This window comes from Argopecten irradians, chromosome 7 (genome assembly GCF_041381155.1).
Source record: "Argopecten irradians isolate NY chromosome 7, Ai_NY, whole genome shotgun sequence".
Classification (NCBI taxonomy): domain Eukaryota; kingdom Metazoa; phylum Mollusca; class Bivalvia; order Pectinida; family Pectinidae; genus Argopecten; species Argopecten irradians.
In genome coordinates this window covers 20,771,555-20,911,323 of record NC_091140.1, presented here as the reverse complement: position 1 = coordinate 20,911,323, position 139,769 = coordinate 20,771,555, and the positions used below count along the sequence as shown (strand labels likewise).

The window sequence follows — 139,769 nt, the reverse complement described above, 5'->3', positions numbered from 1 at the left end:
AGGAGGACTAACACTAACACAAACCCTAAACTAGGACTAACACTAGGATAAACGCTAACACTAGGACTAACTCAAACACTAACACTTATACTAGGACTAACGCTAGGACTAACGCTAATATTAACGCTAACACAAACACTAACACTTATACTAGGACTAACACTAGGACTAACGCTAACACTAACGCTGGTGACATTAACACTTTTAGGACATGTCGTTACACTTTTACAAAAAATTCTCTACTTTCATACTGTGCGCTCTGTGCCAGCCAAATCGAACAGGTACAAGTAGTTTGTTTTTTGAATCATACAAAGGTGGCAGACCCGATTTCCCCGTCTTGGAAATATCGTTTTTGTTGAAAATACTACGTAATATGTTCATGTTCGTTGAAATTTCATTTATATTTAATATCCATAATGCTCTTAAGTTTATCTTTCTTATATGGGTGCTTTTATATTGGGAAAATCCAAACGCAATCCATTAGGAGGTGCCGTATCAAAACTGCCACGGATCCGCAAATGGAAGCCACGCTAATTCTACCCCATCGGACAGAGGTATCCTCACTTGCGGTGAGTGTGAGATTTCTCTGTCTAACCCAGGGCAAGACAGCCTGCACGCGTAGAACATATCGCGTGATACACCGGAAGTTGTACAATATCATATGCAAATAAACATTCATCAGTGCATCCTCGATATTCCAGGGGTTCCGATCACATACGATCTCTACACCCCAGAACTATCTCAGTGAAATTGAAGGCAGCTCAGCGGAAAACATTTGACCAATCACAGGCTACCAAAGATTTTTTTGAAGACTACAGAGAGAGCGACGCCTAACATCAAAGCCACACAGTCAACCACAGTGTACCGTTATACGGCTCTTTTGATGTACATCAAATGACTAAATTACCTGTTCTATTATGTTGCCTCGTTTTACTATGAGATAGTCCGGGGGTGTAGAGATCGTATGTGATCGGAACCCCTGGAATATCGAGGATGTATTCAGTGCAGCCAAATTGGACAATCCATATCATCTTTGACCTCGAACACGTGCTTCACGCGCGTGCTGAACTTTGACGTAGCTAATGATCATCGCGAAGTCATCCTGCCTTCACATATATTTTGTTGATGTTTACCTGGTCAAAGACTGGTTTTAATGTTTTATACAATATTTCAAAATGATTTAGATTCGTGTTTATGACAGTGCAAAGAGCTTAACATAGTTTTTGAAAAAAAGTAAAATAAAAATCTTCAATTGATACAGCTAGTAAATAAATATTCGTCTTCGCTCTTTTGAAATCGCAAACATATATTTGTAGTTTTAAACATTTTTAGAACATATTTGGGTAGAAAAAACATCATTCCCTACCTAGGGAGTAGGACAGGGAAATTTCTACCTACGGAGAAGATCCACGACAGTCTGGGAAAGTCTCGGGTAAGACAGTCGTGAATCTCCTCCTCGGGTAGAGATCTCCCCGTCCTATCCTCAAGGTAGGGGAAGATCCTTTTAATGTACATTCGTTTTAATATATTTTGATATAATATGTGATTTTCTTCTTCATAAAGACGCCAACTCGAAAGAGCTCTTTTGAATGTTTATTCTGTCAAAATAATTTTTAACCTTATGATTAACCAGTTACAATTATTCGAATGGTTACACAAGCAGCTTAGAATATAGACTGACAGTTAATACATTATTAGCATACCATTTAAGATGCTACACCGCCGATGAAATGCAATTTTTGTCTGTCAAAACCGGAGCAGAAGAATTAGTATTTTTCTTCACTAACAAAAATTACTTACTTTACTATATTTATCATCATTAAAAAGTTTGCGAATCTTATTTTACTTAAATATATAAAATGTTTGAAATAATTCATCGCATCCCGCTAAAAATTCATGACACTATATAGCTATGCCTTATATAGAATTAATCAGTCAACAGTTAAAACTCTTTCCCTAAGTGTTGAGAAGAACCCGATGAACTGTTTCCCGAGGCCGGAAACAACTGTCTAATGTCTTACTTAAAACAATACGAGACGAGTTAAAATCTCATATGAAATGAGCACAAACTTCAGATATTTTTATCACATACCTACAAATACCTACATAACAAAGAATTTCACGTCAAAATGGATTCCGAACATCCAGCAGAGGCCGCATTTTTGTCCCACTGTTATCGTAATTCTGACGTCACGTCATTTTTCCTGACGTCATTTCATTGCTTCTGTCTGACGTCACAATGAATCTCGAGCCGATGAAAATCGCTCCATGTCATATTACACTAGTGACATATGCAAAAATATTACACGGGCAAAATCACTGGACATCAGACGGATTATGTTATAAATATATATTTGGAACCTCCGAATTCATCAACTTGCTCAAAACTAAGTTAACGATTAAAATTAATTCCGAAATAGGTACGTTTACGTATTTAAAACTACATACCAGGTGTCGGATAAATCTGACAACCGCGGGTCGCAATGGAAGTGGATTTATTGCCAAAGAATTCGGTTGCAAAATGCAAAATAAATTATTCAACTCAACAATTTTCAAACGTTTCAGATGTTTACATTACCAACTCGATTGTGTCGTTATTAATCTGCTATGATTTAAGGATACTCAGTTTGTTTAAAACACTTAGAACTAATACTAAGTACAGAAATAACATCACACAATGGAGTATATCACATTGATATAATACTGAGTAGTCGGTTATTCTGCATTTGCATGCTACATAGTTATCTGCCCTTGCGGGTAGATATTGATTGTGACATCATATGTTTGCGAGCATAACGTCATACTTTTCGTAGAAAACGACGTGAATTGCGCTCACAAATTAATGACGTAACAATCGATACCTACCCACAAGGAAGCGAACTCTATAATATGCAAAGACGGAATTGTCGCATGGAGAATATTTTAGCGATTTCATTTAGAATTTGTTGGATTATATATTCCCTTGATGCCAAATCGCGACACCTTGACTCACTGAAATTAAATTTTCCTAGATTTTGGACCAAATCGCGAACAATTTACCCGCAAAAATAGCCAGTTTTACAGCAGTTAAACAGAGGAAAACATTTTCCCTACTTAATGTGAGATGACCTTTTATAGAGGATATTGGATTGTTAGTGAAATGTCATTAGTTCATATCTTACTGGTAGGCGAAAACAGTCAGAAAAAGAAAACAGCTAAAATAGCATTCGCGACTTGGAAATATGATTCATTGTCCAATAATTGCCGAAATGTTCAGCAGTCTGTTATTTCAGTCCTCTGATGCACTTATCCGACTGGTTATGTACTTATCCAATGATCCATAAATCCAAATATCATTTTGGGTGATACAGAGAATAATTGACTCCAGACCGGGGATGTCTAGTGGTACTGACTGTTTAGTTTTCCACATAGTTGATCGCTAAATTAATTTCGTATTGTTTAAATGCCATGAACAACATTTAATCTGGCCCCTAATGTTGCGGGGGCGAGCATTATGATTCATTTTAAGTAAACTGAGTTTTTCCAAATTTATATACCCTGTATTATTAACTGTGATAATCTCTGTTGCTTATCGACAGTAAATTGCATCCGTATCACGGCGATAATTTGATTTACAACAAATTCCTGTTTTAGCCATTCGAGTCCGGTACGACGGAAAACACAAAAATTTAGTGAATATTGATTTTTCCTTATCAAAATGAAGTATATCAATATCAATCAAACTTTAAATCCGACACATTCAAGTTACAGAGGATTTCACATGAGCGTGGTGAATAACATAGGGTACACAAAACTTTCTTCAATAAAGTGTTGGTCCGTTTCAATTGATCTATTTCAGTGTCTGATTTCGAGCGTATAGTCCTGCATTGCACTGGGGTACGTGCACTTATAGAATTAAAGAAACCCAAACCATTACTGCCTGAAAAGAAAAAAACACATTCATTAACATCATGCTTTGAAAAGAGCGAAACTAAGAACCCACCTAAGATTAGTAAAAAAATCAAACAAACAAAAACAAAACAAACAAACAATTACAAAACAAACAAACGAAAATCAACTCCAAATTCATGTTAAATTTGTAGTATTTCTGACACTATAGTCCACTCCAGGCACCCCCATTCCAGACATCTCCAATCCATGCACCCCACTCCAGGCACACCCACTACTCCAGGCACCCCCACTCCAGGCAACCCCCACTCCAGGCAACCCCACTCAAGGCACCCCCACTCCAGGCACCCCCACTCAAGGCACCCCAACTCCAGGCACCCCCACGCAAGGCACCCTCCAATCTAAGCACCCTTGGAGTATCGAGTTAAAAGCAAACTATCTTGATAATTTGACTAAAACATAAATATTATATGAACAACACCAGAAAGATAATAGTTAAACAATATTTTATTCATTACGGCACAACACAAACAAAATGAAATAGTGGTTTCGGAAAACAGTACAATAAACTTAAATTAATCCGTCTCCTTTTATATAATGCATGAACATATGGACAGTACTGAATCTGGTCACTATAAATCATAACTGTTAAGGTAATAGATGGAGTAGGAAAAAGGAAGGGACGCAGGGATAGATGGTATTTACTTTCACCCATACAAAACTAGTGATTTATTGAGAAGACTAATATAACCAATCCACGGTGATTTCGGAGGGAGTTAATTAATTTTTAGAGGATTTACTTAAAATGTGTTGTAGATGATCGGACCAAGTTCCGTTAGCTGATAGGGTGGTACTACCAAGATGTTTGTGACAACAATAGAGATATTGACATTGCGTATTAATGATGATCCCTTGAATAATCAATTGAATCGTGCTTTAAAACGTATTCTTTTGTATCAATGTCTATAAATATAATTTGTAAAACAAAATTTTTAATTTCATTGGAATATGAAAAAATAGTGTTTTTCAAAATTTTGTAAGAGTCCGCAACCTGTATGGAATTAAAACACAATAGAGACATCAAAGCTTAAATGGATTTGCTGTTGATGTCTGTCATAATTATCTGTACGATCATATCATCTTAACTGTTGTCGTGATTTCATGGGTGTAACGTCATCTTTTTCAAATAATACGTCGTAATTTTACTATAAAATAATGACGTCACAATTTACACCTACCCATAATGAAGGCAAGTCAGTTATAGACCTAAAACTCAAACTATCAATATATACATATGCCCGAATGTATATATATTGCGATTTGTGACATGAGTTTCCAGCGACTAAGGTCATTCTTATATGATGCTTTGAAAGCAGTTAGAAAAAATAAAGGCTATTTGACGATTAAGAATAATGCTGCTGATTTTAATTCAATTCCGACACCGGAAAATATATAAGCTGATGTAAATCGATACATGGACAAAATGTAATTGATAAAAGTTTTCAGAAAAGAAATTAATAAAATAAATACTCACCATTGACTGAAGTACACTGCATTAGTAAAGATGCGGCTATCCCAATCAAGAGTATTGTCCGTTGAGGCATTATTCTACAATCCTGTTAAATAATCTTAGATACCGACAGTCGAGTTCCAACTTCCACAATGTTTGTGATGGCTTCATTGCTATCAAGTATTTATAAACAATTCCATGGTGTAGGCATTTTATCCAAAAAAATGAGAGTAGGCTTTATTGAAAGCTGTCACAGGAAATGGTATGAATGTAAATAATTCCATACCATAGATTAGTTGGATAGTAATCACGTGTCCACCACCTACAAATACACTCGTGGGATACTGGTCATATCCAGGAGGGCCATAGTATCATATAGATTATACTTTTACATAATTTATTTCGTCATTGTATGACAGCAGAGCAGCATCCTGGTTTTTTTTTAAATCTAGTGACCTGTTTCACTGAAACGTAATCTCGCGTAACGTTTCCCTATCATAGTAATATTATTCCTTGCCAATGATTGGTTGAAACAAACTTGTCAATAATTCATTTGGTTATACCATATCGGCATGTTTTAGGATTCATTCATGTAATGAATACAACAATTGAATGGGACATGGCAAAACTAAACGTATATTTTCTAGTCAAACTCAGAACTGAGAATATGACTACAACAAGAGGTCAGACCACCTATCAACTTAGACCTGATACAGAATGAAACAATGACGTGGAATCACTGTATTGACCCCTTGCATCTATCAGACTCTTGATGTCAGTCTGGATTATAGGAAGAATTTGATTGTATATATATAGTGCCAAAATGGTCGCAATTTGGAAACTTTTACAAAAAGACAGTGATTTGAATTTCAACGTTTGAAGTATAAAGACTATTTGGTTCCATTATATCTGTGAGTTCAGAAGATATTCTGAAATTTTAGTGAATTTCAACCTTTTGGCCCAATCCGTCAGATCAATGCTCAACTAGGTCAAAATCAGGGTGAAAATGCTATCTTAGATAAACAAGTCTGACCAGGTTTGGCTCATTACTTATGGAAATTGAACAATAATGTTAATTTGATTCACAATTTTTATAGAGGATAAAGCTATAAAATAAAGTATTTAAATCAATCCATTCTGCGAATTAACTTAAAAATTTAGTCATTTTGACTCTTTCTGGCCACACCCTCAGGCCCTTTGATTAACTCAGGAATTATTTGGCTATGGTTATGCTAACAGTTCTAACCAAGTTTGACTCGCGTCCTATGGAAAGGGAACTAATAATGCTAAAATATGAGAGATCTAGATATTACAAGGCCACGAAATCAACAGTTTTTGTAAAGCACCTTTCTCCTATTTGTAAGGAGTACCTGTAGAAGAAGATTTTTGAAATGTTTGCCAAGCCCCCTGGGGTGGGCGACATATACATGTAATTAATAAATTCAAATAACCTTATGTCTTAGAATGTGGGTACAAAATATCATTGAATCTGTTTAAGAGTTTTTGAGGGAAGAAGTAAAAGATATAAGGAAGATAACTCTGTAAATGTAAAGACGAAATATGAGTGAAGCATGTCATCATGATAACAGATCGTCATTAAAAAAGTGCATCTGTTCAAGCACGAGTGACTCGCAGATACCTGTGATACAACCCGTAACGGTTTTGCTTGGTAAGCAACACGAATCGGACAACTTATCATCTCTGCACATTATGAGAAGTTTGCTCCAATGTTGTCGTTACTAATTATATACAAAGTTTCACAGTTTGGGGTGGTGGTATACAAAAACCTAGAAGAATTTTGATATTTTACTATTTCACCATCCAGCTGAGTTATTGTGTGTATTCAATTTTCTTATTTAACAATGTCACTTTAGATTTAAAGATTTTTACAATTCCATTGAATTTTCTAATGGGAAAGAGTATGCAATGTGATGAATAAACCTCAGTTGATAGTTTATTTGAACTGAACGGATTTCGGTTAATTCTTATTTTTGAAGCTTCTACAACCGGTAGGGATTTCGCAAAAAGTGGTCATATTATTACTGATTAGAGTCTTTGCAGTTAAAGGCCCACTACCTTTCCGAAACGACTTTTAATTATAAAAATGGGGATGTAAAACGCGATCAATTGTAGAGTCTTAAAAGTTATTAACTCACCGTTACTAACACACGTATAACAATCTTCTGAACAGTTTAATTAGAATATTTACATTTACTTGTCACTTTTACTATATAAACCAACCAAGGCAAAGTGAAGTACATGACGATATAACTGACACCCACAACGTGATAAGTATGACGTCACTAATGTTGATGTGGTTGACCGTAAAAATGGCTGTTCCCTCTCATGGATTAAATCGTCGTTGATAAACGGTTATCCTGGTCTATCTTAAACAATGTTAATGCAGAAACTCACAAAAGAGTTGTTTATATAAATATAAGCGTTAAACTATCTTCCTATGACATCTATGGTCTATATAGATGCCAGAGCTTTGAAGACAATCATCTCATTATGCGCTAGCGCGCATTATGAAGATTGTCTGCAAAGCTCTGGCATCTATATAGACCATAGATGCCATAGGAAGATAAGATAATTTAATGCTTAAATAAATAAAATGTTAATTTTCATAACGCTGGTCGTTTTATGTTTCCGCCGTCGTTCTAAATATCGCGCGGTAGTTGACTATCACTGCACCAGACGGAAAAAAACAGCTAAATGAATATCCACTGTTATAGTATATTACGCAGAAAATCTTGCATATGTTTTGCAACCTCATCTTAGGACATCGATAAATATTTTTTTTGTAATTAATGTTTTTAATAAACCTTCAAATTTTGCTCCGGAAAGGTAGTGGGCCTTTAATTTCGATAATAAATTACTGCATCATTGAATTAAGAAAAAGCTTGTGATGCTTTTGAAATGCTTTGCCAATATGTGAACAAATTTCAATAACCATTGTACACAACAATTAGGGATTGTACAAGTATTAATTGACTTAAGAAAATAATAATAATAAATAAATGCACAAATTAAAAACAAATTTTAATGACCATAACGCTATCTCGCTATTCGTCACGGATTCGCCAAAGCTAGAAGTATGTTGGAGGGTGGAAACCACTACTAATGCGACTGTTTGTACATTTTGATAAACTGAGTTTAGATGTTATGTTTCCATCGTAACACATATTAGTACATTTAAATTCATAGTAACTTTATAATGGCGGTATATAACCACTAAATACCCATCATGGTTACCGCAATAGTAAATACTGTTATTCCCATACCAATTACGGAATAGGAAGAAATTATTTATATTATTTATGTGTTTCCTCGATTTCCTTACTTACCAGCACTTCACTTGATATATCGTTGACATTGAATAACACGCTTTGACAGTATTATGTGGTAAATTATTCATACGCCATTCTCCCCCTTTGCTTCCTGACACACATCCTCAGGATCCAATAACCAATCAGATCCCGTGTTACATAATGCATGATAAACAAATCAGATATGGAAAGCGACAGCTATTGACGAATTTGATGATTGATTACGTCTCAAATTCATTAAAATATAGTCGTGATATTCTATGCTTATTACCAATATAATCAGATTGAACATTAAAATAGACAGTGTAAAATGACGAAATTAGAAGAGGAAGGAGACTGGGTACAGCATACCAAACCTACACGAATTCAAACACAACCACGCACAGACCCCGCTCGACCGTTCTCGTTTTACTCCAAATATGGTCAGAATAGGCGATTCCCCACTATTCCAACCAAATAAACCAAGTCACATTTGTACATATAGTGTATAGGTAATGACACAGCTAAAACTATAAAGGAGTAATTCATATCACAAGGCGACTCGTTTTAAACAAATTGTAGTTCTGGGGCCACGTTTAATTCCTTTAAAAGGCGTTTATACAGTATTATTTATTAACCGGGCTTTAACGTCGTATAAATGTCACTATTTTACTTTATTTTAGAACATTTTGATGAGATCATAAATATTATAGGGATTCAACAGTAGGCTTTACCTATTCTGTACTTGTATACAACATAAATATATGCCCTTGCGAGTAGGTGTTTATTGTGACGTCATGTGTTTGCAAGTGTAACGTCAAACTTTTCAAATAAAACGACCTAAGTTTCAATTTCACTTAAAAATAAAGTTCTATAACAGCCACTTGAGTAACTATGTACTTCCTGTTGTCTCTTTAAAAAATATATTGTAAGTTTTCTGTTTGTCACAAGTTCAATATCTTTGGAACACGCTTCGACCAATATATCAAATACTTTGAGATGCTAACAGGAACACGTAATCTATCTAGAACTTAGAGGGCTGTTGTGGCAATCACACACCATGTACGGGTCAAAATCAAATCAAGAAAAGTATGTTTGTTTTATGACGTTCATTTGGCAACTCTCCTTTTAAACTTCACTTTCTAACCTTTCCAACTTTGATTTTATAATGAAAGAGGTCTTTTTGACACACATGATAGAACACAAATGATAAAATTGCACTAGTACATTAGATTTAAACTTCAAGAACATTCGAACAGCAGAATCGAAGTTCAAAATCTTACCGAACTCTCCAATCTTTTGGGCAATTCAAATGTCTTTTTATCCCTTAATGCACTTTGCATACTGTCAAATAATATCCTTGAAAGTATAAACTGGTAGCTGGTAATTAAATTACTATTGAAATGTTCTGCAATACGAAAAAAAAATAACATGTGAATGTCATTGCGAAATTCTTTTGAAATGGTAAAAGCCATCCTCGACACCCAAGGGTTACCATCACTGACGTTAAATCTACAAAGATGTAAATATCTAACGTCAGCGATAGGAACCCACTAAGATACTCGGCCAGATTTAAATTCAAATAACTTATTAGATATAATAGTTTGCTGTTTGGAAACATTTTTGCTGCGTCAAGCCATATATGAAAAATTTGCTGAAAACTTACTGTTTGTGAGCTTAAAATCCGATTGTGATCATTTTGATACCTCCTTTCGGTTGAAAAATGTCAATGTTATGATTTTTTTTAAAAACCTAGGGGGGGTGTGTGCATGTAGATGTTGATGAGTAAAACAATCTGGTAGCGCCATTAATGACATTTATGACATTGCCTTCAGTCATATTATATGTTGATGTCACTATTTTTTTAATTTCATCGGGTAATGAAATAAATTGTGTTTGCAAACTTTTGTTGGAATCCGCTACAGGGATGCACACAGATTGCAAACAAATTACTTTCATACCCGATGGATATAAAAATGAGTGACCTTAATGCTTAAACGAAGAAAAAGTCGGAGAATTGCGCGAATACCCGACGTCACAATAGAGACATAGACGTTGCTTATTTATTTGAAAAAACCCCTTGAAAATCAATGGAATCGTGGGGAAATGTAATAATTTGTTTGCAAATGGCCAATTTTGGAACATCACCTTAAGCACCGCACTATACTCGGTTCATAAGGTGCTCATTTAATGTCCACACTGCGTTTGCTCTGGTTCCAATCAATATTAATAAATTTGCCTACCTGATTAATTGTTGATTTGGCTTAACGTCTTTGTCCCGGTTATAACCGAGTCTTAGAAAATAGCCTACCGATGAGTTAGTGTGTAAGTTACCAGAATTCTGAATGTCTGACCACTAATTCCCATTCTTGACCCTGCTCGGAGAGGGAATCTAGCATGACAAGTATGGCAAGAATGATGTAGCAGACGACTGTTTTGAAACATGTATATTAAATAAACAAACCTATATGAAATAAAGATAACAACTAACTTAGTACAGTACAACTTCGATTCTTTAACTCGAACTACAAGGGACCTGGTTACAAGTTTGGGCAATACGGGGTTTTCCAGTCCTCAGGGTTGGTCATCGATAGTCACACATTATGACAACAAATTATCACAAACCGTATATGTCAGTAACATTTGAATCTTGGTGTTTTATTATCTATACAAGTTGTTGTCAATCATTATATATTTACACTTGCTAGGCTTGGTCACTATACTCTAATACTAGCCGATTTTGTTTACCATAACTGCATGGTAACATTGAACTTTGAACTTGCGTATGAAAATGTTCTGTGCAACGTAAAAGGACTACTTTAAAAAAAACCACATGGCTTTGTTTACATTTTGACGCAACATTACGTGTATATTGTTGTTTTTCATAGAATTTTGGAAAAATCTAAACAATATATACATGTTTTATATTTATATATGATTCAAACAATTTTTAAATTAACAATTGTATAAAGAAACGGAAAAATATCCCGACCGGGCCGACGTGCTTTCATTTTTGTTAAAAATGATGGGTGTCAAATGTAAACATTACCTATGTGCCTATGTTCGTCCTACGATCGAGTCTTTGGGGTGGACGGGCGTGAGACCCTCTGATAGAGCTGAGGTCAGTTATAAACATATCCTCTTGTCTTTGTTCTTTGAGAATTTAATCATGTGTATTATAAAACATGCACCGCTAGTAATCCACGTGTTGACAGTTACGCGTCACCACAAATACATACAAGTTGAAGTTGTTCCATAGATGGCGATGGATCTAAGCGTAGATTATATAATCACATGGCTCCGGCAGTCAGACGCGTATCTCACAATCTCAACAATGGAATAAGAATAATCTGGTTTACTTTGCGATTGGCCTGGGTCAAAACGATTTAACGACTGTTATGATAAGTTATTTACTTTTTTATTAGGTGAGATTTTCATGACTGATTGCTACAGGTGTACTATGGGGACACTTATTGCAAACAAATTATCATTATATAAACCACAGAGAAGTGTCCGACATGATTTTTTATGTCGGACATAATATCACAGAAAATTACTTACCCCCCAAGGCGTAGCTACCACGTACTGAATAGAGAACTTTTCAGAAGCGCGTGGAAGCTAGATGATTAAGCACCTAGATTAGTAAATGAACTGATCCGTTAACACAAAGGTTTAAGCAGTTACTTAGGGGATATATGTGGAAACTGTATGACGCTTTAGCTACTTGAACCTGATCCTTGGCCATCATAATCAATTTTACTATTATGTCAATAATTGTTTTAAAGATTACTATTATTTTATGTTATTCGGACTGGTGTTTTGTGAGAATGGCTAAGGAAGAGTTAACAACTTCGATGAATTTGCGCTAGCGCCGAATACGCGAGAGAATTTGGTATTTTGAGGGGTCCTGGGGTCTCCGGGGGAAAACGATTCATTTTGAATGAATGTTGGAGTCCAGATAGTGGTGTTGTTTGAGGGGGACGTTTTCCCCCCGGAAAAAATATTACATAAGTGTACGATGTTAGATATTGAAAAGCGTCTTCTTAACAAGAATACTTTTTTTATCTAAATTACCTGTTTATTAGCGTATTATTATGAAACAGCAAACTCGAATCCATTTTTTAAAATATTACGATAGAATACCTTGTTTGAATGATATTCAACCTCTACCCCATGTGTCACCTTCCACCCCCCCCCCCCCCTGAAAACCAACATTCTTGTATCGTATCATTTTCACAAAGTTTTCATATTAGAACCCCCCCCCCCCCGTGAGGTTATTTTCAACCGTTACATAACTATTATACTGTGAATACAGGTGTTGCCATGTATTATTATATAAGCAAACATATACAAGAGGTCTACAAAGTAAGTATCCATTAATTATGCTTTGAACACATAAAAGTACACATAAAATTACAGATATCCCAGTACGTTATTGAAGCAACACATATACCAAAGTTTTTTACAATGTAAATCAAGATGGAAAAAAAGTTAATATAGACTATGACATATAGGGTTGAAATGTCCCATTAGACGTATAGAGACTCTAACTAAGGATATATATTATAGCTAGGGCTATATAAAGGAATGTCCATTAGACGGATAAAGATTATAACTATAGATATATAGGGAATGCCCATTAGACGGAGTGACATTATAACTAAGGATATACAATGTAATACGGAAATGTCAAATATTGATATAATGTTAAAAGAAATACACGTACATACTTATCCCGCTAAACAAATGCCTATATCATTAGTTTTTCCCCCCATTTTTTCCTTATTATAAAGTCTATACATTAGGCAATTTTTTTAAAAGCCTAATAATATTGGCAGGTTTAGCGGAATAGTACATAATATCATGACAAATGAAAATAAAATAATGGTATGAAGAGCAGGTATAAAACCCTATAATATAATGAAAACCCTTATTATATGGCTACAAAAAACCTGTACAGTATAGGATTATTTACACTTAGAAACTCTTCACAAAACTTTTGCATACGTTTCAACGTTTATTAGATGAAGATGACAGTAATCAGGAACCAGTTAGTCAGTCCATAAATTTGCAAAATTACCTGTTTTTCTACGATCGGATGTTTGGAATGTACACTGATTAAATATAATGATATGAAATAGTGACTTTGATTTTTTATACACACTTTTAAATATTGTTATTAACACAAAGTAAATATTAAGTCTCGCTCCTACTTTTGAAGCGTCATCATTCGCTGTTCAATTGAGTAAGCTCCTCCCACTTTTGAACGACTTTTATTGAATAATTACGTCACTTTCAAATGACAATTTTATTGCATAAAATATTAATAAAAAGTCGTGTGAGTGTAAATATATGGATTGGATTTCGTTTTTATGTTAACCATGCTTGTATTTAGCAATTCCTCTAAGAATATATTCAATATGGGGCGCTAACGCGCCCCATAGAATATATTCTTAGAGGAATTGCTCCATACAAGCATGGTTAACATAAAAACGAAATCCAATCCCTATATGAATAATGTTGAATACCAATGAATACATTACACATTAAAATGATTTAGATAACACAATCTAATGGACCAATACCTGTTGGACGAAAAGATGGTTTAAATATTGTTTTTTTGAAGCAAAGGTAATGTTTTTCTATTCGAGGAATATTCGAGGGTAATCGACGAATAGCCGTTCGAGCTATCCGGACTTTTTAATACATAGATTATGTAAGGGAACGGTCGGGACCACGCGACGAATGGGGGTTATTCGAGAATTGCTAGTTCGAGTTAGAGGGGGTTATGCTGAAATTTAGTAAAGTAATTACGTAACTAAGGGTATGTTGAAGTCAGTATATTTGTTATAATTTAAATTGTATATACCATGTGTACCCAATTATATCTTGAGTTTGTTTGAGGCCCGGAATATGATTACTTCGGCCTCAGTAAGTGTCTGAACCAATCAAATAGCGAGGATTTGAGTGATTAAATATTCATTATTCTACGACCCCCATGGGTAGAGTAAACGATAGGATAGTGTGACGTATATCTGGGACTGAAGAGGACATTTATAATTTGTCAATTAACTTTGATATCAGTTCGAAAAGCTAGCGATCTTAACAGTGCTCGCCAACCCATCATCTAGTACCACTGCTTTATTTCTATAGAAGGCATTTTTATTTTATTGTTTTCATTTTGCGAAATGATGCGAGTGAATCAGGAACCTTCTTCTAATAATAATATTAAATTATCGTTTCACAAAGAATGAGTATTTTTCTCAGTTGTCTCACAAGAATCAGTATTTTTCTGAGTTCGATGAATGGTTATCCATTAAAAGAGTCTAGAAAAGTTTTAGAGTTGATATTGAACATGCCATTCGGGTTTAAAACTAACATGTGCTACAACATTTGTCTGGTACAAGTAAGAAGTCGCTAGCAAAGAAGAACATCAAGGATTATTTAGAAATTAACATGTCTTGGCCTAGCTAATGTAACAAGTTGTTAGCAAGGATGAACAGCTAGGATTACATCGGAAATTGACATGTCTTGGCCTAGCTAATGTAACAAGTTGTTAGCAAGGATGAACAGCTAGGATACATCGGAAATTAACATGTCTTGGCCTAGCTAATGTAACAAGTTGTTAGCAAGGATGAACAGCTAGGATTACATCGGAAATTGACATGTCTTGGCCTAGCTAATGTAACAAGTTGTTAGCAAGGATGAACAGCTAGGATTACATCGGAAATTGACATGTCTTGGCCTAGCTAATGTAACAAGTTGTTAGCAAGGATGAACAGCTAGGATTACATCGGAAATTGACATGTCTTGGCCTAGCTAATGTAACAAGTTGTTAGCAAGGATGAACAGCTAGGATTACATCGGAAATTAACATGTCTTGGCCTAGCTAATGTAACAAGTTGTTAGCAAGGATGAACAGCTAGGATTACATCGGAAATTGACATGTCTTGGCCTAGCTAATGTAACAAGTTGTTAGCAAGGATGAACAGCTAGGATTACATCGGAAATTGACATGTCTTGGCCTAGCTAATGTAACAAGTTGTTAGCAAGGATGAACAGCTAGGATTACATCGGAAATTGACATGTCTTGGCCTAGCTAATGTAACAAGTTGTTAGCAAGGATGAACAGCTAGGATTACATCGGAAATTGACATGTCTTGGCCTAGCTAATGTAACAAGTTGTTAGCAAGGATGAACAGCTAGGATTACGTTGGAAATTGACATCTCTCGACCTAGTTAATGTAACAAGTTGTTAGCAAGGATGAACATCGAGGATTACTTTGGAAATTGATATGTCTTGGCCTAGCTAATGTAACAAGTTGTTAGCAAGGATGAACAGCTAGGATTACGTTGGAAATTGACATCTCTCGACCTAGTTAATGTAACAAGTTGTTAGCAAGGATGAACATCGAGGATTACTTTGGAAATTGATATGTCTTGGCCTAGTTAATGTGACAAGTCACAAGCTATTAATGAGGAACATCGAGGATTACTTTGGAAATTGAGATGTCTTGACCCAGTAACGTAACAAGTCACTAGTAATGATGCACATCTCGGATTAATTTTGAAACTGACATGTTTTGGCCTAGTAACGTATACAAGTCACTAGTAATGATGAACATCTAGGATTAATTTTGAAACTGCTGGAGGTGAAATATTAACTTAGAAAGTAGTTAAAGTTCACAACTGACATGTAGTTTCATTGTACAATATTTTATTGCATGCTAAGCCAATAACATACCCATAGAGCATAGTCTAGATTATGAAACTTGTATATAATTGATATAACTGGCATATGACAAAATACACGGTAAATCTATAATTGAAATATATTTGGTTTTCAAATAATCGAAATACGTTTTCAAAAAGAAAGTTATTATACCATTTGAAATCTTGTATTGCAACTGTCATATCAAAAAAATTTTCTTGCAAACTTTTTTCATGCGAGCTGGTTCCCGAAATATCAAAGGTGAGGATCACAGTTAGCGCATCTTCGATAATGCTGTGGTTACTATCACTATCCCTGGAGAAACGAGATGTGATATTACGTCAGTGACCGCAACCCCTGGAGTATCGAGGTCGAAGTTAGCGTAGATTACGATACGGCATCAAATTAGGAACGAACAGTTCTTTTTATTAGAAATAATTACGAGAGATTCGAGATAGCAACACTTTCCCATATTACCAGTAACGAATTTCAGCCTCACTCACTTTTGTCAGTCATACTGTTAAGGCCGTGGAATTCCAATTTTGAACATCCATTGACGTAGGCATTCAGAATGGTAATGAAATAACGTTTTTTCCATTTACCTGTCCGTATGTAGACAACTATTTGTCACGGCCATGATGACTATGTACTACCGGCAGATGGATCTACACTCATCGGTGCCCATATTCCATGTGAGCATGCACAGAAAACATGTAGCTCTAAGTAAACGCTTGTTTTGAAGTCTTAATTGACCTATTTGATGATGAATCTGCTCTCGTTTTGCTTCACATAGTCTTGTATCGTCTTGAGCCTCTTCATCGTTTTCTGTAATGAATGAATCAAATAAATAGAGCAGAATAGCTTATATATGTACGGCATCAAATAAATTAAGCAGAATAGCTTATACATGTACGGCATTAAATAAATAGAGCAGAATAGCTTATAAATGTACGGTATCACATAAATACTGCAGAGTAGCTTAACATACACGCCATCAAATAAATAAAGCAGAATAGCTTATACATGTACGGCATTAAATAAATAGAGCAGAATAGCTTATAAATGTACGGTATCACATAAATACTGCAGAGTAGCTTAACATACACGCCATCAAAGAAATAAAGCAGAATAGCTTATACATGTACGGCATTAAATAAATAGAGCAGAATAGCTTATAAATGTACGGTATCACATAAATACTGCAGAGTAGCTTAACATACACGCCATCAAAGAAATAAAGCAGAATAGCTTATACATGTACGCCATCAAATAAATTAAGCAGACTAGCTTATACATGTACGGCATCAAATAAACATAATTTACATCGAATTCAGAAACGAAAGTTTGTTTATTCGACAGATAAAATATCGCGCTAGAGTGGGTTTCAGAGACACTATACTGTTTAACGTGCATTTTTGTGATTACTTTCTGTCGTCTAGTTTAATCTATAAAGCTATATCGTTTCAATTTCATATGTCCATATATTATGTGAAGATAAGTTATGCCTCTTGTCATGTGAGTAGGACCAGCAAGAATTGATTTCTTGAAACAAATTTAGTATTTTTTCACATAAGTTACACTAAATTGTTAAACAATTACTATTGTACACCTTAATTCCTTATTTTCTTGACCCAGTTTATGAACTAGCTAACATTACCGATGTCCAGTTTTATCAACATTACTTAACTTAAATTCTCCATAGGAAAGCATTACAAAAAGAAGAGAAAGTCTTCACTTCACTTTATGATTTACATATGTATTATAGATAATTTCAAGTTAATAATGAATTCCTTTAAGTTAAGGACCATTTATAAAACTAGATTCAATAAAAACATATGATTTATTATTAACAATATTTGTTTTTTTTGGAATACAGTCACTGGTAACCATGTTTATACACAAACCGTTTTCATTGGTAGATTAACTATTCATACTTTTATGAGTAGCGAAGTAATGTTAAAAATATGCTCCACCGCTGACAAATAGTATTTTTTCTCTATCAAAAACAGGAGCAGACGATTAAGTATTTTCCTTCCGTTACAAAAGTTACTTACTTTCCAACATTGCCACCATTAAAAGTTTGAGCTTCTTATTTTACTATAAGATAAAAATATCAAAAATAATTTATTGCATCCCGAAAAAAATCCGTGTACTATGTCCTATATGGAATGAAGTTCTGATTGCGCATGCACCAAAGCAAAATAAATTATTTTGTGTTATGTTTTGTGTTAATTAAACATATATATACATGATTAAACACCAATCATTGTTAAAATGATTAGTACATGTATCGTTAATGCTCTGTCGGCGTTGGAGCATCTTTAATATAGTATTATTAGCTAAATATGTTTGATCAAAAAAAATGTATAAAATTAAAAACAAACCATAATTAAAACTAAAACACAATGTACTTACGTGTGTTTACCAGTACTATAAACATCAGGAATACAATAACGATCATACGGTATGTATTACTGCTCATGTCCATTGTCCGCTAATTACCGGTTAATTAATGGGACTTCAAAGCGCAGGCTTTCGAAGCAGATTTAAATGTCTTAGTCAAACTTGACCACAGTTTTATATTGTTCAGAGAAAAATGTTGTGTGGGCAAATTATCAATTAATTAAATGTGGGAGAAAATGGTTGAGCATATCATCAATGTTATGACGATTATGGCCAGTGCGTAGTAATTACATCATATTACCTTTACTCCTATCAAGGCATGTATTACATTACTGGACGGAAATAACCGTTTTACAGGTAGACTGGTGACCTAGGATCGATACAATAGCCAATAGCAGATTGTTGGTTTTACAAATATCATGTATTCCACATCAAAATTAATGTTAAAACATTTAATTAACTCGTTGAACCATTGTGTTATAATTAGGCCAGTTTTATATACAAACGTCTTCAGCGATGGTTTTGATTAGATGATGAGTATGCTGTGCTATTTTAGTTTTAGTTTAACATTTTATATCTTTAGTAATATTTCTAGCTATTGCTGTTATAGTGATATTGTATGTATCGCAGTTTGCGCTGACATGTGTCAAAAACAAATATTGGAAGACACTGATGACACCAAGCAACACACCCCACCCGGTCACATTATACTGACAATGAGCAAACCAGTCGTCCCACTCCCTGTATGCTGAGCGCTAAGCAGGAGCAGAAACTACCACTTTTATAGACCTTGGTGTGTCTCGGCCAGGGGACAGAACACAGAGCCTACTTCACAGGGGCGAGCACTCAACAGAAGGTCAAACATGAGGCGGTGCCATGGAAGACATAGGAAAAATTGAGTCAAATAGGAAGAGAAAAAGATAAGACCCTAAATTTAGTCTCAAACTACGATCAGGCACTATTGACAGCAGTTACAATCTAAGTGACCTTTGATACAGTCTTACCTTTAACTCTTGGTTCTATCCGATGGTCGATACACGCAATGGCATGTAAAAGTGCTTAGCGATCATAATGTTTGATATAAATTTGTTGGTGAATATGCTTGTATATTCGGATACTATGGTATATTCGTGTTAAGTCCTTTTGTGATTGTGGAAATTATGACCAATTATATTGTAACCTTACTTAATTTTACTGCAGAAGAAACAGACGCACGTCTTCCAGGTGATAATATTCCCGTTATCGATGTGCTGAATGCTAAATCAGGGTAGTATTTAATTACTACTTTATAGAATCGCTGGTGTCTTGTCCAGGTCACAGACTTTCAGTAATAACAGATACAATTTCAACGCCCTACCAGTAGGGTGAGAATGGTGGTGGGCAATATCATGTTACTTAGGAGTGGCTATGTGGAGTCTATACCCCTGTCTGGGATAGTTCAAACGATACCACACAGATTAATATCTATAACGTAATTGATTCATTCATAAATTGTGAGAATTGATACAACAATTTGATAACGGACTTTGGATGAACGATTAAACACATTGGATAAATAAGGATCTATGTTACAAGTCACCGTGGCAGTAAGCCATGTGTACTGTTACAACACAATACAGATAACCGATATGCGAGCTAAACTTTCCATTATTTATCTATAGGGTCGTAAATTAATTATGGATTTGTTATATCTGTAGTGTATAATGTCCATTCATAAAACACCACGTCAGCCAATTTGTAGTATGTGAAGCGATCACTTTGCAGAGCGATCACATACGCCAATCAGATCACTTGTCAAAACATATTTTTTTACATGAAGGATCCGACAACAATGTCCTGTTGGGAGGCCATGTACTGATGAAGGTTTAGATCGACAGATCAAAGAAAATGAAATAAAATAAACAAAACACTTCTTTTTAGTTTTATTTACGTCTGCCGTAATACGGAGGGCGTTTTAGATACCCACCCTCGATACTCTAAGGGTTACAATCACTGACGTTATATATATGCCAAAGCAACACAGTCAACCACCGTGTACATTATACAATTCCGTGGATGCACGCTCATAGATCAAATTACCTTTGTCTTCTGGTACCTTTAGTTTTAGTATGAGAAATATAGTCTAGGGTGGGTATAAAGTCAGTGATAGTAACCCCTGGATGAGACGACTTGGTTCAATATGACGTTGGTTATTAAAAACAATGAATATTTTATTAAAATGTCACCAAATATTTAAATATGGTGGCCATGTTCATTCAACTCCTTAGTTTTTTTTGTAACAGGACTGAAGATACATAAAAGGCGGCAAAATCTTAATTTATGCATCTGGTAGCCTGCACAATATTTGCTACTGTAAAAAAAATCATTTCAGAATATTTTATTGTCGGATGTTACAGACAATCGGAATTGGGCAACAGGCAACATGCCTATACATGCCCTCTCCTTACATATTAACAGTACATAGAAATCAATATATATATATATACATAAGTAATCTGAATTGCCATATTTATTTAATGATGATGATATCCTTAAAACATAAAGCTAAATATTGATAAACATCTTATATAAGATGTTTTCTAGTTCATATCATTACAAAAAGAAAAAAAATGATTTTACAAGATATTCAACGAATTCAACGAAATCTATTCAACAAAATTCAGCGAAATTTTTTGGTATCCCTGACAAAGCACTGAACTTTATCAAATATAGCTTTATCAATGTTAACATCGTGTCTTTCAGAGCCATGTGAAAATGTTTGTGTTGTCAGTGGTACATGTATATCACTGACAAGTTTCAAGATAGAATTAAAATGGAGCCGTCTAGGGTTGACGTATAAAGGACAGTATAGAAAATAGTGTTCACAATCTTCGTTTTGTAATCCACACAGGCAGGCTGGACTGTCACTGAGACAAGAATTTAAGAGATACGTATAAAGGTTACTAGCAAAATTTCTCAACTGACATAATAAAATATTTGACATTCGATCACCATTATATTTGAAAATGTCGGAACATTGAGCTCTGTTATCAAAGATAAATGTATTTTTCCAAAATTTTGCTATAGATAGGAGTCACAGAAATAGGTCTATAATTATAAGGATCACTTCGTAAACCTTTACCTTTATATATGGGTGTAACATTTGCATTTTTTCAACACATCAGGAAGCATACCAGATGTTAAAACATGGCTTTGATGTCATCTATTGTTATAGCTTGAGGTATAGTTGGAGCAAAGTCTACTATTTTCACCTACTACTGTGAATAGTTACCGTTTGCTGTGGAATAGTTTGTGAACTATTCCACGGGAAAAGGCAACTATTCCACAGTTGAAGGTGAATGTAGTGACTCAGGTGAACATATGTAAATTAGCATGTAATCAGAAATACATCCTCATTCATAAAATCCTGGGAGAGATGGATTAAAGATTAACCCAGGTACTTGTCAACGTTGTTGTGATGTATTTGTAAACTTATTTTCATAATACCAATATGAATATATATATACAAAATTTTCATCACTTCATTCCAAAATAAATTTCATCAGTTCTTTCACAGCCACTGTATCCATAACCCAGAAAAGAATTCACACTAACAAATCCAGAAGAGAGAAGATTAAATCCCATGAGACAAATGCTGAATTTTCTGCCAAAATGAAATTACAGATGCTCGACATGCTTTTTCCATATTTTGTATATCCAAATCACTTCATATTCCATAAAAATGGCATCCATCAATCAAATTTACATTCCAACACCTTTCCGGAAGATAATTATTTCCTTCGAATACTTTCAAAAAGCACACTCTTCTTCAACATGATTTCACTATTTTGCGTAGATCTCCACATTAAGGATTATTTTGTTGTTTGTTTCCTTCTAAACTTCGCTCTAAGGCCTGTGCTGCATGGGAACAGATTTTTACCCAAATCACTTCAAATTTATATCCAAATATCATCACTACTGCATACAGAACTACATATTTATGGTCCTCCATGTTGAACAGTGAAAACTAAACGGAGTAATTGTTTCAGTGTGAGTACCATGTAGTACCTGTGCATGAATCTTTCAAAAAAGCATGCAAATCATGATTCTTGTTCTCCGAGTGAGGTAAATAAATGAATTATGAATAGGTCTCAAGGTTTAAATAGGTAGTACGGGTTTACCTGGAGCTGTGGAACAATACCCAGTGTAATAGTGGAGAGCACCAATGACATTCAGTGCCATGTTTTAAGTATGAGAAACACCTCAAACTGTGGAATAGTCAAGATAATGAATAGTTCTCGCCCCTTACGGTCAGTTTTCGGTGTTTCTCCTATACATATAGAATTATTAAATATTACATGAAGAGGTTTTATAACTGACTGAGAGACACCCGTTATGAATTGAGGAGGAATAGTATCAGGGCCTGAAGGTTTATTGGTGTTGAGAAGATGAAGTTGATCTTGTTCTGTAACGTCGAAAGTGTATAACATGTTTAAATTTCAACGTTTTTGTGCCGATGATAAGTTTATAAGAGTTATTTCCCTTTATTTAACTTCAGTTATGTCATTTGGCAGCATTCTTCCATTGCGCGCCTGAAAAAGTAAATTGATAAAAAAGAATGTAAAAGAACAAACATGGTTAATTGAGTTTCGCGACAAATTTTACCCCATTTAAGTTATCATGCCACAGAAAAGATGGTTGCCGCTGCTTTTCTAGTTGAAGCTCAGGGAAGACCTGAACCTTTTCACAGATGAATGTCACACAGCATATATCTGTTATCATTGATAAGTCACTGCCAAGTTATTGTCAGGAATCCTTTGCTTTCTTTGAAATGCCCTACATTCATTGCAAAAGGCGATGCTAGAGTCTATATTTATATACTAAACAATCTTACATTTTTCTTACATCTGTCAAGACACATATTTTCTTTTTGACCTCCATATTAGCGTTTGACCCCATGAGGAAAGGAAGACTGGGTTTTGTTTCCTAATCGAGACACATCATATTTTTCAAAAGTGGCAGCTTTTGCTCCCATTTAGTGCTGAGAATAAAGGGAGTGGGACGACTGGTTTGCCCGTTGTCAGTATTATGAGACCGGGTCGGATGTGTTGCTCTGTGTCTTTGGTGGCAGGCTTCTGTGAAATGGCACTATAAAATGATTCCACTTTTACAAGAAGACACAACACAAAGTATATCGTAGCCTTCAAAATCATACAACATTCACTCACAATTACATACCGGGGAGGCAGCCCTAAAAGACTTCATCTGTTAAAATGATGTAGTTTTTTTGTGTAATATTTTTGATTTTTTCTTTCTCTCAAAATAAAAGACTTGATCTAATGTCCAAATTAGTTCTTAAAAATATAGTAGTTAATCAGGTTTGTAATAAAGAAGGGGAAATACCAAGAGAATCTTTTACTGACGCCACATCCACATATGGCTAAACTTCACCTGAGGATCGCTCTGTGTCACCAGATATGTTTTTCAACTGATAGATGTCCATTGGTAACGCTAATGCATGTCATATCATTTTAATCAGCTTTTTGAAAAAAAACTTACTTAAAATCTTGAGATTCTTTTGCAAATTATAAACTTAGATTCATCGTATGGACATAATAAACGGATTACCTATGAAAAGTCAATTACTATCTGTGGTTAGCAAAAATACAAATTACACAGGCAAGAGCGTCCCATGATCATTGCTTTTGTATTTGTTGCGTACATATGGCGTCAGATTAGAGGTCATAGTAATCCATTTTTATTTTCAAAGTTGAGTCTAACTGTGTTATGACGATGAACATTGTAAAACATCTGATCAATCGGGATATGTTCTGAAATTGAGACTGTAATACTGTAATACTCTATTACGACAATGTACAGCTGCGATGACATCAATACGGTGATATAGATAGGACGCGTTATATATATAATCACTCTATACGTCACCTCCCTTGGTGATATACACGTAAAATGGGACATAACTCGAGTTTGGTCTTAACTGACTATTTTAATTTTAGTCACAGAGACACAAAAATACGAATAATTTGTCACGTGACTTTCCATACAGAAATTTTATCTACACCTGCTAGATGTACATGCATAACTGTCTACCGCAATATTACTGATCCTGTCAAGAAATGCTGACGATGTGTTATATTGCATGGGGTCATTAAAGGTCATGATATGGTGCAGACGACCTACCCTGTCACCAATGCCGACTGCAGATAGAGAAGGTTTTCTCGTCCAGTGTCCTTGAAAGGTCACAATATGATAGCGTTATTTTAGCATTATCGTGTCAGTATCTTTTGACGTCGTGCATAGACAAGTCGTTAGAAACCTTAATAAACAGATTGATATACAAACTTAAATTCATTTCAGCTGAAATCAACAATCATGAAGGTCTTTGCTTTATTTTTCACTTTTCTTGCCGTTCTTAGCATTGGAACGGCCAGTGTTTTGAAATTTGAACAGAAAAAGTCCGATGATGAAACTGATCTTGCAATGGACTTATTTTACAAACCACTCACTCCAGAGCGGTTTCTACCAGCAAGCTTCTTCGATAAATGGGTAAGTATTGAAGTTGAGTTCACATGCAGTTGAGCTCGAAAATACTGATAATGTACAGGATACAACTAGAGATCATTAAACAAACGCCTAATTTGGAAGCATAATAGAAATAAATTTATAAGAAATGTAAAAACCAGAGATCCAAATTAAAAATAGTTAATATAATTGTTAACTTATTTTGGCAGGGGAGTGACAAATCTAAGGTGACAGCTTTTCAGTGGATGAACTGCGGAGGAACAGGAGCTGGTTTTAAAACTCTAACTGTTTCCCCTGACCCGTTAAAGTTCCCCGGAACTATGACAATCGGAGCATCAGCAACCATAAACTCTACCTTGGATTCACCTCTCCAAGTAAGCTGTGACATCCGTTTCGCCAGGTTTCATTGCTATGTTATTAACAACGAATAAAAACAAATATCTTAAACTGAAAATTGACAGTGTAACAAACTAGAGATAGAAGGGAAGCTATTCAACATATGGTATTTTCCTTTTGATGTTTTAATGGAAAATATCAAAGGTGCTACATCGCCGTCGAATTGAAATTTCTATCTATTAAAACTGATTCAGAAAAGAGAAAAGAAAATATTGTTTATGATATGTTGACGGTGGAGCGCCTTTAAATGAAGAGCTTTCCTTAAGTTTAGGAAGGTGATGAAACTGGACCATACTTAATATGTAATCTGTCGGAGGTACTGCATTAGCCCAGAGGTAGAAAACTGTAATTGGCGTATAAAAGTGTCATTATTTTAGGTCTTTTTACTTTTAGACGTATCTGGTATACTGTTCATTATATGCGGTCCACACCGATCGGAAATAAATATCTAGCTGCTGCATTTTGTAGCAAATCAAATCAACTGATTTCTCCCGAAACACGTACCCGTGTGAAACAGGAGACCAATCAGACAAATACATTTAAGATGACAGACAGAAAATAGATGCATATATAAATAATCTGTATATATTAGTGATAAGTGATATTACAGACAAACTCACAAGAAATGTTTGTCTGATTTGTATAACATGCATTTTATATAATTTTTTAAAATGTTTAAAAAATATAATTTCTATATGAAAGGGATACATCATGTATAAACGGGTGATTTAGTACTGATCTCTGACATCTATAGCCGGTTGTTGGTTGGATAATTATATGAACGTCCTGAGTCATAAAGGACGGCCTCCTGTGTATATAGACTTACATTAAATATCAGTATATTACATTCAATTTATATCAGATCGTTATCGTACACAATGTGAGCTTTTGATAGCCCAATTTTACCTCGGCTACCCGATATATATATATTACAACACTCGTGATGTTTTTATTGTAAATAAAATCACGTGAGAGATAGGCGTCTAAGGACACACGGGACTTCATCAAGGGCAACAGTTAAAACTGGTGTAAAAAGGACATAAAATGTTCACACCAAAAAGGCTAGAAAAGTATCGTAGTATTGTAGGCATCTAGACGTTTGAAACAATGACATATATACCACTATGAACTAACCAAATGTGATTGAATATCGTTTATTTCACAGGGAAATAAAAAATTAACAGCGGTAACTATATTCAATATGTTTAGATGGTAATTTACAATGAAATAATAATGGCACTACGATGTAAGAAATGTTATAAGTGTATAGAAAAAGGTAGTGGCGTGCAGGTATGTTTTAGACAAATATTTTCGTAAGAGGTTTACTTCCTTCACAAACCCATAACGTGACGCTACCGAAATTGGTACACTTTTACTATAAATTTCAGTTTACAATCTAAACTGATAATACTGTCCTGAATAGAAATTAAGGTACTTAATAGTAACTTTGACATTTTTCACATGTCACATCTCTTTCATGATGCTTATTATCTTTTATCTAAATATGAAAACAAATGTAAACAACGTCGTGCGACAATCCTAAAAACTTGAAAATAAGGGATCAATTTTTAAAACGGATATTTTTGGCAGATATGTGACTTAAATAAACTAAAAAAAATGTTTTAACTTTCCTTAAATCAATTCAAACATTTTTATCATGTCTTGATATTTATTAATCAAATCAAATTTAGGAGGTGTACCATTTTGGGAATTCAAACCTGTTGAAAAACAGGGCTGGACCGGACATGCTTCAAACCTTTCTATTATAAGTATATGCACTTCTGATAAGAAAACAAATGAACATGAAATCATGAATTTGTTAGAAAATTTTAATAATTAACATTAAAAAAGTGTACCAATCTTTAACGTGATTTTAAGCTATTAACACTTAGTTATACATGCGGTTATGTATGCCAAATTTAGACGAAATATATTTTTAACAGACTAACTTGACGATTGAGAAAAAAGTGGGATCCAAGTACATCAAAATCCCTTGCATCGGCAACTTCGGCTCATGTGTTTACGATGACTTGTGTGATATTCTGGAAGGGGCGACTTGTCCTGATGTTCTGACAAAGAATGGAATCAACTGCTACTGTCCGTTTAAAGCGGTAAGTATATCGTTAGCTGGTGTGTTTCTATTCATGTCTGTGGCCAGTAACTGAGACTGTATGGAATGTACTGATTGGTAGCTATATAAGTAACACTTTACAATTCTATGACTGTCCCACAAGTTTATCCATTTATATATTTATCAATATAATTTGTTGTTATTTTCAAAATATTAAAAAATTCAAAATATAGTGATAGTGTTTCTGGCCCGAAAGATTTAGAAATTTTGTTATATATTAAATTTCGGAATTCCCACCTTTGATATTCATCAAATCCCCTTCCCACTTCGGTTCGATTATAACCGGAACAAGGACGTTAGCCCCATTGGTCAATCAACCAACTTCAAGAGGGAGACACTTCACAAATATGCCAGTCTCCAAAAACACACAAATTGCACATACTTATGCTAGAGGCCGTGATGGCCGAGTGGTTAAGATGTCCCGACATATTACCACAAGCCCTCCACCTCTGGGTTGTGACTTCGAATCCCATGTGGGACAGGTACCAGGTACTGACCGCTGGTCAGTGGTTTTCCTCCACCAGGTAAACCTGGCATATCCTTAAATGACCTTGGTTGTCAAACGAAACCAAATCGTACTTAATCGGTTTTATAACCTAAACAGCCAACCAATTGGTTGAGACTTTGCTGATTGTATTGTACTTGTACCTTAGTCATCACTGGGTCTGATTGTATTGTACATGTACCTTAGTCATCACTGGGTCTGATTGTATTGTACATGTACCTTAGTCATCACTGGGTCTGATTGTATTGTACATGTACCTTAGTCATCACTGGGTCTGATTGTATTGTACATGTACCTTAGTCATCACTGGGTCTGATTGTATTGTACATGTACCTTAGTCATCACTGGGTCTGATTGTATTGTACATGTACCTTAGTCATCACTGGGTCTGATTGTATTGTACATGTACCTTAGTCATCACTGGGTCTGATTGTATTGTACATTTACCTTAGTCATCACTGGGTCTGATTGTATTGTACATGTACCTTAGTCATGGGTCTGATTTATGTCTGTATCACTGGGTCTGATTGTATTGTACATGTACCTTAGTCATTACTGGGTCTGATTGTATTGTACATGTACCTTAGTCATCACTGGGTCTGATTGTATTGTACATGTACCTTAGTCATCACTGGGTCTGTTGTATTACTGTACTTAGTCATCACTGGGTCTGATTGTATTGTACATGTACCTTAGTCATCACTGGGTCTGATTGTATCGTACATGTACCTTAGTCATCACTGGGTCTGATTGTATTGTACATGTACCTTAGTCATCACTGGGTCTGATTGTATCGTACATGTACCTTAGTCATCACTGGGTCTGATTGTATTATACATGTACCTTAGTCATCACTGGGTCTGATTGTATTGTACATGTACCTTAGTCATCACTGGGTCTGATTGTATCGTACATGTACTTAGTCATCACTGGGTCTGATTGTATCGTACATGTACCTTAGTCATCACTGGGTCTGATTGTATGTACATTACTGGGTCTGTTATTTACATGTACCTTAGTCATCACTGGGTCTGATTGTATTGTACATGTACCTTAGTCATCACTGGGTCTGATTGTATTGTACATGTACCTTAGTCATCACTGGGTCTGATTGTATTGTACATGTACCTTAGTCATTACTTCTATGTCTCCTGGTCTCACTGGTCTGATGTATTGTACATGTACCTTAGTCATCACTGGGTCTGATTGTATTGTACATGTACCTTAGTCATCACTGGGTCTGATTGTATTGTACATGTACCTTAGTCATCACTGGGTCTGATTGTATTGTACATGTACCTTAGTCATCACTGGGTCTGATTGTATTGTACATGTACCTTAGTCATCACTGGGTCTGATTGTATTGTACATGTACCTTAGTCATCACTGGGTTGTCTGATTGTATTGTACTTGTACCTTAGTCATCACTGGGTCTGATTGTATTGTACATGTACATGTACCTTAGTCATCACTGGGTCTGATTGTATTGTACATGTACCTTAGTCATCACTGGGTCTGATTGTATTGTACATGTACCTTAGGTACCACTGGGTCTGATTGTATTGTACATGTACCTTAGTCATCACTGGGTCTGATTGTATTGTACATGTACATGTACCTTAGTCATCACTGGGTCTGATTGTATTGTACATGTACTTTAGTCATCACTGGGTCTGATTGTATTGTACATGTAACCTTAGTCATCACTGGGTCTGATTGTATTGTACATGTACCTTAGTCATCACTGGGTCTGATTGTATTGTACATGTACCTTAGTCATCACTGGGTCTGATTGTATTGTACATGTACCTTAGTCATCACTGTGATCTACTGGGTACTGATTGTATTGTACATGTACCTTAGTCATCACTGGGTCTGATTGTATTGTACATGTACCTTAGTCATCACTGGGTCTGATTGTATTGTACATGTACCTTAGTCATCACTGGGTCTGATTGTATTGTACATGTACCTTAGTCATTACTGGTCTGATTGTATTGTACATGTACCTTAGTCATGTACCTTAGTCATCACTGGGTCTGATTGTATTGTACATGTAACTTAGTCATCACTGGGTTGATTGTATTGTACTGTACTAGTCTCACTTCTGATTGTATTGTACATGTACCTTAGTCATCACTGGGTCTGATTGTATTGTACATGTACCTTAGTCATCACTGGGTCTGATTGTATTGTACATTAGTACTTGTTAGTACATCATCACTGGGTCTGATCTGGTATTGTATCATCACATATGGGTCTGATTGTATTGTACATTACCTTAGTATCACTGTCTGATGTAGACATGTACCTTGTCTATTGTATGTACATGTCCTTAGTATACGGGTCTGATTGTAGTACATGTACATTACACACTGGGTCTGATTGTATTGTACATGTACTTAGTCATCACTGGGTCTGATTGTATTGTACATGTACCTTAGTCATCACTGGGTCTGATTGTATTGTACATGTACCTTAGTCATCACTGGGTCTGATTGTATTGTACATGTACCTTAGTCATCACTGGGTCTGATTGTATTGTACATGTACCTTAGTATCACTGGGTCTGATTGTATTGTACTGTACCTTAGTCATCACTGGGTCTGATTGTTTGTACATGTACCTTATCATCACTGGTCTGATTGTATTGTACTGTACCTTAGTCATCACTGGGTCTGATTGTATTGTACATGTACTTAGTCATCACTGGGTCTGATTGTATTGTACATGTACCTTAGTCATCACTGGTCTGATTGTATTGTACATGTACTTAGTCATCACTGGGTCTGATTGTATTGTACATGTACCTTAGTCATCACTGGGTCTGATTGTATTGTACATGTACTTTAGTCATCACTGGGTCTGATTGTATTGTACTTGAACCTTAGTCATCACTGGGTCTGATTGTATTGTACATGTACCTTAGTCATCACTGGGTCTGATTGTATTGTACATGTACCTTAGTCATCACTGGGTCTGATTGTATTGTACATGTACCTTAGTCATCACTGGGTCTGATTGTATTGTACATGTACCTTAGTCATCACTGGGTCTGATTGTATTGTACATGTACCTTAGTCATCACTGGGTCTGATTGTATTTTACATGTACCTTAGTCATCACTGGTCTGATTGTATTGTACATGTAACTTAGTCTCACTGGGTCTGATTGTATTGTACATGTACCTTAGTCTCACTGGGTCTGATTGTATTGTACATGTACTTAGTCATCACTGGGTCTGATTGTATTGTACATGTACCTTAGTCGTCACTGGGTCTGATTGTATTGTACATGTAATTACCTTAGTACCACTGGGTCTGATTGTATTGTACATTTACCTTAGTCATCACTGGGTCTGATTGTATTGTACATGTACCTTAGTCATCACTGGGTCTGATTGTATTGTACATGTACATGTACCTTAGTCAATAATGTTAATTAATTTTTAGATCAAGGGCCAAAAAGCTTTTAGTACACAATTTCATTTACATGCATTCAATATACAACACCACTGTTTTTATTGTATATTTTGTGTTATCGTTGGGCATTAAAGAGAACAGAAAGCAATCAGAAAATATGAGGTTATAGATGTTGGTCATTGGCCCTGCAGGTAGGGCGTTAGAATTGTACTTGCTGCCCTTATTGCATGATCGTAAAAGGCGACTAAATTTAGGATCTTATCTTTTGCTATTGACTCCCTTGGCACCGCCTCACTTTTGGCCTTGAGTTGAACATTCGCCCCTATGAGGAAGGCTCAGGGTTCTGTCCCCTGGTCGAGACACACAAGAGTCTAAAATAGTGGTAGTTTCTGCTCCTGCTTAGCGCTCAGCAAACAGGGAGTGGGACGACTGGTCCGCCCGTTGTCAGTATAATGTGACCTGGTGGGTTGGGTTGCTTGGTGTCTTCGTCGGTATGCTTCAGTGATATAGCACTATAAAAAGGGCAACAGTTCCACTATACAAGAATACGCAACACGAACATACCGCAGTCTCCCAAAACACGCACCTCGCACTTCAAACACGCTACACACTACATACATGGGAGGCCGTCCTTACATGATCCTGACTGTTAATAGGACGTTAAAATGATCAACAAACAAACAAACAAACAAATAAACGTTCGGCCTCGTAACTCCAGTGATGGAGTCTTACCACTTTTTGAAGTTTCATCTGTTTCGATTTATTACCTTTCATTATCTCGCCTTCTTTTCTAAACGAAAACAAAGTGAGTTATGTCTATTTAATACAAATTTGTCAGGGGAAATATAAGGTTGTATGGTGGAAATATATGTGGTATTTATCACTCTGCTTAAAATATTAAGTTATTAGAACACTAGAAAAATATCGTTGTGGTATTGTTCCTATTAATTTTTCATTTTCAAATTGGAGCATAAATGTGTTCCATTAGATGATCTCGGACGCTATATTTCCTCGAAATTTCTGCCCTACATTTACGCGTGGAACCAAATTAATAAGCGGGGAGAATTGCGTCTGAATGAAATTCATGTACTGGTGTAAGTTTTTACCTAGAATAGAGACGTACAAAATGTAATGGATAGATAATATCCCCTGTTTCTTGATGCATAACAGTTATATTTCATCACGTGGGGTTGACACTTATATTTCCACTCCAATGGATAACATATAACTGTTATTCATAAAAGAAACACCGTATGTATATTGTAGAGTTATTATCATTTATTACGTCTTTGTCATGTCTGCAAACATTGCATTGACCTGTCTAAAAATAGGATAATACGTTCGAAAACACATGATTTAACAATCATCTCCTACTCACAGGAACAGCTAACACAAATACGAAATATCAATATTTGTTTCTTTATTTCTCAGAAATCCTACATGTTACCACCATCACAGTTTGATGCCGAGTCTTTCTACTTCCCGTCTGGCGACTACCACCTCAGAGGGGAGATAAGTATGAATGGCAAGGCAATGGGTTGCCTCGACGTCCATCTGTCTGTGGCCAAGAGCTAAGCTTCATACACCGACCTTTTGTATTAATGTACTTATGTACACTCATTTGACAGCCACAAAAGAATTACACTGGACATCATTTTGTGGTTAATTACATTATTGAACAGTTTAATGTAATCAAATTATGTTATGGTAAATAAATATTACCAGGATGGATATTTTTCATTTGTTTTAACGTAGATTAAGAAGACAATCCAGAAGCTGCCCAGTATTATTGGGGAGAAGTTCTATTTCAAACGAACTCGAAACCTGTATTCATTACGATCAATTATTATCATTTAGTGCTAATTTTAATTCATCGAGTGCTAATTTTACCGAGTTAATTGAATATTAAAATATTTTTAATCAGTGCATGGTGTTTTCTTGATTTATATATATATATAAAGCACATTTCAACGAGTCCACACTGACAACGCTTATGAAATTAGTGAGAAAAAAATGAATAAGAGAGCAGACACTCGTGTGTTGTGACAAAGAAATCTATTTTGCTGTTACTCACTAGACAAAGGTATGAAGTTAAAATGATATACACCTGTCTCTAAGCTTTCATAGTTTAGCCTTGTCACTAATAAAAGAACACAGTTAAAAGCATCCATTTATACAGAATAAAATAAAATCAGAAAGGAAGAAACATCTCAAGTTTGCCGAACATAATGTCCAAGATGACATTATTGATAAATAAGTATGCATTATCCTGTAAATGGAGCAGAGGATCTTAACCTGACTCATACATACAATGTACACTCATACTGCACACCGCAACCTACCAAATACACCTAAACAAGTCAATAGTGTGTTGTTTATTTAGCCTTAACGTTCATATTTACAAATGGGTCATTTGGTGATGCTCTATTTAGCATTCAATGTGTTGAGTATGTGAACGTCGGTATGTTTTGGGAAGTTGTGGTATATTTGTGTTTTATCTCCTTGTAATAGTGTTAGTATTGTCCCCTTTTATAGTGCTATATCCCTGAAAGGGATGAAAATATAATATTTCGCCACGCTTAGACCGATATTTATGAATCACATTACGCGAGCGATTGACTTACTCTACCCGACCTTGGCATTCCTTGTTTATCAGAAGAGAATCCCATTACTACTCTATTTTATCGCACCTCGGACAGAAGTGTCCCCAAATGATTGGCGGAGAGCCGTCACGTGGTGATCCCCTAACACTTTATAGGGCGTCAGTAAATTTTGTTATAGTGCAATATGCATATGGCGGCTGTCGCCCTCGCTTCAAAATTAAAATACAATCTCTTCAAGTTAAGTGAAATACATATTTAAATTCGAGTTGCTCCCACTACGTCAGTTTGAAAGTTGATGGCGCGGTGGAAATCAAACGTTACAATTCAAGCGTTTTCTCGACTGTGACTATAAGCAAATGGAGGAATACGTATCATAGATCAATCCTCACTCAGCAATTAATATATCGGCATGATATTAAATGATTATATCAACGAGAATGCAGAGATGATCAAGGAGATAGCACTTTAAATGTTGGATGGATGTTTATGTCACTATTGTTTGTGAGACTTTCAATATACAGCCACTCTGATGTCTACTGTGCAGCCAGTAGGCTACTGTAATATCGAAATTATTGTTGATTTACCGATATGAATTAGGCCTATTCAGTTCTTATTCTGCAAGTTCCTTATACAGTATGTTTGCAAATTCAGGAAAGATATGTATACGGAAATAAAATTTAGGCATAAACCACTTCTGATGTAAACATATTTTATTTGCCTTTTTTTGGTAAATGACAAAAAGGATTGGGCACAAGTTCTTTCAACTTCTGCATAAGTACTCTCCAAACATACATACAAAATATACATATTAAAGGCTAGTTGGTGCTTAGTACTGAAATATACATAATGATAGTTTGTTTAAATGAATTGAAATAACAAACTGTGATTGTTGATGGCGGTTTCTCGATGTACTCTTATTCGTTACTTCAAGAGATTTACCTGGTTTTCATTCACAATCTTTATATCTAACAAAGAAACAGTGAAATTTAGATGAGGACACTATGAAAAATGCAATATAATGAATTAAAACGGTTTGTATCTTTAACGTTATTACATACGTAATTAAATATGTGGATATTCTGATCAAGGGATAAGATTGGGGTTCCCCAGAGTAAGACATTTAAATCAAACAGGTTGGTATCTACAAGGTTTAAACTTCTAAGATTTTGCATTAAAATATTTCTTTGTAAAAGGTAAAAATGACATAAAAAGAAGTGATTGGCATTTTCAATTTCACCACACAGACAAAAAGGATTATCAGTGATATTTACTTTAAAAAGATCTTATTGTAGAGTGCTACACTAATGTCTTCGTCTGGTATGTAATATTGTTAATTTTCTATCTCCAGAAGTTAAGTAATTTGGAATACATATGATGTCGTGTTTTAGGTAATTTTTGAAGGGAGATACTAGAGATTCGGTTGACTTAGTAGAATGGCTGAGTAAATTCCATTGTCATAAAGAAGAGGGTATAAAATATTTCCTTAATGATTTTGTTCTACATCGTTGTAAAGTGAAGTCATCCATATTTCGCGTAGCATATGCTAAAGTTTCTGAGCGTAAGTTTGGTAAAATATCTGATAAAAAATTAGGAGCCATGCTATTTTTTAACTAGTGCGAGCGTACTCGCACTATTATTTTCCTTGTCGGTTGTAGAGTCCGTGTACATCCGCTATGCGCAGATTCCAACTGCGCACGCAATACCGAAGGTCAGTGTCCTATACTGTTTAATAGATTTTGCCGTGATTCAGTGACACCAACCTCTCAAAAGCATATATTAAAGATGTAGTTGTCAGCGATAATCTACTATAAATGAAGAACAGTGACATTACACAATGCTAAACGCATTTGTTTTGTATAAACTTCAAGCGGCGTATCATACTAACTCTTGCATCGGTCACGATATTCTAAGCATCTTATCGACTTCGGAAACTTCCGGAATAATACAATGCAAATCAGGTTAATAAAAAAAATAATAGTCAATAAAAGAAAGTGACGAAACGGATATCTTTTAGTACCGGCCACATATTTATTTTATTACACATCATCCTAGGTCATAGGTGTACGTTGCACTATCGCTTACTAAACCCTGTGACAACATACAGCATTTGCTGCAGTTCTAAAAATATTTCTAGAATTGCACAGCCATGTGTAAGAGAAACAGAATAAAAAATAAAATTAAAAAAACCACATTATAAAATATCCGTCTGAGTGTCAGAGCTCTAGATCTAATGTACCCCAGAAAGACGTTCAAGCATGGCACAGGTAAGTCACCACGTGCACAGAGACTGGACAGTGTTCTATCGTACGACTATTTTGAACAGCGAAACAAGTCTATAGTATCAATATCAATATGATAACAAACACACTTCTATGTAACAAAGAACACACTTAACGAAGTTCAAAGTAATTTCACATTTAAAGTTCTGATGAAGTAAAGGAAAGTATTTATTAAAATACACCAAAAGTGTAAACCATCTCTTTACAATAGTCCCAAGGATAATGAGTGAAAGTGCAACGTACACCTGTTGCCGAGGATGGTTTCATACCTGAAATTAAGGTTAGGAAGTAGTAAGCGAGCACTTAATGCCTTATAGACATAATTCTAGTATAAAATGTAATAATTAAAATGAGCTTTCTGTAAATAATTCATGTATGAAATGCATTTGTTTATGGTGTACTCATGTCTCAAATACAGGTGTATGTTTCATTTAAGTTATCTGCTTGTTCTAAATAGTGTTGCTAATGATTCTAACCCTGTCTCAAATTAGATATGTTTTGATATGAATACAGGCAAGCCAGTAACTATGCGAGCGGCCTGTAATTGTACTTTCTCAAGTTTTTTTCAGAATCTTTTTGAGAACAACCATCCCAAACATCAAATGCATATTCCAACAATGGACGTATATATGTTTTATAAAGAACAGATAATGAGTGTCGTGACACTGTATACTTCAATTTCTTACATGTAAGTAGTATTAGTTTTTTTATAAGCAGATTTAGCAATCCAATCAATATGATATGACAAACTACCATCGTTTTTAGAAATTTAGACATAAGTGTTTATGGTGTTGGACAAGTGGTAAAGAGACATTTTGGAAAGTTATATGAGGCGCAGAAATATTTCTTCGTTTTGAAGAAAGGATAGTGTTTGTTTTTTCTGCGTTGAATTTCATCAAAAATTTTCTTGACCAGTTTTCCAAAATTTCTAAGTCGTGGTTGATAGATAGATAGATATCAGGCCACTTCTGTATGATATTAAAAGCGGGGACTGTTTGTATCCGTCGCCGGCAACATGATTTCAGATTTTTGACAAAATAAGTAGTAAACAAATTCCTAATGAAACCATTCATTGGTCCTCGATGCTATAAATTCGTTATATAGTCAGTTACTGACCCCCTATAAAGGCATATATGGTCAGTTAGGATTATAGGAGGCTCGGGCTACGCTCTCACCCCCTATAAATCTAACTGACCCTCTAGGTCAATAACAAATGGAACACTTCTTAGTCGAATCAAATAACAACTTAATATTAGAAAAAATATATCACAAATAACAACCTGTTTGCATTCATATGATTTAGATGACATTGCAAGTACATAAACATGCTTTCAAGCAACTGTGACCTACTTGGCAATGCATAGTCTATAACACAACAGTCACATCACGTGCAGAATCTTTAATAACAATGATAAGTTTATTTATTTGAAAAAAATGTTGTAAAATGTGAGCATACATGTGTTAAACATACAGACTCCTATACATGTATAATATTTCAGACAGATCCTTTTAGTCATGGGTTAAGTGAAATCTTTCAACTAGTGATTTGTCATCGCTATAACATGATATTTACAAGGCTTGACGAATAAGTGTTTTTCGGGGCCAGTTCACATTACAGTAATCTATGATTCAGCATATTTTCTTAATTTGATGTGTTCATAGTGATGAGGTTGAAAACAAGGCCTAGCACTTATATCATTAACTTCTCTAGACCATAAAGTTGTCATACACAATAATAAATCAACATGCATGTGAATCCCCGATTCATTATTGCTGGTTTTCAATGTAATGACAATGGTTCAGGTAAATTCTCTGTGCATTTTGATATTGGTGTGTGTGTGTTTTTGAGCATCTATAGGAGATATTCAATATTGAATCGGAAGGCTAAATATTATAAGACTCTTTCATATGTGGATATGAAGGATAGGGATATTCTACCCGAGGGTCACAAAATGTTGTAAAACCCGAGGCTTGCTAAGGGTACTTCAACATTTTGTGATCCTGCACATATTGAAAATGTGAATGGAAATAATTTCTCCATACATGATAATAGCGTGATATTTTCAACGCAAATTCTATTGTTTGTATCTTTTAAAGTAAATACAGCATAGTTTCTTAAAAAAAAATGTTAAAATTGTACCAAGAAAGTAGTAATTTTAATGACGTTGTGACGTCACGATGTTTTTTTGCATGGGTAGCCATGTAATACAGCCTCAGGCGACATGAGTATACTGCCCTAGACCAGCCAGTATTATATAAGTGGGTATGAGATAAAAACAACTAAATGATGCTGAAATGATTTATCCTTAAATATACGAGTGAGTACGTGAAAACCGTCTCTTTATAATTTATGGTCTATACAAAATTTTGATAATCTCTCTCGTGATAAAATAAATAGTCCGTGAAAGTAGATTCAGTAAAGACTTGTCAAGGTGAAATATACTTTTTATCTCCTAAACACAAATGAAAGTCCAGAAGGGAAATTTATCATATCAACCATTTACAACGTCTGTTATAAACATGTCAAAATATATATCGGCTAAGTTTTATAATATGACAAAATCAGAAAACTGCATTCATAAATTATAAATCATTAACATGACTGAATTGTTATTTTATCATGATTTTTATGAGGATGATGATGTGATTGCTATCTTAGTGGGGATGTCAAACCTTTTTATAGCAGTGGTTACAATCACTGTCAGTATATTCACTCCTGGAATATATTGAAGTAAAATAGAAGATATTTAAAGAGAAAAATGTATTTTGAAGTATATCAAATTATCAAAGTACCCGTATCATCTGTTGCCGCAGTCAAAGCCTTCAATTTTACCATGACATTGTCCAGAATAGATATAACGACAGTGATAGTTACCCCTGGAATTCCAAATAGATGCTAGCCTTCCGGTTTGTTATGACATCGTCCACGGGTAAATACGACGAAAGTGATAGTAACTCATATTATTCATAAAAGGTGCACGGGGTTAAATGACTGAAATACAAAGCATAAAAACAATAATCTATCAAACAAAACAACACATTAAGACAGCACTGACTACTGTAAACCTAACCTCTTAGTGGTAATATCATCTTAGCGCTATTTTGCGCCAGAATAAGTGTGCTGAAATCTGATTTCGCTAATTGTATTTTTATAATATCATGTTTGCGCTATCATTTAATTACGCTAAGATAAATTCGCTTACGGTATCACAAATGTGAATATCTTTCCAATTAAGAAAAGTTGGAACTTCAATAACTCTTATCAATCAGCTAAATGTAAAAATTGAAATATTAATTGTGCTATCGGGAGTCTGTGATAACTTCATAAAAATCATATGTCTAGTTTTGTTGCTGTTTTTGATTTGCCGATACGTTTTTCAGATGTATTCATCAAATGCATTATCAGTCCCAGAATCGGTGGCCGGGGTACTGGACCGAGTCCGCGGATACCTCTCGCGAGTTCAGTAAGACCAAAATATGGACCGATGAAATCCCATATAGGTACGACCTAATGGCGTTGAACCGTATACAAATGTAGCGTAATTCCGAGACATCAGTATAATCTATTAGTCCTTTCTTATACTTAGTAACATACGTCGGTAGGTTTACTGCGATCAACGATGATCAACGACAAACTTCAATAGAACGAAAGATATATAATCATATATAATATCTATCTATCAGCTACTAAATTGGATGAACTACATTTAATATCAAATTAAATAATGCGTCTTAAAATATAACAAATAGTAAATGGAAGGCATATATGGTATCTTTTTGATAAAGTATTTAACCTTCTTGTTCGTCAACTTCTATACTTCTGGTATGTACTGTTATCATGGGGCCTATACTCCATAACCTAGTCTATTTGGTGACAGGACTTGCAAGTAGCCATATTGTCAGAGTAAAACCAGATACAGTGTACTGTGACAGTGATGTTAGAGGCACTAATAACATGTTTAACAAACACAAAACAGCTAAGAAAAAAACCACCGCAGCATCGCTCGTTCTATTCACATTCTTCGTGTGAAACATTTGTTGTCACTGAATATCATGTTTCCTTTTAAATTGCTGAGTTTTTTGCAAAAGTTATAACTAGACTTGTACTACACGTGAATTTAGGTCGATGACCCGATAACTAGCTACCCTATATAACAAATATGTTTCGTTGAAGCTGTGTCCTTGAGCTACCGTTGCATAAAATATACACGCACGGTTTCGTAACACAGGTCATTAGCATTTACATGTAAATGCGTCATTCATAATAATCAACGCATATTTTATGTGACATGAAGTATTTTTGCATTAATATATATATAGTTGATACAAAGTAAAATTGAGATATTAATTTTGTGAAAAATTAGAAGGATTCATTTTTTCTCGTTGATGAGCAATCAGTATTTGTCATAAAATAAAGGTATATTTCAATTATTAACAACATGAATGAATCTATCAAAATGCAAGAAATTCGTAATATTCAGTAACATATGTTGAATCCGTTGAATCTCCATTTAGTTCACTTTGATGTAAAGATGAATTGTAACATTAATACATACAGTATCGCAGATTTCTTAAATTCTTGAGTTATTTGAAAAAAGTATCGACCGTGACGTAATTATTGCGTATGTGAACGTCTGATCCCCTGAAAATATGACGTTATATTCACAAAAACAGTACGTAATGATATTAATGACCCAACAAAGCACATGACTATAAAGTTCCTGTCAAAATACAACTAAATTACTCTCAAGCATTGTTAGTTCGCTAAACTATTGTACTATTGCAGAAATTCAAAAATAAATCAAGCACACACGTGTCTAACCTGTGCTCCCAGCAAGAAAATGGGTCACACGATATTCAGATGAAATGGAACACACAAAAAACAGATAGGTTTCGTAACTTTGGACAAAAGTCAGCAAATACACCGGCCATTGTTTATCATGTGTAGTCCCCAGCTAAGAATGACATGACTCCACGAGTTAAAGGTAGTGGTAAAATGCAATTTTTTTTCGTCTTGCATATTTTTTTTCTTTTATTTTTTGTTTGTTTTGTATAATAATAAACATGCAATTTCACACGGATATGTTTAGATTAATAACAGATATACAAATGTACACTTAGGAAGCTAAAAGAGTAATTTTATCAGCTTCATTGAACACACCCGAGTCGACCTTGAAATCTAAGTGAACCGAGCATCTGAATTTAGAGTCAAGCCAGTACAATAAAGCAGTGGGAATACTAACGCATATCAGGTGCTCTCAACTTAAGTATAAAAACACCATGTCTCAAACGACTTTTCTGAAACTGAAACCGGAAGTTGTGGAATGGAATCTTATGCGATTTTATTTCACTATAATTTGTTGTGTAGATTGTTTGTTGTCAATCAGACGCTTGATACAATGCATTGCGCCAAGCGTAGTTAACAAGAGTTTGACTGTGTTGAACAAATGTATACTGTCTGATGCTTATTAAATCGGTATTGTATCTTATTTTGAATGAAATTAATGCTTATATACTGATACATGATTGACAAATAATTTAGACTCTGGACAGATCCTTCCTGAGTGAGAAGGAAGTTGTTCATAGAGAGAAATTTGAGATGTTCTTGTTTTTAATAATTGTTATATATTTACCTCATAGATTGTTGATCAGTTTAAAATCTACCTAGCATTGTGGTCTAATTTTCGTGGAGTGAGACCGACAATTACATATAGTAGATTCACATTTCAAAGAGTTTAAGAACCTTCCTTGAAGGCAAAAGGTGTCATATATAAGGCTTAAGTAGATATATTACATATCAAAACTGTCGATATACTTGTCAAGTCGATTTATTGTGATAATATCCTTTATCTATTGATCTTGATTACATCCGGGTTTACCTACTCGGACAATGGTCAATATATTATAAAAACCCATGCCTGATTATGAACATAAGTTTTGGATCCCAACACTTCAAGGCGGTCACTACGGATATTTCTTGGATGTACCAGATAGAGAACTGTGTGTGTTGAACATTAATTCAAATACGGAACTTTTATAATGTGGTATCGCCATCTACGGACAACTAATTCGATGTCCCTAAATATTGGATACAATACGAGTGAATGACTTTCACATACATGCTATTGAAACAATAAAAAATAACCAATTTATTGTTTATGTATCCTTTTTGTTGGTTTTATATTTTTTTTATAACGATCTAGATATAAGCTGTCATTATCGCAGTTCAGTCGGCCTATTTTCCGTGAATTAAAGCATTTTTTCGATTGAACATGCTTCTGGAACTTAATTATTTTTATCTTGTTAATTATATTTCCAGTTTACATTATCTGTAATACACTTTTACCTAGATTATTCTGATGTATAACTTGCTAAACCAGCGAGTAAAAAATTCTATTTCACATGTGGATTATGACGTAATACTGCATCATATTATGTCTTACTTAAAGGAGACAACCATATCAAGATATCTCAAAATAAAAACACATCAGGTCGATAAAATACTAGTTTAGTGTTTGTGCAAAAGTCCCCTAAGGTGAAATATAAAAAAAATGTTAATATTTATTTTGTGACTCAGAATGCAACATCTTTTGACGGATGTTACCATTATAATGCAGCTTTCATTATAGAATGAGATTGGGGTATCTCTTCGGTTATATATTTGAAAAGATCATTTCTTATGTTTCCATAATGGAGTGTATTTTGCGGTGATTCTCCTTGTTTTTATCTCTTACGAAATTATCTTTTCACATCCTTCTCGCCGTACGAGGTATTTGAGGATAAAAAGCCGTGCGACCTATTAAACAGCTGGATCATTTACAACGTTGTAATTCGAGTTATATCCTATCATGTACACGACGCGTGATTTCAGGTCAATGATCCCATAAGTCGTAGACCTATATAACAGCTGTCTTCTGTTACGGGAAAGTGTGTCCTTTATATAGCTGGCGTATTATTTCCATATCCATGGTTTCGTTACATGGGGTACACATGGTTATTGGCTTTTAAATGTAGTTTGTGCTATTCATGATAATTAGTGCATACGTTACGTGCACTAGTTCTGCAATTAGTATTTCGATAAATATAGTAAAATATGAAACGTTTTTGCATACATAAATGGTTGATACAAAAGAAAACAAAAAATGTGAAAAAGAGACGGTTTCTGATGGCCATGCATTCAAGATTGTCACATAATCTCCTCAAGTTTTAAGGTTTAAATAATACCAATGGCGAGTATGATTTTTGAAATTCATTGTTTTCATATATTTTTCTTTCTTTTTCATTCTATAATTTGTATTTCAATTGATACGGGGATGGTTTATATTCATTCTTCATCATTTAGTCAATTAATTCATAAAAAAGCTTTCCACTCGTGTGTCATTTTCTCCAGTTTTGCGTTGATGTTTATGTTAATCTCGCCATATCTATAAATAGATTGTGTCTTTGCCAGCCACACCCTTCGTGCATCTTCTTTTATCTAACAAGTCTCATTTCTGTTGAAAATTAGAATGTGATGGGTCTGTTGTTTTCTTCTTCTTAATTTCAGCGTGTTTATTAACTAACTACATGTATTTGCCCTCTTTTTTGTGTCCCTCAATTACTCACCATTTTTAAATAAAAATTAAATGAATCCTCGGTGCTCACAGCTTCTATGATGCGCGTGTAGTAACTTATACGGTTGAAGTAAACGCTTTGCATGTAAATGAAACTATTCTTTTTAAAGTTTAAAATCTAAACTTGAAACTTCAAGGTTGTCATATTCAGTTGCACTCTTGCAATGTTCATGTTTTTGTTAAATATTATCTTTATCATTCTTCATCTTCGCTCCATTTATCTCAGTGACTATTTACTCAGTATAAACTTGTTCTCCTGTAATATATACATTTTCCTGCGCTCTGTTCATCTTATTAAGGCCTTTTTATGTTTTTGTCACTGAAAGATGTCAGCAACAAAGCATATGACCAAACCCTTTTAAGGTCTTTATCCTTCTATCATGTTCAGTGTATAAGGTATATACCGTTTAAAGAACGTATAATTGTGTAGGCAGGGGTAACACCTTTGTTTTTGTAAATTTTGTGAAACGTCTTAAAACTAATGGTTGCACAAAGTTTATACAGCTTATACAAAAAGAGAAGTTGTTTTACGAGTTAACATAGTAGTAATTCATTTCAAGTAATGTCATATGAAAATATAAAAATAAAATAGCTTTCACGACTTCATATCAAGATTAAAAAAACAACAAAATATAAAGCATATACATCGTTACCGCTTCTATATAATGGAATCATGACGAATTAAAAAGGATAGCCTATATGCAAATTTGTGCTATTACAAAATTTCTAAAGTGCGAGTTATGCTTAAAAATATATCGCCTATTTACAAATTGTACTATTATAGACTTCTAAAAGTATATAAAGTACACGTGTGAAATCTGTGCTCCAAGCAGGAAATTGGGTCACTCGATATTCAGATGAATTAGAGCGCTCAAAACAGATAGGTTACATAACCTTGTACAAAAGTTAACAAATGTAGTTATGTGCTTTGGTTTGTTTAGTTTTACGTCCTATTAACAGCCAGGGTCATGTAAGGACGTGCCAGGTTTGTTGGTGGAGGAAAGCCGGAGTACCCGGAGAAAAACTACCGGCCAGCGGTCTGTACCTGGCAACTGCCCCACATGGGATTCGAAAATCCCAGAGGTGGAGGGCTTGTGGTAATATGTCGGGACATCTTAACCACTCGGCCACCGCGGCCCCAGTTATGTGCTGTCCATTGTTTGTCAACTAAGTCTGATAAAGTGGTAAAAACTTAAAATAGAAATGTTTTTCTCTCTTGATTTAAAAAACAACTAACAACATATATGAACTAAGAAGTATGTTCATTTTACGTCTTCGTTGACGGGGATATGAAGATTTACGTAACTTTACATGTTTTAATACACCTTCGGGTAAATAAAACTTCATATCACCTTGCAACCGGGACCATTAATGTATAATATCTGTCAATTAATACCGAACCCCATCAAAATAAATAAATAAATAAATACATATAAATAACTAAATATAAAAAATACCAGATAGCCCATTTATATTTAATTTGATAAATAATTTTACGTCCTCGTTTCCTGGGGGATATGAAGATTGATTTACCTTTACATGCAATATTACACATTCGGGTAAATAAACTTACACATCACCTCGCAACCGGGATCATAATTGTATAATATTGTTGTCTATTAAATTAATTCATATTCAAGTCGTTAATTAAGTCAACAAAAAATCGTCATATGTGACTCTATCTACTTTGCTGCATAATGAGTGTTCATTTCAAACTCAATATGAATGACGTCTAGTAGATACAGTGATATATAAAATAGTATTTAAGACGTTGGCTGACGTCTGTAAGGATCTCTTTACCTTCCCCATATATTTCCTTTTGTCATCTTAACAGCTACGAGGACTTGTTAATAAAACTAATGGAGTTCATGAAGAAACAGATCAATGTCATCATTGCCCACAAATTGTACGTTATCATAAATTTATTGCTGAACAAAATAATTCGATGCATCGCCGAAATGCATTCTTTCGTTCAATACTACGAGGGGTATTCCAAAAGTAATGACACTTGCCTTATTTCTCAAAAATTTTGAGTGTTTCGATCATTTTAATTTTCCATGTCTTTCAAAATACTCACCATCCGCATGAATGCATTTTTTTTAAACAGCCAATCCAATTTTGAAAGCATTGTTCATAGTCTTCAATGGGTACACCCATAGGAAACTGATAAATAGCAGACACATGGGCATTTCTTGACTCATGTCTCTTTCCTGACATTTGAGATTTTGGTTTGGGAAACAGGAAGTAATCGCTGGGGGCCAAGTCGGGTGAAGGAGGAGGACGGTAACTTTTTCCGATTCTAAAAACTCAGTCACAAGGCGTGCTTTATGAGCAGGGGGCATTATCATGCAAAAGCTGGGGATATTTGCGTCCTGTTTTGGGACGGCGACTCTTGAAGCAAGCCTTCAATTTTTTATTTTTAAATAACATTTTTATAGAATGTTTATGTGACCGTTCTGCCCATTGGTACAGGTATTGGCTATTTTTTGAACCCTTATTATCGAAGAAAAATACCTAACACGTTCTTGATCGTACGTTGTCGATTGGCAATTCTTGGGCGTCTTGCATTTTTGGTTGCCCATATTTTGTTGGATCATTTCCGTTTTTGGTTTGAAATAGGAAACCCATATCTCATTACCAGAAACTAAATTATCAAAAGCGTTCTTGTTCTATTTTGGATACATTTTGCAGAAATGTTTTGCATTTGCGACACGGGATCTCTTTTGTTCATCTGTTAACAATGGGGTATCCATTTACCATTTATCTTTCTAAGTTTTAGATGTTTCTTTAAAATACCATGAACTCGCGCTAAAGACAAGTTCGTCAATCGTGCTAAATAACTCACAGTGTATCACACATCTTTTTTCATCATATTACTGATTTTTTAATGTTGCTCATTGTTGTACTTGTGGCAGGACAACCTGGACGAGCAGCATCTCTAAGCTACTGCTTCCCAGTCTTAAATTTAAGTACTCACCTATAATTAGACCTATGTCACATAATACCTTTCCCATAAATGTCGCACACTTTACCGTGGATATCTATCGGTTTTACGCCGATTAGCGACCTACCTTATATAGGCGCTAATTTAAATCGCATATTAGAGAACAACCAACTAAATAATTTTACTTCGACCACAGTGTTAAACTTTGTTAAAGTTTTGTACTGTATTAATAAAGCAAGGGAATATTAGTTAGCTATTGTGTTCTATAATTAAAGTCTTGGTTCTCATATAACACTAGATAGAAAAAAAGTTTGGGTCCTTCTGTTCAAACTCCAACCAGGGTAGCTATATTGAAATCAGGCGCATTTTGTGCTGAAAAATCCTGTAATTCTAATATTTTTACCTATTCATTATCAAAATTGATATTTTGGACTTAAATCTCAATATGAATTTCCAAATTAATATCATGGTTATTTAGGAATAATTACCTGTCAGAAAACATTTTTACTTTTAAAATTCATAATTAGCCAGTTAATCAGCGGCCGGGTAAAAATTCTATCCTGGCCTCAATCTTGTATGCACAGGGGCCATTTCGAAGGTCATTTTTATTTCGTTAGTTGTTCCCTATTAAAGCTCTGCTCTCAGTCATATTGCGTATAGTGCAATGAATGCATTATAAAGCAATTTGCACTACAGGCCAGTTAGGTTACGAAGAAGATTTTTACCTTTGTTATGCTCCCTTGATCACTATTTCAGCCAGAGACAGTTTTCAGTATATAGGGCATGATGTTCACAAAATAGAGGCCAGATGACATTATTTTTGGAACACCCCTCGTATTGTATGTAATAGATAGCTGTTTGTGTTTTTTGTTGTCTTGCTTGTTGACTGTGACGATTTGCATAGAATTTGTGTATGAGATAAATATTGTACCGTCCATTCTTAAATAATTCACACAGAAATGCACGCCCAATCAGATACGCATCATAGTCTCTAAAGGAGGGGTATCACTTTGGTCGTTTTACGACCACTCAGTGATAAGCAAAATATTTTGCATGAAGATACTTTAGGGTCAGCTGTATATTGCTATTCAGAATATCCGATTTTTCCTGCGCTCATGGTAATTTTAGGGGCCGAAGGTCAAAGTGTGAAAATTCATATTTTCATTGTTTAAGTCCTTATTAACTAATTATTAGAATAGAGATAATATTTTTATATCATATATCTAACATCATGCTTGCAATGTAGATATTGCTTGAGATTCATAAAAATAATAATCAGCTTAAACACTTGCTTAAATATGGAAAACCATAATATACATAGTTGACAGACGATACCTTTCGTTGAATTGACCTAATTAATCCTCATCACCCACTTCATGTGACCCTATTTAATCAGATCATGACAAAATCCTATTAAAGCTCTAAACGTCAATTTTAAGCTATGCAATGGTTGAAAAATTAAATTATTTACATCTAAGTAACCACAAAATTAAGATTCCAAACTTAGTCGCCTTTTACGATCATGCAGTGGGGCAGCAGACAAACTTATAATATCCTACCTTTAGTGAAGGTGTTACGTAAAATAAACTCATAAAACAAGCTGAAATAATTTTAAAAACCTGCTTTTAAACATGGGAAATCAGAGGATGCTTAGTGGACAGATGCTATCATTCATTGAATATGACCTAATTTAAACACGTGACCTAGCCAATATGAGCCTAGGTTTAATCATCTTAAGCAGGCCATATCAAGATCCACATGCAGTATAATACATTAAATTCAAGCTATTACATTGTTGAAAAAACTTAGTTTTCAGCAAATATATGAGAGTTTTTAACGCTGAAATGTAATAAATACTTAACTAGGTCACTGTGACTTACTTTTCTTTAGATTTCTGAACTGAACTTGACAAACCCAATATTTACATGCAATAATAATAATAATAATAATAAAAAATTCTCTATTCTAATATTTAGTTAATTAGGACTTAAAAACGAAAATGTAAATGTTCATACTTAACCTTTGACCCCTAAAATTACCAGGAGCGCAGAAAAATTCGGATACTGTGAATAGCATACAATATGTAGCTGCAATATGTAGCTGAACCTAAGGTATCTGCATGCAAAATATTTTGCTTATCACTAAGTCGCCGTAAAACGACCCAAAGTGATACCCCTCTTTTGTATATTCATTTAGATTGTTCCGTCAAGCTATATGTATAATTCTATTTTCGTTGGCTTGAAAATCTTTGTTATCGTTTTAAAAGCTCAAAACAACGTCGCAGTTCAACATCACATCTGATTTGCCGGAAGGATATAAGAGTGAAAGAAAATCGTCCGGAGAAAACCCACGTGATTTGGCAGATAATCCCTGGTATTTTCACGCCTGGCTTGTGCCGGGGTTCATGGCCGGCAAGGTGAAAGGCGGATGCTTTAAACATACTTAACAAATCTACCTTTATAACCTAATTTAGTCTTGTAGCCTGTCAAATATACCCTTATCATTTGATTTCCTCGTTTAAACACCAGAACCTACCTGTTGGCGGCGCGTGGTAATTGATTGTCAGTTGAACGTGACTTCACCTTGCAATTGTCTACTTTCCAGTCACAATAATTATCACATGTCTGTTCATCACACGAAACATATCAAATTTAAAAAAAAAGTATCTAAAGGTAATACCGTACAGTTCGCGCTGTATGGCCGTTTCAATGACAACACTTGATCATGTGACGGTCATCGTCACATTTGCAACTAAATACTCCACAGCGACGAATCGTGCATAACTAGAAGGACTCGCAAACCATCAAGATGTTGATTAAACTTTTCTGGTGTTACCTTCTTACTGGAAAGGTCATTGGCGGGTTTCAAAATGTTGTCATACCAAGCTGTCCCCCAACAATGGCCGAGTGTCAATTTGATTGGGCAATAGGTATAAAACAAACCATGGTGCACTATGGACCAGACATGTCCGGCCATCCTATTGTTATCAACAATGGTAGTTTGCACCTCCGAGAAACATGCCGATCAACGAAACCGGTAACACAACAAGGTAAGATAGGGTTTTCAATGTATCTTTCGTATTTCTGCAGTTTTCCTTTTTCTGTAGCATTCACAAAAACAAATGCGATTTTCGATAAGAAAATGGTATATGATATATAATAATTCAATGTAATGCAGTGATATATTATTACGGTTTTCCAGTGATACAATTCTCTGACTATATCGAAAACAGTATTGTATTTATTATAAAGTTAAAAAAAATGAATTTAATTTATATTAATTTAATTTGATTTTAAAAATAAAAAGTAATTTCAGAAAGGTAGTGGACCTTTCAATAGAATAAAGAAATAAGACAAGACTTATATCTACTTCATTTCTGCATGCATTCTCTGTTATCACAAATTCATAGTTTTAATAAAAAATTCAATTCCATATCTTAATATTGTACGAAATCATTAATCCTATTATATGTTCATAGTACATTTCCTTTTTAATTATTATATACAATATTTCGTGTCTTCGTTATTTCGACGTAATCGCAAATTCATAAGTTCGAGATCAATGACTCTTACTGACAGTAGTGCACTATAATTTGCATTCAAACTCGAATTACGCGAATATTTGTATCTCTCGATGATAAAAGTGGTTTCTTGTATCATCAGACCTGTCAAAAATACTGATATTTAATTATTGTTTTATTTATATATATTTTAGTTAAATTAGATTTAGTTGTTAACGCCTACGCCCGATTAACAACTAAGGCTATTTAAAGATGGCCTTTCTTGTATGTGTTGTATTGTAACGATCTTCGTGTTTTAATATTCATTCATAGTTTATAAATATATTCACACAGGCAATGTTTCACTTGAATTTCACGTGAACGATATTGTCTGTGTTTAAGTATCCTACAATTGAGCCATCCTTCATGTGTGTTTACACAACAAACATTGTGCTGTTCAAGAAAAAGGAAAAAATTACTTATGTGCTTATACGAAATTTACAGGTAAGGGAAAATGGGTCAAATATTTCTTAGTCAGTTTTCACATGTGACGCAAATAATGTCATGCGTGGATACAAAAGATAAGTTTAGAGATAAACTATATCATACAACCATGCCATTCTTTGTAATATCTGCTGAGGAATACACATGTAAATAAGAAAATAAATATATAAAGGACCCATTATTTAAGACTTTGTAAATAAGAAAATAAATATATAAAGGACCCATTATTTAAGACTTTGAAAAAATGTCGTTTGATAGAATCTATACAAATATCACATTCCGAACAGTCGGCAATAAAATGTAGGAAACCTCAAATTCAATTATATTGAAAAACAAAGTTATGAAGACATGTACATGTATGTTTCAAGAACTAAATTTATTTCAAAAATAAAAATATTACTTACTTGTATAAATAAGATGATAGGGATATAACTTTCATGATAAATGACATGATATTACCTTGCATTTATTACAATGTAATACATATTACAATGTAATACATATTACAATGTGATATCATTTTACGTGTCCTTCTTAAATTGTCTTTGAATTTCCATGATTGGAACCTGCCACAAAATACTGTGCGCCATACAACTGCTTGTCCTTCGTGGATACGTCTGTGACGAGGGCTGAATGAGAGGGTATAATGTTAAAGTAAACAAATACCTCTCAAAACAAACAGATATCGCATTATCGTCCATATTATATGCATTTACCAGTGAAAATGTCAATAGCAATTAGCTTAGCATTTTTTAGAGAATATAACGCCTATTTATAATAATACGGGAATACAGAAAAACTGACAGAACTTTCTTTACAAAAAGATAATACGTGATAAACCTAACACCTGACTCATTCGAAATTTTTTTTCAGACGTCAAGCATGTGACCAGTTATATTTTCATTCACATGAGGACCATTCTATACCCATTATCTGTAGGTATACATCAATCACTTGTATGATATGTAAATGTCCCACCCAAAAGTGCAAGTTTTTGTGTGGCCCTTTAGCGGATCATCTAAGTGGAACGAACAATGAACATGTTATTGATGTTTGTAGGTTCGGCAATGTGAACCTAACTGATATTAGTCTGTAGTTGACACCTTAAACGCATGGCATGCATGACTTTATGATGAACAAATAATGCACCAATGTAGATTTACGCAAAGAAAAATGTTTACCTCATTTTTCGCACAATTGAATTGTAAAAAGAAAAACATAAAATAAATATGTTTTAACGGAGTTTGATATTTTCAAAAAATATAACACAATGCAAGTAATAATGCGTTTTATAGATCTTTCATTTTGAAATCTACAATATTTGTGTAAGGGCATATTTTATAGTATGTCTCTTTAAAAGCTATACTCATTTAAGGACGTGTCCAATGGAGGAAAGTCGGAGTACTCGGAGAAAACGTAGTACATTTTTATTACCGTTTTATTGTAATCATTTGCTATTGGAAAGCCTTCAGCATCAATAGTAAATCAAGAACAATTTCCACTTTTCCAAGAATCACAGAGTTTCAGTTTGGTTTCGTCAAACGGCACGTTACGTGACCGGATGATCCTTCTATCGTGTCCGTCTTTTTCTACCTAACATAACGACACAACAAATAAACCCAGACAATCTTCAGACATATCTCCTTAAAAATATTATATGTAATATGTAAAGCAGCAGGTAACAAATCATTTACAGAGATTCAGCATGTGACCAGACTGAAGTTTGTTTTCTTTAGTCAAATGACAACATTTGTTACCTCATATGCAAGTAATTCTATACAAATATTTTTATTATTCGTATGTCAATGTATCACCGAAAGTGTATACTTTGTGGACCTTTAGCTGTTCATACAGGAAATATGTCGGCAGTGCCAATGATGTTTACATGTTATGTTTACTTAATTTTTTAACTTACTGCTTATGATAAGACCTTGTTATATCTCCATAACATACAAAAATATATTAAGATTAATCCTAATCATAAGATCTGCTATAGATCATCAGAATTCAAACTTCAGTGAGTGACTCTTTCTTTTATGAAATGATTACGCCGTTGTATCAGTCACGGTAACGTCATTTGTTATATATTTATTTGCTGATAAAGTAACTTTTTAAGCCAATGGAATTGTTCGTTACAAGAACTATAGGTTACGTAGTGCCAGTCTTACTGGTCCTTATGCCATGTAAAACATAACATTATATGAATGACTTTCAAATAATGACGTATGTATATGTATACCAAAAAGATTGAGCACAAAGCTAGTCCGTCGTTTAAGTTCTTCACTGATACTCCAAACCATACTTATTTGTTTTAGAATTAGAAGACGTATCGATGACAGATGGTCATTACAAAATGATATACACCATCAATGGACAGTACCCTGGGCCATCCATCGTCGTGTATCAAGGTCAAAAGGTCAGCCAGTTTTATTTTAATTGTAAAAGCTAATAAATTTGTTTCAGAGGTTTCTGTACTTACCAGCATCGATGAAATGAAATGTCGTCTGATCGTGAGGGTAATGCATCATTTTTTATGAGAATTAGTTATTAAGAAAAATAGTCTACTGCTAAATCTCTGATTATTTAATTACTAAATTATCTATATTTATGTGTTAGAACTACAGCATAGTCAGTCACAAAATGAAAAGAAGTGCTGATGTGTACGTAAATGCTTTTTGTTTTTAACTCTAAATGGGTTGTATGAAGTTGGGTCGATATACGACATTCGACATTCAATATTCAAATATTGTTGGCCACCGAGCGGAATTTTTTAATGTTGCGCAGCTTGACCTACTACATTCAACATTGAAAACTAATAAGTGGCCAACGACAACAGAATCTAAATGTTGCGCAGCTCGACATACGGCATTCAACATTCATAATCTGAATATTGTGCAGCTCAACATAAGACATTCAACATTCAGAACTAATATATAACTGACTAACGAACGGACTTTTGAATGTTGTGCAGCTCGACATTCGACATTCAACATTCAGAACTTATGTATAGCTGATAAACGAATGGACTTTTGAATGTTGTGCAGCTCAATATAAGATATTCCACATTCAGAACTTATATATAACTGACTAACGAACGGACTTTTGAATGTTGTGCAGCTCGACATACGACATTCAACATTCAGAATTTATGTGACTGACGAACAAACAGAATCTGAATATTGCGCAGCTCAACATACGATATTCAACATTCAGAACTTATATATAACTGACTAAAAGCGGACTTTTGAATGTTGTGCAGTTCGACTCTCGACATTCAACATTCAGAACTTATGTATAACTGATAAACGAACGGACTTTTGAATGTTGTGCAGCTCGACATACGACATTCAACATTCAGAACTTATACATAACTAACTAATGAACGGACTTTTGAATGTTGTGCAGCTCGACGTTCGACATTCAACATTCAGATTTTATGTGACTGACGAACGAACGGACTTTTGAATGTAACGCAGTTTGACATTCACCATTCAACATTCAGAACTTAATATTACTGACAATCGAACGGACTTTTGAATGCTGCGCAGCTCGACATACGACATTCAACATTCAAAACCAATAACTGACCAACGACAACAGAATTTTGAATGTTGCGCAGCTCGACATACGACATTCAACATTCAGAACTTATATATAACTGACTAAAGAGCGGAATTTTGAATGTTGTGCAGTTCGACTCTCGACATTCAACATTCAGAACTTATGTATAACTGACAAACGAACGGACTTTTGAATGTTGCGCAGCTCGACATACGACATTCAACATTCAAAACCAATAACTGACCAACGACAACAGAATCTGAATGTTGCTCAGCTCGACATACGACATTAAACATTCAAAATCTGAATGTTGTGCAGCTCGACATACGACATTCAACGTTCAGAACTTATATATAACTGACCAACGAACGGACTTTTGAATGTTGCGCAGCTCGACATACGACATTCAACATTCAGAACTTATGTATAATTGACAAACGAACGGACTTTTGAATGTTGTGCAGCTCGACATTCGACATTCAACATTCAGAACTTATGTATAACTGACAAACGAACGGACTTTTGAATGTTGCACAACATTCAGATTCTGTTGTCGTAGGCCAGTTATGTTATTGGTTTTGAATGTTGAATGTCATATGTCGAGCTGCGCAACATTCAAAATTTTGCTCTGTGGCTGGTTCGCCCGTTGTCAGTATAATGTGACCGGGTGGGGTGTGTTGCTTGGTGTCTTCGGCGGCATGCTTCAGTGATATAGCACTATAAAAAGGGCAACACTTCCACTATACAAAAGACACAACATGAATATTTCGTGTCGTGTTTCAATGATGCGCATCAAACTACGATATTTAGGTCAAGGTCGTGGTGAAGAACAAGCTGTTATCGGAGGGAGTTACTATACACTGGCATGGCATAACACAAAGAGGAACGCCCTGGATGGACGGGGTCGGGAGTTTGTCTCATTGTCCTATCAATCCTGAGGAAACGTTCGTATACAGGTGAGAAAGCGTATATATATTTATTGATATAATGGTATAGTAGGCTTCGTTTTCGTTGATTTAAATCACCTTAACGTTGGTGTTATAGCAAGCTTGAATGAAATACTGAATGTTCGCATTTTCATTTTATCTTATGGCATCTCGTTTGTTATATAGAATTTTATAAGGAAAAAACCCAGACAAATTGTTTATGCAATTGCGGCCATTTTTCCCGGTATGTGTTTCTGTGAAACATGTTATCAAAATAACTGGAAGGAAAGGATTTTTTGATAATGAAAAATGAAAACCTTGAAATATTTGTTTATTCTAGTTTTATTGCCGAACCAGTCGGTACACACTGGTACCATTCTCACCATGGAGCCCAAAGGACGGAAGGACTCGCTGGGGCCCTGATAGTGCTGGAGAAGGTAAATTTTATTTCATTATCAAATAATATTAGACATTTGCTTTGAAAATTATATTGGTACAATATGTTTATTTAAGATAAATAATAGCCCTTTCTATTATATTTTCATCTAAGGTTAATATTCTGTCTTTACTTATAACTGAATTATTGTCTTATGGATATGTAAATACTGGATTTGAACGTCATTAGTTTATTTGCATAACTTAGCTTACGTAGTAATAAAAGTATAATTGATTTTTTTAGTAGTAAAGCCAGCGTGCCTACATTGCATCCATTTTGTATTTGACGTTACTTTTGTTATCATAAAGGAAGAAGACCGTAAAGAAAGGACAGATTATATAATGTTTTTACAAGACTGGTTCCACCAATCGTCATCTGAAATAAACAAACTCCTCGACTGGGGAATGTTACAGTAAGTTAGGACATTATTGATTAACATATAAACAAACTCCTCGACTGGGGAATGTTACAGTAAGTTAGGACATTATTGATAAACAAATAAACAAACTCCTCGACTGGGGAATGTTACAGTAAGTTAGGACATTATTGATTAACATATAAACAAACTCCTCGACTGGGGAATGTTACAGTAAGTTAGGACATTATTGATAAACAAATAAACAAACTCATCGACTGGGGAATGTTACAGTAAGTTAGGACATTATTGATAACAAATAAACAAACTCCTCGACTGGGGAATGTTACAGTAAGTTAGGACATTATTGATAAACAAATAAACAAACTCCTCGACTGGGGAATGTTACCGTAAGTTAGGACATTATTGATAAACAAATAAACAAACTCCTCGACTGGGGAATGTTACAGTAAGTTAGGACATTATTATTGATAAACAAATAAGCCAACTTCTCGACTGGGGAATTTACAGTAAGTTAGGACATTATTGATAATCAAATAAACAAAATCCTCGACTGGGGAATGTTACAGTAAGTGTTGACACCATTGATTTACAAATAAACAAAATCCTCGACTGGGAATTGTTACAGTAAGTTATGACTTTATTGATAAACAAATAAACAAACTCCTTGACTGGGGAATGTTACAGTAAGAAAGAACATTATTGATAAACAAATACACACTCCTCGACTGGGGAATGTTACAGTAAGTTAGGACTTTATTGATAAACAAATAAACAAACTCCTTGACTGGGGAATGTTACAGTAAGATAGGACATATCATGTGTTGCGAGAGATTAGTACGTTTGTGTTTTGGAAGACTGCGGTATGTCCGTATTGTATCTCGTTGTAAAAGTGTAACAGGTGACTTTTAGTGTTATATTTCACTAAAACATAATGTAAATGACACTACTATAGCAAACATGGATGAATTTAAAGCTTTTGTCACTACCCTGAAGAAGAATTTACGAGATATAGTTTTATTTTAGATATCTGCAAAGTCTGGACGAGGATCAGTGTTTTGTGCCGTACTTTGGAGCCAACCAGGAAAATGTTGGCTTTATTCCATTTGAATCTTTGCTCATCAATGGGAAAGGTACGTTATATTTCTCTCGCTTATTTACTTGGTATTTATAACATTTTTGCTACTATTTCTCTTATTATAGACACAGCGGTAAATCCCATCCATCTTTGTTATTGCTATCGCTATTACTACTTTTTTACTACTGACTGTAAAAATAAAGTATTGGGATAAATTTCGGAATATATTCCCATTCTGTTATATTGAAACTTAGTTATAAAATCTACATTTAAAACAAAAATCCACGAAGCAAAATATGACAAAAAAAAGTATTGTTGTATATTCTTTATGAAACATGTAATAAGAAATATTTACAAAATCCACGACATTGTTAAATATTTTGATTGATACCGTTGAAATTCCGAATCGTTGATCAATACGATTAAGCAGGTATAACATGTATGCTGTACCCATATACAAGCCAGAGTCACGTATGTTAAACGATTACAATACATAACCACTTAGATCTGGTTTGTTTCCGATATATGTGCAAATTTTAATGTACTCTTAGACTGAATTGTCCCTTTAAAATTTGTATCTGAAGAGGTTAATGACTTTAAAATGTAATCTCAACAAAAATAATTTTTATGCATTACAGGTATATCTTCCAATAAATGCACGATAGACAAATTTATGTTTTCACGTTTTTTTTGTATGGCGTTTAAGTAACGTTTTCAAGTGCTTTTCGTAAACATAAGTGCTTTTTGTAAACATTTAAGAAAATTATTCTTATTATTTTGCGTTTGGGAAAAGTGTTAAGGTGTTTTCCGAATTGTGCTTAAGAGTGTGTTCACATGTGTTTGAATGGCGTTGGGGGATATATATTCAAGTGTTTTTGTATGATGCTTGTTCTGTTGATTTGGTTAGTATAGTGGTTTGTTCTCATTAGCTGGCATTAGAAGGAATGTATAACTCATCAAAGTGATATTGAACAAGAGGCATTCTATATCATATTCTAGTACTTTTAACGGGGAATTAATTGTGTCTTGAATAATAAACCATGGATAATGTTTATGGTATGTCTATGATGAGGAAACCAAAGAAATAGATACTACATGTTTTGTACATTGTACTTTGATACAGTAAAGATATTTCTAACATGTATGCTGTATTTTGATACAGGGAACAGGTTTCTGACAGGAATTTCTAAGGACACTGTACCCTGGACAGTGGAGACTTTTAATGTAACATCTAACGACACCTTTAAATTTCGTGTGATCAGCGCTGTCTTGGCTTACACCCTACAGGTGTCGATAGACCAGGTAGGTTGACCTCTTAGCGTTCTTACTCAGCTTATATATATTCTTTGTAAACTAACGTGTTGTGTATAAAGTGTTAATAAACGGAATCCATCCGTAAAATGCAAATATGAATATTAGTCAATAATTCATCTGTTTTCGTTTGATAACTCTCGCAACTTTTACAGGATTTTCTCGAAAGTTAGTAACATGGTTAAATGTCTCAGTGCCTTGGCTAAGTTCAATCGTGACTTTGATTGAACCCTATTTGGATGAGTTATGGACCTTTCATTACAGAAAAACGCCATTTCCGTCTGTTTCCCTTCAATAACTTTCGCAAATATTACCGAATTTTCTGAACAACTAGGTAACATGATGTTTAAATGTCTCAGTCTCAGGGCTCTGGCCAAGTTCAATCGGCACTTTCATTGGACCCTCTTTGACAAAGTTATGGGCCTTTAATTAACGACAGAGGGGGATATAAATTCCACAAATTTGCGTGGTCGGTATAGTCCTTTGTAGAGAAAAACCGCCACAACAGACAATAACACTCAAGCAGATATGAACAGTTTTGAGAATAACTGAGCTTTTAATGAACGGTAGCGGATGGCCTATAAGATTGTGTATAAGGGGTGTAAATATTTAATTGAGTGTCAGTTTCCTCTACCTTAGGCAAGAATGTATACCAAAATATCTGCTGTGCATTATTTGTAAAAGCTTTTAAAATACCCTGCTTACTTGTTAATTTTATGTTATATATTTCCTTGTTTACTAGTTTATTTTATGTTATATATCTTGTTTACTAGTTTATTTATGTTATATATCTTTGTTTACTAGTTTATTTTATGTTATATATCTCCTTGTTTACTAGTTTATTTTATGTTATATATCTCCTTGTTTACTAGTTTATTTTATTTTATATATCTCTTGTTTACTAGTTTATTTTATGTTATATATCTCCTTGTTTACTAGTTTATTTTATGTTATATATCTCCTTGTTTACTAGTTTATTTTATGTTATATACTCCTGTGTTTATATGTTATTATGTTTATTTTATGTTATATAACTATCTTGTTTACTAGTTTATTTTATGTTATATAACTATCTTGTTTACTAGTTTATTTTATGTTATATACTCTTGTTTACTAGTTTATTTTATGTTATATACTCTGTTTACTAGTTATTTTATATATATCTTGTTTACTAGTTTATTTTATGTTTATACTCTGTTTACTAGTTTATTTTTTATATATCTCCTTGTTTACTAGTTTATTTTATGTTATATATCTCCTTGTTTACTAGTTTATTTTATGTTATATAACTATCTTGTTTACTAGTTTATTTTATGTTATATAACTATCTTGTTTACTAGTTTATTTTATGTTATATAACTATCTTGTTTACTAGTTTATTTTATGTTATATATCTCCTTGTTTACTAGTTTATTTTATGTTATATATCTCCTTGTTTACTAGTTTATTTTATGTTATATAACTATCTTGTTTACTAGTTTATTTTATGTTATATATCTCCTTGTTTACTAGTTTATTTTATGTTATATATCTCCTTGTTTACTAGTTTATTTTATGTTATATAACTATCTTGTTTACTAGTTTATTTTATGTTATATATCTCCTTATTTTATGTTATATATCTCCTTGTTTACTAGTTTATTTTATGTTATATAACTATCTTGTTTACTAGTTTATTTTATGTTATATATCTCCTTGTTTACTAGTTTATTTTATGTTATATAACTATCTTGTTTACTAGTTTATTTTATGTTATATATCTCTTGTTTACTAGTTTATTTTATTTGTTATATACTTTGTTTACTTTTTTTATGTATATATCTCCTTGTTTACTAGTTTATTTTATGTTATATACTATCTTGTTTACTAGTTTATTTTATGTTATATAACTATCTTGTTTACTAGTTTATTTTATGTTATATATCTCTTGTTTACTAGTTTATTTTATGTTATATATACTATCTTGTTTACTAGTTTATTTTATGTTATATAACTATCTTGTTTACTAGTTTATTTTATGTTATATATCTCCTTGTTTACTAGTTTATTTTATGTTATATAACTATCTTGTTTACTAGTTTATTTTATGTTATATAACTATCTTGTTTACTAGTTTATTTTATGTTATATAACTATCTTGTTTACTAGTTTATTTTATGTTATATAACTATCTTGTTTACTAGTTTATTTTATGTTATATATCTCCTTGTTTACTAGTTAATTTTATGTTATATAACTATCTTGTTTACTAGTTTTTTTATGTTATATATCTCCTTGTTTACTTGTTATTTTGCATTTAAATATATCAATAGACTCTGTATATGGAAACAGTTGGGGATTTTTTGTTAATTTTATTACAGAAGCCCATTTATATGAATGTATGTATACATATACTCAAATACACAATTTAGATTATTTCTAAGGAGTTACCTCCCTTTTCTTTGCAAATCGAATATTTGATTACTCGATGTTCGAGTAAAATGATATAAAGATTAAGTTGTAAGTTGGATCTTCACTTAGCATGTCAAACAGATAGCTAGTTTAATGAACATTAAGTTTTTGTTTTAAATACATAAAATTGTGAAAACGATAGATCCGAGAAGGATGTAACAGTTTGCTTTTTAGTGTACCGTGTAGCTGTATCATTTCTCAGCGATGATGTTCGGGACACTGGTGTGATCGCGAAAAATAGTAAAATGATCAGAAGTTATAAAATACATTAAACTCTTGAAACCAGTTTGAGAATTATGATTTTGATAAAGTGGTATAAATGTATTTTATCTTAAACACCATTGCGAAATATTGACCCGCGAAAAGAAACGGCTATATCGGTATGGTTTACTGATATATAAATGGAATGTTTATAGTCCAGGATAATGATATACACTTCCAACACCTTATGTCAGGCGTAGTTGATTGTCGATGACATTTCTAGAGCATCTCTTCCACTCTTGGATAATGACCGTTATGGTCTCGATTTCTTCATAACTACCCCTGAAGCAAACTTTATGTTAGCTCTTTAGCTCAAACATAATCCTGTTAGTGATTCTAACTAATGTTTTATGTTTTTCATAGCCATTAATGGCTCTAATGAAATGTTGGTATTTTAAAAGATATTTTCTGCAATGCATTCAAAGTATTAGGTAAATGTAGATGCAATTAGTATTCTTAAATATATCTGACTTTCCGTACTAGCATCCAATATAAGGGGTACCCGTGCATGGCAATACGAACTAATTTTCATTTTTTCTCAATTTTATTTAATGTTGACATTTTAACAGGATTTTTTTTTGAAATGCGAAAATTAGGTAATTGTTGATGTAATTGAAATGGTTATATATTTATGATTTTCTTCCTAGCATTTAACATAAGTGGTATACGTGCATGACAATACAAAATGATTTCCGTTTAATTTAACTTTTTTTCCAATGCGGGTAGTAGGTAATTGTAGATGTAATTCATGTAGGGATTGACGCGCTCCTCGGAAGATATGTAGATACCTTCTGCTATTCATAGCCGCTATGAAAATTAGAAAAATAGAATAATTTATGAAAATAAAAATTATTCAAAGGTTTTTATATTATATTTAAAATTATGACACCCTTATACGACGAGAAACGAGATTAACGGAACAGCTTGATGACGAAGTCGTTCCACAACGTCGCGTTTTAAAGCTTCCGCCTTCCGGTCGACCCTTTTTTTTAACAAATGACAAACGATAATCAAGAAATATATTTAAAATAAGATTTGACTGACTTGATACAGTAAACCTTAGTTAATTCTATATCAAGAAACAACACATAAGATATTATACATTAGAATATTGTGGGGGACTATTTTTTATTGATATGAAACTGGCTCATTGTTTGAAATCAGCTGATCGTTGCACGAGAATCGTTGTATTCATAGTGTATTGATAGTGTTTTCATAGACAATTGTTCGTTTTCGTCAGTTGGTTGATTCATATCGTGACGAAGCACTCAGAATGTAAACATATGCATATATATCTCTAATTTTCCTTCCTAGCACGAAACAGAGGAGGTAGCCGTGGATGGCAATATGTGATCATTTGTATAGACGTAGTATTTAACTTATTTTCATCTTCATTAATAACCTGAATATGATGTTGACATTTTAAAGTGGTTTTATTTAATGAGAATGTTAGTTAGCTCTATTATCTATTATTCTTCCTAGCATCAAATAGAAGTGGTATCCGTTGACGGTAACGCTGTTGTTGGCGTGAGAGGTGACGCTGTCATTATCAATGGAGGAGAGAGATTTGATATGTTAGTACGGGCCGACCAGGACGTTAGTAGTTACTGGATCAGGGTGTCAACACTAGCCAATGGTGGAGAAGATAAGGTAATGGAATGCCTTACTTCTAAACGTATATGACATGTGGTGTATTTACCTATTCAAGCAACTCTGGTATTTCGTTACAATCCACATTTGTTGTAATGATTTACGCCAGGGGATTTTTTCGCTAATGAAGCGAAAGAAAATAAATTTCTATAACGCGTTGAATTTTGTTACTATACTACCAAAATCCCGAGGTATTAAATGTCTCGACAATAACACTGACGAACTATTTACTCTTGTATAACGCGAAATTAAGCACTCGCGAAAATATTTACGTTTACAGTAAATGGTAACACGTAAATATTTTTCTGAAATGAACAAAAAATACATAGGTAAATATTGAAACTGTTGATGATTAATATAATCTTTCCCTTCGTAGAGGGTGTGACAACAAAATCACAACCCGAGGGGTAATTCATGAACGTCCAACCCGAGGCTTGCCGAGGGTTGGACATTCAGGAATTCCCCCGAAGGTTGTGATTTTGTTGTCACACTCTCATAGGTAAAGAATGATTATTTTCTCCCACATACAAAAGAAAAAGAAGAGATAATAGCCTAAACAGAAGCACTTTCACCGCAATATGAACATGGTTCCATCGTCTGCACGTCAATATTGTTGACGTTATCGATAATGCACGCCACGGTCACACTGCATGAAGTCATGACGTCACGTAATTGTCTTCAGGTTCAAAAGGTTAGCGCGCAACCTGTCATACCCTAGGGGTTGACAGAGAAATCTCCCACGGATAAAACCGACGACAAATGAGTGAATAGTGGGAATTTTTTTTTTTTTTTTTTATCATTTCAGTTGTATGTTATCGTATTAAAATCTTATAAAATTTACTTAAAATATATCTTAAATGACAAGTTGTTTGCATTATAAAAAAGTACTTTACATTACAGGGGTTAATACTTTAAAATGCCAGGATCCTTATTATTTCAAGACATAGTGTGTATTAACAAAAATGCATGCAAAACCAGCTTGTTTATGACGTTTCCGTCTATGGAGACAATAATGCGACATCGCAAATCAATTAAGAGGTCATAATAGTATTTGACGGCACAATAGTGTCATGACCATTTGACATTACTGAATGGACCAATTAAGTATTATCAATGCCTTCATTTCATTTCAATTGATCTTATTTGACTGATATACCAAAATTATTCATATTATAACAGCGAAGGAGAGACCTCTATTTAAACTTGCGAACACCATTATTTTAGCATTGTTCCCTGTAGGCTAAGTTCTCTTCACCCACCTATGTGTCTAGCTATGTATATTCCTGTCTGTTGTGTATGAATAATGTTCATCCTAACATGATCCCAAACATCACATGTTCTAGGCATTCAGATTGTTACATGTGATCAAGAGTCAGAAAGGATGACATATGATATGTCATGTGTTAAAAAGAAAGCAGCAATTATGTGTATGTCATTGTCCATTGTATATCGGGTATATACCTGTAATTGTCCTAGAGTTTTCATTGTCAAATAGACTCTCACATGTCATTGATATCGGACATTGTGGTTATAACGAAAATTGAAATTGAAGAAATAAAGAACTCAGACGTAAAATATACCTTAGGTAAATTAAAGCACAACAAAACATAAGTTTCGATATTCCGAAATTTTGGTGATTGTAACAACGTTGCATTTTTACATGATTTTTATGACTTCATTATCACAGAAAGATGGGACTTATCGATGGTAACTTTACGTCATTATTGGGATATCGAAACCTCCGTATTAGTCCTATTGTTTTTTTGCTTTATCCGCAGACAATGGGTATACTACGATACGAAGGGGCGGATGATGATATTCCTGAAACACAAGGAGTTACATGTACCGATACTAGACGTTGTGTTGTCGTCAACTGCTTGTTTGGGTAATGTGATGATAGTAGTCTACTGTTACAGTGTAACGTAATGAACTACAAAACACGCCCTCCAACCAAAAGCCCCGACCCCTAAATGCATTTTAAAATAACTGGTACTGTAAACGATTATTATTGGTTGAACATTTTAAATAAAACATTAGTCATTACGTAAGTTTTGCAAAAACAAAAATCACTTTGATAAAATTTTTCCTTGAATAGCACAAAATTTGTGAGACATGTCGAAGTAGTTTATTGGGAAACTTCATAACAACGATTTGCTCAAGGGACATAACCTAACAGTAAAATTCAAACCAATTTATTCTTTTTATTTTCTTTTGAAAAAAAAAAAATCACTTTGATAATTTTTTTCCTTGAATAGCACAAAATTTGTTAGACATGTCGAAGTAGTTTATTGGGAAACTTCATAACAACGATTTGCTCAAGGGACATAACCTAACAGTAAAATTCAAACCAATTTATTCTTTTTATTTTCTTTTGAAATTCATAGAGCTCAAACATTTAACCTGGTAGGTTAAAATGTAGGTTATATTTTAAGACATATACATGTACTCTCGATTTTGCGACACACTAAAGGTTTATGCACATGTAGTGACCCTGTTAAAAGGGGGAAAAGATGCGAAGGCATAAAGTTATAAACCACACACGTTGCTCCGGTCGATTTATCCCGACGCTAAGTCATAAATACTTGTGCAATATGCATATGCTTCCTAAAAAATTAATCTACGTGATCAGTCATAATCACAAACATATTTGACCGCCAAGGTAATTTGTTCTACATTATTCGTCATTTTACCAATTGAATTTTAGATTACGTTTATACTGGAGTGGCAAATAATTTGTTTTCATATGTTTTACATGTCGACAATTGTAGGCGGTATCCTGACGACCACTACACCGACTGTGTGTCACTTTCTAATATGAAATCTACACAAGAGGAGATCACACAACACCCAGTGCCTGTAGAGGAATCCCCAGAGTCATTCCAGGAAATCTTCCTCAACTTCCACTATACTCGTTAGTATGGACCTTAACACAAAAATATACAAATTTCACTGATTCTAAGTTTAGTGCATTTCGCATCACGCCGTAACTCTAATATCTGTACATTGTACAGTGCTTTTTTCCCTAACATGTCATTCTGTATACATTTATATACTGTAATACGATGTGGTGGTTGAATTGAAGATTACGCTAATAAGTTAATACCCGACATATTACCACAAGCCCTCCACCTCTGGGATGCGGGTTACGAATCCCATGTGGGGCAGTTGCCAGGTACTGATCGCTGGTCGGTGGTTTTTCTTCGGATACCCCGACTCTCCTCCACCAACAAACCTGGCACGTCCTTACATAACCCTGTCTGTTACTAGGACGTTGAAAAAAACCCAAACCAAATTAATACCCCCTCAGAGCGCTTAAATTTGATTTCGTTAATCCAAGCACTCGCACATTAAACTCATTAGAGGAGATCGACGTTTCGCAATCTTACCGATCTAAACAGTTTTCACTTTATTCAAATTGGTCTGTACTTGATAGTTGCTTATATTCGTGTGGGTTTCAATTACACGAAATTCGAACCCTAACCTCGCGAAATTTTTCAAAATTCATTCTTTTTACATATGACATAATTTTCCCTGAATAACACTTTCAAAGACTTTAAAAGGGATTCGTGTAACATAAACTACCGCGCCAAAGTTACAAACAGTAAACCAACAAAACTTACACCACTATACATTTAATGGTGTATGATACTTACTGTGAAATACGACGTTATTCCCACAGCAGTTATTGCTCTTTGCTCATATTAAACGAACGCTGAAATAACTTACTGTCTATTTTATCGAACATGTACAGTGCATGGTTAAATGTCTTTCCGCACTGTTAATTTCTCCTATATATTGTAGTGTTACAATTTATCATCGAATTTACCTAATTTTATTTGTTGGTGAATTCTAACCTTTGATATCAAGATAGAAAAGTACTAACCCTTCCGTCAGAAAATATTCGCATATTTCTCCTTCCGTCAGAAAATATTCGCATATTTCTCCTTACAAATAACCAATGACACTGTTTCTTTCATTGCTTTTACCATTATTTTGATAAAAAGTGTGTTTGCTATTAGTCACGGTTTTCTAAAAACAAAATTTATAACGGAAAAAAATCGCCACTTATGAAGTGAACGTGTAAACACTGTTCTATCTTTATGGTATATCTAGTTATGATCAACCGACAAACGAAATGATGTAAATAAATGAAAGCTTCTCAAAACACATAAAATACACTGTACATAGAATACAAACTACAGTGCGGAGAGATCTGTAACCCAGCAATAAGGAGGTATGAGTGTATTTGATGCATGCTAGTTACCGATCGATCTAGATTACAGCCTTTAATTATTATGTGTTTTATTTTATTAATATTCAGAGGACATAGTTTTAAGAATGTTTATATAAGCACATAATATGAAGTTGAAAAGAATGAAATGAAGCCACACACCAAAAACTGTACTTTTAGGTGGCTCCTTACTCCCTTTCCCTACCTCAGTCAACGGAAAAAGGTTTATACGACCACCTGTGCCTCTACAGGTAAGTTGTATGGAGTATAAAATTCTTAATATCGAAATTTAAACAATAAACAAAATACATAATTGAATAAATAAATTGAGGTCAATAGGATTTTATCCATGTACATCATTAGTTAAAATAGTGTTGCATGTATATCAATTACGTGTCAGGAAATTACAAAATGAAATAAATAAATAATCAAAATAAATAGGAATTACTAATTATACACATAACTAGTAAAATAGTTTCTATGAATCCGTTACTTGTCTATTATATATTCCAGTGTTATTTCTACTAAATGTTTCTGTTTATAAACGTTTCCATGGTCATGTCTGTAGATATGATTTGATTTTCCATATTGAAATATTATTAAATGTCTGCAGAATAGATAAATTCAGAACTCGTATCTTTTCTTCTACGATAAACATTTACTGTTTTAGGTTAGATACAGATTTAATTACAATTCTTCCTAATTCAACACTTAAATGTTACCAATTTTCGATTTTGAGAATTATTCATATTATCTGTGAGTAATAATATCGTACCTGAGGTTAAATGCTCCTAATTAGATATTTTATATATCACGCTTTAAGAATAAAAAATACCGTTATGTTATTCATTTTGTTTATTATTGAGGAACTGATTTGGTAAGTAAAAGTAAACATATCATTACCGTACCTAAAATGAAGATGCATGGAGTTGATATCTTTATCATGTATATAGTAAGCATAGTTAGATAAAAGAAAAGACGTAAATTCCGTTCTTTTGCCATTGTATGTCACCATTTAAATTTAAAATAAAACATACCTGTAGTTAATATGATACTTCATATTTTGTTACTATTTTAAATTAAAGATACATTGAGTTTATATTTTCATGTGATACATGGTTATATTATGATTTAATGTACCATTCTATTTTCATTGTAGTTCACGGTTATTATCATAAACATAGATATATAGTTACCGAAATATTTTCAAGTATGTTTAAAGTTTTTAATTCATCAAAATATATAACAAAGTTAGAATACGAATGGTAAAATAAATCATTTTGTTTATTTTTTTCTACACAGTTAGTATCTGAGGGTAACGACACACACGTTGATTGTGATGACATTGAATGCCGTGATCTCTGTGACTGTACAAATGTCGTCAAACTCGGAATCAATAATACAGTTCAGCTGATTCTACTAAATATGGGTAAGATTAACTTTGATATCGATTTTAACAAATATCTTGAAATATTTGAGTCACAACATTATTAATAATGAAAATATAAACAACATTGGTTTCGGCTATTTATCAATACAAATTACAAATTAACATGTTTGTATTTTAAATTCTTTAACATTTTGTACAAATATATATATGAAAAATATGACTCAATTCTATAAAATTCTGTACACATTTAAATATATTTAAATTAAGGTCTTCGGCAAGGTGTGTATTTCCTAGAAAAAAAGAGATGAATTTAATGATATAAGGACCTTTAACCATAAATTATATTGTATTTTGATTAGATGTTACTCTCATCCATGTTAGGCTCATGTTGGAATATTTAACTGTAAGAATGTAGTGAAACAAGGAAAGCACTGACAAAACATCAATATGTATTAATTGTATAATACTTTCACATGGTGATTGTGATTGCGTTGATGCATTTTTTTTATCTGATACTTACTGATGCATAAATATAATTTGTCTTCTATACATTCTTCATTCTATTTTCATAAACAAAAAACTTTTCTTTACTATATCAGATAACAGTAGAACAGGTCTGAGTCATGGGATACACATCCACGGACATAATGTTCACGTGATTAAAGTTGGATACCCGACGTACAACAATACCACCGGTAGAATTGTAGACCAAAATAGCGACATTATCTGCGATAATGCTAACTGTAACAATGGCAGCTGGCGGAACACGTCCTGGACTGGCGGTCGTCTGCCTGAGGCCAATCTTCACGACCCTGTGTTAAAAGATACGGTGTTGGTTCCTCGTCAAGGTTACGTTGTTGTGAGATTCAAGGCTGACAACCCAGGTAATCCATACCACTAATTCTCCTCCTGATATCTGGGGCCATTCTCAAAGTTTATTTTCGGTGTGGAATTTTCGGTCTGTGGTCAATTCAGTGATGCTAATTTTTGTTGCTTAACCACGATATTAAATAACAAAGCAGCAAAATATGACATAAACGTATTGTTCTTCATTCCTTATAGAAAAATATTGACAATTATGATGATATTGTTAACTATTCAATTGAAACCGCTGAAATTCTAAATCGTATAGCCATACGAATACGCAGTACAATATGCATAGTATACTTATACTCGTACTGGTGTCATAAAAGTAAAAAAAAACAATAGATAATCACCAAAAAAATTGTAAAATAAGTTGTCGGACACATACTTATAAGGTAAAAACGCTACTGTGAGATCAATTTGAGCAGTTTTGGAATAAGTTGCTTAACTCCATTGGCGTGGGCTAGGGTTTGGCATACAAGACGTGGGACCTCAATGTGTAATGGCTGACTGAACATTTCACGCATTGTAACTACTTCAACTTCATCTATATGAAAGTTTTCGATATAGCCTAAATATATATATGTTTATAAATTGCATGCATTCTTAAACTGAATTACCCCTTTAAGTAACAACGAATGGATTCTCTAATTCATATAGTGATACTATTCACGTGCTAGAAATTTTACTTTATATGTTCGCTGAGATTGGGTAAAAGTGAAACACGCGAAACTTACCACGTACATTTGTACACGGTAAACAGTTTATATGTGAATGTATGTTAATAATATCTTGGTATTCTGAAAACGTCTTATAGAAAATGGACAACATATGTACTTGGTAATATAAATGGGCATAGTAGTGTCCAGTATTCTTCTACCAGCGTTCCGCCTGTGGGACTTTCAACTCGGCGGTGTTGTCTGAGGTACAGACAGTAGATCGATCGTTTTCCTGTTGATACTCAAACTAGTAAGCAAACGTAAAAGAATTTCCAGGTTTCTAGATGTAAATTGACTACATCAATGTCAAGCGAAATGTATTAAATGGAGCCAAAGAAACCAAGTGAGAAATATGAAACATTTGGTATTTCTCTACATTTTCTACACGTTGGAAAGTATGGTTTATGAAATGATATTGCTTTACAACCAGTGAAAATAGAATATTGTTGTTAACTCAGCATTTACAAAAGTCGACATCGAGCATTTCGATGGCATATATCCTTTCACCTTTGTGTAATTGTGTTGTCTGTCCATTTGTCGAATCGTCACACATAACATTGTTACGAGTTGTATAACAGTGAAACGTTTTAAAACATTTATTAGGTGATATATAAACACCAAAATGCAGTGATTTTTGCTTGCATGAAATATATATCTATATCTACACTTAAGTGTAACGTTGATTTCTTGTAGGCTTTTGGTTCGTACACTGTCATATGGAGCCGCATCAGATATCGGGCATGGCACTAATCCTCCAGGAGGGCGACGTTGGACAGATGCCAACACCTCCCTCGTCACTACCGAGGTGTGGTAACTTCATCCCGAGCACTGATTCGCCAGCTCCTCTAAAGGTGACCAGCCTATCGGCTAGTGCCACGTCCTCGGAAAGTAAAGGTAACATATATATTTCATCACGTTAACCATCATGTGGTCTGTATCACGGGTAAGTGTGCAGTATATCTAGTTCAGAACATAAAAAAAATAAAATTTAGACCAGAGAAAGACTCAAAATTAATATGAGACATATATTCATAATGGATACAATTAATTGGATTTCTGAAATCATACGACAGAGAATAAAGAGCAATGGTGAATGAAATCTGACTATCAAATGTTCAAGATACGTAAAACAATAAGTGTGGGAAATGACATTTACTTTGACTATAACGAAATTGAAATAAAGCATCTTGCTTCATGCTTTCATTTTCTCTTTCTTATGAATACAATGAAAACTTGGTATATGCAATTTAATTTCTTTTTCACTTCTTTTACGTGTATAACATTATAACATACTTTTCACTCTTTTCAAAAGCTCAAATTTTGAATTAGGTTAAAAAGGCATGTAAAAGGTAACACAATGTAACTTGTCCAAACCGGATGCCATCTGGACCAGCATATTCAGTCGGTTTACGCTGGTTTCGTATTATGCAGGTTATAATTGTAATAATAAGGAAAGAAAATGCCATGAAACTAAGTCAGAATAGACAGTGATTCTGATTAGAAAAGGGTCGGTTGTGGCAGGCTACACTGTACTACAATGTTGCAAATTATGTTTTAATAATAATAGATCAAAATTTAACAGTAAATAATCCTCAACGTATCGAGAACTTCAATAAACTATTTCATTTTTCAGTAGCCGATTCTGAACCTTGTATATCTCAAGCTCGGGCATACTGGAAGTATTTCAAATCAACGAAAGGTCGATATATCGCGGCTATCTGTGTGCTGTGTGTGCTCAACACCGTGACCGGAGCCATACTGTATGTGACAATTAAGTATAGTGTACCAGTGGGTAATAACAAGAGAGCTAGTAAATCCTACACACGGATCGAGATCAACGAAAGGACTGAACCAGAGGCATTCTTTACACCAAGGACAAATAACGACAACAAGTCGTATGCTGCTATATAATATTCGACTCTATTGCTATACTGACAGATATTATTATCGGATAACATTTTCCCCAAATTTTGGACAAAACTTTACACCCCATGACTTACCTCATATTCATATGATCTATACATATAAAAAGTAGGGAAGTAGAACGTTTTTGACAATAGCCGATTGAGTCTTGGGTCTATATACGTGCGTGTCGCTTGTGATGTCTCTGCATCATCGTTTTGTTTTGTTCAACAACACATTATAAAGTATACTTGTAATCATTGAAGTATTACGAATTATGATTTAAATGCAAATTATGCATATTTAGTACAATCTTTTTGATAAAGCACCTTATTTTTTCAAATCAACACAACGACTTTCAATAATTCAAATATTTTTTTTCTATCAGAATCGAGAATTATTTTTAATTGATTTATATCTCATCTACCATACAATAAGTAGTAATTCTACAAAAATAAAAACTATACTTCATTAAACTGATTTGAAAAGACACAGGGGACACTTTGTAAACAGCAATACATCTGCATATTACTAAAGCAATGATATATATATATATTAATATTTTTTCGATTTTATCTTTAAAGGACTGATTGCTACTTTTACAAATACCCCTTTATCTATTGGTAGTACACAATTATCCCGATTTGGTGGTTGACTGGTTAAGTTTAACACCTATTTACCATTACCAAGTTGGGATGTGTAGCCTGTGAGGAGTGCACGCGTGTTTTGGGAGGCTGTGGTATATCCATATTAAGATGCCTTGTAATAGCTGAACTCTTATTCACTTGAAAGTGTTATCGCATTATAGCATACTGTTAAAAATGGTCACATTATACTGACAACGGAGAGCCAGTCATCCAACTCCCGTTATGCTGTCTGGACCAGGGGATGACACATTCCAAACCCTTCCTCAACGCTTAGGTCAAGGCCAATAAATTGAAAGGAAACAGAAAGTAATTAAGGGAGACCAAAAAAAAAATAAGATGCCAGAATTGACCTATTGAAATCATACAATGGTTAATCATGGTAGACAGTCACACATTTAATGCCCCGCTTCATTGCTTTCCACCGATAACAAGTTACAAATATATTACCTTCCATAGTTACCTCATTAAAGCCCATAAACAATAAACTGCGAATTTCCAGATACATTCATTGATAATGTTGCTAATGTACTTTACACCACACTGTCATTATTGTTATCATGTTTGCCAAATGTGTACCATCGATTTGAAACTATTTTGCAAATACACTGCCAATCACGCAATAATTATATACATATGACAGCAGTTACCTCGATGAATTTATTATATTTGTCAATGTTTTATATTGATAGTTGTTTTCTTATATTTTATATTAATCGTTCTTAAGAACCTTGAACGATCTCATAGAAAACTAAAGGCAGTTCTGAAGGCACAGGTAATGTGGTCCTTTGATGTACATAAAAAACGAATAAAGGTACACTGTGTTTGTGTGGCTTTGAAGTTGGGTGTCGCTCTCTCTGTTATCTTCAAAGGAAGTCTCTGCAGGCCTGTGATTGGTCATTTTTTCCCTCCAGAGCTGCCTTCAGTTTTACTATGAAATCGTCCAGGGGTGGATATTAACATCCGTGTTAGTAATATTGTCGAGGATGACTTCTTCATACTTAGTCCTGTTTGATATTTACTAATGTTAGTTATGATTTAGAATTATTATTATGTAAATATGTTTATGCAAGATGGTTTTAGAATGGTCATGTACAAATGCCCGCTGGCAATCAGCAGGGAATAACAGTACAGAAATAGTTTAGTAATCATAATGTATGCATAATGATATTAATTAAGACGAATGGTTTTATTTGTGTGAATACTATCATGTTCCGGCAGAAAGAGTTGATAAAGATTTTGATGAAAAGTGTTCGAAAGTAATTATTAAGTTAGTATCTAAATAATATGAACAGATTAAAAACAATCGCCGATGTCTTACTCAGAAAAAGCAGAAACATATATGAACATTGAGATTGGATACTCCTTCTTCGCTGATGTTGACAGGCAGAGTGAAATCCAGTTTATTTCCCCTTGGCTAACTACTTTTAAGTATTCTTTTAAGCATGATCTTTCAATACAAAATTAAAACATTATATCGAGGTTTGGTATGACCAATTGTTCCGATCAATATGATTTGATATGATTTTTGAAAGTATGAAAATGACCTATTTTACCTGGTCTTTCGAAAACCGGAAGTTCATTTTGTTTTATTAGTAAATGTATATAAGTTAAATTATTATCTTTTTTTTCCAAATTCGGACTCAAACCACCTGGAAATTACTGAACTTTTGTGACATATCAAATTTATTCTCCGGTATTGAGTATATCTAAAAACCCTTCTGCACATACAGAGGTACATTTGCAGATCGTCAAAATCGGAGTTGCTAATCTCTTTAATACATGTTTCTGGAAAAAGTAACCATTTCACTGGAGAGAAACATACATTACTTATTGCATTGTGTATAGCATGGTGTTTCGTGAACATTTCCTTTCGATCTTTCTAATGTTTATATTCATGTATTTGTAATCACCTTTTTCTTCTGATGATGTAGAATGCTACAACACTGTGAACTATTTAAAACCAAAGAGAAACGTACGTGAGCGTAAGGAAGAGATACGGTAGTACATTTTCAGGTGTTTTGATAAAATTCTCCTTGTATTACTTGCATGTTTTATGTATTAAAGAATCAATTATCATTAATGTCATTTTGCAAACTTCATTTTTGTATATTACTGAGTTATATGACTTTGCGGGTAGTTATTAATTTTGATGTCATGTGTTTGTGAGCGCAACGTTATATTTTCAAATGAAGTAAAACAAATAATTACGTCACAAAGAATACCGTAGGGAGAGATCACTTTGCGTATATAAAGACAGAGTAATGAAGAGATTTGTCTATTTGTCCATGTTAGTATGATACGGCTTATCATTTGATATACATGTACCTAGAATCAATATTTAGGCTATAGCAAAGACAGAATTTTGTATAACAACTAATAACACCAGCTTAACTATTTGTTCATCAACCTGTTTGTTACCTAAGTTAATACCATAACTATAACACGGATAATGAGGTATTCACGATACATTTTTGCGCGCTATCTAGCCTACTACCTGTTTACTTTTCGAGGACAAAACTGTTCCGCTTTACACATCGTTAGGCAATTTTTGACTACCCAGCGCACAGGACCCGATTAGCCACAGTGTAGCGACAGGGGATAGAGGTATAGAGGAATAACTAGTACCCTGAATGAAAGCATGCCTTTCTGTCTACAAAACACTATAGTCCTGTTGGTTGCCATTGCGACTTGCGCGTTAGGACAGTTGGCTTTCGACCATAATGTTATTCCAAGTTGTAGTCCAGACGAAGAGGTGTGCGAGTTCGACTGGACCATTAGACACTCCCAGACGATGATAGTGTTTGACAAGGATGATATTGTTCAGCCACATCCTCTAATCTACACCAATGGCTCGCTCTTCATACGCCTAGGTTGTGATGAGTATGAGGAGGCAACGCAAGAAGGTAGGCCATACGCAAAACTCACGAAGAGGAGACAAATAAAGATAATGTGATTTAACAATATTACAGTAGTTCAACCTCTTGAGAGGGAAATATCAACCCATTTGGTTAAATTCGCATATTGTGAAACACGAGGCTTGCCGAGTGGCTGATAGCTTAAGAAGCTTACCCCAAGGGTAGAGAGTTTCTTCATGTATGTCTCGCTCTCAAGGGAGTAAATGATCAATATTTCTCTTTGCCTGTTCGCTTGATCGGAAATTATTGTTTCTGAATTATGTTTATCATACTGTATTATCTGCAATATAAAGATAAATTGACGGGGCGTGATATATATTCACCGTTATCTTTACGTCATGATGTTGTTATTGCAGCGTCGTTTTATTATCAACTGTTGGGATTGTGCTGAAATCACTCGTTACTTGGGTTTATTCTCGTAGTATTGTGCCTTTGCTGCAATTTTTCCCATTTTTTTCTCCACGCAAAAAAAAAAAAAAAAAAAAAAAAATGGGAGTTAAATATTGTAACCAATTATTTAACGAATCACTGCATTACTTGATAATGTGACCTATACACATATTTCACATTAGTATGTTAGAAAGGTTAATATTATACCACGATTGGTTGTTAGTTATGGATTTTATTCCACACGAGTCAGTTATGTTTTAAAAGTTTCAAAAGACATGAGCGTTTGCGAGTGCCGTTTGTAACTAAATAAGCTCACGAGTGCAAATGTTTTACCACCGTTACAATGCAAATCAGCTGTGTACGCCTTAAGAAATAAAATCAGAATAAAGTGCTTGCAACACATACAAATATAATCTTGTGATATTTAATAAGTGAAATGCGCTAAATCAATATCTAACAGACACCATGTCATAATAGAGAAGTAATATCACTTTTCGTTTATCATGAATGATATCTAATCATATATTGCTATATAAGTGCTTCCCAAATATCTATGAAACCATTTTCGCCAAGTTCATGTCTGGTCCAGAAATCAAAATCACCAATAAGAAGTTCATAGCATGACAAACTATAACAATGGTTCAGAGTATTAAAAATAAATACTACGCAAAATGTGATGGATATAAGAACATCAAAACGGAGAGAATTATCATTAAACTTAGAAATGTTACTTTCGATATATAGAGAATACTTAATTCTTCCTTAAAATATGACCTTTGAATGTTAACCTTTGTGTATTTTTGTATAACGATTATATTGCAAAGTTATTAAGGTTTTGTTATAATGGCCTTCTAAAAACCTTCATAGTTCAAAGACGGCTCACCAAAGTACGATAAGACTCATATGTAGATATGAAGGATTAATAGAATCTTACATGGGTCTGTCAAGTGGACAGGGATATCGCAACCCGAGTGAAAGATGTCGGCTTGTCAACCCGAGGCTTGCCGAGGGTTGACGGCCAATATCTTTCACGAGGGTTGAGATAACCATGTCCACTTGCCATACCAATGTTGGATTCTTTTTCTCCCATACTTATTTGAAAATCTTGTTTTTTTCATCGCTTTTTATCGCGTCATTATCACAGGAACGTCGTCATGCGTCAAAATTGATGCCGTCATCGACAATGCATGCCGAGGCTACACCGCATGTATAGATGATGTCATGTTATTGTCTAGCGCGTGTGAGCCCCTGTGTAAGATAGATATATCTTTCCCCTAGCAACCACGGGGTATTCCTGTGAAGTATGGGAGATAGGATATATCGATTATTCTACCCGAGAGTTACAAATTGTTATGAAACATAGCTTGTCTAGGGTCTTACAACATTTTGTGATGCCGATGGTAGAATATTCATATCCTTCATATCTACATATGAGAGTCTTATCGTATTGTATACTGCCATTTAAAAAATAAGTTTAAAAAAACATAACTGCAAGTCAATTCATCATAAATAAAAATGTATGATATTTTCAGCACAAATTTCGTTGAGTGCATGTTTTTGACCTTTTGACCCCTTTGTCTGTATTTAGGGATCATTAAAACCATCAGCTTCTCGGGTGTACATTTGGGTTTGCCCAGTGTAAGGAAACGGATAGTCAAACACAATACGGATATGACGTTGCTATGCCAGTGCGGTCATATAAATGTTGCAACATTAAAACTAGTCAATCTTTTATGCATCTAACTTTTATATTGTTCACACACTTGACAATCTGTATGATAACCAGCTCTGCTTGAAATGATAAAAATTAAAAAAGAATAATGTTTACCCTATAGATAAACGTTTCAAATGTTCGCCGGCAAAGGTAGAAATTGATATTTATTATTCTTTGCATGTGATTTTATATCTAGTTAGAATTGAATACATTAGAACCATAAGTCGAACGAAATGAGAATTTAAATTAGACAACACAAAAGCAATACATTAAAAAATCTTTAGCGGTGACATCTATTGGCTAATGGATGTAAAGTGATAAAGGATAATGCCTTTATCAAGGTACAAGTACATACTAAGTTTTTATCTAAACATATAGTTAGTTTTTATCTAAGCGCAATATGACATAGCACAATCATGAACATCTACCACAAGTACACATTTTACGGTATTTATAGTTGTTCATATGACGTAAAATATACGTGAACCGAATTAAGTCAGCTGATTTCTATTATTGCTAAATTGAATACCAAACATAAACTTTTTTCGCATAATTCGAGGACGATTTGAGCTCGCGTAAATCAATTACCGCCAAAATGCGTAAAACATCGTTAGATATCAGAACAACTTGAGTTTAAATCGAGAAATTAAATCTCTTCATTGTGATATAAAAAATGAAAATAAGTTGATATAAGTTACTTTGGGATTGTCATCGCCTTAGTTTGTTTGATTCAAAGTTCTATTAACAAGAGTCACATAAGTACGAGTACGTGCCAGGTCACAACTATAATGATGTGGCGGTTGTTGTCATAGCAACCGAAACGCTTTTCCTGCCGGACCATCTTGTAATGTTTTTTTCTAATTTTGTTTTGAATAATACATGGTGTTTCAGAAAAACATGTCACGACTTTATTGTTTTTAAACCCAAACCCAAAAAGGTCAAGTTTTAAATTCAGACATGAAGGCTATTTCAGAAGTTTTTGGAATCGACGTTAGGTTTATGAGGAACGTCATCTGGACGTACATTAGTCAACCATTTCCAGGAATGTCTATTAAAGCTTTAATAGTGATATATAGCGAAAAAAGAAGAAGAATCGAAAGTCCCTACTGAAAGTCATCTCTGACGCAGTTTTCACAGTTTCCATATGATCGAATGTACCTTGGTAAAAAGACTAGTATATTGGTTTTTTTTATTAATGTCATTAATGACGTCATGATGTTTTATTATGAAACCCTAGCTGTAAATTTTTGTATTCCAACAAATAGTGATATCGTATCCTTTTCATGATGTCTTATTTCGTGTAATTATGATTTTTCACAAAGTAGGTATAACAGTTTTAAGCTGGGACATGTTTTCTAAAACACCCTGTACAATAATAGGAAATTTTTGAAAGATATGTTTTGAAGAGAAGTATCTTCATAATGTGAAGATTGTTTTCGTTTTGAGGAAATTTTACCTATGAATGAAATTTGAAAATGACTTTTTCATTTCATATCCAAATTTGTATACAAAGGATCTCCAAAATACTCCTATGTACGTGACACCATCTTGCAAAGCATGTGTTGAAGGTGTGACAGCAACATTTTATTTTGGTCACTTCCGGTTTCAAACTTATGTTAGTTTCTCGTTGACGATTAAACGAATTTCTTTAATTTTTGGATATGTTATGTAGAGGTAAACGTAGAACAAAAAAAGTAACACTTTTTAATTTTTCTTTGAAACGTCAACTCGGAATTAAGGATGAAAAAAGCATTTTTTCAATAAATCATTGCATATTTCGTCACATGTTGTGGAAGGCCTAGAGACCTCTTAATGGGCATGTATCATGGTGATTTAAAGGGCTGTCAAGTTGATTAATATGGATGATCTTGACCTACATTCAAGGTCACAGAAGCAAAAAAAATCTAAGATCTTGAAATGAATTCTTGTGAAGTTATGATAGGCGTAGAGTCCTAATACTGCATTTATAGTATGCTGTGGTAAAGAGGTATCAAGTTCGTTAATTTGAATACTGTAATAACCTTGATCTGCACTCAAGTTCACAGGGGCAAAAAGCCTAGAGTTTACACAAAATTTCTTGTTAAGATCTGGAAAGTCTAGAGGCCTAATATTGGGTCTGTCGAATGCTTAAATAAAGGGCTACCAAGTTAATAGGTATGATCTTGTCCTTCATTCAAGAGATCACATAGTCCAAAAAACTTTAGATATTTAAACTACTTCTTGTCAAGTTCTGAAAGGCATAGAGATCTAATGTTTGACGGGTAAAATACTATTTGTTTGTTTTTATTTTTAACTAGAACCTTTTAACAAATAAAACGCACTGTATATCACGTAAGGTAAAACATATTAAAATACATAATTTGTAATTGCTTTGTAGAGATCCAAAGAACGATAACTGCCGAAGGTCGACATAAAATGATCTACGTCATCAATGGGCAGTTTCCAGGTCCTCCTGTAGTTGTGTACGAGGGACAACAGGTAACAGGTTTATAAGGTGAAAGCTGACTGCTAACATAATACAGGAGGAAACACACATATGTTAGTACGATGGCCGAGAGTGGCCTGCCATTATTTCTTATAAAAAAAATGTCACGACACTTTTCGAATAAAAAGTGTCGGGCAAATATTTGTTTAATAAAAAAAAATCTGTCATGACACTTTTCAGTCAAAAAGTGACATGACACTTTTAACTCAATGAAGGTATATGGAATTTGTAGGAGTATATGAGTATCCTATTTAAGCTTTCTCACGGTCATCAGTTTTTGTGGTATACCTTAGAGCTGATAGAACCATTGTAATTGATTTGCCAAGGTACGCATATCAGCACATTGTTTTATAGCAAAATTCAGTGTTTTGAAGACGATTCAGCTAAACAGAGATAAACGTCTCTTATGTATAAAGTGTATATAACAATTATAGTTATAACTACAATGATGTTTCTATACCTATTATGTTCATTTAAATTTATATGTTAACCATTTTTATTTGTAAGATATCGTGGATGCAGACTACACGTCAGTGCTATTTTTGCATCCCTACATATATGTAAAAGTAAATGAGATATATAAAAAGGACCTTCTACCAAATCAAATAGATATTTTCTTTACAAATAACTCTTTTAAGATATATATTATCGGGTACATACAATTCTACTGTATAAAATGAAAGTTGGTTTTAAATGCAAAAATACTTGTATGACCATAGATGCTAAACTCAGGATTAAATCCGGAATCACTATACATATTGTAAGAAAAGGAAAGAGATTCGAGGGAAAGTTAACTGATGCTTTCATTTGCATACATGTTGATTTCATAACAATATAATTTTATATGTAATATTTCATTAATTTAAATAATTAACTCTAAATTATTTTCATTTCATTAATATTATTCTATAAATGACCTTTTATTACCGTTTAGGTTGTTGTCCGCGTTAAAAACGAGCTGTTGAATGAAGGAGTGACCATTCACTGGCACGGACAGTATCAGAGAGGGACGCCGTGGATGGACGGGGTGGACATGGTAGGTCAGTGTCCGATAAGCCCTGGACAATCATTTGTATACAGGTAAGGCTATATGACATGTAACCTTTCCCTTACGAAGATGTTATTTATCATTGAAAGTCACTCACATTTTGAGCATTACAAGATAGCTTATAGTGTCTAATTTCTGTGTACTTATCATTACTAATGCTTATAAAGCCCCATACATGTTTTTTTCATAGCTGTGATTGATTGTACAACTTTATTCATCAAAATTAGTAGGTTTCAATTGATAATTGAAGAACTAACATCAGGTCAGTATAACATGTAACAATAAGTCATTATAGGCCTAGTAAGTACCCTGACAGTTGATCCTAACAATAAGTCATTATAGGTCTAGTGAGTACTCTGACAGTTGATCCTAACAGTCATTATAGGTCTAGTAAGTACCCTGACAGTTGATCCTAACATTAAGTCATTATAGGCCTAGTAAGTACCCTGACAGTTGATCCTAACAATAAGTCATTATAGGTCTAGTGAGTACCCTGACAGTTGATCCTAACAATAAGTCATTATAAGCCTAGTAAGTACCCTGACAGTTGATCCTAACAATAAGTCATTATAGGTCTAGTGAGTACTCTAACAGTTGATCCTAACATTAAGTCATTATAGGTCTAGTGAGTACTCTGACAGTTGATCCTAACATTAAGTCATTATAGGTCTAGTGAGTACCCTGACAGATGATCCTAACATAAGTCATTATAGGCCTAGTAAGTACCCTGACAGATGATCCTAAGTCATTATAGGTCTAGTAAGTACCCTGACAGATGATCCTAACAATAAGTCATTATAGGCCTAGTAAGTACCCTGACAGATGATCCTAAGTCATTATAGGTCTAGTAAGTACCCTGACAGTTGATCCTAACATTAAGTCATTATAGGTCTAGTAAGTACCCTGACAGATGATCCTAACATTAAGTCATTATAGGCCTAGTAAGTACCCTGACAGTTGATCCTAACAATAAGTCATTATAGGTCTAGTAAGTACCCTGACAGTTGATCCTAAGTCATTATAGGTCTAGTAAGTACCCTGACAGTTGATCCTAAGTCATTATATGCCTAGTAAGTACCCTGACAGTTGATCCTAACATTAAGTCATTATAGGCCTAGTAAGTACCCTGACAGTTGATCCTAAGTCATTATAGGTCTAGTAAGTACCCTGACAGTTGATCCTAACATAAGTCATTATAGGCCTATAGTACCCTGACAGTTGATCCTAACATTAAGTCATTATAGCCTAGTAAGTACCCTGACAGTTGATCCTAACATTAAGTCATTATAGGCCTAGTAAGTACCCTGACAGTTGATCCTAACATTAAGTCATTATAGGCCTAGTAAGTACCCTGACAGTTGATCCTAACATTAAGTCATTATAGGTCTAGTGAGTACCTGACAGTTGATCCTAACATTAAGTCATTATAGGTCTAGTAAGTACCCTGACAGTTGATCCTAACATTAAGTTCATTATAGGTCTAGTAAGTACCCTGACAGATGATCCTAAGTCATTATAGGTCTAGTAAGTACCCTGACAGTTGATCCTAAGTCATTATAGGCCTAGTAAGTACCCTGACAGATGATCCTAACATTAAGTCATTATAGGCCTAGTAAGTACCCTGACAGTTGATCCTAAGTCATTATAGGTCTAGTAAGTACCCTGACAGTTGATCCTAACATAAGTCATTATAGGCCTAGTAAGTACCCTGACAGTTGATCCTAACAATAAGTCATTATAGGCCTAGTAAGTACCCTGACAGATGATCCTTAAGTCATTATAGGTCTAGTAAGTACCCTGACAGTTGATCCTAAGTCATTATAGGTCTAGTAAGTACCCTGACAGTTGATCCTAACATTAAGTCATTATAGGCCTAGTAAGTACCCTGACAGTTGATCCTAAGTCATTATAGGCCTATAAAGTACCCTGACAGTTGATCCTAACATTAAGTCATTATAGGTCCTAGTAAGTACCCTGACAGTTGATCCTAACATTAAGTCATTATAGGCCTAGTAAGTACCCTGACAGTTTATCCTAACATTAAGTCAATATAAGCCTAGTTGATACCCTGACAGTTGATCCTAAGTCATTATAGGTCTAGTTAGTACCCTGACAGTTGATCCTAAGTCATTATAGGTGTTGTCAGTACCCTGACAGTTGATCCTAACAATAAGTCATTATAGGCCTAGTAAGTATCTGACAGTTGATCCTAACAATAAGTCATTATAGGCCTAGTAAGTATCGGACAGTTGATCTTAAATCATTATAGGCCTCTTTAGTATAGTACCCCTCTGTTGTTCTTATTCCCATACAGGTTTATCGCTGAACCAGCCGGCACACACTGGTACCATTCCCATCTAGGAGTCCAAAGGACAGAGGGTATCGCCGGACCACTTATTGTACTACCTCGGCCGACCAACAAAACGGTAAGACTTACACTTGTTTTCAGTTTTCAATCAACAGTGGAATAAGGAAGACTGTTTTGTCCTTCACTCGATGAAGATAAAGTGCAATAAATGTCGGATGGCAATGCAGATGTTTGTTAAGAAAGAAGTCATAATATTCTCATTCGAGATTGTGATATTACAAAATATTTCACGTAGCTTGTTAAGGCTAGTGTCGTTGTATACTGAATTTTTAACAAGACCTACATTTGTTTGGAGTATGGCTCGTTAACCTATATTTGTATTAAATGTCACTTTCACTGATATCTGTATAGAGAATGTCCCTGCGACCAATATTTGTATGGATGATGTCGCTGCGACCTATATTTGTATGGAAGATGTCGCTGCGACCAATACTTGTATGGATGATGTCGCTGCGACCTATATTTGTATGGATGATGTTGCTGCGACCTATATTTGTATGGAAGATGTCGCTGCGACCTATATTTATATGGAGGATGTCGCTTAGACCTAGATTTGTATGACTGGTGTCAGTGTATATAGGGCATCGTTGTGATTCTTACTTTTCTGAAGTACCTGGTTCTGTTTTGCTACTATTTTTTAGCCTCCGCACAAGTACATGTAATAGGTTTATACTTTTGTTTATAACTGAACGCATGAAAGAGCATCACATATTACAATATCATTTATAATACAGGTATATTTCTGTTAAATAGGACAACCACGAACCAATTGAGAATGAGTTTATGGTGCTAACTCAGGACTGGTATTCATTTTCCTCTGTCGAACTACTTTATCTCTTTAACTGGGATCTACGCAGGTATATATCACAAGTACACAAGTTGAAAAATTTGAAATGCTGCGACTTAAAATTACCCAACAAGGAATTTCGGGTATCAATAAAATAATTATTACTTTATTAATAAATTTCAACAAAGCAACAAGATAACTGCTTACCTACCAACATTTAACTGGCTGTGTATTACCAACCAGAAGTGATGTAACAACCAATACCTTACACATGTTGATTCCAGATACTCCTTTGGTCTCGATGACGAACGATGTTTTATTTCGTCTGAAAAGCAGAAAACAGATCTAGGCTTCTCAGGGTTTATGTTATTTGAAAGTGGCCTCATCAACAGTAGAGGTAAGAAAACATTACATTGATGAATTTAACTTTGAATGATCTGCTTGGTATTGCAGTTTAATTTACCAAAACCGCTTCTTCTATAATTCGGATCCCTGCATATATCGTCGTACTAGCATGACATTTTTCTTGTAATGTATATGTTAATTAAAACATGTATTATTCGGAAACCTGATAAAATCGACCAAATGTATTTAGATCCCGGTAACATCCAGTTTTGACAAGTTCAACAGTGAAAATATTGTAAACCAGTGCGACTGTCGCCCTTATCTCATGCTCGCATCTAAAGTACATGTACGTGAACATTAATCGCCAAAGACATAAGCTGACTTACGGTAACGTTAATTTAGACAGAACCCCGAGCCACTTTAAAGACGTTGGAATTGTTTCATCATCAATAATTAACGGTTTACTACGATAAACACCATAACTCATCATGCCCTCTCCTGTTTAGCTTAAAAATATTTTGATGATAGGTCACAACCTTATGGTAAACGATTCGATGACAAAACATATGTCGGCTTAGCTTTTAATCACGTTTTATTCCTAAACAATGTGTCTGAACTATTGTTATGGTGACAATGTACGACTATTTGACGTATGTGTTCTAGGTCACCATTACCCAGTGTTTGGGGATGTGCCGAAGCTGCCCCTACTACCGTACGAGACGTTTGTTGTAGAGAGCAATAAAACCTACCGTTTCCGTGTCATCAACACTGCGAACGCTTTCACGTTGTTTATATCCGTGGATCAGGTATCAACGCACAACACACGCACTTGATATATTTATATTACTCATATTGTCTAAACAAACAATAATAGAAAGTAAAGATTCATGATAATTACATAAGCAAACATCAATAAATTATTTTATCTGAGTGAGAAATAATGCTTTATAATAATCAAATGCAATCAAGTACGTTTTTTATATACTTATATTTGTTGAGTATCCAAGAATGTCATTTACATTTATTCATGTATTGAAATTTCGCATTTGGACTGTACATACTGCAGTTTATGTGTATAAATCTAGTGACCACAAGCCACAGTTTATGTGTATGAATCTAGTGACCACAAGCCACAGTTTATGTGTATAAATCTAGTGACCACAAGCCACAGTTTATGTGTATAAATCTAGTGACCACAAGCCACAGTTTATGTGTATAAATCTAGTGACCACAAGCCACAGTTTATGTGTATAAATCTAGTGACCACAAGCCACAGTTTATGTGTATAAATCTAGTGACCACAAGCCACAGTTTATGTGTATAAATCTAGTGACCACAAGCCACAGTTTATGTGTATAAATCTAGTGACCACAAGTCACAAGTACAGTTTATGTGTATAAATCTAGTGACCACAAGCCACAGTTTATGTGTATAAATCTAGTGACTACAAGTGACCACAGTTTATGTGTATAAATCTAGTGACCACAAGCCACAGTTTATGTGTATAAATCTAGTGACCACAAGTCACAGTTTATGTGTATAAATCTAGTGACCACAAGTCACAGTTTATGTGTATAAATCTAGTGACCACAAGCCACAGTTTATGTGTATAAATCTAGTGACCACAAGTCACAGTTTATGTGTATAAATCTAGTGACCACAAGCCACAGTTTATGTGTATAAATCTAGTGATCACAAGTCACAGTTTATGTGTATAAATCTAGTGACCACACAGCAACACAGTTTATGTGTATAAATAAACAAGTCACAGTTTATGTGTATAAATCTAGTGACCACAAGCCACAGTTATGTATAACTAGTGACACAAGCCGTTTATGTGTATAAATCTAGTGACCACAAGCCACAGTTAATGTTTATAAATCTAGTGACCACAAGCCACAGTTTGTGTGTATACATCTAGTGACTACAAGCCACACATTATGTGTATAATGTGTATATATCTAGTGATCACAAGCCACAGTTTATGTGTATAAATCTAGTGACTACAAGTCACAGTTTATGTGTATAAATCTAGTGACCATAAGCCACAGTTTATGTGTATAAATCTAGTGACCACAAGCCACAGTTTATGTGTATAAATCTAGTGATCACAAGCCACAGTTTATGTGTATAAATCTAGTGACCACAAGCCACAGTTTATGTGTATAAATCTAGTGACCACAAGCCACAGTTTATGTGTATAAATCTAGTGACCACAAGCCACAGTTTATGTGTATAAATCTAGTGACCACAAGCCACAGTTTATGTGTATAAATCTAGTGACCACAAGCCACAGTTTATGTGTATAAATCTAGTGACCACAAGCCACAGTTTATGTGTATAAATCTAGTGACCACAAGCCACAGTTTATTGTATTGTATAAATCTAGTGACTAGTGACCACAAGCCACAGTTTATGTGTATAAATCTAGTGACCACAAGCCACAGTTTATGTGTATAAATCTAGTGACCACAAGCCACAGTTTATGTGTATAAATTAGTGACAAACACAAAGCCACAGTTTATTGTTATAAATCTAGTGACCACAAGCAAGTCACAGTTTATGTGTATAAATCTAGTGACCACAAGCCACAGTTTATGTGTATAAATCTAGTGACCACAAGTCCAGTTTATGTGTATAAATCTAGTGACCACAAGTCACAGTTTATGTGTATAAATCTAGTGATCACAAGTCACAGTTTATGTGTTTTATAAATCTAGTGACCACATGTCACAGTTTATGTGTATATAAATCTAGTGACCACAAGTCACAGTTTATGTGTATAAATCTAGTGACCACAGCCACTAGTTGTGTATAAATCTAGTGACCACAAGCCACAGTTTATGTGTATAAATCTAGTGACCACAAGCACAGTTTATGTGTATAAATCTAGTGACCACAAGTCCACAGTTTATGTGTATAAATCTAGTGACCACAAGTCACAGTTTATGTGTATAAATCTAGTGACCACAAGTCACAGTTTATGTGTATAAATCTAGTGATCACAAGTCACAGTTTATGTGTTTCTACCACAAGTCACAGTTTATGTATATAAATCTAGTGACCACAAGCCACAGTTTATGTGTATAAATCTAGTGACCACAAGCCTCAGTTTATGTGTATAAATCTAGTGACCACAAGTCACAGTTTATGTGTATAAATCTAGTGACCACAAGTCACAGTTTATGTGTATAAATCTAGTGACCACAAGCCACAGTTTATGTGTATAAATCTAGTGACCACAAGCCACAGTTTATGTGTATAAATCTAGTGACCACAAGCCACAGTTTATGTGTATAAATCTAGTGACCACAAGTCACAGTTTATGTGTATAAATCTAGTGACCACAAGTCACAGTTTATGTGTATAAATCTAGTGACCACAAGTCACAGTTTATGTGTATAAATCTAGTGACCACAAGACACAGTTTATGTGTATAAATCTAGTGACCACAAGCCACAGTTTATGTGTATAAATCTAGTGACCACAAGTCACAGTTTATGTGTATGAATCTAGTGATCACAAGTCACAGTTTATGTGTATAAATCTAGTGACCACAAGCCACAGTTTATGTGTATAAATCTAGTAACCACAAGTCCATTTTATCCAATATCAAGCTACCTAATTAACTATTCATTGCAGCACCAGCTTGAGGTCATATCTACAGACGGTCATGATGTTGAGGGAGTGAAGACGGACTTTATCGGGACAACACCGGGAGAACGGGTCGACTTCCTGTTGCGCACCAACCAGAAGCCGGGGAACTATTGGTTCCGGGTCGAGGTAAGAAACATCAACTTAGATATCAAAATATGTTTTATTTAAAGATGCACCGCCGCCGACAGAGAATAAATGATATTCATCATTTGAACAGTAATTGGTGTTTAATCATGTATATATATGCCGAATTAAACACAAAAATAATATGCAATATTTAATTTCGCATTTGGTGCATGCTCAATCAGTACTTCATTCCATATAGGATATAGTGCCACGGATTTTTTTTCGGGATGCATTAATTATTTTTCATATTTTTAACTTGAAGTAAAATTAGAAGCTCAAATTTGTCAATGGTGGTAATGGTTTAAAGTAAGTAAATTTTGTAACTGAAGAAAAATACCAAATCGTCTGCTCCTGTTTTTGATAGTGAAAAAAAACCATTTGTCGGCGGTGGAGCATCTTTAATCGTTTATGATTTAATCACGTTACTAAATGCATGTACTCTATAATTGTTTACGTGGGTGCGTGTGCTGAGTATCTTTATATTCAAGGTCAAGTACGACAAATGCATAGCTAATTACTGTTAGATATTGACTTTTCTCATATCAAAGTTGATATCTATTCTATACAATGCGTTTTTGTATTGACGGTTTTAAATCTGTAAATGTTTCAATTGATAAGAGAAGCTTTGTTATATTGGGTTGGGTCGCGGTAACCGAGTGGTTAAGATGTCTCGACAAAATATGTGCCGTAGATCCCGTTTTTACGCTACAAAGGGCTGACGGCACGTGCGTGTCACCACGATCTACATGTGACAATTATGCGGTACTGTTGAGTGTGTAATTCGTCGCACCTGTTGCACTACAGTTTTGGGGAAGTAGGTTTCCGGAAGAACAGGTCGAGCGCGTATTTAGTATAATCCATGCCCCAAATTATCCGGTCGAAGTAGTGAAAGTGCATTTATACGCAACAAATTATTAAGATGTGGAATTTCGAATACGGATTTATGTCCTGTCTGTAAACTAACAACGGAAACAGTATGGCACTTGTTTTTAGATTTTCCAAAATGAAATGAATATGTGTTCCTTAATTATTTTCTTCAAAAGTTGTTTTCTGGTACAAGTGTTGAAAATAAAAAAAAATGATATAGACTAGCATCGTTTGATCTTGCTAGGATTTTATGAGTAATCATCATGTAGTTAATTTCACCTACGTGTTGCTCGATTTTTCATTCTTAAAAGAAGGAATATTATCATGTGCAATGAAGGAAATGTGGATATTATTAATATTTTCAAATACATATTCAAACATTTTGTTCGATATATTTTTAATTATTTAGAAGTACGCACAAAAGAGCTTTTTTCATTTACGACGTTGTGAGTCCTAATATTATGTATTTCCTGTATTAGTGCAGATACTTCTCTAATTATTTTTGTATATTTGTTTTGTTGAGGAACCTCGGGGAACCCGACCCCAGGGGCCCTATTGACGAGAAAAATAAAATTATTTGTATTCTTGGAAAAAAAAAAGATGTCTCGACATATGACCACAAGCCCTCCACCTCTGGGTCGCGAGTTCGAATCCCATACGAGGCAGTTGCCAGGTACTGACCGATGGGCGGTGTTTTTTCCCGGGTACTCCGGCTTTCTTCTATCATCAAACCTGTAACGTCCTTAAATGACCCTGGCTGTCGATAGGACGTAAAACCACAACAAACAAATGTTATATTGAGGATCTGGATACTTTTTTACTTCATAGAAATCTCAACAACTGAAATTAGTATTATCGTAGATGCAACTGATGGTAGATAAACATTATGGTCGACTACACAGTTTCTAATACATACAAACGCGAACGGCGTTCGACATATTGGTTAACACTCAGTATTCGGTATTTGTATATTACAGAGTTATGGCTTTGTATTGATAGTCACGTCAAGTGTTCGCGTAACGTCATACTTTTAAGAGAAGACGATGCTAGTTTCGCTCACAAAATGATAGTATCACAATGAATGCCTACACAAAAGGGAGGTTACTCTGTAATATGCAAAGCCGGAATAAATATATCAATAAAGCGACACTTGTAATCTTCAAACATATATCAACTACATTTAATAATCCGCTTCGTTAAACAGGCAAACGGTGCTGGGAAAGTAAAAGGTATCCTTCGGTATGATTCTGTTGACGCTGGCATTCCTGACTCCGAAAGGAAGATCTGTTCTGTGGAAAGAGACGACTGTGTCGTCGTTAACTGTATGAATAAGTAAGTCCTTTTTGAATTCACAAATCCCATTAAATGTTAATTATACTCTTAGTTCTATTCTGATGTAGCCGAATTACTCAACTTCGACCCTGTGAGGAAGGCTCTGGGTTCTGTCCTCTGGCCGAGACACACCAAAGTCTAAAAAAGTAGTAGTTTCTGCTCCTGCTTAGCACTCAGCAAACAGAGAGTGGAATGACTGGTTTGCCAGTTATCAGTATCATGTGATCGGGTGGGGTGTGTTGCTTGGTGACTTCGGCGGCATGCCTCACTGATATAGCACCATAAAAAGGGCAACAGTTTCACTAAACAAGAAGACACAATACGAACATACCGCAGTCTCCCAAAACACACACCCCGCATTTCACACACGCTACACAGCATACATGGGAGGCCGTCCCTACATGACCCTGGCTGTTGATAGGACGTTAAAATAATCAAACAAACAACCAAACTCAACTTCGTTTTACTCTGTCATTACTGACGGAGTGAAGCGAAGAGAAGTAACTTTTATACTAGATAAACATTTCGTTATTCTTACTTAGTCGATTGTGAACTCTATTACAAGTTATTGGCCGTCATACCGTTACTACATTGTAAGTACATTGTTTCGAGAACATCTAGTGACTACATTTTTTTAAATCAACAAAGCAGGAGAATTATAACTAATGGAATAATTAGCTAATAATCATTCATGCTAACTGCTGTAATGAGAACCTCTACATGTTTATATATATATATATTTTGTACTAGGGTGTTCCCTCCGCACTTTAACCTGAAGTGTGTAGCGCTACACGAAATGAAAGCGGACAAAAGACTGGACAAAAGAGAGGTGCCAAAATACACAGACGATGGCTCCTTTGTTGAAATCATGCTGAGCAATCGCTACAAAAGTGAGTTACAGATTAAATGTGATGGTTACATTTATATTTTATATTGTTTGTTTTAACATATATGGGTCCTGTTTCACAAACATTCCTTAACGTAAGGAAATTCCTCCAATTATAATTTTTCCAAATGAATGCATTATAAGTATTATGAACTCCTGTAATGCTTTCCTAAGAAATTTAAGTTAAGGAGTTTCTTCAAGTAAATAAATGCTCTTGAAACTAATACTTGCGCCTGTAATAATTAGCCAAAAGAATGTATTTATCTATTTTCCATTTATTACATAATAATTTACTTTGGATCAGGCAGCAGGCTATGTCTGTATAAACCCCCTTTCCTGATTACATTCATTCAACCAATTAATATGCTTCTTATTATAATAGCAGGTTATATAAATAATTTCATATAATAACGGATATTTTCTTAAGTATTATGAATACATAGATGCGTATTCTAATCCTTTTATACTATAACCACATTTCTTATCTTGATATTTTATTGCTTCTTGGAAGATGAAAATGATTGTTACGTTATTAAAGTGTGGTGCTCTGACGTTGTGCAGACATGATCAGAAAATTTCAAATTAAGAAAATATAATGTAGATCGTTTTTACAAAAAAGTCTTTTATTTAAAAAAATAGCTCAGTCGACGATTGCTGTTATAAATGGGAAAAGCTTCGTCAAGCCATCTTCTCCTTTACAAGTGAGTAGCAGTTAACAACATATACTAGGTTTACTAAGATTTCCCGTTTTTTTCATTGGCTAATACATGATCGCGAAGAGTTTGATACATGGCTTATCGACTCGGTGTTTCCATTTTTAGAAACACCAAGTCAGTATTCCTTTGTGAACTCCAACTGCCCAAATCGACGTTTGTCAAAGAAACTGAATATCTAATATAAAAATTAGAGGTTCGTAATAGATTAGTACGGATTTTTTTCCAATTTTTTGTTCAAAGTTCTGCTGAAAGAGCGATAGCAAATCTATAACAACTCATTGCCCGCCCTATTTAACATTTGCAAACTTGTTTAGTTATCATACAACTATCATAGAACTATCTCTTAATCGGAATTCGACTTATATGGTAGGGAATGTCGACAAAACAAAGAATACTTACTCTTCCGTTGTACCTGGCCCTATACCATGTCGTAACAAAATTGTGTTATTTTTTGTTATCTTAGAATACGTGCGTTAATTACATTAACTATGTAATATATATTTTTCAGACTTATCCAGACATTGATAAAGTGACGGAATCTTGTAACAAAACAGACCTGAGATGTGTAGATGAGGTCTGTTTTTGTACTCAGATCATCAAAGTCAAACTTGGGACCACTGTGCAGTTTGTCTTAGTAGCTCCGGGTAAGGACCACAACAAAAAGAAGTCAGCATATGTTAAAATCGCGATTTAATGGACTTAAATAAACATTTGCTATTTGTTTAAAAATTTGCATTGCTAGTCTTAACTTATGATCAAATTAATAAGATATTTACTATTTATTCGTCGAAAATATTTGGTGGTGTTACGTTGTAATTGTTTCTTATACACAGATAATTTATTAGAAAAAATAAATATGAGTTCCCGCGTATTTGCGCTATTCAATTTTGTTCTTTGTTAACGTTTGTTATCATTTATGTATTGTTGTGGTTTGGTTGTATACGTTATGAGATTAACGTCAATAGCAAATTCACCAACTTACTAAAAAACACAAGTTACGAAAATATAGATATTCTTTTCGGGATTATTTCAAACCCATATTACATACGAAATAATTCATTCAAATTTCATTACTTATACTAGTGGTACTTAATTTACAAACATGAAATATGTTTGCGGAAAACACAAAAAATGAGCCAGAATACGAGAGACACCAACTTTAATCATCCAATATTTATGACAAAAAGCTTGCAAACAATGTATAACTTGAGTTATAAGAAATTGCACCTTTTAATGTCTACCTTTCTAAGGACCTTTCGTCAACGAGCCAATCCTCGGCCTACAACATCCCATCCATATCCACGGTCATGACTTCCACGTACTGAAGGTGGCGTACTCTAACTACAATACGTCGTCGGGGATATCACTCGGGATGAATGAGGACATAGAGTGTGAGACGCATGTCTGGTGCGACCAGCCCAAGTGGAAGAACTCCTCGTGGGGAGGGGACAACATCCCGGGGCTAAATCTTGTGGACCCGCCTCTCAAGGACACCGTTCTCTTACCGAGGCACGGATACACAGTGATACGAATGAGAGCTGATAACCCTGGTAAGATCAGATCATATTTAATACACAAGATGGAGGTTAAATATTAACACAAATGTTTAAAGTAATTTTAAGATTTCAAAACACTTCATTTTTAATACTTAAATAGCGTGACAAAGAACAGCCTGAACAGCAGGTTAAGCCTACTTTAGTCATTACATGGATGTTAATATGTTTTGGCCTTTTCATGAACTGGAGTGTACTTATGGTTACCGACTTGTGCCAAGTCCTGTCAAGTTGTGGCGCATCCAGTCTCCGTTTAATATTGGAGTTCGGGGTTGGGTGGGGGGGGGGGGGGGGGGGGGGGGGGGGGGGGGAAAGAGAAGAGAGTTTCACGGACATAACCAGATAACATTTTTTCATTAAGGATAAAGAATATAAGCATAATCGTGTCGGAATGGAAGATGTGTTGAAAAACCATTTACTCCACCAGTGGCTCAATCTTAATGATAAATTTCTCATATTCGTCTTCAACAATAAATGTTTGATAATTACAATTGCTGTGTATGTAAGCATCTGGTAATGAACCAGAATAATACTCGAACCAGAACCACCTTAATTAATATTTATGACTCTATTTCAGGTTTCTGGTTTATGCACTGTCACATTGAGATTCACCAGGTTACTGGGATGGCCCTCATCCTACAGGTCGGGGATGTGGACGAGATGCCGCCAACGCCCAAAGACTTCCCAACATGTGGCAACTACAACTTTCCACAAGAGGAATTCGAAGAAATCATAAAAAGTATGCGTGTTGTCAAAATTGAAAACTAAATATGATAATAAAATTCCCAAACTCCTTAAACCCCAAACAAACAAAACCATAACAAAAACGTTTAAAATCTTAAATAATTCACAGGATATCTTCTTTCCATAGTTGAAAATAAACCGATATATTCATGTTTTTACAATCTTTATTCATGTATGTTTCCCGTATTTTACCTGCATTTATTTTAATCTACATATGATAGACAGAGATTATAATAGGTAAACACCACTTTTTCTGTATAAACGAAATCTATACAAATAACAGCTTTTTATTGTCTTCTTTCAGAGCCAAAAAAGCGACCGTCAGACGTGAACAACAAAGTACTGAAAGGTGGTTCTCCAATCGTCAATGACAAGATAGTTATTAGTGGAGTTCAAAGTGCACCAGGCTGTGCTCATTTAGAGGAGGGGGGTAAAACCACCACTGTCTACATACTAACACTATTCGCACTAATTACCACTTGCATAGTGTTCGGAGTGTGTTTGGCGTATCAAACCGTGGACAAGAAACGGTTAATGAACAGATTTGACAAATACGCATTAAGCGTGAAGTACAATACCATCGGTTGCGATGACAAAGAGAAGCTTGTCACCTCCAGCATTAGTGACCCACCACCGTCCTACCTCACATTTAGGAGGATATGATGAGGAAGATGAGGAGGAGAAATTTCGAGATGATACCTAAGAGATATAACCTATAACCAAACTTTTTTTTTATTTAAAAACTTGCATTTTGATCACTTTATTTTTTTTAAATATACCACCATTTTTTTTTGTTCCAAAGTATTTAATAATAAAGTGTTAAAAAATGCCATTATATGCATTATGATCCAGAAGAAAACATGCTTGTCTTTTATTAAATGCTTTTGTAATAAATTCTTCACTTATAATAGAAAATTCTTTGCTTATGTATATCAAGGGCATTAATGTTAATATTTATTTACTCACACGACCGTTAATAAATTTTGCCTTGAAAATGAGACCTAAATGCATTTTTAGGTCATCTGACCCGAAGGGTCTGGATGACCTATTGTCATCATGCACCGTCCGTCGTCGTGCGCCGTCCGCCGTGCGTAAACTTTTCATTCAAACGACTTCTTCTCAATAACCGAAAGGCCCAGGGTACTGATATTTGGCCTGTAGCATGCTGGGACGAAAGGCTACCAAGTTTGTTCAAATGAATGAACTTTACATTCATTCAAGGTCACAGGGGTCAAAAAGGCTAGAATCTTTAAACGACTTCTTCTCAAGACCCAGATGGCCCAGGGTACTGATATTTGGCCTGTAGCATGCTGGAATAAAGGGCTACCAAGTGTGTTCAAATAAATGACCTTGACCTTCATTCAAGGTCACAGGGGTCAAATAGGCTAAAATCCTTTAAACAACTTCTTGTGAATAACTAAGAGGCCTAGAGACCTGATATTGGGCCCGTAACATGCTTGGATAAAGGGCTATCAAGTTTGTTCAAATGAATGACCTTGATCTTCATTCAAGGTCACAGGGGTCAAAAAGGCTAAGGTCACAGGGGTCAAAAAGGTTAAAATGTTCAAACGACTTCTCCTCAAGAACCAAAAGGCCCAGGATACTCATATTGAGCATGTAATATGCTGGGATGAAGGGCTACCAAGTTTGTTCAAATGAATGATCTTTACCTTCATTCGAGGTAACAGAGGTCAAATAGGCATAAATCTGTATACGACTTCTTCTTAAGAACCGAAAGCCCAGGATACTCATATTAGGCTTGCAGCATGCTTGGATAAAGGGCTACCAAGTTTGATGAAATGAATGACCTTGACTTTCATTCAAGGTCACAGGGGTCAAATTGGCTAAAATAATTTAAAGGACTTCTTTAGAATAAGTAGGAGGTCTAGAGACCTGATATTGGGCCTGTGACATGCAGGAATGAAGGGCTACCAAGTTTGTTCAAATGAATGACCTTGATCTTCATTCAAGGTCACAGGGGTCAAATAGGCTAAAATGTTTATACGACTTCTTCTCAAGAACCGAAATGCCCGGGATACTTATATTGGGCCTTCAGCATGCTGAGATGAAGGGCTACCAAGTTTGTTCAAATGAATGACCTTGACCTTCATTCAATGTCACAGGGGTCAAATAGGTTAAAATCTTTAAACGACTTCTTGAGAATAACTAGGCGGCATAGAGACCTGATATTGAGCCTGTGACGTGCTGGGATGAAGGGGTTCCAAGTTTGTTCAAATGAATGTCCTTGATCTTCATTCAAGGTCACAGAGGTCAAATATGCTAAAATCATTAAACGACTACATTGTGTTGTGCTAATAGTCAGATGACCGTTAAGACCCATGGGCCTCTTGAATTCCCAAGTTCCGTAAAATGACTAAGTATTATACAAATAGTAGTACATTATACATGTACGTATATAGTTGTTGTAACAGAGTTATGCTGATCTGTTTTTAAATGTAATAAATGTGTCACCTACATCTCATGTTCGATAGTCTTTGTTATTTATTTGGGGCATGGTTGTAAATAGGATTTTCACTCATATTCACTATCTAAATATTAGTGGCGAATGTGACGATTAGAAAGTAAGTCGTGTGTGTTTCAATGTTGTTCAAGCACGAAGGACACAACAATTAACACACATATCAACGAACACGTATTATATCTTTTCGGCACGTTCGTGAATATATGTCTCTTCTTACAGGTCACGATGTCGTAAATAACAGTCTTTTAATGGATACAAATAATTTGTCTGCTATGTTTCCACTCGAGACGTTGATGGGGGTACCTGTATATACTCCTATGAATATATATTGGTTTCCTGTATCTTGATTACGAAAATTATGAAATTCAATAAAAAAAAAACTGCCGCAATATTATATGAATCTTTTTATTGAAAAGCCTCGGCAAGCCTCGGGTTTTACTACATTTTGTGACCCTCGGGTAATATATCCCTAACCTTCATATCCACATATGAAAGAGTCTTATAATATTAAACCATCGAATGTTTTGAGTTGTCATGCATATTTTAGATATGTTTATTTTTGCACCTAGCTAAATCATTTTATTTCGTTTCGGGTTTGCAGTTTATTCCCCACAGCGGTCGGATAGGGGATACATGCTATCATTATATCCTCTACTTGTTTTCTTTGAAAACGAAAAGTTGGTTAACAACGTAAATCACAAACGATCTAGATCACATGCTAGACACACAGGTGACCGCAATGAAAAAAACATTTAAGCGCATGACTAAATATAGTTAAAGACCTCGATTTAGAATGCAGTGACAATGAAAAGTCATGTGATTGTATTTGTGTAACATGATGAATTGTCAGGTGAGTGCATTCAGTCGTACACATGTAGAACGTTTCAATAATAAAACAATCTGTCGCCCACGTAACAGATGTAGATACATATATATATATATGTACTAAAGTAGTAGGAAGTGAATATTGTTAAGACATTTTTTCCAATATAAATTAAGAAATGAACATTAAACAATAAAAATAAAATATATAGCCCAATGTCAATTTAATATATCACTCACCATCTAGGTAAATATATATAAATCATTACGAGTTAGATGTGAATATAATCAGCACAGATAATATCACTGTTTTATCTTTTTTATATTTGATATAAAATTAGTTCAGAAAAATGAGATTCATTGGGATCATTATTGCTATATGGTTTCTAAAGAATGTGTCTTGTTGGGGGAGGGGTGATGGGAGTAAAGAAACCCAAGCAAATAGACAAAATATGTATTCTATTTTCCCTATTTAATTTGTGTTTTGATTTCCTTATTTAGTATCTTGACGTGGAAGTTTAGTGAGATATTTCGATAAAGAGTACGAAATTATTGGGAAATAAGACTATACAGGAATCGTGTAGGATCTTAATATTCCAAAATAGCCTCAAGATGGAATGAAAAGAAATATTTTAGAAGAAGTCGCAAGATGAATATATATAATTTGTTAGTAGGTGATTTATTTTCCTAGACTTTACATAAAGCAAGACTTAGAGCTATTTTGTCATGTTGGAAAGGGGGGAAGAAGATGGAAAAGTCACAACTGAATCAAGTCTAAACCCTTGGTTGGATGAGGAATTAATACATATAAAACACCAATCTCCCAAGTCGAATGCTTACATCGCCGAAGTGTAAACAATAAGAAATGATATGCTAAACATTACATGTATCTCAAATCTAACTACATCGTTAAGATATTTGTTAGAAAAGAAGAAAATTAAATATATACCAAACAACATAAGGTCTAAAATACGCATATTTTATTCATCTATTAAACAAAGTATATCTTAACTGCACGTATTCCTCAAAATAGTTTCTAGCGTAGCATTAAAGTTCGGATTGTATAGTTTCTAAAGATATTTATGTGAATGTGCCGCGATCATGGTTCTGAGTACAGCAGTTATGATTATTATGATCTCCAAGGAATATATGTAATATTAACAGATGTAAAATTATACGTACATAATTTTAATTCATTTCGGTATTTGAACACTACTGTACATTTATATACGTTACGATTTTTGTTACTGCATCAACGAAAAGAGTTTTCATATAAAAGTAGAACTACTACATCGTAACGAAACACGTTTGATTTGTATACTTATCATGAAATGATATTCAGCATAACTAACTTACTACGTTATCATTTGAACTACCATTGATATAGAAAAGACACAGAAAACATAACTGTTTTAGGCAAGAAAACGTTTCGGATTTTTCGTGGTTAACGTTATAAATCTTAATCTATGAAAAAGTTACACAAATACGACAGAAATTTGTTCACGCGAGTCGAACAGGCATGTGACTGTACGGAGCGCTAGACTGGCAGATTCTAGTTTTACATCCGAATTTAAGCTCTGTAGCGTTGAGTTATACAAAATGGTGTAAATAATTTTACCATCGGCCGTGTGAGTGAAAAGAAATAGTTTAAACTGGACAATGGCTGAATCTGTATACTTGGTCACCTTCCTCGCATTGTTGGGTGAAGGCATTGTGCTAGGGTTTGCCCCCTTTGACCATGACGTCACCCCTAGTTGTGCTGAAAATGAAACAATATGTGAATTCAAATGGCAAATCAACTACACAGAGACAATGGTACTTTATGATAATTTCGGTGATGACGGGCATCCGCTAATGTACAGGAATGGTTCATTCTACAAAAGACTTGACTGTGGAGTAAATCAACAGACAACGGAAGAAGGTAAGCACAGATGAAAATATGGTCAGAAATTGAAAAAGTTTTGATTCATTTCAGCGTGTATACTGTATCGCATAAAATGTTTTAGTAGATCCTGTTGAACGTAAAAACAACGATATTATGTATGAATTTAATTACTGCCTTTCCCAGGCCAGGGATCGGAATGTTGGATTACTATAGTCTGGCCCTAAATCAACACATACATGTTTGCTTCATATATTATTAGAATAATTATTCCATGTGACAAGCACTTTTTCTCCACATGTTATACCTTGAACAATCCGAATCACAAAGGAAAATATCCACGAACATTTCCTGGTAAACAGTATTCCATTAACTTCCATTAATCTATACACAAAGATTTTTTTTTTTTTTTTTTTTTTTTTTAAGGTTTCAAAATCGATTTTATTCCCCAGCAAATTAGAGGGATGCCAAGGTTGGGACAAAGATTCTTATTATCACTGACGAATCAAAGATGGACGAAACAGCTTTAATTATAATCTCATTTATTTTTGCATGCCTTTTTACTGCCATATTACAGCAGAAACATATATACAAAGAGATTGGAAACTCCTATGTCTTCGTTGACGGCAGAGGAGCCTCTCCGGTTTATAAACATTTTCCCTTGGCTAAATGCTTTTAATTGTATTTGTAAACATGATATGATTTAATATTTATATATCTTTTTTTTCCAAATTAATATGCAAACCATCTAAATTACTGAACTTTTGAAAAGAATCACAGTTATTCCCTGTATTTCACTATTTGAGAGTATATCTATAAATCCCTAAGCACATATAGATATATCGTAAAAAATGGCGAAGTTGCTAATCTCTCTAATATATGTTTCTAATTACAGATACCTGATCACATTGCATACATAGTTATATAAGGTTGTCATTTTGTTACAATCAAAAGTAACCAAAAATAATAGTATAAACATATTTTCTACAATTGTTATACAGATAGTAAAAAAGGTATTGTAATAATGTCTGCTTGGAGTACCATCAAAGTTCTGTAACATTATTAGCCAATAAATATAATTGGAGTTTGTCGTAAAACAGTCAGTCACTGGGATTCAGGTAAATTTTATTCCCTTGAAATATTTGGTCAGCTCTAAGCAAATGAAAAATGGGAAATATTTTCAACGAAATCATTATATAATTATCGCAAAGGTATAATGCCTTTACTAAAACAGACAATACGTAAATATACACACACATGTGCATGTTTTAGCGTTCATCTTATTTAAGCACTTTTTGTGCCAGAAACACCGCGCTAAATTATGACATTTTTCCGTATATCATTCACACAATCATTATAGAGATAGCATGAATTTTTCATTGCACTAATCTGTTGAAGATCGCTTTAGCGTAAAAAATAATGACGTTTTCTAATAAGTTATTATGTAAAATAATGACGTTTTCTAATCGGTAATTATGTTCTAAATATATGGTGTATACTACGATGATCATATTTGATTTATTAACATATAAAATAACACCGAATTCGTACATTGCTCTTAAACTCTTTAATTGATCTTTTATTTATAGAAAATGTTAAAAAAAACAAGTGATTTCGATTGATGTGCTTGCATTATTTCACATTCAATTTTTAACGCACGTCTTAGATAAGATTGAAAAAATCGTCTTGTACAGCTTTCAATAAAAAAATATATGCATTTATTTTGCGTTCTCTCGCTTGGTACTATTGCCAAATTAAAACAAAAAAACAAGTATTGAATTTAGAGTAGAGTTTATCATTTTATCTTCTTTCAGATAAAATTAAATAATTTAGCTGCGATCAGATACAACACTAAATATTTATTATATTCTTATTCACTATAATGAATTCAGCCATGTATCCATCACGAATCATTTCTTATAAATATTAAATCTTTACCATTTCCTATTTTGTCTTTGCTGATCATTATAACAATTTGAAAAACAGTGGTACATTTTTGTTCAGAAACATTACGAAAAATTAAGTTATTCGCATCAGAAATAAGAAAAGGTAACAAAATAATTTCCAAATGAATCATATGTGGGTTGTTTTAGGTATCCGCTATGAAAAATATTTTCGAATTATCATTTTTATTAAATTAAGCTTTAGTCTGTGATAATTCAAAATTATTACAACGAATTTATTGTACAGGTATTGCTGACAACATAAGTATATTATTTTTAGACAATGTTTTGCTCGTAATGAAATTTAATAAATTTCAAAATATTAATATATATTATCTGATGACAAATTTGGTATAGCATTGTATCCTTTTATTGTCCATCTGGTAACAGAATGAACCTACACCTTCGAATCAATACATAACTAGCCTCCTACAGATATTTATACCTTGTTTCATTCATAAAAACGGTTGGTGGATCCTATCAGAAGTTATGTTGGTTACAAATTAGTATGCTTTCGTACAATATTAACTTTCTACTGTATATCTAGTCAGCATTTTATTTGACATTTTGTTACGGAATTGTTATAAAATATCACTTTTTAAATCCACAAATTTTAATGGAATGCATAAAAAAAATCCTTTTTTTTTTTTATATATTGTAACATAATTATTGTTAACAAGTCAACATCTTGTATTATGTAACATTTGTAACTGTGTGTAACAGAATACCTGAAATTTATATATTTTGTATTTTATATTTTGTATTTTGTTTTTGTATTTTGTATTTTGTAAAATAGTTTATGAATATTAAATGTTTCAAAGTGACTGTTTATATCGCTCCTTGCAACAAAAGGTGTTACACAATAATTTTCCATTTTAATCTTCTAACTTAAATAATGTCTCTTTATTTCACAAAGAAATAACATCACGTGACATTTTTTACATCTGAATTTCTAAAAGAATTGACGTTACATGGTAATTGTAACTGTATATATGTGACCCTATGGTGATTTTCTCTCCCTACCAAAGAGTTGTTGAACACCCTGACTGGTGATGGATCCTACAAGATACTGTACACCGTTAATGGCAAGTTCCCTGGACCCTCCATTGTAGTTTACGAAGGACAGGAGGCGAGTCTTATTATAGTTTATAGGCTCAGGACTATTAGTATGGTGTTTCGAAATATTATCTTTATTTAAACCAAATCATTTTCACGAGACACAAATGTTTGCGTAATTTGATATATCGAATAAGATGTGTTTCCTCTATAAATGTTCAAATCATATATATCTGTGCCTTTGTCAACAAGAATTCTTGGTCAATATTCATGCAATTGAAATTTCTTTAAGCACAAAATATTGTATTCGGTAATAAATAGATTCGCTTAAATAAATAATTATTTGCATATTATATGCATATATGTAACACTTTTTTCGATGAAATATTTTAAAGGCAAACCTGTTATAATTTCGCGTTATTACTTAATATATCATACGATATTGATGAACACGAAGACGTTAATTTAATTAGGTACCATGTTATCTAAATCAACTTACATAACAATAATGCAGAATCTGGTTTGAAGGTTTCAAATGAGAAAACATGCAATTAGCGGTATTTTTATCCCTCTTGCAGGTGGTGGTCCGTGTAAAAAATAGCTTGTCTAAGGAAGGAGTGTCTATGGAAGGAGTGACCGTCCACTGGCACGGACTCTATCAGAAAGGGACACCATGGATGGACGGAGTGGACATGATTGGTCAGTGCCCGATAAGTCCTGGACAGTCATTCACTTACAGGTTGATATATAGTTACCAAACTTTTATTCATATGAAGTGATATCTTAATTTAGAAAAACGATCTAATTGTATATCTGGTGAGACCTGGGAACCTTTTCCCCTGCTATGAAATTGCATAGATAATCCGATGTACTCATATTAAACTTGTTATTTTTCTAGATATATACTTGACAAATGGCAAAATAATTTGCCTACGATAATAAGTGTTCTGCTTGTCGGTGAAATTATTTGATGGTAACTTTTATATGCTTGTAAACGCTATTGGATAAAATTGTGATCTTGTGTCAGGTTTATTGCGGAACCTATTGGAACACACTGGTACCATTCTCATCTGAGCGTACAAAGGACGGACGGCTTCGCTGGGGCCCTAATTGTCTTACCTAGATCCAGGAACAGAAGGGTAAGTTGAGAGTATATTCTTGGAAACATAAACGGAATGTAACAACAGAAACAATAGAAAGAGTCGCTTCCCCTCAACCGTTTCCCATAACATTGAATTTATTGACCGATGAAATAATCTTGAATCACGTATGGAATTCAATTGAATGAATCAATTATAAAAATAAGATCCGAAATACTATGTTAACATTGATATAATTTGAGCATTGATAAATAATATTGTATAATATATATTGCCTATTACAAATTATTCAAAATATGACAATCATACACAGAAACAAAGCACTTTGTTCGATATAATTATTTATATTGGCGACATTTACAGAGTTCGGACCAGAACGAAAAAATAGAGAAAGAATTTGTTGTCCTGGCCCAGGATTGGTTCCATCAGTCCTCTATAGAACTGACTCAACACTTCATCTGGGATCTACGCAGGTAAGTACTTCTTCTAATAATAGATCGTAGGATCTTCAAATATACGTACTAAATCTAATTATAGATCTAGGATCTTCAAAGATACGTACTAAATCTAATAATAGATATATGATCTTCAAATATAAGTACTTCATATAATTATAGATCGTAGGATCTTCAAATATACGTACTAAATCTAAATTTAGATCTTAGGAATTAATTGTGACATCATTATTTTGTGGCAAAATTTACGTAGTTTTCTCTGAAACACATGACGTCACAATCAATACCTTTCCGCAAAGCCAAATAATACAGTACAGTACAAGGTAAGGTGATATATTGATACTGACTTGGTGTTTTTTTCTGTAACAATACAGCGATTATGATGTCATAGTGATCCGTAATGAATTTTCTACTGCCTTATTGTCAAGAGGTGTAGAGAGATTTATCGTTTCATTTATTCAATAAATCTTGATCTTTCCATAATTGTTAAATTGGTTTATAAATAATTTATCAATTCATGGAAGAAATATATCTTTGAAAACTTTTTTTTTTTTTAAAGTTTTTGGTTTTGATTGATATTTGCATTTTTTAGTAATTTTAGACGAACAACGGCTCGATGTTATCAAATAAACATATCAAATATGATGCTATGTTTTAACATATTGTTTAAGCCAATGGCGCATGAAGTATATGATACGTGTTGTATGTAATGTATTATACGTGTTGTATTAAATATATGATACGTGTTTTATTAAGTATATAATACGTGTTGTATTAAGTATATAATACGTCTTGTATTAGGTATATGGTACGTCTTGTATTAAGAAGTAAATAATACTTGTTGTATTCCAATGATGACGTCATTTCTGATGTTTAGGTATGCATTTGGCGAGAATGCCACTAGGTGTTTCTTTGCCTCTAACATTAGGAAGACTGATGGAGGCCTAGCCGGTTTTATGTTATTCCAATCTGGTGTGGTAAACGGAAGAGGTATGTACACGAAGTCAAAACATGTACTTTGTCATCTATACTAGACAATAATGCATTGCAGGCATACAACTGGTGATGTTCGCGTGAATATTTTCACGATTTCACTTTGATATTGAATAATGGTCACCGTTAATTTTAACATATCCTGCTTTTAATATAAGACAGTATGGCTGAATTCTGAATATTTTTAATGTCAATTATTTTGACATATTGAACATTCCCAAACAAGATAACCATTTTAGTTTTACGGTGCAACCCTCTTGCAAATTTGCTGCATCAATCATAGTTTAAACATACGTATGACTTCCTATTAAAGCATGGATAAAAAGACACAAATTAAGGGTCGTATTAGTTTTTTTCGATTAAAAAAAACTCTTTTTATAATTCATATAAACATTCTCTTGTAGCTCACTTAATTGGTTTAAAAAATGTTTTTTAAAGGACATAATTACCCAGAGTGGGGGGATACTCCGATGTATCCAGTCCTTCCCTATGAAACGTTTGTCGTCAAAAGCAACAGAACCTACCGTTTCCGATTGATCAACTCTGGCAACGCCTTCCCACTGCAGGTGTCTGTGGACAAGGTGAGTTATTAAAGCGAGAAACGCATTCTTTATCTCAAAACAAAGGTCATGTAAATATATCAACATATGTATTTACATCCATGTACTGTAAAAGTAGAAATTTTCGAGGGTGGTTAATTTTGCGATTTCCTTCCTACGTGGTCGGTTATTTCCACGGTTACAGTATCTTAAAACATCAATATATATACCAGACAAAGCACAACAACTTTATTGCACGGTCTTGTTCATTTATGCAATATTTTAAAAAATCATGAATGATCGTTATTTTCATTCCAAAAATAGAAATACAAATAACAATGTGTGTAAGAATTGTATGTAGCCAGAATTTGCAGGTGAAAACATAAACACGCGGATTTTTTTTTTTTATAGTTTTCTGGCCATAATATTTGTAGATGTTTATAATAGCCCGATGAAAAATTGTTTTAAAACTTACCTAGCACAAGTTGGAGTTAATATCGACGGACGGTCGGGACATACGTGGAGTAGAGACGGACGCCATAACTACAGTTCCAGGAGAGAGGATTGACTTCCTGTTGCGCACGACGTCAACCCCTGACAACTACTGGTTCCGGGTCGAGGTATGCTCTGTTTCAAAGCGAAACAAGATGCACTAACACATGCAGGTTACATTGTGATCTTGCTCTGTCATATGGCAATTGGAACTCGCTACCTAATCTCAACAGCCATAGGCGCAATGTATCCTTCAAATTTTATCCTAGTTTTTATAACGCTGCGCAACCACAAATTTTAAATGTAAATGATCAAAACGCAATTAGCAAACCGCTTATATGATGTGAAGACAAGGTAACAAAGGAGGTATGACCAGATATACGTATCTTTATATTAGATATATCTATATATCATTTTATTTACTATATCGTTATTATCAAAATTAGAAATATTTATGATATTGATAATTTGTTATCACTAAAGGTGTTATAAAGCAACTACGAAGTAACATATATACAGTATAAATAACGTTAGTGTTGCTTCGACAGGCTAACGGCGCAGGTAAAACTAAAGCTATTGTACAGTACGAGTCAGTAGAGAAAGAAGTTCCCGTATCTAAAGAGAAAACCTGCACAGAGGACGATTGGTGTACAGACATCAACTGTATGGTCCAGTACGTATACAAAGTTTCAAGAAAATGTTTTTTCGGTTGTCATCGATGATTCGGTACTTATCTTTTTCTACTTTAGATTTGTTGTTTAATCGCTACGGGTAAGGAAAAATTCGATACTCATGTACATGATTTTGTTGAATGACCTATTTAAAGAACGAGTTTAGATTTTGTAGAGACTAAATTCTCCGAACCAGAAACTTTGAAAATATAACTTGATTTTCCCTCAATTATGTCCTTTTTCTTATATTTTGATATCGGATGAATACCATTTAAAGTTATTGCTAATTGTATCACAAGGATATTTTTGAAGTACTTCATATATCTCATATTACTTGAAATGTAAAAATGTATTTACATTAAAAAATATATTTATTTACATTTCAGGGTGTATCCGTCCGATACCTACAGAAATTGTACAAAGATCTCAGACCTCAGAATCTCTCCTAACGATCGCGCGAGACGGTCGGTACCAAGAGCTAAAAATGATGGAACATTTAAGGAAATATTTTTAAGTGTTCATTTTCAGAGTAAGTATTATTGATTTTTACGTGTAAACTTTTATGTGAATGCAAAAATAGTGGTTTACAGAACTTGCTGCATAGTAATAAGATTGAATTGAATTCATACGAATACATATAACATTATTTATATTTGGTATACTGGATATTATATATCTTATAGAACTTATGAATGTCGTTAAACCAATTAATACAGTATATATCCTATAATATAATTTGTACTTGTTTTTATTACTGTCAGAATTTTTTTGAAAATGTACTTGTTGTTAGTACATTCCCCTGTAATAAATCAACATCATTTTTAATAAAACTATTCATGCAAATAGAAAAAATGATCAGTTCTATGTTAAATAATCCGTAAACTATTTATTCTGTAGCTGTTACAGATTTCGCCCATATAAATGGTAAAAGTTTCATCAAACCAACCAGTGCCTTACAGGTAAATAGAATTTTATATATATCCTAAATATATTCCGTCTTTGTAATTACAGAGTTAGCTCTCTTGCGGGTATGTATCGATTGGTACGTCATTATCTTGGGAGCGCAATTCATATCGTTTTTTCCGAAAAGTATGACGTTGCGCTCACAAACACATGACGTCACAATTAATGCCTGCCTGCACGAGGAATAACTCTGTAATATGCAAATAATACGGGGGCGGGATTAATCGACATTAAACAGTACTTTACCCACGTCGTTTTGGGATCTGGAAACCCCCGTATATATTTCAGCCCTACATGTTGATAGGGTATAACCCTTGTTCGTCATAAAAGAGAATAGGAACATATTAAGTCCTACTTTTTTTCATTTTAATCTTCAAAAGCTGTTATATAACTGTTTTGAAATATAATTATCATGTCCGTTCAAAGTATTTTTTCTCGTAAAATAAAGTCATGCTATTGGGTGGTTGGTTGATAGATTGGTAACGCATCATGGTGCCACCGAGTGTCAAGAAGGATTTTCACGATATTGAAACCCCTTAGTGTTTACATTATGACTATCTCAAATTTAATTCACATAAATTTATATATTAACATTGGCACTGCACAGTACCTATATGTTGCTACTCAACGAAATGTATGTTATTTCCAAAATTAACATTGGCAGTTAGTCTCTGGCGTACTAATACCATAAGTCAGAGTGAGAATTCACTAAATATTTTAAAATATTCCTAAAATTGATCAATATAAAATATACTCTACTTATAATATTTGAAATTGATCGAATTGTTGTATTTATTTTTGTGTATATGGTTTATCAATAGGACTATTTCATCAACTGTTATTATTTAGTCGGCATGACAACACACAAGAAGTCAATGGCACACAGTACTTACCGCAAAACCAAAGACTGATATTTTTGTCTAATCAAACGTAAAATTTTTAATTTCATGCTTTATTTTTTATCCATTTTCTGTTTAAAACGATAATGGCTACTTTAAATGTAAATGTAAGCATCGTTTGTCATATTTTTGACAAACATTGGCGTGTAATATAAATTGGGTGTTTTAGTATATTTATCATGGTGGGCGCACCACTGGATATGCTAGAACACCAATATATGTTACACACCAATGCATGTCAAAAATATGACAAGCAATACTTAAATATAGTTGTTGTAAAATTAAAACGAATCATTAGATAGAGTTCCTCCATTTATAGACCTATCCGAACATGTCTGAAGCCATTGTGGACTGTGACAGCTCAGAGATCCATTGTTACCTAGAGGTGTGTTTTTGTACACACATCATCAAAGTCGCCCTCGGGACCACTCTCCAGTTAGTCTTGGTCAACCCAGGTTTGTACGGAGTTAGCGCCCTTTCTGTTTGAAAGAAATGCCACCGTTAACTGATATGCACGAAACAAAAATAAATAAATAAATAAATAAATAAATACATAAAGATATATCTTTTTGCAAGAATAGTTTTATATGAAAACAAAGAATCAGTTTAAGGATTCATCATTCATAAGCAGAGACATCATGTCATAATTTCAAAACAATATACTATATCATATTGAGAATACCAGGGCTATCCGGGGGAAACTGTCTACAAACTACAATAGTATACCATCTTGCAGGGCCACTTGTTAACGAGTCTGAGCTAGGCCTACAACATCCGATGCACATTCACGGCCATACGTTCCATGTCCTCAAGACTGCCTATTCCCATTACAACGACTCCGCGATCTCCGTTAGCCTCAATGAGGACATTCTGTGTGATTCCGTGTACTGTGACCACCCCAAGTGGTCCAATGACACGTGGGGAGGTGACAACATTCCTGGAATTAACCTGGAGGATCCTCCTATTAAGGACACGGTTTTGGTCCCCAGGCATGGCTACACAGTCATTAGATTCACGGCTAACAATTTAGGCTAGTAGATACAAATTGAATTTATTAACAAATATAAGTAGGTTATGTAATGCAAATCTAATCAGTTAACTTACGTTGGCTAGAGGTAAAAGTATGTTCACCTATTTAAAATTAAATTAAAATGAAAGATATATAAAATATTGAATGGTATGTTTGAATGTATCGTCGGTGTGCCGGACAATAATGTATTGTTTTATACTAAAGCAAAATGTTAAATGATAGCACCATTACTACTAGTCCTTGTGAAACTCTTACTTCTCTGAAGCATAATAGACCACTATGGAGGGTTAATATACAAACGATTCATACTATATACTGGCTCTCACGGCTAGGTGATAGTGGTTCTATGTTGTCTCATACCTATGTTTCAGGTTTCTGGTTCTTCCACTGTCACATAGAGATACACCAGATCATGGGGATGGCCCTCATTCTACAGGTCGGGGATGTGGACGAAATGCCACCAACACCGAAAAACTTTCCCACTTGTGGTAGCTTTGATTTTTCACAAGAGGAGTTCGAAAAACTCGTTGAAAGTTCGTACAACTTTATACTTATTGATATGGTATCTAGATTAGTATGTGTTGTATCATATATAAAACGGAGACGTTTACCCTCTTGAACATCTGAGCTTTGTTTTACTGAACTGTATAAAATACATTTGACCTTATTGGAAACCTTTTAATTTCGATTACCGGTTTTTCTCTTCTAACCTATATTATACATTCCATTGTTGTTATGCATTGCAGCTAAAAACAATCCTTTGATTTGTAGATTCGAAAAGGGATACCAACGACACTGGAGAGACTTCCGTGCAGTCCGATTTGAAGCTAGGGACAGGGCTTTCATCAGTCCGGGAAGAGTTAGAAGAGCATAATAAAGGTCCACCATGTAACAACACCGATCAGAAAAATAAGGATACGGTTTACGTCATCGCTATCTGTGTACTCCTGGTGCTCATGATAATCCTAGCTGGGATGTTATGTTGGCAGCGATATACAAATGATGTAACGACCAATGGCCATTCAAGCGCTCGGTATGTGCTTCTGCATGCTGGCGAGGGGAACGAGTCAAGGGAGGATTCCAATTACCTTACTTTCAGAAAACTCTAGTTGTAGTAGAGATGGTCACGAGAAATATTAGGATAATTTGTCATCCAAACTAAAATGTCTAAATTCCAAACAGTCAACTATTACAAATAATAGCTATGTTTGAAAAAATAGATTTATTGGTTTGCTTTTTTTTTATATAGTACCATTTTCGAAAAGAAAACGACGAGATTTTGGTTTATTATTGCGTAACACGTCGTTTTCTCCGAAAAGTATAGAGCTAGCTTTTGGAATGTCGCCTTCATTTCAAGAACATTAATAAAATAATCTGAATGAGTAATAATTTTAATCGACATTACCTGCATATATCGGCAAACAAAGTCTAAAGGGTAAAGTTTTTAGCCGTTCAATGATATATATGGAGAAAACGTAGTTGAGTTTTAATTTGAAATTGACTGTGTACCTGCATGAATTTCAGTCAGAAATAACTATTCCTTCACTTCTTTTATAGTTCATTTCCTTTATTAACTTCTTAAATATGCCTATTCGGTTGAAGTCAATATCCTAAGTCAGTTTCTTCAAAGATATGGTCAACGTTTTTCAAAGTATAAGCGTATAACATATTTATCGAGATGTACATATGTTTCTTTGTTGTGCTCTACATGTATAAACCTTAATTTTTTTTATTTATGTTTTTAATGATATGCTATTAAAATTTTCTCTAGTGCAGTGGGTTAGGTTTTGTGAAGATCTCATTTTATACCAAATGTGTGATACCATTATGCTTAATTGACAACCGTTTGTCTAATACAGTCAAACATGTCACACGAAGGACAAAGGAAACTATCAGTGTAACCAGATGACCTTTATAGACGGGTAAAATTGTTTTGAAGTTAACCATTTGGTGCCCTACGGAAGTAGTCGGTTAGGCAGGTTTGACTGTATTAATTATGCTAACATTAATTTAAATATATAATATATTAACTTTAAAACATTAGCTTAGTCAATTTGTTTTCGAACTTGTTAAAATTTCCAATTCTCTGTATGTTTTTCATTAAATTAATGTTATTTTTCTTCAAAATAAAACGAATAATGACACCATCTTATTAGTATCTTTCATTGAACATTTACTGGAATAACCAGGTGAGCAATACAAGTCCTCCAGGCCTCTTGTTTAATAGTCTCTTTATTTGAAACTTTGCATCCCTGTTATACATAAACATATCTCCTAAATGAGAGCATTTGGTGCTTTTTAATAGGATCTATTCCTTGTGGATACAAAATGCGATCAAAGTGAAAGTTTATCTTCCCAGATCAATGTATCTGTATCAAGGTGAGGACATAATGAGTTGTAATTACTCGTGTCCAATCCTTTTGTTTAGCCTCAATGATTTATCTATTCAATAATAAAAATATTTTTTTTTCGAAATGTTTTGAAACCAATATCGCAAAATTTCGTACTCGGAAAGAAAATTGATCGGCAGTGTATAAAGATACATAATTGGCAAGTATCGACAACTGAAATGAAAGTGCATGTAATAATTACATATAAAACATTGAAAAATACAACTACGTATCAGGAAGAGTGAACGTTGTCTACTTCATCGACGTCACGTAACATTTTGGCAAAGATACTAATTACAATTGGTATGGGTACCAGCTCCTCAAGTCCAAGGGTCAAACCCAATATCATGCCTTTCCCCTGAGGATGTTTAGTTGAAATTCAGTTAACTACATGCAGGGGATTATAACTAGTATGCTTGTTTGTTGGATTAATTTAACGTCCTATTAACAGCTAGGATTATGTAAGGACGGACTCTCGTGTATGCGATGTGTAAAGTGTATGAGAGCGGTACATTCGTGTTGATGTTGTGTCTTCCTGTGGAACTCTTGCCCATCTTTGTAGTGCTATGGTATACCACTAAAGCACACACACACCCGAAGACACAAAGCAACACACTCCATCCGGTCATAATATACTGACAATGGACGAACCAGCCGTCTCACTCATTAACTGCAGAGCGCTAAGCAGGATCAGCAACTACCACTTTTATAGACTTAGGTGTGTCTCGACCAGGGGACAGAACCCAGGGCCTACCTCACATGGCCAAATACTCAACAGAAGGCCATTAGTGAGTCGGTGTCAAGGAAGAAGTTAAGAAGTTCGAAGAAAGATAGGTAGGAAGAAAAGATAATATCCTAAATTTAGTCGTCTTTTACGATCATGAAATTCGGGCAGTAGCTACAATGCTAACGTCCTACTTACAGACAGGGATATATAGGAAATATCGATGGCCGACGGACGGCGCGCTATGGCAAGTCAGGTGAGCTTAAATATATTCACAAATAGGACGAGGGACAATTTTTTCAACATTTGTCCCCTTGAGGCAGAAATTACAAAATGGATCAATAGATTGTCTCTTTGTTACAACTATTGAGCTACTTAATCATCCCCGTTCACAGGAAAACAAAATATAATCTCTGTCAATTCTACCTTTGAAATTCAAAAAAGGCTTCACACAAATCATGTTTTGTTTCCTTATTACCGAGGAATCAAATGTGGCAACAAAAATATAAGTAGGTCTATTACTGTTTTATTATCTAGCATAGATAGATTTTCCTTTAAGACATTAGCTTCCATCAAATCGCGTTTGGATATTATAACTGAATTGGTATCAATAATATACACAGACTAATCATGATACAATAATGAAATGGCTTCCAGTAATATGTCAGGAATGTGGGGGTGATGTGGATTCCCGTATCTACTGTCATAGCGTCTCCATGGAGACCAAATGTCGTGTCGTCTTGGTCACATATTATGCCCGCAGCTGTCTGATCTTTACCACGTTGTGTATCCCTTACGTGACTCAGTCCTCATATATAATTAAGTCACAGAAATGTTGGCATTTCAATAATTAGTGAATTCAGATTGTTTTTTTCTTAAACTACGTGTTTATACCAATGTGATAAGAATATTTAATGCGTGTATCATCAGGAGGACAATGATTTGTTTACTTCATCCATAATCAAGAGCAAGTAGTAAAATACTTGTGTAATCAGTATATATCACAGTTTAATCATACTCTTCTGGGGTAGTTGCCTGGTACTAACCGCTTGCCGGTGGTTTTTCTCCGGGTACTCCGGCTATCCTCCGCCTGGCACGTCCTTGCATGACCCTGACTTTTAGTAGGACGTTAAACAAACAAAACCTTCGAAATATATCTTCGAATTTCGCAAAGAAGGAAAACATGATGATCACGATATTCATGACGTCAAATTATGCAAAATAAGATCGAATCAAGAATGACTTATATAAACATTTTCCAAACAACATGTAAGGTTATATGCACGTATATATAAAAAAATGTTTTCATGGAAACTATTGTGTTTTTCTGGGTTATTTCCCTTCCAATATGACGAATACCTTGATTCAAACCAATACCAGACAGATAGTCACTCCTTAAATACTGTTCACAGAGTCAATTGGGGTCTGTCATGTCTCGTTACGGTGTCTATGTACAAATGTATACGTTGAGTCGTATCACTGGACAGCTTATTGGTTAAAACCAAGTCTATTGTAGGTGGCGCTGATAGATCGCCGCCGTCGGTTCCGGCCCAAGGTCCCCCTAGAGGGCGCCTCTACGTGACAGTTTTAGACCTTCTGGGGAAAACAACACAAAGATCGGGACAAGAGATGGAGACCAGACATAGATGGAGTGGACAAGCATGTCCATCATCCCATTTCTTGTGGTATGCATGGCGCTAGACGATCTGATTTGTGTGTTGAGTTTAACTCTGTGGAGAATTACGGTAGAGAGACGGCGGATAACTTCGGTGTCATTCCCAACTAACCAACGATTAATTACCGACCGTATGCAATTTTCAATTTGAATTCGTAATGCTGATTATGAGTATGCCCAAGACAATTTCAATTCTCAGACTACAATACACATGCTGTTTTAATCAGCGCGGAACAAGGTGAAGCAATTTACCGCAAAATTGAAAATTGAAAATGAAAACTTTAATAAAAAAAGGTTTAAAATTCAATGATTGATTCCAAACCCCAGTGGTATGTGTTCTTGACCCAGGTTCAAGGATATTGATTTTAACACCATGACTAAGATCCACGATATTTAATCAAGTTTTTGACAGGGGATGTCTCAATGTAGCATGTCAGCATGTTCTGCACGGGGTTGGAGTATGAACTTCCACCCTGCAATACCGAAAAATCAATATCACAAAGAAGCGTTATGGATATGGTCATCGTATTTCAGAACAAAAACAATTATATAACGTTTTGTTTTGAATATTACACAACGTTTAAACACCGATTCAAAATCATCTATACAGACAGGAATATGCAAAACATAAAATTAATGTTAACAAAGACAGTATGTCCTGACAGAAGACTGATGGGTAAGTTGGTCAATTAGGCTTAACGTCATCTTAATTATCATTTAATGACGGCCTCCACTGGCAAATCATGTGTGAATGCATGTTTGTTTTGGAAGGCGGCGGTAATCCATATTCGTTGTTGTGTATTTGTGCATTTTAATTCTGCAATTCTTGTTCTTTTTAATGTCACTCTGAAGACATCGAAAAACACAGGTTACCCTGTCGCATTATACCCATAATGGGTAAAACAGTATCTTATTTCCTTTATTCCAATCGAAGCAAAAACCGACACTACCACTTATTTAATATGCGGGGTGTCGTACGTAGCCAGAGGATAAACACAGCCTTCCTTACATGTGCGAGTACTCAACTCAAGGCCAAAAGTGAGACATTAAGGAAGAAGAAAATATACGATCAAAAATTTAGCTGCCTTTTACTATCACCTAATAATGTGGCAGCAATTTCAAGTATGACACCCTAACAGCATGGCTTTGCAGACGATAGGAAAGATAATAAACTGAAAATAAATTGTAAGAGAAATACAAGATCGGTAAATGAACTGTGGACATAAAATGACGACGTGTCTCGAACGGAAAAGCTATTATAAATTCACTACAAATGTAATTGGAAATCTTATGTTGTTAATTGTTCGGATATTTTTATCACTGCATTGCTTTGCATGTTATCATATGCATTTCCGGAGTATGGAAAGGGATGAAAATATCTAATTTTGTAAGGTTGGTTTGATTGTATCTCCCAAAGTGTGGGGTAAGAGAGCTTATTGTCCTCGAATCCCATTGCAGCTTATCCTGGGTGTGCCTTTGACTTATTTAATGTTTCTGCCGTCGACAGATTTACTGTAAATCATATCGTCGTTAAAGTATGATTTTATCATTTTTTCTAGTTTTCTTAATATTATTTCAAGTTTAAATCGCAATTGAAGTGGAGAAGACACTGCACAAATATACCGCAGCCCTACAAAACGTTGTATACAATAGAGGACGTCCTTACAGGAACTTAGCTGTTTATATAACAGTCAGCCAATTGATGTAGTCGATTTTCAAAGTTTATTGAACACTCTTTACAAAAGATACAAAAGCCATTCCGACATTGGTTTCATCTAGTTTTTAATAATGCTGATTAATAAAAAAAAATCGTGAACATGTTTTTTAACCTTTCACATATACAGAATTGTACCAGATGATAATGCGTATTTCCTCAAAACTAATTCGAAGCAGAATGTATCAAGCATTGGATGGATATCAGAGTACCTGTATAAGCGGCCGTCAGACATTTATATGAGCGTTTCATGACATAAGGGAACGATTCTGCTCATTGTTATATTCTTGTAATAGACAAATTATTTCTAGCATTAACAAAGATCAAACGATAGGTTCCACCTTTATTGTGCAATTAATATCAATTCCACCTTCGGTCGCTTCTAATGCAATTTCCTTTGATTGTAATAGCCGTTTCCTTCGTATTCATGGTCAATATTTTACAGCATTTATAGACATAGGTTAATGTCATACAAAAGATTTTAGACGCAGGGTAATACAGAGTAATGATGCTATCATGGTTGGATTTTTTTAAATCATTAAAATTCAAACGATGTCTTCAACAATTCTTATATATTAAAACGAAAATAGTATTTGGCAGCAGTTGTACCGGTACGTATCAGTCTTGTAATAATGGGTGGTTTAGGTTCTATGAACAGCTATAGTCATATAATGACAGTTCCACTGTGTGCACTGTGTTCCGAGTAGAGATTGCGCCTTGCAGGTAGCTATATATAGGGCGTTAGAATTATACCTGCTGCCCCTATTGCATGATCTTAAAAGGCGACTAAATTTAGGATCTTATCTTTTCTCTTCCTAACGAAATTTCTTTAGTTTCTTTATCAAGTCTCCCTTTTCACCACCTCAACTTTGGCCTTCAGTTGAGCACTTGCCCCATGTGAGGAAGGCTCTGGGTTCTGTCCCCTGACCGAGACACACCAAAGTCTATAAAAGTGGTAGTTTCTACTCCTGCTCAGCGTTCATGCCTTTATACTTAAGGCAAAAAAATAATATGTCTGTGAGGGGTTACCCGACCGACCCTATTTTTTTTTTAATCTCCGACCTTAATTTTTTTCCACTTTTCTACGAAAAAAATTTAAAGTCGGAATTTCAATCCTCCCGACCTACCGACCCTATTTTTTGCCAATGTAACCCTAAACTGACTTGATTTGGCCTAATAAGACAGTAAATTGTGCTGTATTGGTTTGGGTGGTAATTTCATGCATACAGTGTATTGTGTGTTACGTATAGTGTACATTTTGGAAATTAAGCTGACTGAAGCTTTTACTGCAAAATACGTCTAACACTTCATGCTCTCTTTATGTTACATGTTAAACTTGAACAGAAAGTGTAGATTTTTTATAAACTATTACTATGTCATGTTTCAGTCATGTACATGTAACAGAATCCAGATTTGTCCTAACTGGGGTGAATGCTCAACTCAAGATCAAATGTCAGGCCGTGACGAGGGAGACGCCGAGAAAGAACTCGTGTGAGAGGAACAAATAAAATACGATCACAGATTTAGTCTCCTGTTACGATTAAATCTGAAGCCCTCCTCTGCAGATTTACGAAATGAGTATCGTTTGACTACTGAAGGGAAGCACATATTGAAAAATTATCTTTATTAATTTTGATCTATCAAATATATTTTACGAAATCTGTGAAAATTGAAATAATGTGACAATTTTGGCATTACTTCGAGTTGGTCATCGCAACAGGCGAAAACATTCATACAAAACATGTTTTGAAAATTTACAGTTAGAGCTTTCCATTCTAATCGAACAAATAACGAAGCATTTTATTTAGTTAACAACAATCCAAGCAGTCGATTGAGTAGAAACATTCGAACCAAGTGAGGCTGGCGATCCGTGATGAAAACGTTCACGATCTGCTATGATAAGGTGTGGTGTTTAGCACTATTACATTGTGATTACTCAGTCCTCCTCTTACGTAAACCAGACAGCTTGAGAACTTCCTTTGGTATGATCCGCGCCTTATACATTCGCCCTGTGATATACTAAAAGAATGCATAAAGATAAAATACATTACGGAGTTTTCCGTTCCGTCGGAAGCGTCAAGTCGCGTCCTTAAACAAATGGTCGGGACTGGAGAGTACGGCCGTCAGCCGGTAATTGATAGTTGATGTATAGAGTTGCCCGGGGGGAGGGGGGTTCGATAGGGACGGGGGCAGAGATTGGCCGATATCAGACGACTCCTTGTATACACCATACAATGAGCACTATAACCCCATGTCTTCGTTTTTCAATTCATAACATAACGAACAAGACAAACCCATTACGACTTATCTCATACCATCACATATACATGTTTAGTGTGTGAATGGAACGTCTACTCAACACAAAGACAGAAATGACCTTTTCTCATCAAGGAAATGACTCGTGTGGCTGCTCATCTCCTTGTAACAAATATAATATTCAGCCCCAAAAACGAGACAGCAAGTGTGGAAATTAAGACATTTTAACATCTAAAGAAATTCAAATTCTTGTATATGTAAGGATTTCGTATTATTGTTACGCCTACAGAAAATATAATTTTCGTATAATATTAATTTCTGATTTTGCGACATTTTAACGCATACATGTATATATGGAAATTCAAATTTGCATATACATACATTTCGTTGAAACTAATATCCTCTATTAAGTTTATCGGAAGTATATTTCTAGGTTATACACCTGCATCTTATGCTTTCAAAAAGTTCATGAATATGCTATATAGACGCAACGATAAGGAATATCACCAGCATGGCCGTGGAAAGATTCGATAATTGAATAGACATTTAGATAACCATACCGACCTACTGACAGCGTGGGTTATTTATGAAGACGACCTCCACTCTATACAAGGTGTTGTGGTGTGCGAATTGTTGTGTTTGAGAGAGCAGGTAGGGCGTGAGAATTGTACCTGCTGTCCGTATTGCATGATCGTAAAAGGCGACTAAATTTAGGATCTTATCTTTTCTCTTCTTTCTAACTAACTTTATTTTCCCTAACGCCTCCCTTTACACCGGCTCACCTTTGGCTTTCGGTTGGTTGTTTGCCTATATGAGGTAGGCTCTTGGTTCTGTCCACTGGCCGAGACACACCAAAATCTAAAACAGTGGTAGTGTCTGCTATGAGCGCTAAGCAGAGCGAGAGGTTCACCCGTTGTCACTATAATGCGACCGGGTGCTTGGTGTCTGTGATATAGCACTATAAAAATCGCAAGAGTTTCACCGTGCTTTTAAAAAACAACACGAATATACCACAGCTTCCCAAAACACGCACCGCATACTACATACACGCTGCACACCGCATACATGGGAGGCCGGCCTTGTATGACCATGTCTGCATATACAAAGCAGGACGTAAAACACGTTCTGCAAGACTGTCATATGTAAGACTCTTGCCCTTTTATGATGTTATTTCACTGAAACAAGCCTACAAAGACATCAAACAGCACATCCTACATGTGGACATACTGACAAACAACACATCCTACATGTGGACATACTGACAAACAACACATCCTACATGTGGACATACTGACCAACAGCACATCCTACATGTGGACATACTGACCAACAGCACCGCCTACATGTGGACAAACTGACCAACAGCACCGCCTACATGTGGACATATTGACCAAGAGCACATCCTACATGTGGATATACTGACCAACAGTACACCCTTCATGTGGGCATACTGACCAATAGCACATCCTACATGTGGACATGCTGACCAACAGCACGTCCTACATGTGACCATACTGACCAACAGCACATCCTACATGTGGACATACAGACCAACAGCACATCCTACATGTGGACATACTGACCAACAACACATCCTACATGTGGACATACTGACAAACAACACATCCTACATGTGGACATACTGACCAACAGCACATCCTACATGTGGACATACTGACCAACAGCACCGCCTACATGTGGACAAACTGACCAACAGCACCGCCTACATGTGGACATATTGACCAAGAGCACATCCTACATGTGGATATACTGACCAACAGCACATCCTACATGTGGACATCCTGACCAACAGTACACCCTTCATGTGGACATACTGACCAACAGCACACCCTACATGTGGGCATACTGACCAATAGCACATCCTACATGTGGACATGCTGACCAACAGCACGTCCTACATGTGACCATACTGACCAACAGCACATCCTACATGTGGACATACAGACCAACAGCACATCCTACATGTGGACATACTGACCAACAGCACATCCTAATGCACATACTGACCAACAGCACATCCTACATGTGGACATACTGACCAACAACATATCCTACATATGCACATACTGACCAACAGCACATCCTACATGTGGACATACTGACCAACAGCACACCCTACATGTGGACATACGGACCAACAGCACATCCTACATGCAGTAATACTGACCAACAGCACATCCTACATGTGGACATACTGACCAACAACAAATCCTACATGTGGGCATACTGACCAACAGCGCCGCCTACATGTGGACATACTGACCAACAGCACATCCTACATATGCACATACTGACCAACAGCACATCCTACATGTGGACATACTGACCAACAGCATAGCCTACATGTGGACATACTGACCAACAGCACATCCTACATGTGGACATACTGACATACTGACCAACAGCACATCCTACATGTGGACATACTGACGAACCGAACAGCATACCTTACATGTGGACATACTGACCAACAGCACATCCTTCATGTGGACATACTGACCAACAGCACATCCTTCATGTGGACATACTGACCAACAGCACATCCTACATGTGAACATACTGACCAACAGCATACCCTACATGTGGACATACTGACCAACAGCGCCGCCTACATGTGGACATACTGACCAACAGCACATCCTACATGTGGACATACTGACCAACAGCACATCCCGCATGTGGACATACTGACCAACAACAACATCCTACATGTGGACATACTGACCAACAACACATCCTACATGTGGACATACTGACCAACAGCACCGCCTACATGTGGACATACTGACCAACAGCACCGCCTACATGTGGACATACTGACCAACAGCCCACCCTACATTTGGACATACTGACCAACAGCACACCCAACATGTGGACATACTGACCAACATCACATCCTACATGTGGACATACTGAACAACAGCACATCCTACATGTGGACATACTGACCAACAGCACATCCTACATGTGGACATACTGACCAACAGCACATCCTACATGTGGACATACTGACTAACAGCACATCCTACATGTGGACATACTGACCAACAACACATTCTACATGTGGACATACTGACAAACAACACATTCTACATGTGGACATACTGACCAACAACACATTCTACATGTGGACATACTGACCAACAGCACATCCTACATGTGGACATACTGACTAACAGCACATCCTACATGTGGACATACTGACTAACAGCACATCCTACATGTGGACATACTGACCAACAACACATCCTACATGTGGACATACTGACCAACAGCCCACCCTACATTTGGACATACTGACCAACAGCACCGCCTACATGTGGACATACTGACCAACAACACAATCCTACATGTGGACATACTGACCAACAACACATTCTACATGTGGACATACTGACAAACAACAGACAGAACCTACATGTGGACATACTGACCAACAGCACATCCTACATGTGGACATACTGACCAACAGCACATCCTACATGTGGACATACTGACCAACAGCACATCCTACATGTGGACATACTGACCAACAGCACACCCTACATGTGGACATACTGACCAACAGCACACCTACATGTGGACATACTGACCAACAGCACACCCTACATGTGGACATACTGACCAACAGCACACCCTACATGTGGACATACTGACCAACAGCACACCCTACATGTGGACATACTGACCAACAGCACACCCTACATGTGGACATACTGACCAACAGCACACCCTACATGTGGACATACTGACCAACAGCACACCCTACATGTGGACATACTGACCAACAGCACACCCTACATGTGGACATACTGACCAACAGCACACCCTACATGTGGACATACTGACCAACAGCACATCCTACATGTGGACATACTGACCAACAGCACATCCTACATGTGGACATACTGACCAACAGCACATCCTACATGTGGACATACTGACCAACAGCACATCCTACATGTGGACATACTGACCAACAGCACATCCTACATGTGCACATACTGACCAACAGCACATCCTACATGTGGACATACTGACCAACAGCACACATCCTACATGTGGACATACTGATCAACATCACATTCTACATGTGGACATACTGACAAACAACACATCCTACATGTGGACATACTGACCAACAGCACATTCTACATGTGGACATACTGACCAACAGCACATCCTACATGTGGACATACTGACCAACAGCACATCCTACATGTGGACATACTGACCAACAGCACATCCTACATGTGGACATACTGACCAACAGCACATCCTACATGTGGACATACTGACCAACAGCACATCCTACATGTGGACATACTGACCAACAGCACATCCTACATGTGGACATACTGCACATGTGGACATACTGACCAACAGCACACCTACATGTGGACATACTGACCAACACACATCCTACATGTGGACATACTGACCAACAGCACATCCTACATGTGGACATACTGACCAACAGCACACCCTACATGTGGACATACTGACCAACAGCACACTCCTACATGTGGACATACTGACCAACAGCACATCCTACATGTGGACATACTGACCAACAGCACATCCTACATGTGGACATACTGACCAACAGCACACCCTACATGTGGACATACTGACCAACATCACATCCTACATGTGGACATACTGACCAACAGCACATCCTACATGTGGACATACTGACCAACAGCACACCCTACATGTGGACATACTGACCAACAGCACATCCTACATGTGGACATACTGACCAACAGCACACCCTACATGTGGACATACTGACCAACATCACATCCTACATGTGGACATACTGACCAACAGCACATCCTACATGTGGACATACTGACCAACAGCACATCCTACATGTGGACATACTGACCAACAGCACATCCTACATGTGGACATACTGACCAACAACACATCCTACATGTGGACATACTGACCAACAACACATTCTACATGTGGACATACTGACAAACAACAGACAGAACCTACATGTGGACATACAGACCAACAGCACATCCTACATGTGGACATACTGACCAACAGCACATCCTACATGTGGACATACTGACTAACAGCACATCCTACATGTGGACATACTGACAAACAGCACATCCTACATGTGGACATACTGACCAACAACACATCCTACATGTGGACATACTGACCAACAGCACCACCCTACATGTGGACATACTGACCAACAGCACATCCTACATGTGGACATACTGACCAACAGCACATCCTACATGTGGACATACTGACCAACAACACATCCTACATGTGGACATACTGACAAACAACAGACAGAACCTACATGTGGACATACTGACCAACAGCACATCCTACATGTGGACATACTGACCAACAGCACATCCTACATTGGACATACTGACCAACAGCACACCCCTACATGTGGACATACTGACCAACAGCACATCCTACATGTGGACATACTGACCAACAGCACACCCTACATGTGGACATACTGACCAACAGCACATCCTACATGTGGACATACTGACCAACAGCACACCCTACATGTGGACATACTGACCAACAGCACATTCTACATGTGGACATACTGACCAACAGCACACCCTACATGTGGACATACTGACCAACAGCACATCCCTACATGTGGACATACTGACCAACAGCACACCCTACATGTGGACATACTGACCAACAGCACACCTACATGTGGACATACTGACCAACACACACTACATGTGGACATACTGACCAACAGCACACCCTACATGTGGACATACTGACCAACAGCACATCCTACATGTGGACATACTGACCAACAGCACATCCTACATGTGGACATACTGACCAACAGCACATCCTACATGTGGACATACTGACCAACAGCACATCCTACATGTGGACATACTGACCAACAGCACATCCTACATGTGGACATACTGACCAACAGCACATCCTACATGTGACATACTGACCAACAGCACATCCTACATGTGGACATACTGACCAACAGCACATCCTACATGTGGACACATACTGACCAACAGCACATCCTACATGTGGACATACTGACCAACAGCACATCCTACATGTGGACATACTGACCAACAGCACACCCTACATGTGGACATACTGACCAACAGCACATCCTACATGTGGACATACTGACCAACAGCACATCCTACATGTGGACATACTGACCAACAGCACATCCTACATGTGGACATACTGACCAACAGCACATCCAACACATGTGGACATACTGACCAACAGCACATCCTACATGTGGACATACTGACCAACAGCACATCCTACATGTGGACATAACTGACCAACAGCACACCCTACATGTGGACATACTGACCAACAGCACATCCTACATGTGGACATACTGACCAACAGCACATCCTACATGTGGACATACTGACCAACAGCACACCCTACATGTGGACATACTGACCAACAGCACATCCTACATGTGGACATACTGACCAACAGCACATCCTACATGTGGACATACTGACCAACAGCACATCCTACATGTGGACAAACTGACCAACAGCACATCCTACATGTGGACATACTGACCAACAGCACATCCTACATGTGGACATACTGACCAACAGCACATCCTACATGTGGACATACTGACCAACAGCACATTCTACATGTGGACATACTGACCAACAGCACATCCTACATGTGGACATACTGACCAACAGCACATCCTACAGTGGACATACTGACCAACAGCACATCCTACATGTGGACATACTGACCAACAGCACATCCTACATGTGGACATACTGACCAACAACACATCCTACATGTGGACATACTGACCAACAGCACATCCTACATGTGGACATACTGACCAACAGCACACCCTACATGTGGACAAACTGACCAACAGCACATCCTACATGTGGACATACTGACCAACAGCACATTCTACATGTGGACATACTGACCAACAGCACATCCTACATGTGGACATACTGACCAACAGCACACCCTACATGTGGACATACTGACCAACAGCACACCCTACATGTGGACATACTGACCAACAGCACATCCTACATGTGGACATACTGACCAACAGCACATTCTACATGTGGACATACTGACAAACAACAGCACATCCTACATGTGGACATACTGACCAACAGCACATTCTACATGTGGACATACTGACCAACAGCACATCCTACATGTGGACATACTGACCAACAGCACACCCTACATGTGGACATACTGACCAACAGCACATCCTACATGTGGACATACTGACCAACAGCACATCCTACATGTGGACATACTGACCAACAGCACACATCCTACATGTGGACATACTGACCAACAACAGCAACCTACATGTGGACATACTGACCAACAGCACATCCTACATGTGGACATACTGACCAACAGCACATCCTACATGTGGACATACTGACCAACAGCACATCCTACATGTGGACATACTGACCAACAGCACATCCTACATGTGGACATACTGACCAACAGCACACCCTACATGTGGACATACTGACCAACAGCACATCCTACATGTGGACATACTGACCAACAGCACATCCTACATGTGGACATACTGACCAACAAACAACACATCCTACATGTGGACATACTGACCAACAGCACATCCTACATGTGGACATACTGACCAACAGCACATCCTACATGTGTGGACATACTGACCAACAGCACATCCTACATGTGGACATACTGACCAACAGCACACCCTACATGTGGACATACTGACCAACAGCACATCCTACATGTGGACATACTGACCAACAGCACATCCTACATGTGGACATACTGACCAACAGCACATCCTACATGTGGACATACTGACCAACAGCACATTCTACATGTGGACATACTGACCAACAGCACATCCTACATGTGGACATACTGACCAACAGCACATCCTACATGTGCACATACTGAACAACAGCAAACCCTACATGTGGACATACTGACCAACAGCACACCCTACATGTGGACATACTGACCAACAGCACATCCTACATGTGGACATACTGACCAACAGCACATCCTACATGTGGACATACTGACCAACAGCACATCCTACATGTGGACATACTGACCAACAACACATCCTACATGTGGACATACTGACCAACAACACATCCTACATGTGGACATACTGACCAACAGCACACCCTACATGTGGACATACTGACCAACAGCACATCCTACATGTGGACATACTGACCAACAGCACATCCTACATGTGGACATACTGACCAACAGCACATCCCTACATGTGGACATACTGACCAACAGCACACCCTACATGTGGACATACTGACCAACAGCACATCCTACATGTGGACATACTGACCAACAGCACATCCTACATGTGGACATACTGACCAACAGCACACACCCTACATGTGGACATACTGACCAACAGCACATCCTACATGTGGACATACTGACCAACAGCACACCCTACATGTGGACATACTGACCAACAGCACACCCTACATGTGGACATACTGACCAACAGCACATCCTACATGTGGACATACTGACCAACAGCACATCCTACATGTGGACATACTGACCAACACACACATCCTACATGTGGACATACTGACCAACAGCACACCTACATGTGGACATACTGACCAACAGCACATCCTACATGTGGACATACTGACCAACAGCACACCCTACATGTGGACATACTGACCAACAGCACATCCTACATGTGGACATACTGACCAACAGCACATCCTACATGTGGACATACTGACCAACAGCACATCCTACATGTGGACATACTGACCAACAGCACACCCTACATGTGGACATACTGACCAACAGCACATCCTACATGTGGACATACTGACCAACAGCACATCCTACATGTGGACATACTGACCAACAGCACATCCTACATGTGGACATACTGACCAACAGCACATCCTACATGTGGACATACTGACCAACAGCACATCCTACATGTGGACATACTGACCAACAGCACATCCTACATGTGGACATACTGACCAACAGCACATCCTACATGTGGACATACTGACCAACAGCACATCCTACATGTGGACATACTGACCAACAGCACATCCTACATGTGGACATACTGACCAACAGCACATCCTACATGTGGACATACTGACCAACAGCACATCCTACATGTGGACATACTGACCAACAGCACATCCTACATGTGGACATACTGACCAACAGCACATCCTACATGTGGACATACTGACCAACAGCACATCCTACATGTGGACATACTGACCAACAGCACACCCTACATGTGGACATACTGACCAACAGCACATCCTACATGTGGACATACTGACCAACAGCACACCCTACATGTGGACATACTGACCAACAGCACATTCTACATGTGGACATACTGAACAACAGCACACCCTACATGTGGACAAACTGACCAACAGCACATCCTGTATGTGGACATACTGACCAACAGCACATTCTACATGTGGACATACTGACCAACAGCACATCCTACATGTGCACATACTGACCAACAGCACATCCTACATGTGGACATACTGACCAACAGCACATCCTACATGTGGACATACTGACCAACAGCACATCCTACATGTGGACATACTGACCAACAGCACATCCTACATGTGGACATACTGACCAACAGCACATCCTACATGTGGACATACTGACCAACAGCACATCCTACATGTGGACATACTGACCAACAGCACATCCTACATGTGGACATACTGACCAACAGCACATCCTACATGTGGACAAACTGACCAACAGCACATCCTACATGTGGACATACTGACCAACAGCACATCCTACATGTGGACATACTGACCAACAGCACATCCTACATGTGGACATACTGACCAACAGCACATCCTACATGTGGACATACTGACCAACAGCACACCCTACATGTGGACATACTGACCAACAGCACACCTACATGTGGACATACTGACCAACAGCACATCCTACATGTGGACATACTGACCAACAGCACATCCTACATGTGGACATACTGACCAACAGCACACCTACATGTGGACATACACCAACAGCACATCCTACAGTGGACATACTGACCAACACACACCCTACATGTGGACATACTGACCAACAGCACATCCTACATGTGGACATACTGACCAACAGCACATCCTACATGTGGACATACTGACCAACAGCACATCCTACATGTGGACATACTGACCAACAGCACATCCTACATGTGGACATACTGACCAACAGCACACCTACATGTGGACATACTGACCAACAGCACATCCTACATGTGGACATACTGACAACAAACACAACCTACAGTGGACATACTGACCAACAGCACACCTACATGTGGACATACTGACCAACAGCACATCCTACATGTGGACATACTGACCAACAGCACATCCTACATGTGGACATACTGACCAACAGCACATCCTACATGTGGACATACTGACCAACAGCAACACATCCTACATGTGGACATACTGACCAACAGCACACCCTACATGTGGACATACTGACCAACAGCACATCCTACATGTGGACATACTGACCAACAGCACATCCTACATGTGGACATACTGACCAACAGCACATCCTACATGTGGACATACTGACCAACAGCACATCCCTACATGTGGACATACTGACCAACAGCACATCCTACATGTGGACATACTGACCAACAGCACATCCTACATGTGGACATACTGACCAACAGCACATCCCTACATGTGGACATACTGACCAACAGCACATCCTACATGTGGACACATACTGACCAACAGCACATCCTACATGTGTGGACATACTGACCAACAGCACATCCTACATGTGGACATACTGACCAACAGCACATCCTACATGTGGACATACTGACCAACAGCACACCCTACATGTGGACATACTGACCAACAGCACATCCTACATGTGGACATACTGACCAACAGCACATCCTACATGTGGACATACTGACCAACAGCACATCCTACATGTGGACATACTGACCAACAGCACACCCTACATGTGGACATACTGACCAACAGCACATCCTACATGTGGACATACTGACCAACAGCACACCCTACATGTGGACAAACTGACCAACAGCACATCCTACATGTGGACACATACTGACCAACAGCACATCCTACATGTGGACATACTGACCAACAGCACATCCTACATGTGGACATACTGACCAACAGCACATCCTACATGTGGACATACTGACCAACAGCACATCCTACATGTGGACATACTGACCAACAGCACACATCCTACATGTGGACATACTGACCAACAGCACATCTACATGTGGACATACTGACCAACAGCACATCCTACATGTGGACATACTGACCAACAGCACATCCTACATGTGGACATACTGACCAACAGCACATCCTACATGTGGACATACTGACCAACAACACATTCTACATGTGGACATACTGACAAACAACAGACAGAACCTACATGTGGACATACTGACCAACAGCACATCCTACATGTGGACATACTGACCAACAGCACATCCTACATGTGGACATACTGACCAACAGCACATCCTACATGTGGACATACTGACCAACAGCACACCCTACATGTGGACATACTGACCAACAGCACATCCTACATGTGGACATACTGACCAACACCACATCCTACATGTGGACATACTGACCAACAGCACATCCTACATGTGGACATACTGACCAACAGCACATCCTACATGTGGACATACTGACCAACAGCACATCCTACATGTGGACATACTGACCAACAGCACATCCTACATGTGGACATACTGACCAACAGCACATCCCTACATGTGGACATACTGACCAACAGCACATCCTACATGTGGACATACTGACCAACAGCACATCCTACATGTGGACATACTGACCAACACACATCCTACATGTGGACATACTGACCAACAGCACATCTACATGTGGACATACTGACCAACAGCACATCCTACATGTGGACATACTGACCAACAGCACATCCTACATGTGGACATACTGACCAACAGCACACCTACATGTGGACATACTGACCAACAGCACATCCTACATGTGGACATACTGACCAACAGCACACCCTACATGTGGACATACTGACCAACAGCACATCCTACATGTGGACATACTGACCAACAGCACACCCTACATGTGGACATACTGACCAAACAGCACATCCTACATGTGGACATACTGACCAACAGCACAATCCTACATGTGGACATACTGACCAACAGCACATCCTACATGTGGACATACTGACCAACAGCACATCCTACATGTGGACATACTGACCAACAGCACATCCTACATGTGGACATACTGACCAACAGCACATCCTACATGTGGACATACTGACCAACAGCACATCCTACATGTGGACATACTGACCAACAGCACATCCTACATGTGGACATACTGACCAACAGCACACCCTACATGTGGACATACTGACCAACAGCACACCTACATGTGGACATACTGACCAACAGCACACCCTACATGTGGACATACTGACCAACAGCACATCCTACATGTGGACATACTGACCAACAGCACATCCTACATGTGGACATACTGACCAACACACATCCTACATGTGGACATACTGACCAACAGCACATCCTACATGTGGACATACTGACCAACAGCACATCCTACATGTGGACATACTGACCAACAGCACATCCTACATGTGGACATACTGACCAACAACACATCCTACATGTGGACATACTGACCAACAGCACATCCTACATGTGGACATACTGACCAACAGCACACCCTTCATGTGGACATACTGACCAACAGCACACCCTACATGTGGACATACTGACCAACAGCACATCCTACATGTGGACATACTGACCAACAGCACACCCTACATGTGGACATACTGACCAACAGCACACCCTACATGTGGACATACTGACCAACAGCACATCCTACATGTGGACATACTGACCAACACACATCCTACATGTGGACATACTGACCAACAGCACATCCTACATGTGGACATACTGACCAACAGCACATCCTACATGTGGACATACTGACAACAGCACATCCTACATGTGGACATACTGACCAACAACACACATCCTACATGTGGACATACTGACCAACAGCACATCCTACATGTGGACATACTGACCAACAGCACATCCTACATGTGGACATACTGACCAACAGCACATCCTACATGTGGACATACTGACCAACAACACATCCTACATGTGGACATACTGACCAACAGCACATCCTACATGTGGACATACTGACCAACAGCACACATCCTACATGTGGACATACTGACCAACAGCACATCCTACATGTGGACATACTGACCAACAGCACACCCTACATGTGGACATACTGACCAACAGCACATCCTACATGTGGACATACTGACCAACAGCACATCCTACATGTGGACATACTGACCAACAGCACACCCTACATGTGGACAAACTGACCAACAGCACACCCTGTATGTGGACATACTGACCAACAGCACATTCTACATGTGCACATACTGACCAACAGCACACCCTACATGTGGACATACTGACCAACAGCACACCCTACATGTGGACATACTGACCAACAGCACATCCTACATGTGGACATACTGACCAACAGCACATTCTACATGTGGACATACTGACCAACAGCACATCCTACTACATGTGGACATACTGACCAACAGCACACCCTACATGTGGACATACTGACCAACAGCACATCCTACATGTGGACATACTGACCAACAGCACATCCTACATGTGGACATACTGACCAACAGCACATCCTACATGTGGACATACTGACCAACAGCACATCCTACATGTGGACATACTGACCAACAGCACACCCTACATGTGGACATACTGACCAACAGCACATCCCTACATGTGGACATACTGACCAACAGCACATCCTACATGTGGACATACTGACCAACAGCACATCCTACATGTGGACATACTGACCAACAGCACATCCTACATGTGGACATACTGACCAACAGCACATCCTACATGTGGACATACTGACCAACAGCACACCCTTCATGTGGACATACTGACCAACAGCACACCCTACATGTGGACATACTGACCAACAGCACACCCTACATGTGGACATACTGACCAACAGCACATCCTACATGTGGACATACTGACCAACAGCACACCCTACATGTGGACATACTGACCAACAGCACATCCTACATGTGGACATACTGACCAACAGCACATCCTACATGTGCACATACTGACCAACAGCACATCCTACATATGCACATACTGACCAACAGCACACCCTACATGTGGACATACTGACCAACAGCACATCCTACATGTGGACATACTGACCAACAGCACATCCTACATGTGGACATACTGACCAACAGCACATCCTACATGTGGACATACTGACCAACAGCACATCCTACATGTGGACATACTGACCAACAGCACATCCTACATGTGGACATACTGACCAACAGCACATCCTACATGTGGACATACTGACCAACAGCACATCCTACATGTGGACATACTGACCAACAGCACATCCTACATGTGGACATACTGACCAACAGCACATCCTACATGTGGACATACTGACCAACAGCACATCCTACATGTGGACATACTGACCAACAGCACACCCTACATGTGGACATACTGACCAACAGCACATCCCTACATGTGGACATACTGACCAACAGCACATCCTACATGTGGACATACTGACCAACAGCACATCCTACATGTGGACATACTGACCAACAGCACACCCTACATGTGGACATACTGACCAACAGCACACCCTACATGTGGACATACTGACCAACAGCACACCCTACATGTGGACATACTGACCAACAGCACATCCTACATGTGTGGACATACTGACCAACAGCACATCCTACATGTGGACATACTGACCAACAGCACATCCTACATGTGGACATACTGACCAACAGCACATCCTACATGTGGACATACTGACCAACAGCACACCCTACATGTGGACATACTGACCAACAACACATCTACATGTGGACATACTGACCAACAGCACATCTACATGTGGACATACTGACCAACAGCACATCCTACATGTGGACATACTGACCAACAGCACATCCTACATGTGGACATACTGACCAACAACAGCACACCCACACATGTGGACATACTGACCAACAGCACACCCTACATGTGGACATACTGACCAACAGCACATCCTACATGTGGACATACTGACCAACAGCACATTCTACATGTGGACATACTGACCAACAGCACATCCTACATGTGGACATACTGACCAACAGCACATTCTACATGTGGACATACTGACCAACAGCACACATCTACATGTGGACATACTGACCAACAGCACATCCTACATGTGGACATACTGACCAACAGCACATCCTACATGTGGACATACTGACCAACAGCACATCCTACATGTGGACATACTGACCAACAGCACATCCTACATGTGGACATACTGACCAACAGCACATCCTACATGTGGACATACTGACCAACAGCACACCCTACATGTGGACATACTGACCAACAGCACATCCTACATGTGGACATACTGACCAACAGCACATCCTACATGTGGACATACTGACCAACAGCACATCCTACATGTGGACATACTGACCAACAGCACACCCTACATGTGGACATACTGACCAACAGCACATCCTACATGTGGACATACTGACCAACAGCACATCCTACATGTGGACATACTGACCAACACACACATCCTACATGTGGACATACTGACCAAACAGCACATCCTACATGTGGACATACTGACCAACAGCACATCCTACATGTGGACATACTGACCAACAGCACATCCTACATGTGGACATACTGACCAACAGCACATCCTACATGTGGACATACTGACCAACAGCACATCCTACATGTGGACATACTGACCAACAGCACATCCTACATGTGGACATACTGACCAACAGCACATCCTACATGTGGACATACTGACCAACAGCACATCCTACATGTGGACATACTGACCAACAGCACATCCTACATGTGGACATACTGACCAACAGCACATCCTACATGTGGACATACTGACCAACAGCACATCCTACATGTGGACATACTGACCAACACAGCACATCCTACATGTGGACATACTGACCAACAGCACACACCTACATGTGGACATACTGACCAACAGCACACAGAACCTACATGTGGACATACTGACCAACAGCACATCCTACATGTGGACATACTGACCAACAGCACATCCTACATGTGGACATACTGACCAACAGCACATCCTACATGTGGACATACTGACCAACAGCACACCCTACATGTGGACATACTGACCAACAGCACACCTACTACATGTGGACATACTGACCAACAGCACATCCTACATGTGGACATACTGACCAACAGCACATCCTACATGTGGACATACTGACCAACAGCACATCCTACATGTGGACATACTGACCAACAGCACACCCTACATGTGGACATACTGACCAACAGCACATCCTACATGTGGACATACTGACCAACAGCACATCCTACATGTGGACATACTGACCAACAGCACATCCTACATGTGGACATACTGACCAACAGCACATCCTACATGTGGACATACTGACCAACAGCACATCCTACATGTGGACATACTGACCAACAGCACATCCTACATGTGGACATACTGACCAACAGCACATCCTACATGTGGACATACTGACCAACAGCACATCCTACATGTGGACATACTGACAACAGCACATCTACATGTGACATACTGACCAAACAGCACACCCTACATGTGGACATACTGACCAACAGCACATTCTACATGTGGACATACTGACCAACAGCACATCCTACATGTGGACATACTGACCAACAGCACATCCTACATGTGGACATACTGACCAAACAGCACACCCTACATGTGGACATACTGACCAACAGCACACCCTACATGTGGACATACTGACCAACAGCACATCCTACATGTGGACATACTGACCAACAGCACATCCTACATGTGGACATACTGACCAACAGCACATCCCTACATGTGGACATACTGACAACAGCACATCCTACATGTGGACATACTGACCAACAGCACACCCTACATGTGGACATACTGACCAACAGCACATCCTACATGTGGACATACTGACCAACAGCACATCCTACATGTGGACATACTGACCAACAGCACACCCTACATGTGGACATACTGACCAACAGCACACCCTACATGTGGACATACTGACCAACAGCACATCCTACATGTGGACATACTGACCAACAGCACATCCTACATGTGGACATACTGACCAACAGCACATCCTACATGTGGACATACTGACCAACATCACATTCTACATGTGGACATACTGACAAACAACACATCCTACATGTGGACATACTGACCAACAGCACACCCTACATGTGGACATACTGACCAACAGCACACCCTACATGTGGACATACTGACCAACAGCACATCCTACATGTGGACATACTGACCAACAGCACACCCTACATGTGGACATACTGACCAACAGCACATCCTACATGTGGACATACTGACCAACAGCACACCACTACATGTGGACATACTGACCAACAACACATCCTACATGTGGACATACTGACCAACAGCACATCCTACATGTGGACATACTGACCAACAGCACATCCTACATGTGGACATACTGACCAACAGCACATCCTACATGTGGACATACTGACCAACAGCACATCCTACATGTGGACATACTGACAAACAGCACACCTTACATGTGAACATACTGACCAACAGCACATCCTACATGTGGACATACTGACCAACAGCACACCTACATGTGGACATACTGACCAACAGCACATCCCTACATGTGGACATACTGACCAACAGCACACCTACATGTGGACATACTGACCAACAGCACATCCTACATGTGGACATACTGACCAACAGCACATCCTACATGTGACATACTGACCAACACACACCCATACATGTGGACATACTGACCAACAGCACATCCTACATGTGGACATACTGACCAACAGCACATCCTACATGTGGACATACTGACCAACAGCACACCCTACATGTGGACATACTGACAAACAGCACATCCTACATGTGGACATACTGACGAACCTAACAGCATACCTTACATGTGGACATACTGACCAACAGCACATCCTACATGTGGACATACTGACCAACAGCACATCCTACATGTGGACATACTGACCAACAGCACATCCTACATGTGGACATACTGACCAACAGCACACCCTACATGTGGACATACTGACCAACAGCACATCCTACATGTGGACATACTGACCAACAGCACACCCTACATGTGGACATACTGACCAACAGCACATCCTACATGTGGACATACTGACCAACAGCACACCCTACATGTGGACATACTGACCAACAGCACACCCTACATGTGGACATACTGACCAACAGCACATCCTACATGTGGACATACTGACCAACAAACAGCACACACCTACATGTGGACATACTGACCAACAGCACACCCTACATGTGGACATACTGACCAACAGCACATCCTACATGTGGACATACTGACCAACAGCACATCCTACATGTGGACATACTGACCAACAGCACACCCTACATGTGGACATACTGACCAACAGCACATCCTACATGTGGACATACTGACCAACAGCACATCCTACATGTGGACATACTGACCAACAGCACATCCCTACATGTGGACATACTGACCAACATCACATCCTACATGTGGACATACTGACCAACAGCACACCCTACATGTGGACATACTGACCAACAGCACATCCTACATGTGGACATACTGACCAACAGCACATCCTACATGTGGACATACTGACCAACAGCACATCCTACATGTGGACATACTGACCAACAGCACACATCCTACATGTGGACATACTGACAAACAGCACATCCTACATGTGGACATACTGACCAACAGCACATCCTACATGTGGACATACTGACCAACAGCACATCCTACATGTGGACATACTGACCAACAGCACATCCTACATGTGGACATACTGACCAACAGCACATCCTACATGTGGACATACTGACCAACAGCACATCCTACATGTGGACATACTGACCAACAGCACACCCTACATGTGGACATACTGACCAACAGCACATCCTACATGTGGACATACTGACCAACACAACACATCCTACATGTGGACATACTGACCAACAGCACATCCTACATGTGGACATACTGACCAACAGCACATCCTACATGTGGACATACTGACCAACAGCACACCCTACATGTGGACATACTGACCAACAGCACACCCTACATGTGGACATACTGACCAACAGCACATCCTACATGTGGACATACTGACCAACAGCACATCCTACATGTGGACATACTGACCAACAGCACATCCTACATGTGGACATACTGACCAACAGCACATCCTACATGTGGACATACTGACCAACAGCACATCCTACATGTGGACATACTGACCAACAGCACATCCTACATGTGGACATACTGACCAACAGCACATCCTACATGTGGACATACTGACCAACAGCACATCCTACATGTGGACATACTGACCAACAGCACATCCTACATGTGGACATACTGACCAACAGCACATCCTACATGTGGACATACTGACCAACAGCACATCCTACATGTGGACATACTGACCAACAGCACATCCTACATGTGGACATACTGACCAACAGCACACCCTACATGTGGACATACTGACCAACAGCACATCCTACATGTGGACATACTGACCAACACACATCCTACATGTGACATACTGACAACAACACATCCTACATGTGGACATACTGACCAACAGCACATCCTACATGTGGACATACTGACCAACAGCACATCCTACATGTGGACATACTGACAACAGCACACACCTACATGTGGACATACTGACCAACATCACATCCTACATGTGGACATACTGACCAACAGCACATCCTACATGTGGACATACTGACCAACAGCACACATCCTACATGTGGACATACTGACCAACAGCACATTCCTACATGTGGACATACTGACCAACAGCACACCCTACATGTGGACATACTGACCAACAGCACATCCTACATGTGGACATACTGACCAACAGCACACCCTACATGTGGACATACTGACCAACAGCACATCCTACATGTGGACATACTGACCAACAGCACACCCTTATGTGGACATACTGACCAACAGCACATCCTACATGTGGACATACTGACCAACAGCACATCCTACATGTGGACATACTGACCAACAACAGACAGAACCTACATGTGGACATACTGACCAACAGCACATCCTACATGTGGACATACTGACCAACAGCACATCCTACATGTGGACATACTGACCAACAGCACACCCTACATGTGGACATACTGACAAACAGCACATCCTACA

The 139,769-nt window shown here is 36.2% G+C and overlaps 4 protein-coding genes across 4 annotated transcripts; all 4 read left to right on the top strand.

Moving 5' to 3' along the window:
* The first annotated feature begins 25,130 nt into the window (after window positions 1-25,130).
* LOC138326861 (ganglioside GM2 activator-like) lies at window positions 25,131-33,684 on the top strand. The gene is made up of 4 exons (XM_069272849.1): window positions 25,131-25,366; window positions 25,552-25,716; window positions 27,682-27,849; window positions 33,228-33,684. The coding sequence occupies exons 1-4, from the start codon at window positions 25,193-25,195 to the stop codon at window positions 33,369-33,371; spliced, it is 651 nt and encodes a 216-aa protein (XP_069128950.1). The 5' UTR covers window positions 25,131-25,192; the 3' UTR covers window positions 33,372-33,684.
* Window positions 33,685-49,663: 15,979 nt separating this feature from the next.
* Window positions 49,664-75,126, top strand: LOC138327816 (uncharacterized). The gene is made up of 15 exons (XM_069274210.1): window positions 49,664-50,284; window positions 53,554-53,654; window positions 55,610-55,755; window positions 56,066-56,162; window positions 56,470-56,573; window positions 57,564-57,670; window positions 58,778-58,917; window positions 63,121-63,288; window positions 65,067-65,173; window positions 66,057-66,199; window positions 67,700-67,770; window positions 68,822-68,948; window positions 69,509-69,793; window positions 71,186-71,386; window positions 72,126-75,126. The coding sequence occupies exons 1-15, from the start codon at window positions 50,044-50,046 to the stop codon at window positions 72,401-72,403; spliced, it is 2,316 nt and encodes a 771-aa protein (XP_069130311.1). The 5' UTR covers window positions 49,664-50,043; the 3' UTR covers window positions 72,404-75,126.
* A 128-nt stretch (window positions 75,127-75,254) lies between these two features.
* On the top strand, window positions 75,255-96,503 carry LOC138327815 (uncharacterized). The gene is made up of 15 exons (XM_069274209.1): window positions 75,255-75,944; window positions 80,438-80,538; window positions 81,480-81,625; window positions 83,908-84,019; window positions 84,715-84,818; window positions 85,033-85,145; window positions 85,757-85,899; window positions 88,736-88,876; window positions 90,948-91,075; window positions 91,826-91,965; window positions 92,601-92,662; window positions 93,186-93,321; window positions 93,928-94,227; window positions 94,808-94,969; window positions 95,279-96,503. Exons 1-15 carry the CDS (start codon window positions 75,680-75,682, stop codon window positions 95,635-95,637), a joined length of 2,412 nt encoding a protein of 803 aa, XP_069130310.1. The 5' UTR covers window positions 75,255-75,679; the 3' UTR covers window positions 95,638-96,503.
* A 3,234-nt stretch (window positions 96,504-99,737) lies between these two features.
* Window positions 99,738-112,446, top strand: LOC138327077 (uncharacterized). Its single transcript, XM_069273063.1, has 15 exons — window positions 99,738-100,199; window positions 103,132-103,298; window positions 103,738-103,898; window positions 104,187-104,298; window positions 104,623-104,732; window positions 105,592-105,704; window positions 106,146-106,288; window positions 106,726-106,866; window positions 107,287-107,411; window positions 107,796-107,938; window positions 108,307-108,368; window positions 109,591-109,726; window positions 110,008-110,301; window positions 110,673-110,834; window positions 111,073-112,446. Exons 1-15 carry the CDS (start codon window positions 99,938-99,940, stop codon window positions 111,408-111,410), a joined length of 2,469 nt encoding a protein of 822 aa, XP_069129164.1. The 5' UTR covers window positions 99,738-99,937; the 3' UTR covers window positions 111,411-112,446.
* The last annotated feature ends 27,323 nt before the right edge of the window (window positions 112,447-139,769 follow it).

Bases quoted from the DNA above. Each gene is read 5' to 3' on its own strand.
- LOC138327816 (XM_069274210.1), top strand. From the start codon at position 50,044: ATGTTGATTAAACTTTTCTGGTGTTACCTTCTTACTGGAAAGGTCATT. The intron at 57,671-58,777 runs GTACGTTATATT...ATTTTGATACAG, and splicing joins TTTGCTCATCAATGGGAAAG to GGAACAGGTTTCTGACAGGA. The intron at 66,200-67,699 runs GTTAGTATGGAC...CTGTACTTTTAG, and splicing joins CCTCAACTTCCACTATACTC to GTGGCTCCTTACTCCCTTTC.
- LOC138327815 (XM_069274209.1), top strand. From the start codon at position 75,680: ATGCCTTTCTGTCTACAAAACACTATAGTCCTGTTGGTTGCCATTGCG. The intron at 75,945-80,437 runs GTAGGCCATACG...ATTGCTTTGTAG, and splicing joins TGAGGAGGCAACGCAAGAAG to AGATCCAAAGAACGATAACT. The intron at 81,626-83,907 runs GTAAGGCTATAT...ATTCCCATACAG, and splicing joins GGACAATCATTTGTATACAG to GTTTATCGCTGAACCAGCCG.
- LOC138327077 (XM_069273063.1), top strand. From the start codon at position 99,938: ATGGCTGAATCTGTATACTTGGTCACCTTCCTCGCATTGTTGGGTGAA. The intron at 103,899-104,186 runs GTTGATATATAG...ATCTTGTGTCAG, and splicing joins GGACAGTCATTCACTTACAG to GTTTATTGCGGAACCTATTG. The intron at 106,867-107,286 runs GTATGCTCTGTT...TTGCTTCGACAG, and splicing joins ACTACTGGTTCCGGGTCGAG to GCTAACGGCGCAGGTAAAAC.
- LOC138326861 (XM_069272849.1), top strand. From the start codon at position 25,193: ATGAAGGTCTTTGCTTTATTTTTCACTTTTCTTGCCGTTCTTAGCATT. The intron at 25,367-25,551 runs GTAAGTATTGAA...TTATTTTGGCAG, and splicing joins CAAGCTTCTTCGATAAATGG to GGGAGTGACAAATCTAAGGT. The intron at 27,850-33,227 runs GTAAGTATATCG...TTTATTTCTCAG, and splicing joins GCTACTGTCCGTTTAAAGCG to AAATCCTACATGTTACCACC.